The following is a 143,254-nucleotide window of genomic DNA, read 5'->3' as shown; positions in this document are numbered from 1 at the left end:
GATCCGAAGATGGGGCAAAACCACGAGGGCGGGGCGTAGAGGAGGGAAGACGGGGCAATATTGAAGAGGGAGTATATTTCCTAGTTAAAATCACTTAACATCTAATGGTTTGAAAAATGTACCACTAATTGCTTCACCTGCAGCCCTGGCAACTGGCTGGGTAGTGGCACAGCTCAGCTAGAGCCAATACCCGCCCTGAGAGGAGAGGGGGCCGCGTCCCTGGCAGGGTTTCCAGACTGGTGTCGGCAGAGACTGTCCAGAGGACACCGTCCAGCCCGGCGGGAACATGTGGGTTTGCAGCCGCGCACCCTGCAGGCTCCTTGCTTTTTAAACAACAACAAAACAGCTACCTTTACTTCAGTGCTGCATTAAAACAATCTTAAATGTTCCTTTTCAGGCTACATACTGTTTCATCTCCATGCTTGTAAGATACTTCGAAAGAAAGCGTAAAAATTTTTGACCTGATGGCTGAGAAGCTGGCAGAGTTTTATCTAACTGTGTCCCCTATGGCTGACATCACCTCATCTCTTTGTAGCATCCATTATTTTGCTGGTTATGAAATTGATTCTGGATCCTGGGACATAGAAGGACCCTAAGACAAATGCAGGCTTCTTACCAGATTTTAACCTTTCCTAAGATTTCTCTTGCAATATGGAGTTGACTAATGAATTATCCCCATTAACTCTAGAAAACCACAGAATATTTGCCATGTAGAGATGAAAAGATGGCAATTTCCAGAGCTCCTTTCCTTCTGCTAGGACATTTGCGGGGTGAACAATCAGCTTTATCAGTTACGGACATATGCTGAAAATAAAATTCTAACATAAAGAAAAAGTATGAGCCTGTATGATAATACTAGGTTTTATTTACAGATGGGGCAAATTACCTTTGTCTCCTGTTCACTTCATTTCCAAATTTCTTCCAGAGAAGTATATTAGCTGCTGAAAAAAGGGAGAAGCCTGGTAGCAAGACCCCCACCCTGTATCCTCCACATTTCCACGGACTGTCGCTGTGCTGCCACTGACAGATCTCTGGTCAGAGTAGTGAGAATGCAACTTCTCTGGGGCAGAATGAATGTATAATTGCATTTAAAAATGAATCTGGCTGATACACAAGATTACTTTCCCTATCCCACCTCTGAGATTCATAAATAAATCGGGTTGTTCAGTAGTACCTAAGTTCAAAAAAAAAAAGGCATTCTAATTTATCATGAGGGAAACATGATTCAAAACAAAATTCTTCTATATAAATGAAGATTCAGCTAAAAATCCATTAGCCTAAAAATCCACTAAAAAAGGAAAATCAAAAGACACAAATCGTGATATTTTTGTCTTATCATCTAGACAATTTTTAAAACATTAAAATACAGCTACATAAACTGCTTTCCAAAATAAGACCCTCGAATATTGGTGCCGTGAAATGGATAGGAAACAAATTTCAAATGGCATAAAAACACTAAATCTGATTTTACAGCACTTCCTTCAAAACTCTAATTAAATTAAATGCGAATAATGTAAGCATGTATCAGCCAGAAAGCTTATAAGCCTTCTAATAAAATTCATATAATTCTTTAGGAGGTTTTATATAGGACAAGACAGACATTAGAGTGAAGATATAAAAAATAGGTACTTACCTAAAACTTTGAAATAATAACCAAGCTAGCCAGATAATGATAATAATGAAAAAAAATGGGCTGGTTAATTTTTGCTATTAATTTATAAAGATGCATTATGTACCATGAGACAAGGCATGTGACGGATGGGACATTTAGATGCAACCATCATTTTAAGATTTATAAGATTTCTTTATAAACATTCCTTAATAAATAACCAAGAAAACACCATGTAAGTATTAGTTTAGTAGGAGTAGAATTGTGAACTCTAGATTATTACTAGACATTCCTAGTATATATATTCCTGAATGTATGTTTATATTTCAAAATGGAGGTAATGATGGAGAAAAACTATTCACTACAGTAGAGGTTAGCAAATTATGACCTGCTAGCCAAATCCGGCCCACCACTTGGTTTTGTAAATAAAGTTTTATTGTAACACAGCCACATCTGTTCATTTACACATTGTCTCTGGAAGCTTTTATGTGGCAACAGCAGTCTGGTAGTTGTGATAGAGACCTTCTGGCCTGCAGAGTCTACAGTATTTCCTCTCTTGTCCTAGACAGAAAAGTTTTCCCACCCCCAGTTTATAGACTCATTCACAATTGTAATGATTTTATATGTACTTTAAGATTTGCCAATGATAGTAAATTGGCAAACTAATTTTGCTTCTCTTTACTTTTCACACTCAAAAAATATTATGTGTTTATTTTAGAATTTGAGCAATTCTAATGAGCAAACACAAATAAGCAAAATCATTCACCAGAACCAGATATTCTGCAAGTTTTCATAAAAATACATGAGGCAGAGAATAAGTAGGCACACAATGGATAGTGTAAATAATAAGACACTAATTCAGAGCTTCAGGTTATCGTAAGGCGACTGCTGAGATAACATTAGTTACTTATAGAAAGTGATCGACCTCCCTTGGGATGTATTCATCCTCTTCTCTGTGAAATAAAGGTTCTTTGTCAAAGGCATCATGACAGTGTTAATTTAAATAAAGCTTGGAAAGTTCTATACTGAGTGGGAGATGGGCTTCTTTCTTTTGCTTTTTTTACCCCTTTATGAGAAACTCATGGTAAAAAACTGGAATTTCAACTCCTCAGGTCCTATCACTGGTTTCTGAACTTGGGATGCTTAGTTGTAACAAGTAAATAATAAAAATTATCTGAAATATAAGATATTGGTCATACGGGTTAAAATGAAAGTAATTCCAATGATCAAAACAATTAAAAAACAAGAAGTAAATTGCTTGGAGCATGTCCGTAGGTGGGTAGAATGCTCTGGAATAGGCCATTGTCTCTGGTCACGAGGACCACCAGGGGGCGCCTCGTTTTTAAGATTTCCCCGGGGGAACTTTCTAGTCGGTAACGACTCCTGGATTCAGGATCCAACTCCGAATCTAGAGACACCCCGAGACTGATCAGCTCTGACGCTTTCAGTTCCTGCCCAGGCCTGGTCCTCACGTGCTCCAGTGGACCCTTGAAGTGCAGTGGGATGGCTGTGGTCCCTAAATTTGGGACACTGCATTTTAATTGATGTAGCCTTCAATCTACACAGGCTTTAAACACCCAGGTCTTTTTCACATGGGTTGTGCGTATTTTAAGGTTTCTCCCCTGAGGAACTGCTTGTGGAAAACTGGAGAACGTATTTCGGAGCTGTGAGGACCCGGGTTAGCTCTGCCTCATCCTCACAGTGTGTGACCTTGAGCAAGTACTTGACGTCCTCCGGCTTCCATTTTCCTGTGTGCTAATTTGCAGGACCCCTACGATGAGGAGATGGGGTAGCGCCTGTCAAATACTGGGCACAAGGCGGGCACTTCACCCCACACACCAATGTGGTGCTCTCTTTTAATTGTATTAAAAAAAATACTTCCAGGTCTTTATATTCCCTCCTGTGATATTTCTTCTTTATTTTGGTCCATTTCTCACCTGTGGAAACCCTTCTGATCTTAATTTGTTCTGCCCATCACAGGATGAACGTTTCATTCATCCCTTGGCCCAACATTTATTTTCAGTGTTCATCTTGTTGAACAACAGGGTCAAGCGGAGCCCAGAGGTATAGCAGGGCACTCTCTTTCCAGGTTGATGGAAATCTATGAGTCGACACTTCTTGGGGGAACCTGTCTTGAGTGACCCTAATTTCCCCAGGCCCCCAGAGCCTCGGGTCAGCCAGGGTCAAGGGCACAGATGGCAATGGCCACCACTTGGATTCCCACTTGCCCTGCCCCCGGAGTCCACCCTTTTCAGGTCTCTTTGCTTTCTTGTTGCATGTCAGTGGGATCACAAGCCTTTCGGTGAGCCCTGGTGTCTCCCCACTTTGTTAGGCTTTTGGGGGCTGGTTCGGGGACATTCTTGTGCTGTCCTCACCGCTTCAGAGAGTGGCTAGTAGGGCCCAGTGTTGCCCACCTCTTGTCTGCTTCTGTCCTCACTGCGTCTCTTGAGGCGCCGTGTCCAGCTTGCGGACTGGCCTTGTCTCTAGCAGGAAAGGCATTCTCTCCGCCCACCTTGGATAATCCAGCTTTGGAGTCAGGCAGAGCTTCATGGACTGCCTGACAGTAGACGCGGTTTTTATTTTTAAATTTCTTCAGCTCTTCCTACCATGTTACTTACAACAAATTCCCAGGGGTCAGCTCAGAGGAGGCTGCGGAGCGCTGCCTAGGGCCGGGGCGTCGTAGTGAATGTGGTGGCCTCGATGCCTGGTCATCGCAGAGGAGCACAGAGCCTTCCAAGCCGGGGAGATGCCTTACCTTCTGCGTATCTCAGGCACGGTAAGGAGCTGGACACCTGGTCCCGTCTCTTGAAGAGACATGGTCTCCACGGCCCAGGGGCCCATGAGTCCTCAAGTTCCTTTCACTCTGTCTCCCAGGAGGCCTTGTGGGTCCCCAGGTGAGCACGTGGCTGGGGACTTTCTCTGGCAGCTCAGAACCCTGGGCTGGGCTCCCATACAGACCCCTACCATGTCTCTCAATACATTTCTTGACCCTGTGCTATAAGGAAGAAAGCTGAGAATTGCACATTTTGGAAAGACTTTTTATCAATAATTCTTTTCCTTAATTTTTTTAGCATTGAGGTGAAATGCACAGAACATAAAAATAACCATTTTAAAGTGACAAATCCAGTGACATTTAGCACATCTACAGTACCTGTCTAGTTCCAAATAATTCTCGTTACACCAAAAAGACACCCCCTGCCCATTAGGCAGGCCCTTCTCCCACCTCACTCCCTCCAGGCCTGGCAACCACCCGTGTGCATTACGTATTTATGGATTTTTAAATTCTGGATATTTGATATTAATGTAATTGTATAATATGTGACCTTTCGTGCCTGGCTTCTTTACTCAGCCTGTTTTTGAGGTTCATCCATGTGATAGCATGTATCAGTCCTTTGTCCCTTGTTAGGGCTGAATAATATTTCATTGCACACACATGCCTGGTTTATTTACCCACTCAGGCATTGATGGGCGCCTGTGCTGTTTCTACCTTTTGGCTATTGTGAACAGCACCGACATAAACATTCCTATACAGATTTTTGTCTGAACACCTTTTGTTTTCAACTGTTTTGATATATACCCAGGAGTGGAATTGCTGGGTCAAAATGTTTACCTATTTTGTGGGACCATCAACTTTCGCCCATGTTAAAATTAGTTGTCTTCTTGTTGTTGAGTTGTAAGAATTCTTTATATATTCTGGATACGTATGATTTGCAAATATTTGCCCCCATTCTGTAGATTTTTGTTTCACTTTCTTCACACTATCATAATTCTTTCCTCTTTTAAAAGTCAGGTTTATTGAGGTACAGTTTACATGCAATATAATTCAACATACAAAAGTATTCAGCGCCTTGACTTTGGGCAAATGTATCCAGTTGTGTAGCCACGAGCACAATCGAGATGTAACATTCTCAACACCACCACAAGTTTCTGTTTTGCCCATCAGAGTTAATCCCTTCCTGATGGTAATTACTTGTTAAGTTTTGTCATTGCACTACAAACTTCAGTTTTCTGAAAATTACCAGTAGTGGAACATCTAACAAACAATGCCGGGAAAATGATGCATGATTGTATCATTTGTACTGATGCTTGCAGAGTATTGACATTTTGTATTTTTAACTTGGTCTTCCTTAGCACCCTGCTGCAGGGGCAGCACTTGTTTCAGCGCAGTGGACTGGAGAGCCAACAGGAAGCTCAGTTCCTCCTCCGGATGACTCACCAAGAGCACTTACTCTGGTAGGAAAGAAGAGAAGTAAATTCCACTGCAAAATACATTCCATCCAATTACTCCACATGCTATCTAAAAAGACATAGGTGGAAATATTTCTTTAGTAATGTTCTCCTCTAAAGCAAAGCAGTACTAATGATTTTCTGGTTTCTCAAGAGACAGTGGAAAATTATTTAAAAAATAAAATTGGAATTTGCATTCTAGTGGGAACTTGCTTTGATCACCTGTCTATGCTTTTGGATACCTACTCTCAACTCTAAAGTTCCATTTTCTTCCCTAGCGTTATCCAATTCCTTGCTGAAATGGTCCTAGAGGTGGCCTTGCGCCACACCTATGCTGCTAGGGGTTCTTTAGTCATTGTTTGCACCCTTTATTTAACTAGGTGGAGTAGGTCCAGATACTTGAAACCTAAAAAACCTGGTCCAAATAGAATTGATGCACAGAGGGAGGTTTCACCAGACAGGCCTCAAGAGGAAAAGAAGAAATCTGGGCTGTTGTGTGTTATCAGGACACACAGCTGGGTAGGTGAGAGAGAGAGAGAATCCCCTCCAAATCCTACACTGGGAAGTTAGTGTTCTGTGGTGCTAAGACAGTTAATGGAATTGATGCCTTGAGACTCAAGCCAAGAGTGTTAGGGCTCTGAGTGTCCAGAATGAAAGGAAGCTGCAGCATAATATATGGCTCCACAGGCAGGCCAATGAGCCGTGGTGTTTGTGTCATTTGCCACTTTGTATCGAAATGATCTGTTTGCATGATTGTCAACCCATCAGACTGCCATCTCTTCAAGGACAGGGCCACTTTCATTTGGCCTGGTTCCTTAATGTCTCGGTGGTATCTGAATGGAAGTCACTCGGATGACGTCAGGTAACGTCACGTGCCTGTGCAGAGGGGTCACTCAGTGCACGCCCCTGAGGGCTCAGGTGCACTGTCTTCTGCACACCCTGTGGTTTGCAAACACCAGGGGCCCAGTGATACCATTTGTGGGTTTCCTGTCCTTCTCCACCCTTCTGTCACATCCCTGTGAGCTTTTAAGGTACCTTGATTTAAACTGCAGTCCCAGTGTCTTTGAATCTGGCCAGTGGATAGGTAGTCCTGAAGGTCAAAATGTTCAGGTTAATAAAGAAGCTAATTATTTATGGACAGCTCAATGGAAGGCATGATCTTGGGTTGGATACCGGGCCAGAAAAATGTTGCTGTAAAAGACAATGTTGAGACAGTCGGGGAAGCAGAAATGTGCTTTATTCATCTGCTCTCTAGATCTGCTTTTTCTTTCATTTTCTCCCCTGTTTCTACCTGTAGAGTAGATAAGAGTATTATATCAATGTAGAATTTCCTGAATGTGATAACTACATTGCCATTATATGAAAGAATATCCTTTTTCTTAGAAAATGTACACTGAGGTATTTAGGGATAAAGGGACATGATGTATGCAATTTAATCTCAAATGGTTCAGACAGAGAGAGAATGAGGAAGTGAATGCAGCAAAACGCTATCATTGGTGAATTTGGGTAAAGGATTTTGGGAACTTTTTGTACCATTCTTGCACTTTATGTAAGTTTAAAGTTTTTCCAAATAAAAAGTGAATAAGAAGGTAGGCATTTCTAAGACCATTAAACCTTTTCTTAGATGCACTGTGGCCTTTTGTCACAGGCCCCAGAGAGCCAGGACTTCCTCGTTGGAGCAATATCATCATCTCTGGGACCCCCAGTGGGTGCCTGCCACCGTGGGTAGTGTTGGAGTCCATATATCCTGCATCTTTTCCTACACACACACCTGTGGTAAAGGTTAATTTATAAATCAGGCTCATAAGGGATTCAGAACAATAACTAATAATAAAATAGAACAATCATAACCACATACTGTATTAAAAGTGATATGAATGTGGTCTCTCTCAAAATTGCTCATGGCATTGCGTTCGCCCTCCTTAATGATGATGTGGGATGATAAAGGGCCCCTGTGATGGGACGCAGTGAGGTGGACGACGCGGCGCCAGCTGCTATGGGCCTCCTGCTACGTCAGGAGGAGGAGCGTCTGCTTCTGGAACAGGTGGGCAAACGGCAGGAAGTGAAACGGAGGAAAGCCAGCCTGTGGGCAAGGGGCGGGCGGCTGGGCCTCGGTGTCCCCCACCCTGCGGTTCTTTTCATTCCAGATTCTGGCATCTTCTCCTGATCTAAATACAGACACGGGCTCCCACTGGCAGTCCTTTTCTCTCCACTTCTTGGGGGTCTCAACTCTGCTCATGGCTTCGAATCACTTGCCCTTGGGAGGGTCACCCAGAACTTCTAACTGGAAATCAGATGGACAGTTTCCAAACGCTGTCGCACTGGCCTCTTTGGAAGCTGTGTGATCTGGGTTAAGAGTGATAGCGAACAGGTACAGAGCATGTACGAAGGCAGGTTCTGTTTGGGGCACACTTAACATGTAATTGCTAATTTAATTCTCTCCACAGTCCTAGAGGTCGATGTCATTATCTGTGTTAGCTCATTAAGCTGCTGCAAAATACCAGAAGCTCCAAGAATTGTGCCTGGCACGCTTACTCTAGCTCCAGGGCCCAGTTTAGCTGTGACTTACTCATCACCTCCACTTCTCCGCCGTGAGAAGGTTGGCCAGGCTAGAGTGTGTCAGCAGAGCTGAACCTGGGGAGAACCTGGGGAGAAATGGTTTTTGCTTAGTTGTGGAGAGTGAAGGAACTTTTCAAAACTGGGAACGATGTGATACTTTTCATCAGCGCACTCTTTTCAAAGAATGTTGCCAAATTGAGTCTGAGTCATTTTGGAGATCCAAAATATCGATCTGAATGATTGGATGTGGCTATGAAATGTGTTCTCAAGGAGCCCCTTGTAAATTTCCATGAGCCACTGTTACCCTGGCGTATGATGGCAGGAATCTATCAGGGTTACCCCACGGGCACAAGAAAAGGCTATCTGGAATCTAATTTTATCTCTAACTCTATACATAACCAAGTGGCACCATTTATTATTTTGCATAAATCAGCCCTGAGACCAAATTCTCCTTTAAATGTGTCCTTCAATCTTTTCTAATACTGCTTTAAATACCCTCAATAGCTTGAAATAGTTCTATGGCCTCTGCACTTGGGGAGGGAGAGAGAGGCCAGAAGGATAAGAGAAAGGAGGGTCTTGAGAGGGGAAAGGACAGTCCCCTCACCAGCACAGCTGTCCAGCTCCAGCCAGAACATCTGGATGAGAAGCAAGAATCAACTCAATGGCCAGCCTCTTCTCAACTTGGCCAGGTGCCTTTTTGTATTCTCCTTTAAAATGTCTTTCGGAGACTAGGAAATTTCAGGTCTGCATTAGCTACTATTAGGAAAACTTTGTACAGGACTTATTCTCTAGTGACTTGACCTGGAGAGTGGCCGGGATCCATGGTCCTTAATAAACGTGAGCGAGAGACCGGGGCCCTGATGAAGACTGATGCTAAGTGGGCCATAGGCTTCCTGTGGCTCTGACGGGAGTGATGTTGCATTTAGCATAATGGCGATATGGAATATCCACTTCCTTCTCCCAGCCATAGTTTCACCGTTATAATACTATAATGTGATTCTCTCTTGTTTATCCCCTTATTTTTTATAGTTAAAATTTTAATTTGGTGTTTAAATGCAATTTGAATACTGCCTAGAGCTCTCCAGAGGCAAGGTGATATCGATTCTGCAGAACAGACTACACGTAATGTTCGCATGGTGTGGCGGGTGAGTGGGGACACGCCGAGAGCGTGACTGGCATCGGTGAGCTCCTACCGGCAACTTCAAAAGCACAGTCATGAGCAATGAGACACCGATAAAAATAAATGTTTCTCTCCTTCCAAATTCTGTTACCAGAGTGGAAAATCAACTTGTTATCTTCTCTTGTCATACTTTATAGGATGAAAATCTGGTCTTTAAAAAATATTTAGGAGTAAATAGCCTGGTTTCTTCTCTCTTTTCAGCTCTGGGCTGAATTTCTGAGCAGGTAAGTCAACTGTAAAAATTAACCCTTTCCTGCCCGCTTCTGGATGCCGTGCTTGGGGACAGGTCGTATTCCTGTTGTTGTCTTTTGCTCGTCATTCTCAGTCCAGTGATTTCTCCTCTCAAACTTCAATCCAGAGGTAATTTTAATTTGCATATCCAGTGTTTGACGTCCTTGGATGAAATCAGAAATGGCAAACGACTTTGAGAACTTTGTGCTCATATGGTAATGAGTGTTTGCCTATTGGACGTTTTCAGTTTTGGTTCAATTATAGCTGATATTGGTTTTGGAAATGAAAAAAAATATCCCAAGGAGATGTCAGCAACATAAATCAATTACTCTACAGACATGAGCTGAATGCCCCATGTGTGCCAGGCCTCATGCTGGCAATAAGGTTACAGAGGGTAACATAAGATTCCTGGCCTTGGGGAGCGTCCTGTTACACAGGAAACCCTGAGAAAGTGAGCCAGCGATCCCCTCAGTACCACATGGACCGTGGTGGTCGGTGGTATGGAAAACCAGTTACTTCTGTGGGTAACTGTGGGTACCAGAACCTGATGTGCAGCTTCAAATCCAGGCTGTATCAGTTAATATCTCTGGGGTTCTGGGCATATGACTGAATCCTGGTGAGTCTCAGTTTCCTCCTCTGTGGAATGGGAATATTCATGGCTCTAAATTCATTGTGAGAATTAAATTAGTTACGGCACATACAGTACTTAGCCCAATGCTTAGTGTATCATCACGGCTCAGAAAATTTTGACTGTTGTTTTTATTATTATCAGTATATTCAAGATGCCATGGAAGTTGGAGGGGATACACCTAACTCTGAGGTTTCATAGAGGAGGTGACATCTAAAAAGGATCTTGAGGGATGAGTGGGAGTTTATCAAGAGGGTAAGGAAGGTCATTCTAAGAATGGCACTTGCAACTGTCAAACAAATGAGAAGCAGCTTGGCGTGTTTAGGAACTACAAGTTCAAGAGGATTCAGCACTTAAAGGGTGCCTCTTCTGTGGCAGGCACGCTTCTGGGCACTGGGAATCCAGTGGCGAAAGCAAACCTGGTGTCCGCTGTCGTAACACTTATATTCTAGTGGGGAAAACAGTCAATAAATAAAGAAATACAGATATTTATGAGACAGCTTTAGGTAATGATACATATTATTTGCATGAGTCCTCTTCAGGAGCCTGCTGCAACAAAGTGGGGATGTAGAGAGCTTATTGAGTGAAAGGGTGCCCCAAACACTCCTTTATCTGCCCAGAGGAGTGTGTGTGGAGGGGTGGTGGCTGCGGTGATGGGGGGTGACTGGCCATGAGGTCAGCGAAGAAGGAGGGCACTAGGTCATGAAGGACTTGCCATATGCCAAGGGGATTTTGCCCTTGACTGTAGGTTAATGATCCCCACATTCTGCTGTATTTGCAGAAATTACACACCTCCCATGTGATTATTTATTTAAAATGTCTGTTTCAATAAACTCACCTTTTTAGCATCTAGAAAAACAAATGCATTTATTTTTGAAAGGAGGCATCACAATGCATCCTGCAAATGGAAGGTCAGGATTACTTGTTGTCAAATCAGCAAGTGGGTTAAAAAAGAACCCCAACAATAAAACAATTGTTTAACTGCACGTTGGGTAAAACCATCAGGAGTAGAACTATTGGTACCTTCCCTACCCGTGAGGTTGACATTGGTGAGGGCAGCGGGGAGTCTCACTGAGCAGAGGGGTGACGTGACCTCTGGCGGCCAGCAGATGGAGTGGGGAGGGGGGGCTCAGGAAGACAAGGGTGGCACAGGGTGGGGCTCCAACAGAGCGAGTGTCTAGGAGGAAGTATGCGCGCAGATCCAAGAGATGCTTTGACGTTGGATGGACAGACCAAGGGACCAATTGGGTGGAGGGATGAAGGAGAGGGCGGAACCTAGGAAGCTGTCCAGGTTTTTGGCTGAGGTGCTGTCAAGAAATGAGTATTTTCATGTTTATACACAGTTAGGACTGTCTGAGCAAACATTATTGGCATCTGGGCTGATGAATCAGCTTTGGAAGTTGAACGGTGTTAGACCTGGACCCACTGGTCCCCCATTCGAGGGATATTAAACCAACAGTATAGACCAGATGGACCTACGACATTGTAGAACATTCCATCCAACAGCGGCAGAAGACCCAAGGGCACATGGAACGCTCTCCAGGATAGATCACATATTGGCTACAAAGCAAGTCTTAACACATTTAAGAAGACTGAAGTCATATCAAGCATCTTTTCTGACCACAGTGATATGAAGCTAGAAATCAGTTATAGGAAGAAAACTGGGGAATTCACAAACCCATGGAAATTAAACAACACTCTCCTCATCAGCTAATGGGTCAAAGAAGAGATCAAAAAGGAAATCAGAAAATATCCTGAGATAAATGAAATTGGACATACAATGTACCAAAACTTATGGAATGCGAAAAAACTCTGTACACTCTCAGACTCAAGATTTGGGGGTTCCTGTCTTGCATTGCAGGTCCCTGTACAGACAGAGTGGTATGGGATTCTCTTCGGGTTCCTGTGGGCGCTGGGCAAGACAGTCTAGGTAGTTCCCACTGGGAGGGATAACTGTGCTCTCTCCTCCAAAAACTCATGTTTGATTTCCAGAATAAAAATGTAAGACTCCGGATAATAAAAACTTCTGAGCAGCAGGTGGGAGAGGTTTCAGAACTTCTAGATACAGAACTTCAGAGCTCTGAACGTGATTCCCCAACATCTTGCTTGACTTTCTTGAAAGTTCAGAGCTGGCAGGGCAGCTACGAGGCTACCTTACCAGTGAGGCTCTGAAGGTGAGGTCGGACTGCTGGTAAACAGAGCTGGCTGCTTGCCAGCCTTGCTGCCTGCAAGGGCATGTCAGGCAACACCTGGAGAGGTTTGGGTAGTCACAGCTCAGGGGAGGGTGCCCCTGGCTTTTGGTGGGTAGAGGTGGGAAGGCTGCTGAGCACCCTACTGTGCTCAGGCCGGCCCCACGGCCAGTCAGTGCTGCTGAGGTTGAGAAACTGTTTCTTGACCCTTCCTGCTTCAGCCCAGCACCTCTCTGTTACTCCACTGGCCTCCTCTGTTCTGCAACTTTCATTCTGCCTTGATTAAAAAGGAAAACCAACCTGCCAATCACACCCAACAGAAGGTACCCTTGGCTGTAAATGCAACCTTTTTCAAGTCTTTTTAGCATATAAATAATCGCTGCTTTTATTATAATGCTCTGCCAGGTAATGTCTAACTCAGCCCTAACTGAGAGCATTATATTCATACGTGTTTTCCTCAGGAGCCCATTATAACAAAATAAAAAGGCAGAGAGGCCTCCTGGGTAAAGCGGCAGGCCAGCTGCCAGTACCCTGAGAGCCCTTTGAGGAGGAGGGCCCATTTGTCTCTCCCCAGCTCCTGCCACGTTCCCAGGCCCTTTCCTCCCGGGAGCATCTGGGCTCTGGCACACCCTTGGCCCTCTCCTTGGCAGGCCTCCTGACAACCTTGTGATCCCAACAGGGTAAAGGTGGGCATCGCTTGGCCCAACCCCCTGGGCAGCACGCTGTACATTTCATGCAGAGATTAAGTGTTTGCAGAGCTGAGCCTTCTAAGCTGGTGGATGGACACGGGTTCCTGGAGAGCTAGCTTAACAAGAGCAGGTGGCATTTTATAATTAGCCAAGGGTTTTTGGCTTCATCTTGGCCTCAGCTACTCCCTGGGTCTTATCACAAACCTTCTGCTATAGTTTCATTTGATTTAATGTCAGCTTTGTTTCTTTTTGGTTATTGTTAATTTCCCTGGAGTTTTGAGGCTTAGAATGAGGGGACTGTGGTGATGAGCAGCCGCTTGGAAACCTCAGAGACAGATCAGATCTCATGTCAGGCGTGAATTTGCTGTGACCCAGAGTGACCAGTATCCTTGTCATTTCTCAGTTTCCCTCATGAAAGCCCACTTCTCTTTATCTATCTACTGGTCAAGAAGATGCCCTAGTGATGCACTAGACTTCTTAGGAGATAAGATGCTTCCCCCTAATGGGACCACAAAAAACCCCAAACAGCCCAGGCAATCTTAAGAAAGAAGAAAAATTTGGGGGGGGGGCGGTATCATGACCATCAAACTACGCTACAAAGCAACACTATTCGAAATAGTACACTCTAGCCCAAGAAGAGATGCATAAACCAATGGAACAGACTAGAGAGCCCAGAAATAAACCCACACCTATATGGCCAATTAATATATGACAAACAAGGCAAGAATATACAATGGGGAAAAGACATTCTTTTCAATAAATGGTACTGGGAAAACTGGACAGCTACGTGCAAAAGAATGAAACTGGATCACTGCCTTACACTATCCATAAAAGCAAACTGAAAATGGATTACAGACTTAAATATAAGATGAAATCATAGAACTCCTAGAAGAAAAGATAGGCAGTAAACTCTAGAACATTAGCACTAATATATTTTTTCCTGGATGTATTTCCCCAGGCAAGGGAGAAAAAAGCAAAAATAAGTAAGTAGGACTACATCAAACCAAAAAGCTTCTGCACAGCAAAGGACATCATCAACATAATGAAAAGGCAGCTGACCATTTGGGAGACGATATTTGCAAACGACATATCCAATAAGGGGCTGATATCCAAAATATATAAAGAACTCATACAACTCAACACCAAAAAAATTCCCAAACAATCCAATTAAAATATGATAAGAGGACCTGAATAGACATTTTTCCAAAGAAGACGTACAGATTGCCAACAGGCACATGAAAGGTGCTCCACATTGTTAATCATCATGGAAATGCAAATCAAAACCATGATGAGATATCACCTCACACCAGTCAGAATGGCTATTATCCAAAAGACAAGAAATAACAAGTGTTGGTGAGGATGTGGAGAAAAGGGAATTCTCCTACACTGTTGGTGGGAATGTAAATTGGTGCAGTCATTGTGGACAACAATATGGAGGTTCCTCAAAAAATTAAAAATAAAAAAGACTATAGGACATAGTGATTCCTTTCTGGGAAGTTTTCCAAAGAAAACAAAATTCATAATCTGAAAAGATACAGGTACTCCTATGTTTATTGCAGCATTATTTATGACAACCAAATATGGAAACAACCTAATGTCCATTGGTAGATGAAGAGATGGTACATATATGCAATGGAATATTACACAGCCATAAAAAAGAATGAAATCTTGCCATTTGTGACAACATGGATGGACCTAAAGGCTATTATCCTAAGTGAAATAAGTCAGACAGAAGCAAATACCATATGATTTTATTTATATGTGGTATCTAGAATACAAAACAAAGAAAGAAAACAGAAATAGATTCATAAACACAGAGAACAGACTGGTGATTGCCATAGGGGAGGGTTTTGGGGGTGATGCATGAAATAGGGGAAGGGGGAAAAACTTGGTGAGAATGTTTGATTATCTTGATCTGGGTGATGGTTACATGAGTGTATGCACATGTCAAAATTCATCAAGCTGTACACTAGGACTTGGCCATTTTACTGTATGTACTTCACTATAAAAATATGCTTTCCTCTATCTCTTGTTCTAAAGAGGAGAAGGTTTTCCTGGGTCCACTCAGCATCCTAATTTGTCTAAATCCCTTCTGTACCATGATTCCTCAGTCCATAGAATATTGATCAGACCCCTTCTGTGAAAGTTCCATGCTCCTCATTAACATAAAAGTCACAGCAAGTAAGTGTGGGATTCAGGTTCTGGATTCTCCCTGCCCTGGGGCCTGAGAAGAAGGGGAAGGGGAGACGTGGCTCACACACTTGCTACCACTGCTGATGTGTTAACCTGCCTTCTGGGGGGAAGGCCTCAGGCCGCCCGTGGGGATTGGGCCTGGCGGCCCTTCTCTGGAGGAGGTGGACGCTCGTCCTGTGCTCATTTTCTGTGCTTTGTAGCAAATGACTGCATGTCCAGGGGCCTCACACAGCACATGTATTTCTTAGCTCACGGTCTCCGTGGGTCAGGAGTCGGTGCCCGGCTCTGCTGCATCCTCTGCTCGGGGTCTTGTGGCTGTGATCAGAGTCGGCCAGGCTGTGTTTCCATCTGGCGCTTGGGCTCTCCTGGCAAGCTCATATGGTGGTTGGCAGAGTTCAGAGTCCATTTCCTTGGGGTGGTAGGACTGAGGGCCTAGCTTTTCGCTGGCTACTGGCTGCTCTCAGGTCCTAGAGGATGCCTGCCATTCTTGGCTACTATGGTTGAGTCATGTCCCCAGAAGAAATCCCCAACCGCGTCCCTGTGAAGGTGACTTTACTTGGAGATAAGGACATCATAGGTGATTAAGGTAAGACCAGTTCACAGGGTGTCCTGATAAAAAGGGGAAATTTGGGCATAGAGGCAGACATAAATACATTTCTATCGTTTAAACCACCCAGTTTGAGGTGTTTTGTTAGGGCAGCCCTGGGAAACGAATAGTCCTGCCCTGTGGGCTCCCTCCCACGGCGGCACACTCCGTCAAGGAGGCAGGGGGCACCTTTCTCTGTGGTCCGCCAGGACGGAGTCTTACACGATGTAACCCCATCAGGGAGTGACCTCCCACCGCCTTGGCTAAGTTCTGTGGGTTAGAAGCGAGTCACAGGACTCAAGGGGGGAGGGTTCTACAAAGATGGGACACCAGGAGCAGGTCAGTGGGATGACCGTCACCCTCTCAGGCGATGCCACCCAGAAGCTGGTCCACGACCAAGTTCTCAATCCCAGGTGAAACGAGGGGGGAAAAGCCCACGCTAGTGGGAGCTATTCCATTTAAGGGGTATCTGCTTTTTCTGTAGGAAGCTGTCCCCGCTTTAAGGAAATAATGGTAACAATGGAATGTATAGGTCATTTGGAGGTCTATATTTGGGAAAACCAAAGTCGGAAACTTGATATCCCTTCCCCAAAATGAAGAACATGTCTGACCCCAGACGGTAAGCCCGGCTGTGTGAGAATCCCGGCCTAGAGTGGGAGGCTGTACCCCGGATCAAGAGCACAGCGAAGGCCCTGGGAGAGGCTCGTGGGCACCGGACCCCAGTTGTAGGGCCTGCATCTGTCCAGAGCCAAGCGGAGCCGGCTGCTATTTGGACAGAGCCAGCCCCATGCTCGCGCTCTCCACTCCCAGAGCCCAGCCCTCTGCCGGGCCAGCCCCCTGCCGAGTCCTTCCGGGGCGGGATTCAGCATCACGTTCTGAGCTTTTGTCCGCAGTCAATAGGAGAAATGGCCATTTTCTGAGACACTGCCCTCAAAAACACCATCTCTTAGGCTGTTCTCTGCCCCTTATTCAGAGCCTTTGGGATAAAGTCTCTTTAAAGCTAGGGCTTGGAAAAAGTTTGTTTTTCTTGGCAAATGTGTAAATATTTTCTCTCCTTTAGACAGTAGGAGCTCTGTGATAATTAGAATTGTGTTTCTCTTTTTGGCTGTGCCTTCCAGGAAGCGTAGAGAGAGTTGTTGCGTGGAACTGGTAGTTTTGCGCAGCTGAGGTTGTAGGAGACCTCCAGCTGCCGGCCCCTGCACCCGCTCTTTGTACTCTTTCAGGCTTCTCTTCGAAGTTTTATGGGTCGATGGTATCTGACTTCTAGTCTTAAGTCAACTCGAGTCCTTTGGGGAAGCATATGGGTATAAACAGGTAAGTTTCTCAGAGTAGCTGTAAGGATTACTGCGATTATGTACGTGAGAATGTTCCACGAAGAGTCAGTTATGAAAACATCACACACATGCACACATGTGCCTACACACATACCCCTACATCCAATGTCACGTGGTGGTCAGGAGGGGGCTTGAACAGTAACAGCGAGAGGCCTTCTGAAGCTCAAGCATGGAATGTACTAGGTTTCCATCTTGTTTAATTTGTGATTCCCAACAGGTCTTTAATTCCCGCGGCTCCAGCCTTTTTCTCTGAACAGATGTCAGGCTTCCCCACCGTCTCTGTAGTGTTCCTGCTTCCAGTCCAGGTTCCGGTTCCCCTAGAAGTCAAGTCTGAGGTCCCCTAGAAGTCAAGTCTGAGGTTCCGGTTCCCCTAGAAGTCAAGTCAGAGATTAAAGTATAAGTAGCTTATTTGGGAGGTGATGAAATTGCTGCTTGAGGAGCGTGTGTAGGGGTTGAATTGTTTCCCCCAAATGACACGTCCACATCTGAACCCTCAGTTCCTGTCAATGTGACCTTATTTCCAAATTAACAGATTTAATTATAGATGTGATGAACTAAGATCTCAAGGTGAGACCATCCTGGATTTAGGGTGCATATGATGACCCTTGTCCTTCTGAGAGACAGCAGGGGGATCTGACGCACAGGGACACGTCCCCCTCTGTGGTGAGACAGGCAGAGGCTGGAGTGATGGGGCCCCAGGCCAGGGGGCAGCAGGAGCTCCCGGAGGCTGGGGGAGGCAGGTTTCCTGCTGAACTCATGATTTTGAACTTCTGGCCTTCAGACTGTGAGGGAACGCTTTTCTGGTTCATGGTGCTTGTTATGGCAGCCCCGGGGCACTCAGGAGGGCATGAGACACGGAGGGGAAGGCGGCCCTGCAGGGTGTGAGCCAGCCATCAGCACCGCAGGCCGGACGTGCACCTCGGGGCTGTCCTGGTGGCGAGCGGGCTGGGGTGCTTGTGTTCCCCTCCTACGGGTCACTGCCTGAGGGTGGCTCCCACGGGGCATTGTGTTCTGGCATTTCTGGTCCCCTGCCAGGTGAGAAAACTTGCTGCAGTGGCCGGAGAAAGGCCCCTGAAAAGAAATTCAAGGGCTCAAACTGGGGTGGGCTGGGGGCACCGGGACATCCATCCCCTGTCCCATCCTTGGCAGCCTCTCTGGCCCTCACCTTCCCTTTCCATCTGTGCCAGGTGATCTGAACACCTTGTCCCCCAGTGTGCCAGCTGCCCGTGGAATTTGGGACTTGACTCCGGGTCCCTTCTGCCCGGACGGATGCCCTCCCTGGCTGTGGGCCGCCCCCCGCCTCCTCCTCCCGTGCTCTCTGCGGGGAGCAGAGGGGCGCGGAGCGGCAGTGCAGGGCCAAGGGATGGCTCTTCTCTCCTGCAACACGAAGTGTCGGGATGGCGTGGCTCCCGGGCTGTCAGGGCCAGGGTGCCGCCGGCTCCTGCCCTCTCCCTCCTGCGGTGGCAGCTGGAGGAGGGCACAGGGTGGGGCCAGAAGCGTGTCTCTCCTTAGGAGCTCCCTGAAGGACCCCAGTCGCCGCGGCTGGCCTCTCTGGGGAGGGGACCCTGCCTTGCAATGGAACACAGTCTTCCCTCTGCCCCAGGCGCTGCTCTGTTACGATGAAGGGCACTGAAGGGCACGGGAGGGTTTCCCGGGGCTGCCGGAACAAAGGCCACCACTCGGGGGCTTAAACGACCGGGACTCTCCTGGGGTTTTGGAGGCCCGAGGTTCAGAATACAGGGGCTGGCAGGGCTGTCATGCCCTCAGGAGCCTTTAGGGAAGCTGTCCCCTGCCCCCCCCAGGGCTGCTGGGAGTCCTGCTCCCCGGCTGGTGGCCCATCTCTGCATCCAGGGTCACTGGGCCCCTCCTTCTGAGCCTCTGTCTCTGGGTCTCTCCTCCTCTCATGAGGACACCAGTCGTGTGGGATGTGGGGCCTGCCTACTCCACTACGACCCCACCTTAACTCATTACACCTGCAGTGACCCTATTCCCAAGGAAGGCCACATTCTTAGGTTCAGGGGAGGACATGCACTTTGGAGGGACACCACCCAGCCAGGCCCACGGATCAAGGTTGCAGGTCAGGGTATTAGCTGTCTGTCCACAGTTTTAGCAGAACTGCCTCTTCCTCCAGGCAGCCCCCATGACCTGCCCAAACCCAGGTAGGTGCCCTCCCAGGAGCACTCTGAGCCTGCTGTCCTTCCCAGCATGACACCGTGTGACAACTCACCTTCACGGGGGGCTCTATCTGGATCCTCCCCTGACCTCTAACCCTTGGGGCTCGCCTCTGACTTAGTGACAGGTAGGCCAGACTCTTAAAACCAAGAGAAGTGGGTCTCCTGGCCCACAGGATGCAGCGTGGGGCCAGCTCTGGCTCAGGGCTCAGGGCTCCAGCTTGCTGGAGCCCCCCTGCTGGTGTCAGCCTCCGGTGGGGAGGAGGGGAAGGCCTCAGTTCCAGGCAGGCCTTTTCCAGAGGGGACGTTCCCATCTCCTGTTGCGTCAGGGTGGGTCACATGCCTTTGGTCAGTCAGTTGCTGGCAGAGGCCCAGCTTGCTTCCTTCTGAAGGTGTGAGGGGTTGGGTGTGCCTCTTTCCTGCTTGCAGAGGGCTGTCTTCACTTCCCATGGCATTTGCTCTGGACACCTGTCTGGGGCCAAGTTCCTGTGAGTTATAAAGTCACCAGTCATAAGGATTAGGTGCCTGCCCCATTCCAGGAGGACTTCATCTTAACTAATTATACCTGCAATGATCCTATTTCCAAATGAGGGCACATCCTAAGGTCCTGAGGGTTAGACTTCATCACATGAGTTTGTGGGGCACAATTCAACCTGTAACACCTACCAGGACATTTTGGAGAAGGAGATGACACCCACAATTCAATGGGCTCTAACCATATGGCCGGGTTTGGGCCAAGCCCTTGACAATGCCCACTATCCCCTGTCCTTTTACAGAGAAGTAACCAAAGCTGAATAGTTTCCCTGATGTCACAGAAAAAATCAGCAGAGCCGGGTGTCAAAGACTTGAAAATCCTGACTTCAGGGCATGAAAAGCTAGCTGATGGTATCAAATGATATTGGCTACATGCTGGAGTGACGTAGAATGTTCCTAGAATTTTGCTGGGGAGAGATTACTTGAAAGAAAGCAATCAAGGAAGGCTTCACAGAGGAGGTGAGATCTGGGCCAGGCCTTAGAGCAGAATCTTTTGTGCACTAGTATGAAATCAAGGAAATATAGAAATGAGCTGCAATTATTTTTATCATGAAAGACTATTTTATTTTTTACCTTTGTATTACAGAAATGATCAAGCATACACTAAAGCTGAGAGAATAATAGAATATATCTCCATGTGTTCACCACCCAGATTCTATGATTTTCAATCTGTTTTATTTACTCCTCTGTTTTCTGGACTATTTTAAAGCCAATCTTACATAGTGTATTATTTTACTTACCAATACTGTTAGATGACATTTCTATCAATGGGAGATAAAATTCTGCTGTTACCACTAAAAAAATTAACAGGAACATCATCTAATATCCAGGCACTCACATTTTCCTAATGATTTCAAAATATTCTTTTCATGGTTCATCTACTCGGATAACTGTTGACACAGTCGACATCTTGCAGTTGATTGATGTGTCTCTTATATTTCTTTTAGTCTAGAAATGTGTCCCCACCCACCCCCTGCCTTGTTTTCTTTTGCAGTTTATTTGTGTAAGGAGCTGACCATTTGTCCCATGGCAGGTCCCAGAGTCCAGACTTGGCCGTTGCTTCCTTGCGATGTCATTTTACTTGTCCCCCATCCCTCATTTCCTAAAGACTGGTAGGCAGCTGTAGAGGCCACATTTGACTTAAGGTCAAGTTGTTTTGCCCAGAATACATCAAGGTACCCATATTTAGTAGTTTTATCTTTTCATTCTTCTTTGTTCTTTTTGGAAATGTAATCGCGTACCACTTTTTTACAGCTGCATATACTCTACTGTTTGGATTCACTGCAGCTTATTTGGCTAGTCCCCTATGGGTGGACGTTGGTCACGTCCAGCCTGTTGCGCTTACAAATACCATATTAATATTAAAAGTTGTGGTGCCATGTATCATGAGAAAAAGGTACATTTTTTTCACTTAGTTTATGGTTAAACTGAATGATGCCAGTGAGAAGCAGTGTTGTGGTCTTCACCGCTAAAATGGGACCGTTTGGACACATTTGAGAGGTGATCACAAAAGGCTGCTTGGTTTCCAGAGGCAAAACGGAGGCGGCCCAGAGCTGGGGCAGGGAAGCAGGAGGGCCTGGATGCAGACCCTGGCCAGGCCAGGGCCCAGCCGTGGGGCTCCTTACCCTTCTGAGTCATCTCCAGTCCAGCAAATGTGAAATGGGGGATGACAGGGCTGCACCCTCCTGGTGACATTGTATTTTCTGTCAAAATTAAATGAGATATCCCACCATGGCCCTTATCACATAATAAGTGCTGTGCAAACTTATGCATGGCTGTCATCATCTTTTCTCTGATTTGACTATTTCATCATAAAACCAGGAGGCCCTAGATGAAGAATGAGATGGTAAGGCTGTCCTAAGCAGGAGGCGGGCAGGCACACCTGGGGCTCACAGGCCCCGCCCACCCCTGGCGCAGGTAGGGGGTGATGGGAGACCCGCGGGTCAGTGCGCCCTGAAGAATTTATTCTTTGCCTTCTTACTTTGGGAACATGAACACCGGCAGTGCCTTCTCTGTTCCTGCGGGAGTGTGTCCAAACACAGATTGGCTTTGCCCTGCGATTCCCTGGCTCTCCAAAGTCACCCACTGCCTCCAGCCCCCCGCCCCCTTCCTTTGCTGGTCAGAGCCACGATCCTGAGCTAATGAGGGCAGCCGCCTGTCCCCTGACCGGCTTCCAGGCCAAGCCCCAGTCATGCAGATTCTCCGTGGAGCCTGTTCACCCACAGCCCTGACCTCAGAGCGGCCTGGGAGCTCTGGCTCAGGAACGTGTCACTTTCCAAGGAAGCAGCTGGCACCTACCAAGAAAGAACACCGTCATCCCCCCGCCCAGCCAACCTCCAGGAGAGCTGGCAAGAAGGAGCAGGCCTCAGGACAGGCTGGGCCCAGCCGGAAAACATGCTTCCCCTGCTTCTCCCGAGCCTGTAGGCTGCCTCGAGGGCTCCGAGCTGGGCCTCCAGGGCTTTCGGTGTCACCATGCGATGGGAAGGCTGCGGCAAGCACAGCACCGTCCCAGGCCCAAGGCAGAGACGGCCAAGCAGCAGGTGTGTGCCCATCCGCACGGTGAGGCACCCTCCCCGAGGGTCAGTCTAAGCCGGGCCTGCCTGCTGACCAAAGGCATGCTGCCTGCCCTGACGCAACAGGAGATGGGAACGTCCCGTCTGGAAAAGGCCTGCCTGGAACTGAGGCCTTCCCCTCCTCCCCACCGGAGGCTGACACCAGCAGGGGGGCTCGAGCAAGCTGGAGCCCTGAGCCCTGAGCCAGAGCTGGCCCCACGCTGCATCCTGTGGGCCAGGAGACCCACTTCTCTTGATTTTAAGAGTCTGGCCTACCTGTCACTAAGTCAGAGGCGAGCCCCAAGGGTTAGAGGTCAGGGGAGGATCCAGATAGAGCCCCCGTGAAGGTGAGTTGTCACACGGTGTCATGCTGGGAAGGACAGCAGGCTCAGAGTGCTCCTGGGAGGGCACCTACCTGGGTTTGGGCAGGTCATGGGGGCTGCCTGGAGGAAGAGGCAGTTCTGCTAAAACTGTGGACAGACAGCTAATACCCTGACCCGCAACCTTGATCCGTGGGCCTGGCTGGGTGGTGTCCCTCCAAAGTGCATGTCCTCCCCTGAACCTAAGAATGTGGCCTTCTTTGGGAATAGGGTCACTGCAGGTGTAATGAGTTAAGGTGGGGTCGTAGTGGAGTAGGCAGGCCCCACATCCCACACGACTGGTGTCCTCATGAGAGGAGGAGAGACCCAGAGACAAAGGCTCAGAAGGAGGGGCCCAGTGACCCTGGATGCAGAGATGGGCCACCAGCCGGGGAGCAGGGCTCCCAGCAGCCCTGGGGGCGGGGGCAGGGGACAGTTTCCCTAAAGGCTCCTGAGGGCATGACAGCCCTGCCAGCCCCTGGATGCTGAACCTCGGGCCTCCAAAACCCCAGGAGAGTAAGTTTCTGTTGTTTACGCCTCCAGGCTCAGCTGTAGCATTGTCAGAGCAGCCACGGTGCACTGACACAACGGGGTCCCTTTCTCTGTGTCCCCACATCGCCCGGCTCCACCTTCAGATCTCAGCAGGAGGTAACAAGGATGTTGTCAAGGATGTTGATGAGGAAGAGCTTCAAAATTGGGCTGTGTTGCCCCTGTTCAGGGTTCCTGTCCCAGCTGCTCACCTTGGCCGCATGCCTCTCTTGCTGACAATATTACTGATTCATTAGATGAGGCCCTTGCCCTCCCACCACGCACATGTGTACACACACACACACACACACACACACACACACACACAATTTTGGTTCTAATACTCTGAGCAACAGTATCCAACTACTTGCCAGAATATTCCCGCTGTAATAAGCCTTGGGAAAGGCCAACGATGCCACAGAGAGAAGGAAAGAAATGATTTATTAATCAATGGCTTAAACAGAATCCTGGAAGCTTGGTTGTGCAAACATTAGGAAGGTCAGTTCCATGCGCATTAATCCTGAGAAAAGAGCAAACCCTGGGCTCTCGACACTGCCTTCTGGAGCCCGTGGGTCAGGGCTGAGGTTCCAGCAGGGCTCCGGGAAGCTCCAGACATCCGAATTTCTCCAAGTGCCCTGCGCTCGGGTCACAGATGTACGGAGCCTGAGGGTAACATCACTGCAGCATTCTTTGCAGTAGGTTCGGGAACTGTGGGTTCAAAAAATTCAGTCTGGTGGTTTGAGGGTGCTCCAAGTCTTGGGTCTGTTCTAAATCTAACTTCTCGGATTGCTGGAGTGGCCCCAGAGGTCACTAAGGCGGCCACTCCTAGGTGCACACCAGGCTTCAGGGACAGGAAGAGTGCCTAACCCAGCCCCGGGGTAGGTGTCTTCAGGGCCCGTGAGCATGGTTTTGGCCAGTGGCCACAGTCCCAACCCTGAGATTTTCGGTAGACCAGCTTGTTCCCCTGAAGGCCTGGGGATTTCTCGTAACTATGGCAACATGAATCTAGGCACAAAGAAGCCAGAGAGAGAGCTGCTAGTGTTGCCTTGACAACAGATAAAAACCCAAGTCTTTGTTGTCAGGAGTAGGGATAATGCACCTTTAATCTTTTAAATTCATTTCCTTGTGGGAAGGTGAGGCTGAAGTGGGCTTCAGTAGAGAAAGCCTCGATCGGGGAGGGGGTGTTTTCAGAAATTTACCCTGCTGAGTGGCAAGGTGTCAAATTCTGCCTTACAAATGGCTGAGATAGTCCCCAGAGTCTGTACAAAGGGCTGGTATCCTCAGGCCCCAGGGGCCCCACTTCTACACTCTGCAGGTTATTGAAGCGGGAGACCTCTGCTCCTGCACTGTTTTCCGTTTCCAGGCTGACTGGAGGCCTGTGGCTGCTTCTAGGGAACTGAGATCTTTCTGTTATTGGGACAGATCCTCAAAGGCGCTTTCCAACTCCAAAATCCTGTCCTTCAGTGTTTTAAGAAAGGGTGCAAAGTGTCAAGATGTGCTGCTCTGGGTGACATGAACCCCTCTGAGCTCATACCTTGGCTTCTGGGGCCCAGTGACAATCACCCTTGGGTTGGCTAAGTGCCCATAAAACGTCACAGCTCTGGGCCACATATAGGTTTAACGGTCACGTTCCATTGAGAGATTATTTTTCTTCCTTAACGTACTCAGAGAATATTGGCTCTTGATGCAGCAGGAAGTTTTACCAGTTGATGCCCGGATGAAATCTGCACGGAGAGTGTTCTCAAGCCAATTTCAGGGGACAAGAGGCTTTCTGTGCTAAGTGGAAGGACAATGATGGTGCACCTTGATGCTGGAGTGCCAGCTCTCTGGGGCTCACTAGCACCCATACATGAAAGGAAAATTAGAGGAAAGGCTTTTGGAAAAATCATTATGCTGTCAAGTGTGGGATTTGGACCCCTATTCAATTGGGAGAACATTGAGCAAAATGGGAACTGGTGAGGACAGGCAGAGAGGTCTGCATCCCAGCCCTGTCTCCGGAGTGATGCTTTTCAACAATTATTTCAAGGCAATCGGTTAGTGTATAGAGAATAATATGTTGAGAAATACAGAGAAGTTGCCCACTGGCAATACTTTTTTACGTGCCAAGGGTTTGTCTTCCCACTGAAGCCGTGCCTGGCTTCCTCCCGGTAGTGCGGAGAAGTTCTCTGGTGGGTCCTTCAAGAAGACTCAACATAAAGACTGCAGGATTACCCCGATTTATCAGTTCCCACACTGCTTGTTCCCATACTCAAGGGGTTTAAAGTGCTGCATCCACTCAGCAGCTGCTGATAGCCTGGGCTGGGCGGGAAACACGCTGCTGGCGTGCGGTGAGGGCCCACGCAGAAGCTCGTGGACGGTCGGCTCTCGTGTTCTACAACCACATAATTCACCGACTTGGAGATTTCACAAAGGTAGTACCCAACATGGAGTTGCCTGTATCACAGAATGAAGAAGAAGAAACAAAGCCCATGGAGATGGAGAGCTTTAATCTGGGTTAAAAGCAGCTGTTTACTGAGATAGCCTGTACCCTCCTCCCTGACCCATGAGGGTGGTCTTTAAAACCCTCAGATTTTCTTCATCAGCCCGATCTCCTCATATGAAATGTAGACAGAAATGGAGCAGGGTCATTGAAAATGTGCACATTTGTAAATTAGAAAATCATCTGAAAGCATTAAAAACGAAGAGATAAATCAATTTTGGCGTATTGCTTTTATTTTACTGACTTTGTAGCCATTGAATTTGCTGCTGAGCTGAAGTACCTCTCATACAAAACTGCCTTATTAATAAAGATTAGACAGGATCTCTCCTGCTATGTCTCTGATAGGAAGCAAAGCTGACGAGGGGTTATTTTGGGTGACGATCGCCAGCTGCCGCCTTCCACACGAGGGAGATGACATAAATTAATTGTCACTTCCCCGGACACATTTTGCAAGTTCCCTTAAAAAAAAACAATAAAAAGAACGCATCCAGCCAGTCCCCTCAGTCATCTCTGTCGTCAACTTTTCTGCTCCACAGACTGTCATGACTTCACACTGTGATGTTCTTTTTTGCTTCTGTTTAAAACAACCACCTTTTAAAAAAATGGGCTTTCAAACTGTGGATTAGGGAATTGATGATGCGGTGACATAGTGCTCCTGACATTTCATGGCGTGGGAGGAAAGCGGGAATTTTAAAGTGGATGAACCACCGGGGGGATTAGAGCAGCCGCGAGAGCAGCTGGCGAGAGAACCTCACCACGGATCACAAGGCTTATTCTGAAACGCGACACTGTGTTTCTGCTCTTTGGACGCCAAATGGTGGAGAATAATTTACTTCACTGACGCACAGAGAACAGGGGGTGGGATATGGGTGACAGGGGGCAGCCCTGTAAAGCGCTGGGCAGATTCCTGCTCCAAGAAGTAAAGTAACTCTCTCCTCACCCATGAGGGAAATGGGGCAGAAGGGAGCTCGGACTTCGTGGGCGGACAGGATGGTGTTCAAGTTCATGGTGGAAAATACCACATTGCCTAAGAAGTTCTGATGCGTGAGACATTTCTTTTTCACAGTCTTTCACTCACTCATTCTTTTTCTAAGCACCGAGAGGTCCCAGGCACATGGGAAGATGTCCGGGTTTCTGCCAGGACGTCTGATACATCGAGTAGTATTTGGTGTGACCCTGGTCATGATTAGAGGGCTGAGGACAGAGGTGGCCACTGATGTGGTCTGAAACCCCACCCTGGCCTCACCTGAAGGAGCTGGTTTCAGCCTGATCTTCCTCCCTGGCTTGATAAATTCCTTTTGGAAATAAGCCAGTCTGGGTTAGGTTTCCGTCACCCATCACCAAGGGAATCCTGAGGGCGGGCCAGCTCCCATTCACTAAGAGAGGGCAGCTCCCGGAGGGTGGTGAGCCCCCCATGGAGGGTGATTTCCACCTCCGTTGTTAGGCTGCTGCTGCGGAACCCCACGTGTGTGGCGGCCTCCATTCCGGGCCGTTCTAGAGCGCGGCGTCCTTTCCCGGCCTCCGGAGAGAAGCGGAATCCTGGAGCAAAGTGGAAAGCTGCCCCTGCTTTCCTGGCTTAGCATTAGGCCTGCTGACGTTTCCAGAGCTGTTTTTTTAAAATAGTTTTGGTAGAGTTCTGAGCCCTGCTGGAGGAGGTTTTACCTGATAAAAACTCTCTCCACTGCACTTGCTAAGAGCTGACTTGACCCAGGTAGGCGTCTGCTTCTTGGTGGGAGGTGGTCAGGTGAGGTCTGCCGTTGTGATCCGCTGATGTTGGCTCTCCAGCACTTGGGGCCCTTTTCCTGGGGACAGCGTCTCTCATTTCTGCTGGGCACCTACTGTCTTCTCAGCCCGTGTGGACAGAGTGCACTGACCCACATGCACAGGGGGCAGCAATGCTGGCACTGGCATCACCTGCAAGAGGGGAGCTGGGAGATTGGAGGATTCTGGGGATTCCATCCCCTCTGTGCTGAGACTACTCCTCGGCTATGGAAACTCAGCTCACAGGTAAGTGGTGTCTGAATTCTCACACAAGGAGCGTGGAGGGAAGTTTTGGTGGATTGTTTGCAAAAAGGGCCACAATTCTCCACTATCCCCTCCACCCCGCACACTCTTTGCAATGACTTCGGTCCCTCCCATCAAAAGGTAACGTCTATTTCTTTACCCCTTGAATCTGGCCTGTGACCTGCTTTGGTGGATGGGATGTGGTGGAAACGATTCTGTGCTGGTTCCAAACCCCAGCCTCAAGTGCCCGTGTGGGCTTTGGGTCCCTCCCTCCCTCTCTCTGTTCCTCAGGGGAGTGCTACCTCCATGTGAAAAAGCCTGGGCTTGCTGAGGGCTGGGGATCCTGAGGAGGAAAGCCTGATTCTCCTCTTTGAGGCCATCCTGACCATCCCTTTACATATGTGAGGTCAGCCAAGATGAGCAGGGCTGTGTCCCCAACCTGCAGCCTCCTGCAATGTGGAAGGGAGCCCAGCTGACCTTTAGAGCAATGATAAACACTTACTGTTTTCAGCCACCAACTTTTGGGGTTATTTGTTACCCAGCAAAAGCTAACTGTTACAGATGTCATCAGGGAGGCTTGTTAGGTACTAAATTATTTGCTGTGCTAAAACATTGTCTAAACACAATTTATCTCCAGAAGTCCCACGAAGCTTTGGGAGGTCACTGACTTTGAAAGCGCAAGGTATTCTTGTTGCTATGGATACCCCCATTGAGACATTAGAGTGCAAAGAGAGAAACCTAGTGTTGCCTTGACAACAGGTTTGAAAATCTGAGCCTGGTAAGGGAAAAGACTGTAAAAAAAAAATAGGAAGAAACAGGAGGAGGGGGAAATTAGCCTAAACAAGTTGCCCCCCAAATAAACTCCATGTAGTTGTCATTTTATCAGAAGCACGCATTGCCTGAACTGGGGGCTATAAAGTGAGCGACAGGAAGCTCTCTTCTTTCCATGGCCCGTCCACAGCAGGAGGAAATTGCACGGCCAGGCAGCATGAAGCACAGCCAGGAACTGCTGCCTTGAAGAGTTTGCAATTTGCTCTCAACCAAGTTGCATTCCAAGAATGCCCAAGTTTGCCCAAGCTGCAAGCTGGAAGGGGTCCCTTGCTCATTCTCTCCTTCTGCAGAGAGGGAAGCTGAGGCCCAGAGAGGCAGGTCTGCTTCGGGTCAGACATGATGTTAGGATTTTGTCTAGGGCAATGGGTAAGTGCCCTGGCCCCCATCAGCCACCCTGGATGTAGGTCCTAGTGACACCGTTGACTAGCTGTGTAATGTCATGCAAGTCAGCTGGCCTCCTCAACTTTTTCTGAAAACTGGGGACTGTAGTGATGTCAAAGGTGGTGAGGACTCAATGAGCCGATGTGCAGAAAGCACAGCTCCCAGCCTGCTTAAGTTTGCAGTAAATTTCTTGCTCTTATTTTTGCTGTTAACATGTCACTGTGCTTCTAGTATTTAGAATCCTCAAGGCAATACCAGGGAGGCCCACCAGGGTCTAGAATCTTCTCAGAGAGGCTTGATGTTACCTTTAAGACACCCAGTGTCTTCCTGGGGCCTACAGTTGGATGTCGTGACTTAATAATTTTCAAAGACTCTTTCACTTCCTCTTCACAGCAGCCTAGCCAGGCAGGCAGGAGGGGTGACATAGCTTCGTTTTGTTCGCTTTGTCAAGGAGGACATTGCCCAAAGTCCCCAGGAAGTTTCTGTCTTCTCGAGGGCTGAAGTCCCGCTCCCGTGACTGCATCTCCCCCCCACCCCATGGCTGTCCCCACACAGTGGCACAGCCACACAGATGGCCCAGATGTGGGCCTAACAGAACAAGAGGAAGGAAGTTTGGGCATCTGTCTATGAGAGAGAATTGCCAGCTCTGTGTCGAAATCTTGCACGTGGCAAATAAATGATGGGCAAATGCTACTTGCAGAGTCAGAGGCGTATTTCAGACCTGAACATCCTGGCCACCCCCCTGAACCGCTCCAACTGAGGACTCCTGTGAGTAGGGGAGGGGTCTGGGCAAGGCCAGTGCCACGATGGAGAGGAGGGGTCCGAGGAGACCGCCGCCAGCCAGGGGCAAGCTGAACTGGCATTAGAGCGGGGCCTGGTGGGCGTTACTTGGGGAAGTGTGGGAGTGTAGATTAAATCAGCAGCCTCCGTGTTTGACCTCGCCGGCCAGGAGGGAGAGGTTTAAAGGGGTGGTGTGGAGGGATTCCATGCCGGGGCCACACAGCGGAGGGTGTGGGCTTCCCATAGCTGTCGGTGTCAGCAGGCAGCAGAGGGGCCTTGCTTTCTGATGGGTGTCTCTGATCTGGGCATCTGCTTACCAGAGCACTTCTGGGTTTAGATCAGGCTTCACGTTCACAGAACATAAACCAGATTAAGATCCTCTGCAAAGCACCTCTGCAGTGGGTGCCAGTTGAAAGGATATTGAAGTTTCAGCTTCTAAGCAGCTGAGCCAGGTCATGCATGGCAGGCAGCACAGCCCTGCCCCTGCCCGGAGAGCATGCGCCCACTCCCCACGCAGGTGGGTGGTGCTAGTTCAGGCGCGGGGTGTGAGGGGGGGAGGATGTCTGGTGCAAAATACTCTGTGTCAGGGGGTCATCCAAGAGCTTAGGACAAATAAACTTTCCTCCTATGGCTGTTTCTTTTCAGGAGGCTGTGGGAGAGGCAGACACAGAGCGTCTGTGTTTGGGTTCTGTAATGCCAGCCTCCAGGGTCATTGCTCAGGCTGGTGGGCAAAGAAAAATGATCTTGTGCTGGTGGCCTTGTCTGACCCTGCGTTAATATAGGCGGGCTGGAAGCACAGCTGGGGACAGATTCTGATTTTGAATAAAACTGTCTCCTCTTTTGTCCCTTGGCAACATCCCCCAAAGCCATGGAGGGTTTGTTTTTGTGTGTCCGACTCGCCATCTGTCTCAGGGTTGGCAATCCAAGTTCTGTGATAATTCATCCTCCGCAATGATTAGTGGTTGATCGGGCTTTTATTGACTCTAAGCCCTCTGTTGGGGATTACAGATGCACCTAGGCAAGCCCTGCCACGTGGTCCAACACCTCCTCGGGCACAGCATGTCCGGGAGGCTCCCCATCCCAGAAATGAGGAGGTCATGCCAGGTGACACTGACTTACAGTCAGAAGAGGGGGCTCAGATCGGGTCACCTCCCTCTGAGCCTCAGCTTCCTCCCAGTGCAGGAGTGGTGGGCCCTTTGTGAGGCTCCGTCTGGAATGCAGTGGCTGCTAACGAAGTGGGCATGGCTGGCCACCACTCCTCATCCTCACTGGCAGAACTTCCACTTGGTCTGGGTGCCCACCTGCCTCCAAACTGGGAATGTGTTGGGGTGTTGATCTCATCCCCAGGCAGGGGTTAAAATCTGGTTTGAGTCAGTCAGCTCTGGCATCCCATTCTTCTGGCCAGGGCTAGCTCTGTGGTGAGAATGGTCTCGGGTCGGCCCAAGGAGGCACTGCATTATGTTCACCAAGGCTTCTACAAAAGGCTTCTCTTAAAAAGATGCTCGAGGCAGACATGGGTCTTTAGCTGAATATTCGGATGTGGTGCCTGGGATGGCACTGGCCATCCTGTACCAGGGACAGCCTGAGGGCAAAACTCACACTCAGGGATGCGAGGTCAGAAGGAGGGAAGGGACTCGGGTGCCCGCCAGGAACGGTGGAGCCCTGGTCTGCTGTTCCTGGCTCACCCCTGCTGTAGACCTTTTGCTGGGCGAGATAACCAAAGCCCTTATCATTTCAGCCACTTTGGAGTGCTGGTGGTTGGGACATGCAGATCTGTGCATCCTGAATAAAATGCCTTTTTTCCATAGTGATCCACGCCCAGCTGCCTCAGCGGGATCTCAGCCCCTGCTCCAGGCAGTCTGTGTGCACACTGAAGTGTGAGAGGCCCTGTCCGGATGGGTGTACTTTTCATTCAACAAGCCTTGCTGAGGAGGGCTTTGGTTTTGACACTAATGGTCTCAGATTTCACCGGAGACAAAGCAATAGGGGTTGGGTCTGCAGGTTGGCCCATGCCCATCTCAGGGGTGCCGAGGAATCTGGGTAAAGCTTGGGGGATTGGAGGGCCTCGGCTGGAGTCTCCCAGAAAGATGAGAGAGAGCGTTTATTAGTTTCTGCTTTACCCCATCATTTTTCATTGATTTGCATTTGGGCACAGCATTGATTTTAATCTAAAACCGTGAGTGCAGTAAAATCTTACTAATTCAGGCCTCCCCCATTTTGAAGTGACAATTTAAATTGGGGCCAGGTTGAGGGCTTGGCTGGAGTGATAGCAAGATTGAGAGCAAACTGTTTTTAAGGAGTTTGGCTAACTAAGAGGAAGCCACAAGGTGCTTCCAATTATAAATGAACCTCAGTTTGTTCAAGTTCAGCAGGAACTGCACTTGAAAATCAATCCATCAACAAATATTTATTGAGTGTCCCTTATGCACATGTCCCCGGCTGGCAGAACACGCTTTGTTAGGAGTTACTTTTAATCATTACCCATGCTGGAAAGTAATGGATTTCTTTAGGAAATGCAATCTCTGAAACCGCCTGTGGTCCTATCTGCTGTAGCGTCTCCGCAAGTGCGGACTCACTGTCCTCTTCATGTGTCACCCTCTCGCTCCTGTGACGTCAGTCTTCCTCCCTCCAGCTGTTGATCACTTGATGTTGTTTTTGTCATCTTAAAGAAAAGGGCTAATCTTGATCCCTGAGGCCATCTCCCTGTCCCCATGGAACAGGGGCCCCCTGCTCTGCTTGGGTCACCCCAAACATGCTCTCAGCTGAGGCTTGACACCAGCTCTCCTCTTTTTCTAGAACTCGTGATCCTGACACGGGGCTGACTCCCTCATTCCTTCACTCTGCCCGTACTCAAGCGTCTCCTGCTTTATTTTTCTGCTGGGCAGAGCTGTGTCCTGGCTCCTGAGATAGTGATGTGCTTCGTCGTGTCCGTGTGCCCTCTGGGATGGAAGACCTTCTAGAGAAGGGCCTGGGCTGATATGGTCACCGTGTCCCTTAACAATCAGGAAATCTTCATCAGATGGGCAAGTCAGTCTGTCAGTTGAACTCTTCTGAATTTGGACTATTTTCTTCTGGCCAAGACACAAGTAGAGGGGCTTTGGGGAGGATACAGAGTGGAAAAGCCCAGAAGCCCTTCCTAGTGAGCTCGCCATGCGGCCTACACAGTGAGATCAGCCTGCAGGCCTTCATTCCCTGTATGGAGCTGGATGCTGGGCACGTGGTGTGAAGGCCAGACCTGGCCCCTGCTGTCCTGGGGGCCTCTCCTTTGCTTGCTGTGGAGGGCTGACAAATTCTGTGTGTGTGTATAGAGTGTGCCTGTGTGCATCAGGGCACAGACAACAGACAAGTAAATGCATAAAGGAAAAGATGGTTGCAGGTTGTGACAAGGTCCACAAAGGAAATGAATGGTGATGGAGAAGTCACAGCAGAAGGGGTTCTTCATTACGCGATTTCTTTCCCGATCAGGCATCATCACGGAAGGTAAATGACAGACCAGACGTGTTCACTAGATGACCTTTGGCCAGTGTATATACCCATGTCACCAACAACCCCGCGGGGCACATGCCATCACTCACAGTGCCCTTGAGTCCCTCCTCTGTCAGCCCTGGAGGGGTCCTGAGGAAGAGGGGTCAGGAAAGACCTCTCTGAAGAGGTGGCCTCTGACCTGAAGGAGGAGCAGGCAGTGCCCGCAGGACAGCTGGGGCGTGAGAGTGTCCCGGTGTCAGGGCCGAGGGAGCTGCGGGGCGGAGGGCAGTGCCAGTGGGCAGATCCACAAGGCCATCAGCTGTGATCTTTCTGGCCTTTATCTGCCCTGTGACCGGGGCCACCTGGGAGGGCTGCAAAGGCTGAAGTGGTGCTAAGAGGTGCAGCCACTCAGCCTGGGTTGATGGGAAGAAGTGGTCAGATTCTAGAGTTATTTTCTAACACTTTCTATTTGGAAATAATTTTAGGCTTCTTAAATAGTACAGAGAGTCACTGTGGACCCTACCCGTAGGGGCGGGTATGTGTCTTAGTCCAGTCAGGTTGCTACAGCAAAGTACCGCAGATGGGGCGGCCGCACAGTCAGGATTTATCTCGCACTGTCTGAAGGCTGGGAAGTCGAGACCGAGGTGCTAGAAGATCCAGCGTCGGGTGAGAACCTGTTTCCTGCTTCGTATCCTCTCAGGAGGGGGAGCAGAGAGGGGAGGGGAGCTCTGGTGTCTTCCTATGAGGGCGCTAACCCCACCACGGGGCCCCCTCATGAGCTCATCTCATCGGAGTCACCTCCTAAAGGCCCTGCCTCCTAACACCATCCCCGCCTCGAGGGCTGCAGTTGCCACTTTGTGCGGACTTTGTGGGGACAGGCATTCAACCCATGAGAAGGGAAGTAGCACAGGTTGACCACCACCTGTCACAGGACATTTATACTATTCAGATTATTAGCTAGGCTCAGGCCTGGTGCAGATCTGAAGACGCTGGATGTACGCTGAGAGTAGAGCCAGTGGCGCTGGGCTGGGTGTGTGCTTAGAGAGAGAAGGGGAGCCCACCCTGAGAGCCTCAGTGTCCGCATCTGTCCAGTGGGGGAGTCACAGAGCCTTCCTGGCAGGTTTGGGAGGCTGCCCGGAGCTGCGAAGGGTGTGGCCCCTGGTGAGTCGCACCACCTGCTGCGATTTATTATAGAGAGAGGGCTGCTAAGGTGCTGGGGGTGCTATTTGTCAGGCGGGCTGCTGAGGGCGTGCATTTGGGCTGGGCCTGGGGCACATTCCCGGTTTTGGGGACCCACCTCTTCCCTCCCTGTATTTTTCTAACGGGATGTGAGCCATTGTAGCTGCTGGGAGATGTGCGGGCTTTTGAAGTGTGAAAGGCCCCCTCCTTTTCCAGGGCGTGCTGGACTCCTGCCCTGTCCTGGCCCTGGTGCTGCGGGCTGTCCCCTGAGGATGCGCCTCCTTTCATCCTATGTGCAGCGCTGGACTGAGCGCCAGAAAGTACGCGCGGGGCCTTTGGCTCCTTCCCCTTCTATGAATCGGACAGGCTTTACAAACGTGCCCCGTGGATGTTTGCGTCCTTGAGGTCCTCTGATGGGCAAGAGCCCTTCTGAAACGCAAGGTGCCCTCACATGGAGCTTGAGGGATGCTGGAAGCCGCTGGGGCCTGGTGAACCCAGAGATGACCTAATGCCCCAAAGTCACCATGAGTTCAGAAACATCCCTGACTTGGGGGCTCATGGGGGGTTATAATTGCCTCTTAGGTGGGAGGTCCAGAAGCCTGGGGTTGGTTTTCCAAGTCTCTACTTTGGGGACCTGGGACCCAGCGCTGTCATACTCTGGCAGTGTGACACTGGCTGTCGCTCAGCTCTGTGAGCCGTGGTCTCCTCATCCGAAATGAAGGCTGGGGATACTGTCCTCACGGGCTGTGGTGAGGCCCTAACAGGACGAGCGTGAAAGTGTGTATTTAATTGCAGAATTAATGTTGAAACACACTATTTAAGGACATATTAAATGTATTATTTTAAAAACTGTGATTAACACTGATTTTGGAGCATTTTGGAAGACTGATTAAATGATGGAAAACCACATTCTGGCATTGCCATGTTTGCTCAACAAAAGCATTTGTGGAAATTAGGTGTAATTCAACCACCTCTTTCTACGGTTAGTTGCTGAGTCTGTCTCCAGGCATCTGAGGTCACAGTTAGGATGAAGTCGTGGCATTCAGAGCGTGGCAGGGCCCTAGGCTTCTCCACTCTTCAGAGTGCCGTCTTCTGCCAGCTGTGGCCCCCTCCACCGCTCTCCCGTCACTCTGATCTCCCCCTGAGCCCCTGCACCAGGCTCCTCTCCATCTCCCTGGGTTGGTGCTTTTCTCTGCCTGTGTGGCCATCATTACTGCTGCTCACCAACGTGTTTTGGTTCATCTCACAAGCATGTGGCAGATTGCGCTCCACTCCCCCCACCCCCGGAAGTTAGGCAGCTCTGGTAACTTGCTTTCCCTAAAGAAACGTGGGCAGAGGGACACGCGTTTCTAGGGAGAAGCTTTCAGAACATGCATGGAATTTACCCCTTTCCTTTCCCTTTGCCATGGCAACTGGAGATTTTCCAGGCAGTGGTTTTCTGTGCACTTTGAGTCTTGAAGTGGGAAGGATGCTTCAGTCTCCCTGGTTTCGGACACAGAATAAATCAGAAATAACCATGGTTTTATGCCACTGAGACGGAGCTTGTTTTGTTCTGCCATATGTATAGTCTTGCTTCTTCTGCAGGTACAGTCAGGGATGCATCTCCTGGGTCCTCCTTTGGCTGATGTCTTCTTTTTCAGACTTTTCCCAAAGAGCCTGTCCTCAGAAAGGTTCTCTTTGTCCATCTCCCTCCAGCTACTCTTGATCCTTTCCACCTGTTTCATTTTCTTTGCAGAACTGAAGGCCCCAAGCATTGTTTTGTTCATCTGTCCACTTACTGCATTTCACTATTTCTAAGGTGAACTTTTTTTCACCCATCTGTATTTCTGATGTCAGGATCCTGCTGTCCACGGTGTGTTAGGAAGGCTACGACACATTCAAGTGCCTGTGCATGTGTGAATACCACGACGATCAGCATTCAAGCTGGAATTTCCCTTCTGCAATGAACACGTGTAGCTAACATGCAACTGGCCGGCGTCTGTCGGCACACAGGAGGACAATCCTGGCTGGGGCAGGAGCCCTCTTTTAACTTCCATGGATGTCGTGATTGTGGGGATGAGGCAGAGGGTTGGATTGAATCATACATATTTAGTGACGTTGCTGAAGTGGGAATCGAAGCAGAAAAACTGTCTAAGTCTGAAGTCCGCTAGCGAGTCCAGCACCCATGATTTTTAATCCTTGTATAGATTCCTTAAAGAAATGCTCCTCATCAAGGCTCCGGGTGAATGTGCAGAGGACGAGGGAGTGTGGAAAAACCCAGACACTGATGAGTCTGAGTTGAAAAATGATTCAGGAGAGTTGAACTCAGTAGAAAGAAGTTTGAGGGATAACAACCAATTTATTTCATTTGTATTTTCATTTTTATGTATGCACAATAGTAATATGTGATAAAAATATGTCTAAGTCTCAAAGAACTCCTTCAATAAGTAAAATTAAAAAACACTAAGCAATAATAAAGCATTGTGTCATGGTTTAATTGGCAGCGTATTTTACTTTCATAATGAAACAAAAATAATGGCGCTTCTTGCAATTGTGTGCTTAGAGTCGATGAAATGTGGTGTTTCATCACTTAAGGGGCTGCCCTTACCACAAAGACATCTGCTGTGCCTGTTCAGTTTCAGTGAGTTTAAACAAGGCCTCTGGCCATTTAGAAAAGTTGGCCCATTTGGTCTCGCTAGCCACTGTGATTTAAAATTTCACCAGCACTGAGCTGGCAAAGAGCCAGAGTCTTGCTTATCACACCCATTGGGTGTCTGAGGCTCAGGTGCTCACAGGTGCCACCCCCAGGTGGGTCAAGGCCCCTCAGCACCAGAGGAACATTCATGCCCAGAGCTCAGGCATGTCTTGTGACAGCATCACAATTTTTCTGCTGAATGCATGTATGACCTGTACTCTTATTCAATTCATATTTTTCTCTTTTGGAAACTTTAATTTTTTCAATACTTATAGACTCAGAAACAGCTCAGACTGAAGTGCTGCTGGTCCTTCAATCAGTTTTGTGGTAAGATCTTAATGATGACATAATAGGACTTCTAAAGTGGGAAATCAACATTGGTACAACTAGGTATTCTGCAGACCTTATTCAGATCTCAGCAGTTTTTGCACACACTCATTCATGTGTGTGTGTGTGTGTGTGGGGGGTAGGTCTGTGCAGTTTTATCATGTGTGGACACTATCAAAGTGCTGCCCCTTCATGTCCCCAACCCCCACTCTCTGCCCTCAACACCCTGGCACAAACAACCATCTGTTCTCCATCTCCATCATTTTGCCATTTTGACAGTTTTATATAAATTGAATCACACAGTATAACTGTTTCTTTTTCACTCAGCATAATGCCCTTGAGATTCATCCAAGTTGTTGAATGTGTCAAGAGCTTATTTTTAATTGCTTAATAGTTGTTCCAAGGTATAGATGCACCACACTTTTTTAAGTCACTTAACCTGTTGAAGGACATTTGGTTGTTTCTAGTTACTGGTTATTGCAAATTAAGTACCTAGAAACATGCATACACAGGTCTGTATGTGAAAACCAATTTTCATTTCTCTGGGAGAAACGCCCCAAAGTGCAGTTGTTGAATTGTGCCCAATTAGTGCATGTATAATTTCATAAGAAACTGCCAAAATGTTTTGCAGACTGACTGTCCTGTTTCTTGTTCACAGCAGCCAACTGTGGGTGACCAGTTTATCCACATCTTTGCCAATATTTGACATTGCTAGTATTTTTTATTGTAGCCGTTCTGGTAGGTGTGCAGGAATGACTCCTCATGGTTGTAGTCTGCATTCTCCGATGGCTGGTGACATTGGGCATCTTCTCCTGTGCTTCCTGGCCACCTATTTGTCCTCTTGGTGGGGTGTCTGCTCATGACTGTTGCCCATTTTCAAATAGTATTTTTTTTTTCTGCTTAGTTTTGAGAGTTCTTTATTTGTTTTGGATGCCAGTCTTTTATCAGATATGTGGTTTGTAAATCTTTTTTCAAACCACGTATTTTTTAGAGCAGTTAGGGTTCACGTCAAAATCGAGAGGGAAGTTCAGAGCTCTCATGAACCAGCCCCTGTGTCAGTACAGCCTCCCCCACGGTCAGTATCCCTGAGAGCTGTGCCTTTGTTGCAGCCGATGAGCTCACACTGATACATCGTTATTACTCCAAGTCCGCAGCGTCCATCACGGTCACTCTGGGTGTTGTGCATTCTGTGGGTTTGGACAAGAGTATAATGACACGTGTCTGTCATTGTAATATACAGACTGTTTTCACTACCCTAACAACCCCCTGTTCTCCAGCTATTATCTCTCCTTCCCCCTAATTTCTGGCAACCACTGATGTTTTCACAGAGGCATACAGGTTGTAGCCTTTCCAGATGGGCTTCTTTCACTTGGTAATACGCATTTAAGGTTCCTCTGTGTCTTTTCATGGAGTGGTAGCTTATTTCTTGGTAGCACTGAATAATATTCTGTTGTCTGGATGTACCACAGGTTATTTATTAGTTCACTTAGTGAAGGACATCTTTGGCTGCTTCCAAGTTTTAGCAATGATGAATAAAGCTGCTATATAAACATCCATGTTTTTTTGTGAAGGTTTTCTTGTGGGCTTCTGTTTTCAACTCCTCTGGGTAAATACCAAGGATCATGGTTGCTAGATCACGTGGTAAGAGAGTGTTTAATTTCACAAGAAATTGTCTTCCACAGTGGCTGGGCCACTTTGCATTCCCACCAGCAAAGAGTGGGAGCTCCACATCCTCACCAGCAGTTGGTGCTGTCAGGGTTCCACGTTTTGCCATTCTAACAGGTGTGCAGTAGTGTCTCCTTGTTGTTTCAATTCACGATTATCTGGTGCCCTATGACGTGGAGCACCTTGTCACATGCCTACTTACCGTCTGTGTGTCTTCTCTGGTGAGGTGTGTGTGAAGGTCTGTGGCTCATTTTTTCAGCCAGGTTGGTTGTTTTCTTCTTGTTGAGTTCTAAAAATTCTTTTTGTGTTTTGGGTAACACTCCTTGATCGGATGTGTCCTTTGCAAATATTTCCTCCCATTCTGTAGCGTTTCTTCTTATTTTCTTGGCATTGTTTATTGAAGAGTGGAAGTTTTTCATTGTAACAAAATCTGCCTTAGTGGACATTTCTTTCATGGATTGTGCCTTTGGTATCATATTTAAAAAGTCATCTCCATACCTGAGGTCATCTATGCTATCTTCTAGTTCTTATGATTTTGTATGTTGCATCTAGAGCTATGATCCATGTTGAGTTAATTTTTGTGAAGAGTGTAAGGTTTGTCTTTAGATTGTTTTTTTTTGCATATGAATGTCCAGTTGTTCCAACACCAGTTGTTCAATAAAGCTTTTTTTTATCCTCTTAACAAGGTCTTTTGAGGAACAAAAGATTTAATTTTAATGAAGTCTAATCTATTTATTTGTTTTTCTCTTATGGATTATAATTTTGGTGTCATGTCTAATACTCTCTGCCTTAACTGTAGGTCTCAAAGTTTTTTCCTATGTTTTCTTCAAAAACTTTTATGGTTTTACATTTAAATTTAGAACACCTTGTGAGTTACTTTTCATATAAGGTATGAGGTTTAGCTTAGGTTTTTCTCCTCTTTTTTGCCCAGGATGTCAAATTGCTCCAGCACCATTTGTTGAAAAGATTAACCCTCCTCCATTAAACTGCTTTTACGCTGTTATCAAAAATCAGTGAAGCCTATTTGTGTGCGTTACTTCTGGGTTCTTTATTGTGTTCTATTGATCTACGGTTTATCCATCAATATCATCCTGTCTTGAGAGTGGTAGCTGTATAGTAAGTCTTAAAATGAGATAGTGTGATTCCTTCAACTTTATTCTTTTTCTTAAAAATCATTTTAGCTATACTAGTTAATTTAGATTTCCACATAAGTCTTTGAACAAAATTAGTATTTTTAAATTGACTAAAATCTATTTAAAAGGGAAGCACATGACTTTTGTCTTTTAGTTAGAACTGTATTCATTCACATTAAAATAAAAATATAACTACTACAATTAAAAAAATTCATTTACTAAGCATGTGAAATGATCTCATGAACCCCCAGAGTGGCCCAGATGCGTCATCCCCAAGCTCCCGTTGGAATGCTGGCTGTGCCCTTTGGGGAAACTTATATGGCTCTGTCCCTCGTCTAGGGCTGGCTGACTCCATGGCAGTCATCGATAGGATGGCTTGACCCAGAGGGCAAGCTCTGACCAGCTGCGAGGCCCTATATGCACTAAGCGAACCAATGAGTTCCTCCTTTGGCACTTTTGAGTGTCAGCAAGAGTCAGGGGTGGCAGTGGGAACAGGCTGGAAGTCCTGGAGAAGCAGAGACATGAGCGAGGCCTGCAGAAGGCAGCAGACACCAACGTGGAGAGTGACTGAGTCCCCTCTGCGGGAAGCATCTGCACGTCTCTCTGCCCTGGCAGTGCCCCAGGAGGGTGGGGATCTAGACAGGAGGCACTCGGGAGCTGTCCTAGGTTCTGAACAGCCTTCCCTCTGTGAGACCTCAAGCCGGCATCTGGGATGGTTGGGGTCCTCTTCTCAGACAGCTCCTCCGTGTGTTGGGTGATGTTTCCACAGCTTGGGGTTCGCAGCGATTGTGGAGCACAAGACAGCCTTAGGTGGCTCAGAACTTGGGGGTGAAAAATGAGGCCAAACGGGACTCTACTCCCTTTCCCACCACCTGTGCCTGGATCAGCAGGTCCTTCACATGGGGCCCCTCTTAGCCCCTTCTAACAAAGAGCGGGGGCCTCAACTTTACAGCTTTCGATGTGATATATTGTCCAGCTAGAGTTTCATAACATTGTTCTGTTTTGATAGTAATTTGCTAACACAATTTTTTTCTCCACGAATAGTGTCTAGTATAAAATAGAAGTTCAAATTCTCAGCCAGTGAATGATTGAATGAATTGGATGTGGGTTTTTTTCATTATTCTTTGATTTCTGTCTTTTCACTCCAACTGACTATGAACCCTGTGGAGGCAGCCGCTGGTGTTGCCTTTCCATCAGCACTTGGTTCCTGGGGCCAAGCAAAGTGCTGGCGTAGGAAGCTCTCGGGTGCTTGTCCCGGTTGATGGGTGGAAGCGTGGATGATGAAGCCACAGGGAGGTCAAGACTAACAGGCTGGCCGTGTTCTGTCGGGGCGCCTGGAGGAAGCTGATGTAACTGGCTAGTGTGGGTTACACTAGGACGACTCTGTGTCCACATCAGAACCCTGGCAGCTTGGCATCCCTTCCTAGAAAGCCTCTGCCAGAGCGTCCGTCTGCCCATGCCCTCGGCCCGCCCTGCCGGCGCCCTTCCTTCCCTTCTGGGGGTCAGTGCAGACCTGGCCACGCCCTCCTCTCCCAACCTGGCCACCCCACTTGCGACCTCTCCACCACCAGGGGAAAACCGTTCCCGGGCTCTGGACCCTTAGTCCTGCCCTTGGGGTCCTAGGGGAATGGAGGTGCAGGGCGAGACATGGCCAAATTTCTTCTCTGAGGCTGGCAGTCAGCTGGAACATGAGTCTGAAGTTTAGTTTCACTTTCTCTCTGTGTCGGCTTCTAATAATGTGCTGTGTGCTGCGGACCGTATTGCCAGCCGGGCTGAAGATTTCTTTAAAAGAAAACCCCCCACCCAGGCCGGAAGCATTAATGCTGTCAGCACGACTGTTCCCCCTCCTTCAGAGGAAAGGTCAATAAATAACTTCAGCTTTGTTTAAAAACTTTAATGGATTCTATAAAATGCTCTAATTACCAATGATTATCTGTCCAAGTGCTTGTAAGCTTTTTAAAGCTTTTATGCACCCATTTTACTTTGTTCATACAGAGTTCAAGTTCTATGATGCACTTACCCAAGAGGAGGCATTTCTTTTCTTTCCTTTGCTTGTTTTTTTTTTTAAAATCATGTAATTTGGAGTGTTCATAAGGCAGGGGGGCTTTCTGTCTTGGTGTGCAGCACAGAGCTTTTACTCTGCTTCCATCTGTTTCCATCTTGTCATCCAACAGGAAATTAAATGCCATCCAGATGACATGGAAGCCTCTGTCTTACCAAAAACATAACATAATCACCTTCCAGTTTACTCAGAATCCTCACATGCATTGTGTCATTGGAGCGCCCCCGGGGGCCTGGGGGGTCCACCTGGACAGGGTTCCAGACTTCTGCAACATGCTGATGTTTGGGTGGGGGTGCTCTGCTGCTTCACAGGGCGCTTAGCAGCACCCGTGGACTCCAACCGCTCTTTGCAATAACACAGCCCCTTAATAGTGACAACCCAAAATGTCCCCAGATGTTGCCAAGTATTCCCTGGGGGGCAAAGTCACTGTGAGCTAGAAACGGTTTTCACAGAGGAGGCTGTGGCTCAGAGGCTGGCGTCTGATGGCCCCGATGGCCGCCAGGAGCCCCCGCGTCCCACAGCGTGCAGCAGCTCTTCCTGCACTCTCCTCTGCTCCACCTCCTGCTGCAATCCTTTCCAACATGAACACCTTCTAGCCGGCAGATTTATCTCTCAGACTTTAGCTGTTTCACGCTTCTGTTCTTCAGCCTCCTAGTATCACGTGACACTTCATCCCCTTCTTCTGTCCCCCAGAGGTTTGCGGGCAGGGCTCTGTGACACATTCCTCCAGTGACTCTGCCCCACGGTGGCCCTGTAAGCTTGGGTCAACTCCCAGCCGAAGGCAGCCCCTCCCTGGGCTGGGACGTGAGGAGGGGACTAATGGAGTGGGCGAGAAGACACCCTGAGAGCCCCTGTGGCCCCGAGGAATTGTTCACATCCCTCATGGGCCTGTCCAGCCAGGACCACAGTCTCAGCTTCTTAGTGACCGTGTGGGGCACCTGTGTGCCAAGCGGAGAGTGTCTTGAGATGGGGAACTCTGACCTGCTTGGTCCCCAGTATCTGCTTTGCGTGCCTTCTTTTCTCTCTGGCTGGAAGAATGGATCTGGGTCCGGCTACCTTGGTTGGGGGCAGGTATGAATGCGTGGATGTGAGTGTGCGTGCTGCCATTGGGGTGGTGTTGTTCATGGAGAGGGGCTTCTTTGGTCTCAGGTCTTACACATTTTGGACGTGCTGGGTGGCACAAGGCCACACAGGATTCTTAATTGCAGGACTTCTCAGGACCTTCCCTGCTGGTGCGCTCTGTGACCACCCCACAGCAGTTTTGCATGCGACATTTCCCAAAATAATTTGACTGTAGGACCCATTTTCTTTTCAGTGGAGTACTTTGTGCCACTGTTCACAGAGTATGAAGTGGGAAAAGCATCACCCAGCTATGAGGGTGTCCCTCACTCCCCTTGTCGGTCAGTTCTAAGGTACCTTTGAAACTGGCAGGATCGGACGTGGCCTGACACGGAGCCTGAGCTCTCCTTGGGTCTGGTGGCTCCCCGTGGCCGGATTCTGAGCAAGACCCCGGAAAGGAGAAATCTTTTCATCTGCAAGTATCAGGCCATTCCCAAAGCTGTGGGGAAAGTCTTGATGCTCCGACCTGCCTGTCCATGTCAGTGGCCACGGGAATGGGTGGCGGGTGGCAGAGGTGGGGCCGGCAGCCCACCCTCACCTGCCTCCTCCAAAACCCGAGAGGAGAGGTGAAGGGGACAGAGTGCCAGAAGAGAAAGGAAAGCAGAAGTTTCCATTTGTGCCGGATGGTTTTGTTTTTTTATCTGTTTGCAAATGTTCAGTGTAATGGTTTGAAACCCAGCCGTGGAGCTGCCGCCGCCCACACACAGAGCTGCCGTGGCACCGAGCTTCTGCCGGCGCACCAGAGCCCCGGCGCCGGCCACTAAACCCGAGCCCGCACCGGGGCGGGCAGCACCCCTACCCCCCGGGGCCCCTCTGCCACCCCCAACACCCACCACCCTCCACACACACAATTTAAAAAAAAATTTCCAGCACTCGGTTTTCTCTAGAGAAGGCATAAAAAGAAGCAAAGGCAGAGATGGGACGAGCAGGGAGAAAGCTCCTGCCTCATCGGAGCCACCGGTTGTCGGGAGAGCGCGGCAGCCCCACCTGCCTGTGGACTGGCCACTGAAAGGTGAGAGAGGTCTTTGTGATTTCTTTGTGCACCTGGAGGTCTGGGAGGCAAGGCCAGATGAAGGGACCCTGTCGTTGAGCCTCCCCAGTGATTCTATCAGGCAAGCATGATGGATGCTTCCTTCCAAGCACAAGCAGTTAAATCTCCGACACAAGCCCCCACTCAGGTCCCCGTGAGCGCTTTTGAACCAGTGGGCTTCTAATCCCCCCTCCTCCACCTCTCAGCACAGCCTCCTAAGCCTGAGAGGTGGATGACGCTCAGATCCTGCCTTGGGCTTGACCTGTTGATTTCCAGCCGAGGCTGCTGCCCCTCCCCCCTGGAGTAAGCACCGGCCCACTCTTTGGGGCCACATGCAATGGTTCTCCATCCAGGGGCTTTGGGAAACCTATTTCCCCAGTGGCCTGAAGCCCAGTAATCAGAAGCAATCAAACCCAGCTGTCCAGCTAATCTGTATGAAATAGGCTTCCTTTCCAGTCGAAATCAACAAAGTTTAAAATAGAAGGGACTGTAATCGGAAACGAAGCCATAGAGTTGTGTGTGTGATGCAACAGGCAGAAACATCCGCATGGAAAATATTAAGTACAAATTGCATAGCTCACAACCATGTGAGCCAGGAAAAGAAATGATTTCCTTGCTTATTAAGCATGTTTCTGGGTCAGAGGGTAGCCAGGTGGGGACATCTCTTCTCGAAGGTTTAAACCTTTCCACAAGAAGGAGAGAAATAAAAGAACAACAACAAACATGGAGGGAAAGAAAAAAGGCCATAATGTAATGTACATGCAGACAAGAAGCAGATTAAAAAGCTCCAGATTCTGTGCAGTCAGGGGATGAATCAGTAGGCATAGGTCTATTTTTAGATTCCAGGATCTGCTGTTACATTTGCCTGGCATTAATTAATGTCACAGGCATGTTTCATCCACAGGTTTGGAAGGGCCTTAGCATGTCATTCAAACTAGGGGGTGCCGGCCCTCATGCACGCACACCCTCCAGTCCTTCAGGTCTGGTCTCCGGCACACACGTGTCTCCAGAATATTCTGCCCTCTGACCCTGCCCTCTCCGGGTGTATCCGTTGATCTCCTGGCTGCAGCTTTTGGATGTCTGGCCACTGGCCAAGGAGAACTGTGATTATCATACTTTGTTTTTCAAAAAGGAAAGGCCATACAAGCTCAAATGCGGGGGGAGGGGCGGGGGGAGATTTTGGATCACGGCTCGCAATTTTAAAAAATGGCCTTGGGGCCAACTCTACCACCGCAAAGGACAAGGCCCCCAGCCTCCAAACAAGGCTGATTTTGACCAAGTAGCTCCGACACCCAGAACACCTTCCCATGTATACTTCCCATGAAGTATAATATTTTAGCAGGAACTAATTATGGGGCTGGGGTTGATGGGATGTGGGATGTTGGCTGAGATTGTGTGTGAGGTTAATTAGCCCCCAAAGCCTGTTCATACTCCAGAGCCAAGGTTGAACTTTGAAGAGCAGTTTAAATGCAGGAGTTATCATGAGCACGGTGCCTTGTTTTCTAAGGTGATAACAGGATAACAGCCGGCTTGAGCAAGAGACAAGAATGACAAACCGAAGGCCAAGTGGTCTTCAACTGTTGGGACAATGGTTTTGGTACATTTGCAACAATTATTTGCTCAATAAGAGCGTGTGAAAACATCATGGCCCCTAATTAGAAGAGACACCCTTATACTCTCTTAAATTATTCAGAATATTCCCCAACTATCCTAGAGTCAGACCAAGTCATTGCCTACCAACTGTTCAGCACCATTGTCAAGGCCACATGTAGTCTTCATGCAGTTCATGAGTCATTTATGGTTGGACCAGCCAGGACGGGGTGGGGGGGACACGGACCATCTTTTAGAGTAGGCCGGGAGGGCTCCCGTGGCACATGGCTGGCCTCGCTGTTGAGGGGAGAAATACAAAGAATGTAGATGGTCATTGATGACCACTGGCCAATTTTAGGCCCCAAAGAAGCATTACCATCACTGGATTTTTGAAGTTCTTAAGAAGAAGGATCCGAGGGTGTGAGCAAGCGAGGCACTGACCTTGGGTGTCACGCCATAATGCTCCATTCCATCCTTCTACCCGGACAGCTGACTCAGGGATGCCGAGATCTGTGGGTCTCTGTGCTGTGTGTCTGCCCTCCTGACCACACGATGCTCCTTGAACTCTGCTGATCATGTTCTTCACCAGGGCATCTGCAGCCAGGCACAGTTGGATTATTTTGGGCTGAGAATGCTGGCTTTCACCTTGGCAAGAGGCCATAGGGGTGGCCATGGATGGTCTCTCCATTGGTGGTAAGAATTTCTGGCCATCTCGGCATGCCAAAAGCAGGGGGCTTTTAGGTTCTTGTCCTGTGTTTAATACCTTTCTGGAGGATGGCATTAGAAAGTCAAGGGAAATCTTCCTAAAGGACCTATAGAGTCCTTTGGCTGCGTAGTGATTTCTCTGTGCATGGGGAGGTCTGATATGCAAGACCAGACGAAGGGTCTTGTCACTGAGCCTGGCTCGGAGGTGAGGAAAGTTCCACGTAGAGAGGTCCTTCTTGCCTGGTTCTGTGCTGGGGAAGGGCTCCACCTGCATTGATTTTATTTGGTCCTTGCAATGTCCCCATGAGGCTGGTGGTGTCCCCATCACCACTTTTTGGAAAAGGAAATGAAAACCTTTACATCTCATTTTGTGTTGATCTTAAAAAGATGAAAATTTTGCATTGCACTTCTAGCATATCCACTAACCTTACTATAAAACACTTCCTCTAAAAAAAATCTTGAGGGGAAATTGTCACTCTTGGGTGGTGCACATGTTTATCTGTAGAGTCACTGGGTAGTATTCCTGGGGCACCTCAGCTGGTAAAGGCCTAGTGTAGTGGCGGGGGGATGGACTGCACAGCCTGACAGACAGCCCACAACACGTTTCATGTCTGAACCTCCCGCCTTGATGGTGGCTCCAGGTGAAGGGCAGGCCCCTGAGCTCAGCACGCTAGGCCCACCAGCAAAGTGAAGAATGGGGCTCATCACCACCTCCACCCTCTGCAGAGGGCCATTGACTAATGCATGATGGAGAAGCTGGACGAAGGGCTGGAGTGGGGCTCATATCCACACGGGGGTCCTCCAAGACCCTCCAGAGCTAGCGCCTCCCACCCAAGCAGTCCCTGGCCACAGCCCTCTCTGCCCGCCTCTCCTCTCCTCTCCCTCTGTGACCCGCTGAGGGCCTCACATCCTGAGACAAGCCCTAGAAACGGACCTGTTGATGCAAACACTTGTTCCCTTCACCACAGGAAATGTGGCCCCACGTTCTCAGTGATAACCGGTCGGTTCCTCACAGAAACCAAAGAGGAACAGATTTTAGATTTTTAAATAAATTTGTAAACACATGTCCATCCCCCCACACCAAGCAAGCAATTCTTAGTTCACCTCACATGTGACCTCCGCCCTCTCTTCCTAACCTACATCAGGAAGCTGGACTTTGAGGAAGTAAATTCTGCTTTCTCTGGGCTTAGGTAAAAGTGGTGAGAAAACAGGATATTAGTAATAGTAGAGGTCAATGGACCTTGGGTCCCAGGTAGGGTGCTCAGATCAAATACAGGACTCCCAGTTAAAATCTGAATTCCAGTTATGCAACAGGCAGTTTTTAGTATAAGCATATGCCAAATATTGTAGACATGTTATACTCCCGTTAAGTCTCATTGTTCTTAGAAATTCAAGTTTAACTAGGCATCCTGTTTATATCTGCCACAACAAGTAACCGGAGCACAGGGGAGACTGAGACACTTCAAGGGGACACTGCCCCATCCTCGCGTGTCCCAGGCCGGCTGGTAATAACGAGCAGCCTACGGTGCCCCAGCAGGGGGGCCCAGCTCCCAGCACGTGCTCCCACAGTAGGTGCAGGGAGGCCCTCTCCGTCTGCCCAGTGGAGGCATGCTGTTATTTGTTGTCCAGGGAAGAAACTGTGACCCAGGGGGGTGGGTGGGGCTTGTCGGGTGCTCAGAGGCAGCTCCGGTACTTCCTGGCTGTGGGTGGGAAGCTGCGAGAGGGCTGAGGAAAACCAGGCTTTAGGGGAGCCGTAATAACAGGTTAGCTTGGAGGTGCTCTGTGCAGAGATGGGAGCGCTGTGTCAACACATGCAAATTATATGCAAATTCACTTGGCCTGCCTCGTAGGCTCACCTACCTGGATGCCAGACCTATGAGCACAGTCCTTCCGCTGCCCTGGGTTTCCGGCAGTTGTGGTTGGCCGAGCACTGCTGGGCCCCCCGAGAGGTTCACGTTCCTGGGGTGCATGTGGACTGAGGTAGAAGGCTCGTGTGTGCATGAACAAGTGCACACATGTGTTCTCTCAGTGCAGATGAAGATGCAAGGGGGCTGGTGTGGAGGAGGATGCGTGAGGCTGGGGGAGCGTGTTGACATGTATGTGACTTGCAACCTTGATCTGTGCCTGCCAGCAAGCTACATGGCTTCTGTCTCCCAGGATGACCTCTCCCAAGTTTCTCTGGCATCTCTCTCTGGAGAGGAAGAGGCAGCCCCTTCCCTGGGCATCCTCCTGCTGAGATGCCCAGGACTGGGGATAGTTGACAAGAAGAATTTTATAATAACGCTAATGCTGACTTTCACTGCCTGGCGGTGAGCACCTTGCGCTTAATTCTCATGAGCGCCTGTGTTACTGATCCTGCCTGACACATGAATGCATGGATGCTTTGAGGTCAAGTACTTGCCCCGAGTAGGGAGGCACTGAGCCAGGGTGTAAGCCCAGGTGCTCTAACGGCCCTTCTGTGATTCAGCCAGGTGAATCACTGCCGGGTGATAAAAGAGAATATTAAAGCCTGGGTCCTGGGTATGGACTTTCTGAAGGGGGAACACTGTTTCAAAAAGTTCTTTATGGAGATTTTCAAGTTGGAACTGAGATGGTTTGGGATTTGTGCCATTGGAGTTCATTGCGTTGGCCTCAGACATCGGGGACAGCTGAACCCCATGTGCCGGCAGGTGTTCCCCAAGACAGGAGCACAGGCCAGTGAACACTGATGGGCGCAGGCTGCCCCTGCCCCTCTCTCCTCTCTTCTGAGGGAAGCAGCTTGGCTTAAGGGCTGAGAGGCTGGCGGGGCACTGGTAGCCTGGGTCCACACGGCGCCTTTGCCAGTTCCTGGCTGAGTGGTCACGGGCAGGCGGCCTCCTTCTCTGTAAAGTGGTCCATGTAGGGACCCCCTTCCTCACATCACAGCTCAGAGGTTTGGCTGGCCTCCTGCCCAGTGCGTTCGGCTGTCATTGGTCATTGCTGTGTCACAGAAGCTTCAGTGATACGGAAGGCGTGATCTCACCTTTGAAGATCTTGCAATCCAGGAAGCCAGGCTAAGTCCATTGCAATGTGAGGGCCCAGAAGAGCCACAGAGAATGTGCTCTGGTGTTCAGGACGGGGGATCGTTTCTAGCTGGGGAGACCCTGGAAGCCTTTGCTGAGGAGGCAAGGTGGAGACCTACCTGGGGACGGTAGGCTTTGGGAGTGTGAACCTCAGGCAGGAAAGGAGCCTGGGGCTGAGGGGACAGTGTGAGCACGTAGAGGGCATTTGGGAGCAGCTCCGTTTGGGCAGAGGGCTTATCTGTGCTGGGCCGTGAGCTCTGAGCCCGTGACACGGCTTATGGGGTCTGCATCGTGAAGCAAGTAAGGATACATTTAATTGCTCCGTTATGACTGTGGTGAGTACAAGTGGATCTGGCTGGCCAGGGAGTGGGCATCCAACAAGGCTTCCCCGGGGGGTCAGAGCACCAAGCTGGGCTGTGGAGGGTTAGTGGGGGGCAGTGGAGTGGAGTGGGCAGAAAGAGGACTTTAGGCCACGGGGGCCCACGTGGGCAGGAGTGGGAGGACACAGCAGTGAGTGTGTGGCTGGGACACACAAATGAAACATGGGGCCTCGGAGGGGGCTGAGGAGGTGGCAGAGGCCAGGCCCACAGGGTCTAGCAGGCAGATATCACTTCATCCTAAGAGAAACAGGGCCTCCAAGGGGTTGTAGCTAGAGTAAGAGTGTGTGGGTGTAATTCTGGGTTTGAAAAACATCTCTCTCCTTACAGGATGGGGAATGGATTTGGGCGGGGCCAGGGGGAAGGTGGGTACCTGGCCTTTTGCCAGCTGTGGCCCGTAAAGTTTGATCCAAATCCTGCCTGGCTGAGTGGCTCACGTTCAGCACCTGGAACAGTGTCCATGCAACCCCGGTTCCTGAGTTCACCCCTTAATTGGCATCCGCACCACTTCCTCAGGCCTGAGCTCTTCCCCTCTGAGCCAAATTCTGTGCAACTGGACCCAAAGAGAACAGAAAAGAGTCAACAAGATATGCAGCCTGCTTACGACCCACTGTCTGACTTTGGAGGTCAGCGCTGATCTCTGTAGTGTCGTCCTCCCTGGGTTGGGTGCATCTTCACGGGCATCCCAGGGGGCTGGAGGCTCTGCAGGAGGAGCAGGTCGCCTCCCCGAGAAGGAGCCGAGGCCTAGGAGGCGAGGTGCTTGATGGTGCTGCCGAGACCTGATTCTCAAAGGCCCCCAGCACACCCTGTGCAGGGCAAGTCCGAGGTGGAGGGCACTGCCATACTGAGGCACAGAGAGAAGACGCTTGACCAGCACGGTCTTGGGGAGGGAATTACTCCCCGGCTGCTTTGTGCTGTAGTGAACTCTTTCTTCAAAAAAGCCACAAGCAGCTTTTGCTCCCCCAACATAGCACTTCCAACATGGCTTGTTCAACAGCTGCTTCCCAAGGACCCACTTGGAGTGAGGCTAAAGAAATTAAATTTGCCCGTATTTTCAAGGAGTGCATAGTCTAGCGAGAAACTGATGTAGAGACCAGTCACCCTCTGGTGCATGAGGAAGGACGTGCAGGCTGCTGCTGGGCCCTAGAGGGGCGGGAGGCCCCTCTGGGCCCTGCCTCAGAGCAGGTGGAACATTCCGACTGCAGCAGCTTTTCCCACTTAGGGAAAAGGAACCAGCACCCAGAGCAGAGGTGTCTCCAAGGATACACACAGGCACATGCACGCATCGGGCAGGCCTACAGAACACACCCCTGACCCTTCAGAACAGGGACCCATGCAGCTCAGTCTCAGAGCAGCTTTACGAGCCCAAGATCCAGGGCAGCAAGCAGGCAATTTGATGACGCGTGCTCCCTGCTCGGAGTTTTCCGGCCCTGGGAAGCAGAAGAAAGATCCACAGCAATTCCTGCGAAATTTCTTCTCTTTTTCGGTCCACATTCTCTCGTCCAGTGTTCCTCTTCTTGACACTCTGTGAAAAGCTCCTTCCTCTGTTCTTATCCTGACATGTCTGTCCACTGTTTTCCCACATCTGTGCCACGTCTTAGGCTATTTAGAATGAGCATCTCCTGTGGCCGAGAAAGCTCTGCCCGGTGTGCCTCTGCGCGCCCCCGGGCCCTGGCCTCCGGCTCTCTCCTCTCTGCCACCACTCCGCACACCCGGCCTTCCGCTGGTTTTCACCAGCCAAGGGAGTGCTCACCCCAGGGCCTTGGCCCTCTGCGCTCCCTCTGTCGGGAACCCCTAGCCCTCGGTTTCCTCAGGGCTGAACCTTTGTTATATTTCAGCCTCTCCTCTGGGCTGCCCGTCCGTCCCTCTCCCTTCTCACTTGCCATGCCCTGTCATTTTTCTTTCTTCAAGTCACTCATCTCTGTCCGAAATTACCTCCCTCATTCATGTGTTTCTGGTTTCCGATTCTCTCTCCCACTAGACTGTCAGCCCCGTCAGGACAAGAACTTATCTGTCTTATGATCCTTTGACCTAAAACAGAGTTCGGTTGGTACTCACGAAATATTTGATGAGTGAGTGAACTACTGTTGAACACAGTTTTCCAGACCCCTGGAAGGCATAAGGCCATCTTCTTTCAACGCTTTTTTTTGGTTAGTATCTGTTTGTTTGGATTTTGTCCTTGTTTTCTCCTCAATTATCCTGATTATGTATCACATGAAAGAGGAACGGGCAGTCTGGTGAAGACAAAACCCTGTCGAGCTGTGGGAAGCAAAGGAAGAGAACACCTTCCAGTGGGCAGGAGGACAGGCGCAGCGGGCACTCAGTTGCCTGCACGTGCATGTAACACCGCGACGCAAACAGCGGCAGCCAGCTGGAGTCTGGTGTGGGCACTGGTCCTTCCTCTGCGATTTCTACAATGAAGGGCTGGCAAGCTGGCTTTAGCTCAGGTGCTCGGCCTCTCTGGCAATGATTTCCTGGAGGCCCAGGGAAGGAGCTGCTGAGCAGAGGTCTTCCTCTGCAGGGAGGGTCACTCACCTAGGGTGTCGGGAGGGGAGAGACACGGGCACCTACATTTGTCGTTGCCGGTTAGGTGATCCCTGAAGGGCCTCTAGCTCTAAATTCCAGGAGCCCTTGTCCTTCTGGAGCACTGAGAGAGGAGCTGGGGACCCTGAGCAGAGGCGAATTCTCCCACATTAGGAAGACGTCATCTTCAGAGTCTGAAGTCACACTGCCAGGAGAGTGACACCCAGTGGTGCCAGCTTTCTCCTCTGGGTGCTGATGGGATGCTTTGGAGGGAAACTGGATGGCTTACAAGTGGAGCTCTGTTTCCTTCCAACAAGGATTTGGGGGAACTTACAGTAAGAACACACCCAGGGGACAGGACAGCGAGAAATGAAGCTGGAACGTGAGGTCAGAGGCCACTAAGAGGAAGAGAAAAACCCCATCTTTGGGAGGGGCCTGGGTCTCTCAGGCCAGGACTTGGATTCGAGGAGCAATCATCATTTGGTTTCACAAGGACAAAAGGATTCTTGGCTTGGAGAACCAGCTGGCAGAGACTAACATACAAATCTGTGTTTTCATCTGTTTATTGAAATGTTTAAACATATTGTTTTGGTAAATACATCCGAAAGATGCTGAGTAGCCGGCCTCCCCAAGTGGTGGGGTGGGGTGGGGTCTCAGCCCTGCCACCTGGTTCCCCATCTGGACCACTGAACTCTTCCCCTTAAAGAAAATAAGAAAACAAACTCCTTACATAAGAAACTTTTCGGAGTTGGTTGGTGGCGGGGTGAGTTAAGGGTGTGTGTTTTTCTTGTTAGAGCTGAAATGTAAGGCTTTTTTCTTTCTGGCCTAAAAACTTAATCTACAAAAACAGTGGGAGGCACCAACGAAACCAGTTCAGGTGCTGGAAATGGTTTCATTTTTACACTCTGTGATTAAAATCTGATAGCCCGGTGCTCAGGAGGCACATCATGCCTTCCTAAAGAGGGGTACAATTTGTAGGGAAGCAGAGCGCCCTGCCTTCCCCTCGCCTCTCGGCTGTCACTCAGGCGCTTTCATTATGCGCGACTCCAGGGGTGCAGCCAGGGCTGGTGGTTGGGGGAAATGAACTGTGGAGGCAATTACTGCCGGAGAACACGGGCTAATGGGCCCTGGGAGGCTCTGTCCCTTCCCGCCGCGCAGGCAGCCAGCGGCGGCTTGATGGAGCGGTTTCCACCACGTGCTGTGCACTGCTGTTGAGAGGCTTGGGCACCGGGCCTGTATCCTCAGACAGCTTTCACTGAGCAGGGAGAGGGGCCAGGACACGTGGGGGACACTTCCTTGTGACTCAGCAGGATGTCCTCTTGGCCAGATTCTGTCCTCTGCCCCTGCTGAGCCACTGGCTATAGGAAGCTTTCTGTCTCCTCACTCAGCCCTTCCTGGAGGGCATTTGGGCCTCAGAAAGCACCCCTCGTCTGGCCCATCCCAGGTACCAGAAAATGCAGAGACAGAAGGGCCAGTGAAGTACCTGGCCCCATGTTTCCCAAAGACCCCTTGGGGTGCTTCAGTGTTTTAACTTTAACTTTGAGTGGATCCATTTGTTGTTGTTATTAATAAGCTTTTCATTTGGAATCATTTTAGGTTTACAGAAAAGCTGCCAAGTTAGCACAAAGTTTGTCTCTTTCCCCAACCCTCATGGCGAGCATCTGACGTGAGCGTGGGGCGTTTGTCACTACTGAGACCTGGACGTGGGTGCGTGGCCAGTAACTCGGTTCCAGCCTGCACGTGGACGGCACCAGGCTTTCCGTGACTGCCCTCTTCCTGCTCTAGGACCCAAGCCAGGGCCGGGCGGTCTCTTTTGATACAGCCTTTAAAAAACTGTAATACTTAGGGAGTTATCTTAATGGATATTATAAAAATATATTATGGCCACATCAATTATTATTACAAAGGTAATAACAGTACTTGGGATAAATTAAATGATAAAAGCAAGTCCATTGGAAGAAATAGGTTATGAATATAAAATGAAGCTGATATGCAGCCTTGGGAGGAGGAGCAGGGCACTCCACGGTCCGGCCCCTCCCATCACAGCCCCGTGGAAGGGAAGGTCGCTGTGCCCCCGAAAGCCAGGCACAGTCTAGGCATGGCTGCAACAGAGCTTCCAGCCCAGGGCCCCTTCCGTGATGGGACAGCGCCTCTCTCCTCCGCGGAAGGAAGGAGGTGGGGGAGGGAAACCCTCTGTGGGAATAAAGTTTCCATTTCAATTATTCAGCTGATCCTTGACCCCCATTACCATGGATAATCAGAAACTGGCTGGATGCAACATGTTTTAAATAAAAGTATTGTTTAAGTGGCCCTGAGGACTCGCAGACAGATAATTGCGAGGGCACTCATGCAATCACACGGCAGGGGGAGGCGCTTTGCTCTCTGCACAGAAATGCGAATGGCAGCCGTCAGCACAATGGCACACACCTGTGGAGGGCTCCTTTTTAAAGGCACTCGACAGGCATACCTCGTTTCTCATCACACACAGATGATGATTACAAACCTCTTTTGACACTAAGGAGAGCGTGTGGGGGACCCTAAGGGCAACGGAACCCAAATTGGGATCAAGCTTAAATGACAATCCGAGAGTGTGTGTCCCCAAGGCATGGCACTGCGGAGACCCAGAGTGGCTGGGCTCCGTGGGCTCCCTTGAACGACAGCACTCTGCCTTTGATTAGAGGCCACCGTTGGGAGCCTCTTAGATTTTCCAGGTCAGGCAGGTGCCACCTGGTTTATGAGTTGGTAGGTCTTTCAGTGCACTGTCTGGGTGTGGCTCAGGGAGTGAGGGAGTTGACGGAGTGTGTCATTCAGCAGATGTTGACCGAGGACAGACTCTGTGCCCGGCACCGTGCCAGGTGTGCAGTAGAGTGTGTACGACGGCCTGGCTGGGGGACAGAGAGGAGTGCCCAATCACTATGACACGTGGGACAGATGACCTGGAAGGGTGGACAGTGTCCAGAGAAGAGGGGATGGCAGTCCGTCGTGACTGGTCTTGTCTGGGACACATACAGTGTTCCACAGTGTGCACAGTGTTGAAACAAACACATCCATCCATTCTCACTCATTCATCTAACACATACTTTCGGGATGCTGCTCCGGTGTTAGGCACTGTTTTTGGCCTGGTTCAGGGCTTTGAAGGGGGCCGTGGAGGCGGGTTAGAGAGAGGCAGGCGGCAGGATGTGGGAAGGGACAGCACCTGGGGATGAGCGCCAACCGGCTGTCTTGTGGTCACTACCGATCTGACTCACACAGGCACCGAAATGCTTCTTTATCTCTGCCTGCCAGGGAGGCTGGGCCGGTTGCCCTTCCCCAGCTTTCCTGCTCAGACTTATCCACATGCTTCACCCTGGGGGGAGCCAGGCGGCCGTGCTCGAAGTTGCAAGGGGCCCGCTGTGGGACTTCCCCTTTCACTTTCTGGAGGCTGGGGACGTTTCCAGGACCAAACCCCGAAGGCCGGGGTAGTTCTGCTCTCTTGACCATGGCTTCTGGACACGCACGTGTGTCGGTGGGGCTGAGGTGCAACATGGCATCATCCCCGTGCATGTGACTCTGCCTGTCTGGTCTCTCTCCTGGACACCTGACATCCTCTCCGGCTGTGCTGTTTTCTTTTAGCTGAACCAGCCAGCTTTGTTTTGAAGAACAGCTATCACTGAAGACGGCAATTTTGCCAAATGAGCCTTGTTCTTGGCAAGGGAGTGATAGATCTTCTTTGTTTGTTTCCTTGGGAAAAACAGACCTGAGAAAGCAAGTTCACGGTTCTTTGGAATTATTTTTCCTTTTCTTTGGTGACTATCACCACATGCTTAGCTCACTGGGTATCTCTTGCGCCCTCTGGAGGGTTAAATTATATCATGGGGTCGAGAAAAATTGGAAAGGGAATGATTGTTTATTATATTGAGAGAGAACTCACACGCTGCAAAATTCACCCTCCTAAAGTGTACCATTTAGCGGTTTTTACTGTATTTGCTAAGGTGCACAGCCATCACTCTTATCTCATTCCAGAACATTCTCAACACCCCAAATCAAACTCTGTACCCATTAGCAGTCACTCCCTCCCTCCCTCCTCCTCCAGCCCTGTGCAGCCGTGGATCCATTTCCTGTCTCTACAGGTTTACTTATTCTGGTGAGCATTTCATATGAACAGAATCACACACTGTGTGGCCTTCGTGTCTGGCTTCTTTCACTCGGTGTAACGTTTTCAAGGTCCACCCACATGGGAGCAGGTGTTGGGACTCGGTTCCTTTTTCATCGCCTAATATTATTCCATCATGTGGATGTGTCAAATTTTGTTTATCTTTTCATCTGTTGCTATATTTATTTTCAATCAACTCCAAAAGTTTTTTTTTTTTAAATACCTCCTGTACAGGAAAGCTTTTCATTAAGTATCTTCATGAAGTGCATTCAAATGGTAACTTTGGAGAAAAAAGACCAATCGAAGTCCTTTTAGGATATAGAGACAGAGTTGTCCCCAAGGACTCCCTCCGCTAAGGCTGGGGGACATCTGGCCCCAGGGCCCCAGAGGGAGGAGCTAGGGACACCCAGCAGGCCACCTTGACCCTCTGCTTTTTCTTTTTCTTTTTTCTTTTTTATTAAGGTATGATTGATATACACTCTTATGAAGGTTTCACATGAAAAAACAATGTGGTTACTACATTTACCCATATTATCAAGTCCCCACCCTACCCCAGTGCAGTCACTGTCCATCAGTGCAGCAAGTTGCCAGAGATCCACTATGTCCCTTCTCTGTGCTACCCTGTTCTCCCCATGATCCCCCTCACCATGTGTCCTAAACATAACACCCGTCAGTCCCCTTCTCCCTCCCTCCCCACCCACCCTCCCCCACCCCTCCCCTTTGGGAACCACTAGTCCCTTCTTGGAGTCTCTGAGTCTGCTGCCATTTTGTTCCTTCAGTTCTGCCTCATTGTTATTCTCCCCAAATGAGGGAAATCATTTGGCATTTGTCTTTCTCCGCCTGTCTAGCCTCTCCTTTTCTTTCCTGCCCTCTGGCTTGTGGGGCTCTCTCCTGCTCCGAGGGGGGACCCAGCTCTTCAGCAGAAGAGGTGGGGTGTTTGGCTGGCTGGCATCAGCTCCCGTTTCCGATTTCTTCCTCTCGCTGCCACATCCGTGGCTGCCCCCGGGCCCTCTCTCCCTTGGGGCAGGTTGTGCTCACAAATCTCGGACCTTCATGCATTTTCAGGCCTCCCCAGCTTGTCTCTTGCTGCCACTTCTTGTGCATCAAACTACGTATCCTGCGGTGCCCACTCATCTGCCATTTCCTCCAGGAAGCCTCCCCGATCCTCTTCCCCAGAAGGCCTCATTTATGTCTGTTGTAGCCAGGGGTGGTTCTTACCATATTTAACCACAGGGAAGGTGCAAGTACCAATAAATCAGAACAGCTGCTGGTGTCAGTGCTGGGCAGGGATTTGCTCCTCGGTTGCTGGGTTCCCAGGATGTCAGGGGCCTGGGGGAGGGCATGGGCCGCTGGAGTTGTGGCCGTGCCTCACTCACCAGCTGCACCCAGTCACAGCTGGCTCTGCATCCGCCTTTTTCCCGTTCTCAGCTCCATCTTCCCTGCGGCCTCTTGCACACGTGGTGCTTACATGGCCAGCGAGGTGCCCACTGATGCTGGAGGTATGGGGAGTGGAAGCCACGTGATTTTGTAGGATTTGGTTCTTCAAAGCCCAGCACCCACGACCATGACCAGAAATTCCCCCTGAAACCCAATCTGGCTACACATGAGGCTTAGGTATGTGACCAACTGGGCATCATTGATGGCAAAGTGGGGCAAGGAGCATCCCTCTCCCTAGTGGAAATATGGCCCATTTCAAAGCAGCAGGAGCCACCTGCGGGAGGTGACACCACCACCACTCTGCAGGCTGCTCTTGCATCTGGTCTGCTCCGCTTACCCCCCTATGGTCTTGCCATTAGCTTGTTCTCTGGCCTAGACGCCCATTTGCTCTCAGCCTCCACTATTTGGAGTCATTGTATTCTTCACTGTCCCTCACTCCCGAGCCTGCTCCTTCCAAAGTCAAAGAGAGCAGGGCAGGGGGTAGGGTGGGGAGAGAGAAGAACTCACTGGGGGTGCAAAATTTAAGGGTCACTCAAAACTCAGTTATCAGGGTAATATTTTAGTGCAATAGCTTAAAAATAAAAATGAATGCGAACAATCCCATATTGAGCAAAACAGCATAGTTTTAAACAAGGAGAGCACCACAGAGACCCTGTGAGGCTCCCGCCATGGTCACCTGCAGTGGAAATGCTCGTTCTGGGCCCTCGGGGGCCTCTAGGCTTCCACACCAGGGCTCTGCAGACGCTTCCTCCAAACCCACATCAGGAAGATGACCACATGGGCTCTTCTCTCCAGCCTGTGCGGAACCACCCCATCTTCAGTGTGGTGGGGAGCACACCTCCACTTCTAATCAGGGTCTCTGTTATGGGTAGTTAAGCTCAATAGTCACAGTTTGTAAAGACGTGAGTTGTGGCTCTGTTTTTTCCCTCTCTGTGTCTATCTCTTCCTGTTTTCTAAGGGTTGCTAGTGTGACATTAAGTAATGTATAGAAAATAGCTTACTTCCTATTTCTGAGCCAAACCAAGTTTCATCTCCGTTTGAGTCCCCTACAGGTGGCTCAAAATGGGGCTTTTCTCAGTTAATCACGGAGTCAACTCAAAGGCCAAGCCATGGGAGGTCATTCTCTTTTATTTTATTTTCTAAGGGGCAGGGAGCATCTCTCTGTCCCCTGAGATGCTGCCTGCAGAGAGGGGACCAGTGGAGGACTCCATGACGTTTTCTCAGCAAAGTCTAAACTCTGTCTGCAGAGGGGATGGAGGCGCAGGGGGCTCCTCTGCCCTCTGGCTGGCCAATTGGAATGATGGGCATCTTCTCAGTTTCAGGCCAGGTCATTTATGTTTGAATTGGAGCATCATTGCCTGAAAATAGATCATTCTTCGCAAAGGTATGTAACATGCTCCATAAGATAAGCATATAGAGGATGTCTGCTGTGTTTTTTTTTTAAACAGCTCTTTTATTACCCTGTGTGTTTAATGATACAGTTATCTTCAAGCATGCAGTTAAAAAGAAAATGCTATGTAAAACTGGGTTTGACCCAGTTTAGGAATTCTCTAGTGTGCTTAACACCATTGTTGCTTTTGTCAAAATATTTACTGTGATTCATAATGGCTGTCAGAAACCAGGTCCACATTCCATGTTCTACTAAACATAAAAACAGCCTCTAAGGAAAGTTGTTGCTTTGTAAGCAGGCTTTTTTTTTCCTCCAAAGACAGACCTAATTAAACCAAAGGTGCGAATTGGTTAGAAATATCAGTTCCATTAGTCCAAGAGTTTGAAAAACAAAATGTACAGTATAATCTAAATATCAAGGTATTTGATAGAGATACTATTTATAGCAGTTCTACTGATCAGCCACCCAAGGGTAGCATTTTTCAATGAGATTTATAAAGGACCCTGGACCCTGGACTATGTATTTATACATTTATTTGGCTTCCCAATATCCAAAGTAGCTAAGAGCTGGAGGGAGTGTCAGATAAGTCACGGGGCCCACGTTCTGAGAGGTAAGATGCTTCTCCATTCCCGCAGCAAATCTTTCTGTAACAATTAAACCAGAGATGTTATCTGCCAAAAATGCAACAGGAGACAGGATGCAATTTAAGAAAAATGATAACATTAGCTGACTGGGAAAAGCAGAATAAACGTCAGAGCCAGTTGAAAATAATGGGCCTTTTAACCACCTTTATTCTGCTGCCCGAGGGAGCAGCCAGAGTCTAGGGTCACGAGGCTGATGATGATTAGAGCAAGTGTTCAGGCCTGCAGCAATCTTGGGGGTCATGGGGACATTCCGAGAAGCCAAGGGGTGAAGATTTGCTTCCTTAGTTGCACTTCGACTGGGAAGCTGGGAAAGCAGGGTGGACATGGGGCTCTGCTAAATGATGGCTGAGTAGTTGCTCGGGGGAAATGAGGCCACCACCAGGGCCAAGCGGGTACCATCCAGAGACCTTTCTCTGGGTAGAGACCATAAACATGTATGCAGAGAACCAAGGTGGTAGAAGGGAGGGGGAGAGGTCTATGCTTGGCTGAGGGGAAAAGCAAACCCGTGGAGTCTGTCCTGTGCCCACACAAAGCGCATCTGCTGTGGTACCCGGTCCTTCGAACAAGTGGACACGAGCCCCACTTTGTAGCTAAGGAACACGTGGCTTGGAGAGGGTAGGTGACGCCTTCAGAGTTACAGCGCTCATAGGTAGCAGGGCAAAGGTTGTAAAGACAAGACCTCTTGTCTCTGAGGTCTCCGTGCTGAGCTGCCCTTCCTGGGGTGGCACAGCTGAGCTACCCTGGCCCGTCATGTTCAGGGTTTCCGCAGGCCCATCTGGGGCGTCTGTGGGAGACTTCTCTCTGCATTGGGGTGCAGTCAAGATGTCTTTACAGGTCTATGTTGCCTGATGTGCGGCTTCATCACGATCACTTTGCATTCACAGCACTGGGGCTTTTGCATTATGGTAGGGGTGTCAAATGTCCTTTGGATACAAAGGTGCAGAAGGAAAAGTGAGTTGACACAAAGAAAACTGTCAAGGAAAATGATGGGTGCTGAGTTGATGCCTCTCTGAGTGGAGCTTTGCAGCCCTTGGGCCTGTAGCTCAGGGCCACATTTAGGTAAATTATAGGTGCCACATTAAATAGCATGGGCTCATGTGCTGGGAAGGTTGCTCCTGTCTCAATTCTCTTCTTCTTTATTTATTTTCTACTTATCATTTTTTAAAATGAACCTTTTTGGCTTGAGATAATTGTAGATTTGCACACAGTTGTAAGAAATAATCCAAAGAGATTCATGCACCTTTTACCCAGTTTCCCCTAAGATAATGACATTGAGACAGTCATGATACAGACCACGTCCCTCACCCAGGGATCCCTCGTGGCTATACTTACTTCTCTCCTGCCCCCCTCTGAACCTCTCATAATTGCTGATCTATTCTCCAGTTCCCTAATTTGTCATTTCAAGAACGTTACATAAAAGGAATCACATGGAGTGTGGCCTCTGAGGACTGGCTTTTCTCACTCAGTATAATTCTCTGGAGATTCATCCAAATTGTTCCACGTGTTGGTAGTTCACTCCTTTTTATTGCTGAGTAATATTTTATGACATGGAAGTACAACCACTGGAGGGCATCTGGGCTGATGCCAGTGGTTGGCTTTTACAAATACAGCTGCTATGAACTTTTGTGTATCTGCTGGTGTGAACATAAGTTTTCATTTCTCTGGGAGAAATATCCAAGAGTGCAATTCCTGGGTTGCATTTTTTTTTTAAAAGAAACTGTCAAACTCTTTTCCAGAATGTCTGCCCCCTTCACGTTCACGCCATTTCCGTATCCTCTCCAGCTTTGGTGCTGCGTGACTTTTTTATTCTTGCTGTTCTGGTGGGTGTGCAGTGACGCCTCACTGTGGTTGAAGGTGCATTTCTCTGATGGCTAATGACATTGAGCATCTTTCTGTGTGCTTGTTCCCATCTGTATATTTTCTTAGGCAACATGTCTCTTAACGTCTTTTCTTATTGGATTGTTCTTGTTTTTCTGCTTTTTTTACTGTTATGTTTTCATAGTTCTTTATATATTCTAGATAGAAGTCCTTTGTCAGATGAGTGGTTTTCAAGTGTTTTTCTCCCGGTGTGTAGGTATTGTTTTTATCCTCTTACAAGCAGGGGCTTTCACAGAGCAAATATTTTTAATACTGATGAGATCCCATTGATCCATTTTCCCTTTTAGGGTGCACACTTCTGGTGTCAAGTCTAAGAGCCCTTTCCTGCACCCTAGACCCTGAAGAAAAATCTTCTATTTTTTTCCCTATAGTTTTATAGTTTTACATTTTTAGTTAATTTTTGTATAAGGTGTGAGGTGTGTAGGTCAAGGTTTATTTTCTTGCCTATGTATGTCAATTGCTCCAGCCTAATTTGTTGAAAAAGTTATACTCCTTGCACTAAATTGTTTTTTGAACCTTTGCTGAGCACCAGTTGGACATATTTGTGCAGGTCTATTTCTGTTTTGTTTTTTTTTATTATTCTGTTCTGTTGATCTGTGTATCTCTTTCCCCATAAATGCAATGGTCTTGTTCCTGGAGCTGTATAATAAGTTTTCAAATCAGATAGACAGATTCTTCACATTTTATTATTCTTTTTCAAAATTGAGTTATTCTAGCTCCTTACCTTTCTATATAAATTTTAGAATAACCTCCTCTGTGCCCACAAAAAACCTTACTGAGGTTTTGGTAGGAATTAAGCCCATATATCAATTTGGGGAGAGCAGCTATCTCCACTATGTTTAGTCTTCTAGTCCCTGAACACAATATGTCTCTTTATTTAGATTCTCTTCAAGTTCTTTCATAAGTGATTTATAGTTTTCAGCATAGAAGTCCTGCACAGGTTTTTGTTCGATATACACCTAAGTATTTCCATTTCTTGAGTGGCTATAAATGGCATTGTATTTCATACTTTGGTTTCCAATTGTTCATTGCTAGTTAATACAAGAAGAAGAGATTTTTGTATGTTGACCTTATACCCTGTGACTTTGCTGCACTGATGTATTAGTTCTAGGAAGCTTTTTTGGTAGATTTCTTGGCATTTTCTACAAAGACAATCAGTCTGATTTCTTCCTTTCCTGCTTCCTGAAGCTAAGGTTGCAGAGGGGTGCATTGGGGCCTCAGCAGCAGAGGCCTCACCGCGGACCTGCTCCTGGCCCCTGAGGGCAGTGGCAGGAACCCTCCTTCCTCAGCATTGTGCCTACTTGACAGGACAAAGACATAGAGGGATCGCCTTGTTCATCATACAGCACATGTTGAAGCCTGCATTCAGAGGTGAAAGGCAATAAATCAGTAACTGGCTCATTGTATCCCTTTGTCTGCTCAGCTGTCACATGCACCATTTATACACATTGGAATTTCCTTAAAACAACAAAGCAACTCTGTATTTCTCCCCAGCAAGATACAGTGACCCTTCTTCCAAGAGAAGAAGTGCTGCTCTCTCTTCTTCAGCACGAGCAGACCCAGGCATCGCATTCTTCAAGGCTCTGTGAATTAACTCCTCAGAGTCAGTCAAGGGCTCACTGAGTAGTCTGAGCACTGACCCCATGTAAGGGTGTCACAGGGTTTTCAACCTGAGAAAGACTAGCCTTCTTGGACACTGGAGGGAAAGCTAGTGTTACTGGGAAGAGAGGCTCAGAATGACTCAAGGGCAGCATTGTTAGCTTTCCAGCTCCAATAAGATGTCCTTATTCCAGGCTTCAAGATCTCATTATTTCCTGATTAATGCCCTGATTTTCACATGAGAAACTTGGTGAGACTGTGAATTCAGCTGCCATTTTAATTCAGCAACTTGCACCATTACATTTTGATTTTCAGCAGTGTCAGCCCTGGGGCTGGAAGAAATCAGAGATCCTTTCAGGGCTATCATGGCAGCAGCCTTATCCTCAGACCATGACTCGAGGTAGGAGTTAATGGACCAGAGCTTGTCATTTTCTCAAGGGCACTCAACAATACCCATCCCACACCTCAGCCCTCATAGTCGTAATGACTGCCATGTGCCGCTTGAAGCCACTTGAGCTCCCAAGGCACACGCTCCAATTGGCACTTTGGTGCCATCAACCACAGGTGGCAGCTTGATCAACCGATGCCACTGCATGTCAGGGGTTATGGGCATCACACTGCTCTTTGGCAAGGAGCTCAGCATCACACTCCAGTCCAAGGCACGGCCACATCAATTCCCAGACCGCATTTTTAGGGCTCTGTCTCTTGGGACACTCCCAGTACCAATTCTGCAGTATTCTGTGTGTTATCAGGAGAGGTAGACACCACAGTAGGTTCCACCGGGGAAGTTTAACGTAGGAATGATGAACTACAATAAAAGAGTAACTCTAAGATATCAGGAAACCACATGGCTCCCCAGGATTGAGAGAGAGTGCCCAGGAAAGAGCAGACCTGGAAGTGGCTCAGACCTCACTGGGGAAGCTGTGGTTTCACCATCAAATGGCAGAGAAGTTGGCTGGTTTAGCCAAACTGGAGTTTGCCTGGAGTTGCTGGGCAGACAATAGGTGACACTCTGGACAGCAGGCAGGACAGCAGGAGGTAGGCGATGGATGACAGGAGATGTGGGTGTCACTGGGAGTCTGGTCAGAGGGAACAGGGGCCTTTGGAGCTCATGGGCTGCGTGGCGGACAGTAAGGTTTGCAGAGGGAGCAGCCACGCTGTGTGACTCCCTGGCCACCAGTGAGCTGTGCTCTGGCCACATGGGGCCCTAGTTTTACTGTCAAGAAGGCTGTGCACACATTTTCTCTAATCAGAGGCTGTATAGTGGCAGAGGGATCACATTTGTGGCCTGTGGTTCAGGCAGACTCCATTGGACACCCTCATTGATTATGTGGTTGCTCTAAATAGTACATTTTAGATACGTGATTCACCACGGTCTGAGGGGGTTTCTACTTTGTACCAGCTGAAGTGAAGTGTAGAAACTTTACCTCCCTTTACCAACTTTACCCTCTTCCACTTATAATTGTTGCTTATATTTCCTATATATATTCAGAACCATATCAGACACTGTTATTTTTGTTTCAACCATCAAATAGCACTTAGAAAATCCAAAAGGAAATGTGGTGTTTATCTATATTTTTACTCTGTCCATTGTTCTTTTTCCTCAATGTTCCACATTTCCTTCTTTTATTGTTTCCTTTCTGTTTAGAGAATTTCCCTCCGCTATCTCTGTAGGGCAGGGCTGCGGGTGACAAATTCTCTTGGTTTTCCTTTATTTCAGAATGTCTTGCTTTCCCCTTCATTCAAGGATTTTTTTCGCTGGATATAGAATTTTGGGTTGACAGTTCTTTTATTTCAGCCCTTGAGAAATGGCATGCCACTTCCTCTGGCCTCCTAGTTTCTGACGAGAGACCTGCTGTCATTAGAATTGTTTTTCCCCTATAGGCACCGTGTCACTTCTCTCTCATTGTTTTCAAGACTTTTTTCTCTGTCTTTAGAGTTCAGAAGTTTGACTGTGATGTGTTTCGGCGAGGAATTCTTTGGCTTTATCCTGTTTGTGGTTTACTAGCTTCCTGCATATGTAGCGTCATGCTTTTCACCAAAAAGAAGTTTTCAGCCATTATTTCTCTAAGTATGGTTTTGGCCCAGCCTCCTTCCAGGACTCTGCTGACATGAACGCTGGGTCTTTTGTTAGTCCCACAAGATCCTGAAGCCCCATTCATTTTTTTCAGCCTCTTCTCTCTCTGTTTTCCAGTTGGGAAACTTTTGTTGTCCTGTCTCCAAGTTCACTGACCCCTTTTCTGTCCGCCATTCTCCTGTTGAGCCCATCCACTGGGTTTTTTAAGTTTTCATATTTTTCAGTTCTAAAATGTCCCTTTGGTTGTTCTTTTGTTTTCTATTTCTTTGCTGAGACTTTCTGTTTTTTATTTGTTTCAAGCATGTTTGTAAGTGTTCACTGAGACCTTTTTATGACGGCTGCTCTAAAATCTGTGTCAGATCACTCCCACATCACCTGCATCCTGGTGAGGCCCCTTTGGCTTGTTTTTCATTTGTTTTGAGATCTTCCTGTTCCCTCATACGACAGGGAGTTTTGGTTGAAACTTGAACATTATGAGAGTCTGAATTGGTGAAACCCTCTGTTTTAGCTTGCCTGATTGGATTCTGCTTGGCAGGGAAGAGGGTGGACGGACGTTCGCGCTGCCTGCCTCGGAGGGCGAGCTCCTCATTACTGCCTGGAGAGGGTGGTAGCCCGGGCTCCCCACGAGGCCACCACAGATAACCTCCCTGGGAGGCCTTGTTGTCATTCCCTATGTGGCCTCCACTGACACCACAGGCAAGGCCGGCCTCTTTGCTGTCGGGTGGTGGTGCACATCCGAAATCTTTGTGCAGGCCTCCTCAAACACCACCCAGCAGGGAGGGGAAGTGGATAAACAAACTGTCGCACACCCACATACCAGAATACTACTCAGCAATAAAATAGATGAAACATGCAAAAACTTGGATGGATCTCAAAGGAATTATGCTAAGAACAGAAACCAAACTGAAAAAGCTACCATAGTCCATGAGTCCATTTACATGACATTCTGGAAAGGCAAAACTATAGGGACAGAAATAGATCTGCAGTTGCTAGGGGCTGGGGGTGGAGGAAGGGCCAGACCAAATGAGGTATGGGGCAATTTGAGGCGGGGGGAAAGGTGTCTTTCTGTATCTCTATTCTGTTGGTGGTTCTATGACTGTATCTGTTTATCAAAATTCATAGAACTATACCCTAAGAAAGGGTGAGTAGCACTGTAAGTAAATTGCACCTTAATTAACAAAACAAAATTCAGTGCAGGATGGTGCTGCTGAAGCCAAACACTCATCTTTGCATCCTAATTGACATACCTTCTATGAGTAAAACCCACAGGCTCCTAGTACTGCGTATCTGTGCATTGCATTTAGTGTGCACTTGGTATGTATTTACAGAACATGCCTATTTATACACTGTATTTCCAAAGTGGGCAGTTTAATACATACAGGTTAACTTCCATAATCCTCTGAATCCCATCAGTATTTAGGATCCTTTGTCTTATCCTGCCTTGAATTCAGCATTGCATCTGTTTGTTATTTTCCTGGCTGTGTAACATAATTATATAAAACAATAACCACCACCAATACAATATTCTAACTCATGTTATTTCACACCATAGGCAAACAAATCTCTTTACAGCATGCCTGGCAATCACAAATTGCAGTGTTATGCGCCATTTTATTGTATGTGTTCTAAGCTGCAAGGGTTCATGATAAACCTCCAGTGTGGATGGGCCTGGAGCAGGGAAGCTGCTCTTGGGGTGCATGTCAGCTAGCAAAGGTTACTTTCAAAGTTGTGTTCTGCACAGGAAGGGGGGATGGTCCTAGATGATGGTTCTCACCTTTGTGTTACCCTATCAGTCAGCCAACAATAAAGCTTTAAGCTGCGCTTTCTCCATCTGCTATCAAGGAAAGGGGTAGTCACGACAATAATGAAGGCAGGCCTGTTACTTGCCACTTAACGTAGAACTGTGCCGCTGTATCTATGATAACAGGTCTTGTACTCAGACAATTTTTCTCCCCTTTTGCAGCTGAAACAAAGCAGTTGTTTCCCAGGGAAATGAAAAATTTGCCCAAAAGGACTGCAAATATATTGCTGGGCAGCTGACATCTGTGAGCTGGCATTTCCTTTACATTTAGTACGGCGTGTCTCAGGCCTGCCAAGCACATCCCCACCTTGGGGCCTTTGCACTGGCTATTCCCTCTACCAGAAACACTCTTCCCCAAGGCAGCAGCATGGCTCACTCCATTACTAGCTTCATAGGCTTGTTCAGACCTCACCTTCCGGGCGAGGCTCACCTGACCCATCCCATTTAAAGTGGCAGCCCACCCTTCCTTCCTAGTCCATCCCACTCCCTTTCCACACTCCTATCCCTCCTTACGATGCTCCATTTTTTCCCATAACACTTACCATTTTTTGATACATTATGTAATTTATTAAAAAAATTTCTTACCTCTCCCCCTAAGTGGAATGTAAGATCCATTATACAGGCTGTTCACTGGTCTACCCTGCTGGGCACAGGCATGTATACGAGCACGTGGCGCAGAGGGGATGTTGCGTGAACACTGAATGGAGGAAAGGATGAGTCTGCAACCAGAGGCCGCCAGGCCGGAGTGGTCACATCCTTCCTTTCATGCAGGGAACTGCAGACTGCGGCTCCATTCCGCTGCCCTTGGTTTGCAATATTTCACTAAGCGAATGTAGTGCTTTGGTAACTCGAGCGTTGCTATCATTCTTGGGTGGCTCCTGGCGGATGACCCGGCGCAGCAGACGGTACCGTGTTCTCCAGGCTAGGGGAGTGGGGCCGGGCTCGGGAACCATCCAGTTAGCGCTCATGCCTCTCTGCGCCGGAGGTGTTACTATTTCCCCATTTCCCAGATAAGAAACTGAGTCACAGGGATCTCACGAGGCCATCTGAGGTCACAGCACTTGTAAGGACGGGGTGGGAAGCGGATCTGCCACAGAGCCCTCTGCAGAGCGAGTTAAATAAACGCCCAGGCCCCTTAGAATTCCCTTCTTTCATGTCCTTCCGCCTGCCCACCCCCAGTGTGTTCAAGAGGGCATCTAGCAGTCACTGGGCCCCCCTCGGGGGCTCCCACTGCAGGGCTGTTCTTCCTAGTGAATGCCTCCTTCCCAGCGCTCTCTGAGCTCCAAGCTGACCCTGAGCCGCCCACGGGAGCCCAGTGCGGCTCAGGGCAGCTCAGGCCCGGGGCCTCCCCCAGCGCAGCCTTGCCTGCTTCGGCCACCTCCTCACGGGGTCCTCCAGTGGGCAGATGGGGCACGCCTGCTGTCGCCCTGGCTTACGCCTCCTTTCTGGGCTGAAACCTGACTCTTGGCTGCCTTCCTCATCTGGGCTGGCCCCCACCTCACCGGCGTCCAGGGCCGGGAAAATGGCAGCATTTTCTTCTGTTTCCAGGTAGTGTCCTGTGGGTGTTGTAACAAAGGCCGCACATCAGAAGGCTTAAAACAACAAAACGTGTCCTTCCTCCCCCAGTCTGGAGGCTGGATACCCAAATCAAGGTGTGGGCAGGGCTGAGCGCCCTCTGCAGGCTCTGGGGTGGACCTTCCTGCCTCCCCAGCTCCGGAGGGCTCTGCGGTTCCCAGGCTCGCGACGCGTCCCTCCCCCTGCCCCTGTGGTCACATGGGTCTTCTCCTGGCCTTTTCTGTTGTACCCCTGCACCCTCTCTCTTCTTGAAAGGCCACCAGTCATTGCATTTAGGGCCACCCCAGCTTCGGGCGCGGGGCCTCTCACTCTGGAGGCTGAAACGTCAACGAGAGTTTCACTTTCAAGAGCATCGGCTCAAGATGACTGTCTCACCAGAAGTCCGACGTGCACGCCGGAGGCCAAAGCTTATCTTGCCGTTTCTGTCTGTCTGTCTCCTTTAGGAAGGAACAGACCCCCCAACCGCCTGTCCTTGCGCAGTTCTGTCCTCTCCCCTCTCCTGTCTTTGCCTCCTTGCCCTCACTGGGACAGCCATGCTGGAATAATCCTGGGGGACTGTCTGCCATGTGACTGGACAACTTCGTACATGTAAAGCCCTGGGGCCAGCGGCCGGCACACGGTCGGCAGGTGGGCTGAGCTACACCTGCTTCAGATCTGTGCAGATTCTCAGCCATCTACAGGCAGACAGGTGCCTCAGGCCCATCAAGGTGAGACTGACTGACTGACTTGGAAAAGGAAAACGGGAGAAATGTGTTAACAATTGTCAGCGGATAGCCGTCATTCTGCACTTAGGGGGTGATGAGAGCTGTAGACACTATGTGTTTAATCCTCTCTGTTTCTGCCCACCTTACAAACAAGAATCTCGACATTAGAGGAATTTGCTGAAGCTACGTGGTGGGTAAATGGCAAAACTGGAACTTGCACCTAGGAGGGGGGTTCCTTCTTCAAGCGAAGCACACCAGGCCCGGGGAGCAGGTGGCCAGAGATGCCACCTGGCAAGAGTGTGGCCTTCAAGTGAAGGACAGGGCAACCTTGGAACCAGCCCTGGTTAACTCTCCACCCTCCTGGCTCTGACCTGGACACCTGACGGCCAGGGAGCAGCGACTGCAACGCCGCGGCATAGGCCGAGGGCAGATGGGATCTATCAGGAGCGTCTAGCCTGAAGGTATGCCAGGCTATGATGCTAAATTAGAGACACGTTCCCCAAAGTAGGGGACCACACCTCTAGAGTGTGCAAGATCATATTAGGGGCCCACAGATACACATTTTAAAAGATTAATAATATGTATTTGTTTTAGTCGTTCTTAGAAAATATAATCAAAGCCCCTTTTTGGTACCGAGACAGTCCTGTGCCCTTTTTCCTCCAGCTATTAAAAGTATTTATTTGTTGACCTTTTTAAAAAAACTCCTTTAGGCAAAATATGGCATGCTGGTATACACCTTGCTTGCATTCCTTGGCTGGTTAGGATAAGCCTCTTTTTTAATGGTTTTGATTTTCTTAGTTTTTGAAATTAATAGCTTGCATTTTTTTTAGAGCAGTTCCAGGTTTATAGGTCAATGAGGGGAGAGGCCCATATCCTGCTTCACCTCCACCCCGTGCAGGGTCCTCTGTTATCACTGTGGGGCGTTAGCATGGTGCGTATAGCACAGCTGATGAGCCACCATGATACGTTATTAATAAGTCCATAGCTGACCCTCGGGTTCACTCTGGGCGCTGTGCACTCTGTGGGTCTGCACCAGTGTATGATGACATGCATCCATCGGAACAGGACCACACAGAATAGTTTCGCTGCCCTAAAACTCCTCTGTGCTCCACTTGTTCATCCCCTATTCTCAAACCCCTGCAACCGCTGATCTTTTTACCGGCTCCATAGTTTAGCCTTTTCTGGGATGTCATGTGCTTGGAATTGTACAGTAGGTAGCCTTTCAGATGGGCTTTTTGACCTAGTTGCATGCATTGACGGCTCCCCCATGTCTTTTCATGGGCTGACAGTTCATAATATTCCCCTGTCTGGATGGACTGCAGCTGATTTATCCGTTACCTGCTGAAGAACATCTTGGTTGTTACCAAGTCAGAGCGATTATGAATAAAGCTGCTGTGAACATCCTGGGCTGGATTTTGTGTAAGTTTTTGGCCCTTTGGTAATGAGGTAGTTTTCTTCTCTCCCTCTGGTGCCTTTTTATTTTACTTCTTATAAATTGTAAAATATGCATAACATATGATTTATCATTTTAGCCATTTTTAAGTGTGTAGATCAGTGGCACTAAGCACATTCACATGATTGTGCGCATGGCTCCTTTTAAAGCAGTGCTGTTCTAGCCAAACAGCCCCCGGGTACCCAGGGATGGGAGGCAGTGTGACCTAAGGGGTCTCTACTCACGGCACAGCAGGTGATGGACTAGAGTCTGGGACACTTGTCCCAAAAAGACAGGCTGGGCACCCAGGTTCCTCTGGAAAAGTCCAACTTGTTCAGCACATTTAGGGTGTGTCTCCAAGGCTTTCTCTTTCAGGGCCCCAAATAAGAATTCTTTAGACTTTAAAATTTCTGGAATGTCCATGCTTTTTCTTTGCCCAGGACCCTCATTTTTTGAGAAAGGGGGCTTTGGAAATAGTGACTTCTTTCTCTTGAGACTCTCCCGTATCTCTGTTCACCTCCCCATAGGGCCGCACACCTGCACCACAGAATATCACTAGCTTGGGGACCTCCAGGGAGGCGGGCAGCCACACACGTGGCGGGCCCTTGGGATGGCAAGGGGACAGCACTGGACAGTGAGTTCAGCTGACCGGGTGGCCTTCCGGAGCCTCCTCTGTCACACCTGCCTTCCAATCCCATCCCCCATCAGTCCAGTGGGTCTGACATGGCCTGCCACCTCCTTGATCCAGGGTGAGAAAAATAAGCAGTGGCCCTTTGAGGTTTTCCTGAGAAAAGTGCCATTTCCCCCAAGGAAGGTGTTAGCTGGTTCATTATCGGGCCGGCAGGGATCAGCTGCTACTAAAAGGTGCCGGTTTTGCTGTGATCACAGGACAGGCTGCAGGGAGAGCAAGGAATAACCGTGGCAGGTGTGTCAGAGACATAGCACTCTTTTTCCGGAACTTCTATCTTGAAGCTCCGTGCCTCCTACCCTGAGACAGTCAGCTCTCGGCTGCTTTTCCCTTCCCCCCAGGCAGGGCCTATTTTGGGGGGCACGTGGCACTCATCCCATGCAGGCCTCCACTGGGGCCCCTTGAAGCACATCGCCCTCCATCTGACCCATTTTCCTGGGCCCCTCTTAGGTGCTCTGGAATTCACGCTGGGGCCGCATAGCTGCAGGCACAGCAGCTGTGGGCTTCCTCCGCCCTTCCTGCCTGGGTGAGGGCCACGGGCTATTGCTGCTGTTCTGGGGCCTTCCCTGATTGCTCCACAAAGGCAGGCCAGGTCACCCCTCCACCCAAGTCCCCACTGAAGCCAAAGCTGGAGGTTCTCTTCCCCCCTGTCCCGGCTCCCCTCTCTTCCACCCCCTCCCAGGGTCGCTACCCTAACCTGAGGATTGGGAAAAATGGATTTCTGGGGCCACTAGGGCCAGCCTCGTGTGTGTACTGAGCCAGCTGGCCATGCAAGCATGTCACTGCTCCCTGACCAATGCTCGATGGGCAACAGCCCCTTGTCGCAGTGGGGGTAACTGAGGTGTGTATTCTGTATGATCTCAGGGCTCCCCAGCTGGATTGGGTCCCAGCTGCCCAGGGTGGGGACTTGCCCAGTGACACACTTTATAGAGTTTCCTTCACCCTGGCTTTCCCCTCCCCTCCATGTGTTTTCTGGGTCACCTCCTAAATAAAATCCTTGTAATGACATCCCTCTTTTGGGAAGCCACCTGAGACAACACCCCTTCCCAGAGGCATGAATAGAGCCCACCAAGATGACTGACGGGGAAGAGACAAGAGTAGGAGAGAGGGTGGGGGAGGAATCACAGCCTAGTAGCTCGAAACAGGACGGTGTGGCACTGTGAGCATCTACCCCACGCCTGGTGCCACGCACACTATTCCACCTGATCGCCCAGGAGCTCTGCCCCAGTGACCCATTCTCAGCCAAGGGATCTGGGTCTCGGAGATCTTGGTCAGCAAACCAGTTCTCAGGGACAGGAACTCGGGTCTGATGGTTCCCCAGCAAGCACCTTGACATTCCTCAGCTAGTAGAAAGAATGCAGGGCCTACGAGGAGGAATTCTAGTAGCCTCTTCTAAGCACTAAAGATGTCTGTCTTTAAATCTTCCCTTAAAAAAGCATAAGGTCTCGACTATTCTGAGGCAGATGGCATGGTGCATGCAGTGAGATCTGCATCAGATAGGTTAGAAGGAACAGAGAATAGAAGAGGTAGGATTAAAAAAACAAAAAAGTCTGACTTGTAACATTTGCCAGCCAGTTCCAAACCATGACCATGACGTCACTGAACCCAGAGCTGGGAAGAGATGAGATGTGGAGTCTCACGCTGTTACGAAGCATTTCCACTACCCGCCGGCAATCAACATAAATAACCTCAAGATCATTGATAATGGTAACATAATAAAACCATTAGTAAGTGGTGAGATTTGACTATTTTAGTACCTTTTTTATGGAGGTGAAATTCACATTAAACTAAACTCACCATTTTAACTATTTTTAAGTGTACGATTCAGTGCATTTGTTACATTCCTAGTGTTGGACCACCACCTCTATCGAGTTCCAGCACAATTTTCCTCACTGCCAAAGTAAACCTAATCAATCAGTCATTCCTCATTCTCCCTCTCCACCCCTGGCAACCACTCTCTGTTTTCTGTGTCTATGAATTTGCCTATTCTGAGCTTTTCATATAAATGGCGTCATTCAATATGTGACCTTTTGCGTCTGGCTTCTTTCACTTAACATAATGTTTTCAAGGTTCATCCATGTTGTGGCATGTGTCAATGCTTCATTCCTTCTTATGACTGGAAATAATCCCACTGTGTGGAGACTGCATCTTGTCTATCCATTTATCAGTTGATAGACATTTGTGTTGTTTCCATAGTTTTGCTCTTCTGAATTGCACTGCTACAAACATTCATATATGCTTTTATTTGAATATTTTCAGTTCTTTTGAGTATATACCTAGAAGTGGAATCGCTGGTCAACATGGTAGTTCTATGGCTAACTTTTTGAGAAACTGCCAAACTGTTTTCCACCGTGGCTGCATCATTTTAAATCCCCACCATCAGTGAGTAAGTGTTGCAACATCTCTACATCCTCACACTTGTTATTTCCAGTTTGTTATTATTACAGCCATGCTAGTTCATGTGAAATTATATCTCATTGCATGGTTTATTTACCTTTTCTAATGACTAATAATAGAGCATCTTTATATCTGCATTTGGCCATTTGTATATCTTGGAGAAATAATCTGTTCAAGTCTTTTGCTCATTTTTGAATTGTATTGTTTGTATTTCTGTCATTAAGTTGTAAGAATTCTTTATATATTCTGGCTATATCAGACACATGATTTGTAAATATTTTCTCCCATTCTGTGGAATGTCCTTGCACTTTCTTGATGCACAGAAGTTTTTACTTTTGAAGAAGTCCAATTAGTCTTTTTTAAAATTGCTTGTGCTTCTGGTGTCATATGTTCTAAGAATTCATTGCCAAATCCATGGTCGTAAGGATTTGCTCTTATATCTCCTTCTAAGACTTTTGTAGTTTTAGCTCTTTCATTTATGACTTTGATCAAGTTTAAGTTAATTTTTGTATATAGTGTGCAGTAGGGGCTCAACTTCAATCTTTTGCATGTGATTATCAGTTGTAGTACCTTTGTTTTTAATACAATTTCAGTTTCAAGTTTATATAATTTTACTTTTAATTGTGGCCATGTTTAACAACTGGCATACAAAACTCCTTAAAACTTAACTCTCAGCTCTCATAAGCCAGTGTGAGTTGGTATAAGCCAATATGAGCCCGTATGAGCTGGCTCCAGCATGCCACTACTTCCAGATGCTTGAACAATCTTGCTGCTGAAAGTTGGAATTTGGATTTCTTTTTCTTAAGCAGCTGAACTGTGAGATGCTTATGGAGCTCCTGGGGGATAGGTGCTTGAAGATGGATCTGGGGACCCCAATTCTATAGCCATGATCCTGTCTGACATTTTCCCATTGCATCTGGCTTTGAAAAGCATGGCTCCATCTCTCTGAAGAGCCTATCTTGGTCTCTCTAGCTTCATTTCCTAACTAAAGAGCATACTGTGTCCCAGCGGAATCTGGAGGGGCTTTGGAAGCCCCACCTTTGAGCAAAGACCCAAGCCTAATCCTGAGGTTGTGGAAGCGCTCCTTTTCCTGGTGGGGTGACCAGATAAAAACCAGAATGCTGAGTTACATTTAGATTTCAGATCAATTATGCACAACTGTGTACTATAAGCATGACCCATGCAAGATACTTATACTAAGTAATTGTGCTTTATTGTCTGAAATTCAAATTAAGCTGGGGTGCCTGTATTTTCATTTGTTAAATTTGGTAAGATTCCCCTCAGGTCAGTTTTCATCTATTGCCCTCATCCAACAGCACAGATTCAAAATTCCAGAGTGGGAGGGGTCTTAAGGAGATGCTGATTCTCTGCCCATTTTACAGATCTGGAAGGTGAGTCCCAGATGAGGAAAGGGACTTGCCCCAGTACATGGATCACAGTGGATTTTGAGGACCTTGTTGAGCTACACAACCTTTCTTTTTCACGAAGTCAGAGTATTTGCGGAGTGTCTCTTCTGCAAGTGGCACTGTGCTGGGTGTGGGGGTAGGACAGTGACAAGCCTACCACAGACCTGTGTAGAGGGTAGGGATCAAGAGTTCCCCTTGGACATGTTAAATAAGGGACAGGATTCAGACAGACCTGGGTCCAAATCCTGCTTTGCCATGTTTCAGCTGCACAAGTCTCTTCTGCCCCGTGAGTCTCAGGTTCCCCTTTCCTAACCTGAGACTAAGAGTACTTTCCTTGCGGGGCTGCCCTCAGGCTTCACGGGGGTGATGAAATGCCTGGTGGGGGCAGGAAGGATGAGAGAAGGGAGGCTCCCCTGGTAAATTTCGGCTGTTGTCCACAGGTTTCCTGGCTTCTTGGGCCACCCAGATGATGTGGGATGGAGGTGCCAGAACTCACGTGCCCTGCCTCACCTGCCAGGGACCAGCCAGCTCCTGCTCAGGGAGCCCCAGGGGTCCCCGGACGTCAGGCCTCCCCTCACCTGACCCTGGGCTCCATCATTCTGCCGCGGGAGCAGGGCCTAGCCCCGGCCCTGTTCCTGAAGGCCCTGCCCATCTCTCTGTGCCACACAGTGCCTCCCGGGGGCCTCCGGCCACACGCCCCCCTGGTGGCTGGCAGCCTGGACGGGGGCGGTGTGCCCTTCATCCTCAGCCCCCTGCTGCAGCCTGAAGGACCAGGCCCGACCCAGGTGGGGAAGCCAGCGGCCCCCACACTCACCGTGAACATCGTGGGTGCCCTGCCCGTCCTGTCGCCGGGCCTGGGGCCCGCGCTGGGCAGCCCGGGCAAGGTGCGGAGCGCCGGCAAGCACCTGTGCCCGCACTGTGGCCGGGACTGCCTGAAGCCCAGCGTGCTGGAGAAGCACATCCGCTCGCACACGGGCGAGAGGCCCTTCCCGTGCGCCACGTGCGGCATCGCCTTCAAGACGCAGAGCAACCTGTACAAGCACAGGCGCACCCAGACCCACCGCAGCAACTCGCGGCTGTCCGCGCGGGGCGACGGCGCGGGCGGCCTCCCGGCGGAGGGCGACGCGGCCGCGGGGCTCGCCTCTCACGGGCCCCCCTCGCCGGGGAGCCCCGCGCCCAGCACGCGTCGGGCTCCCTCCTCCGGCGACCTGGGCCTGAGCGCCGAGGCCGGACACCCGCCTGCCGACGGCGCGACCCTTGAGGCCGTGGGCCCCGGGCTGCCCCTGGCCGGCGCGCAGCTCCCGCGCAGGCCGCCCGAGCAGAGGCCCCCGGGCGGCAGGCCCGGCCCCCCGCCGCAGCCCGCGACGCCCTCGGAGAAGCCGTGGGCCGCCCGCGCCGTCGAGGGCCGGCTGCGGCAGTGCGAGAGCACCGACTCGGGCTACCTGTCCCGCTCGGACAGCGCCGAGCCGCCGCCGGCGCCCGCCAGCCCCCTGCACGGCCCGTCCGAGCACGGCGCCGGGCCCGAGGGCGAGGCGGCGCCGGGGCCGCGCCTGGAGCTGGAGAAGCAGCGGCTGGAGGAGCGCATCTCGCGGCTCATCTCCCACAACCAGGCCGTGGTGAACGACCCGCAGCTGGACAACGTGCGGCCGCGCAAGACGGTCCTGTCCAAGCAGGGCAGCATCGACCTGCCCATGCCCTACACCTACAAGGACTCCTTCCACTTCGACCTCCGGGCGCTGGAGCCGGGCCGCAGGAGGCCTGCCGCCCTCTGCCCTGCCCGCTCCACCCTCCTGGACAGGGCGCGGCCCCGCTTCTGCCACTCCGTGCCCACGCAGCTCTCCACCACCGTGGGGTGCATCCCCGTCACCAGGAGCAACTCGCTGCCCGTCGTCGAGGGCACCAGGACGTGGCAGGAGCCGCCCGAGCCCTGGGACGCCTGGCCCAGGAGGCAGAAGCCGCTGAGCCCCAGGCCCACGCCCACCCGGCTGTCGAACGTCCCCAGCAGCCACCCCCGGGCCCTGGTCAGACAAGCTGCAGTGGAAGATCTGCCGTGTCTCCCCGGTGGAGATACCCCGGCCCCTGCAGAGGACGCGGGTGGAAGGAGGCCCGCTGCCGGGGAGCGGGCGGCCGGCAAGGGCAGAGGGGCCGGGAAAAAAGGCAGCCAGAGGAGGCCGAAGATGTTTTCCCAGGAGAAGTGGCGAATGTACGGGAATGAGACGTTCCAGAGAATCTACCAGAAAATGAACACCAGCCACCATGGGGCTAAGAAGGTGAGGGAGGTGAGAGCAGGCAGTGGGACAGAGCTGGACCCTGCCCTCCAGGAAGAGGCAGCAGGGGGCAAGGCCACGGCCCCCTCCCAGGACGGGGGGAGCCCTGACTGTGGGGACATCTCTGTAGGGGCCAAGCTGGGGCCTTGGGGAAGTTCACCAGCCCCCGAGCAGAGGGAGACGGTGGCCAGAGCAGGAGGTGACAACCAGCCCAGGGCAGACAGCGCCACCTCCCCTGCCACCCTCAGCTGCACAGAATCCACCTGTCTGGACAGCCCGGAGCTGGAGGGACGGCTGCTCCCAGCACCTGATTCCTTGAAAGCAAGTGACCTACATGCCCCCAGGATGGTTTCCCCAGACCCCAAGCCGGAAAGCAGCACGTGCACAGCGGGTGGCACAAAGGAGGCCTATGAGCGAGCCCACACTGTCCCCAGGTGGCCCAGCGGTTGCTCTGGGGAGCCTCAGCCTGCAGAGGGCGAGCTCCCCTCTGAGAGGAAGAAGCTGAAGGTGCAGGAGCTGAGCTCCCAGGAGCAGTCGGAGCCTCCGGGGACAGTAGGAGAGACCCCAGAAGGCCCCACGCAAGCCACCTCCCTGCCATCTCAGAACCAGGACAGTGAGCCCAGGAATAAGCCAGGGGGTCTGCACACGAGTGCCCACTGCACTGTGAGTGGAAGGGCTCGGCAGCTGGGCGAGCCCCCGGAGGCCACCTGTGCCTACTCCGCTGCTTCTTCTGCAGCCCTGAGACAGGTGGCGCTGAGGGACCAGGAGCCTCTGCCGTGTCCTGCAGCCGCAGCCCCCGGGTGCCCCTCCCAGCTGGCCGCCCAGCGTCAGGCTCCCGGTGTCCTCACTGCTGTGGCAGACACTACCTTCCCCCCCAAGTACCTCCTCAGGTCACCTCAGGGAGCGACCCACTCACCACCACCACCACCACCGTCTGTTGCCCAGGGCCCGGGGCACAGCCAGGATGCTCTCTGCAGGACAGGGTGGCCCGAGGATCAGGCTTCCTTCACGGGGTCTGGGCTGCAGACGTTCCTGCCTCCTGGCCCAGCCTCAGGCCTGGCCCCAGGTGACACAGAGGGCTGCAAGGAGGACCCCAGCTGGTCCAGGCAAGGAGTGGGGGAAGACTTGGACACTAGCACCTCAGCCCCCAGGGAGTCTCACGGCCTGGCCTCCGGGGCCCCCAGGGAAATGGCCTCTTTCCCGCCCACCTCAACACGTGCCTCCCGGAGGAGTGAGACCCACGGCACCCAGCACTGCGGCACAGGCAGCACTCTGGAGAGGACCAGGCTTTCTGGGAGTGTCCTCAACCCCTGTGCACCTGACAGGAAGTTGGGGGTGCCTCCTGAGAATGCCCCGGAAGGCCCTCCGTCAGGGCCCCTGACCAGGCTCAGTTTCTGCTGCTCCTGCCAGTCCAGCTCCTTCCTTACAACCCTCACACCCTCCAGCTGGTCCGAGCCGACCACGTGTGTCCACTCACAGTCTCCCGGGGGCTGTGGGACCCAGGGCCCTTTCCCCTCACTGACGGCTGAACCCCGGCTCACGTGGTGTTGCTTGAGCCGCAGCCTGCCTCTGCCCAGGGAGCAGGAGAAGGCTGCCTCCGTGCGCCTCGCGCTGCCCTTCCCCCGCGGCAGTCCCCCGGATGAGGGTCTAGACGCCTGGCTGGTGAGCAGGACAGTGTCGGGCGGATGCACCAGGACAAGCCCGGGAGGAGGGCAGGCGCAGACATCCAAGGTAACAGCCGGCTTTGCTTCAGGGCCCCAAGGGCAGGGGGAGCACCCTGAGGAGGCAGGACTGGTCATGATGGAGAGAAAGCATGAAGCCACCCTTGTAGCATCTGCTGTCTACCATAATGGCTTCTCATCCTGCTCCCCAGGGAAGCTGGGGCAACCACATATAGGGCAGGAGAGAATAAAGGCCAAAAATGCAAGACAAAACAAAAGAAAATCATGAAAAAAAATTTATAAGGAAAGAATTAATGTACCCAAGACTGTGGGTCAGATATTTTTCATAACTAGGCCTAAAATTTAACTCTGAGCCTCCTGGAAACAGAGACAAAAAGGGAAAGAAATGCTGCCTGGGAGAGTTCTCTGGGTAATCTAAGATTACAACACAAAAACTCTTACGGCAAGATAGACTCCAGGCAAAACACCATCTCTTAAAAGGAGAGAGTTATGGTACCAGGGACTCTGGAGGAATAATTATTGCGATCCAATTCAACTTACCTCCGAGCTTCCTGGGAGCAGTGATGAAAAGGGAAAGTTGCCAGGTACTCTGCAGAGTTCTCACTTGGTAATTAAATGATAAGTTTATGGTCCCACTGTGAGAGCGAGTCCATGCATCTAGGTTTCATAATTAAGGGCAATGCCCTGCTATGGGATGTCTTGACCCAGGGCAAGTAAAGGGGGTCCTGGAGCCTCTGTTCTAATTTACCATGGAACCATGACAGGGCCAGGACTCTTGAGCCTGGCAGGCTTTCCTCCTAGATGGAGCCTGAGGGGGTGGTGGCATCCTTTATCCTGAGAGTAGTGGGTTAGTTAAGAATGTGTTGGGCATGGGGGTTCCTGGACAGGCAGAGTTGGGGAAGGAACACAAGCTGGCTGTGGCATTCCCTAGCTGTCAGTTAGCACTGAGGGTCTGGGCTTTCCTCTGTGGATCCAGCCAGGTAGGGTTCTGGCCAGGAATGCTCTGACCATTTGGTGACGTGGCATTTCTGTGCCTTGATTTCCTCAGACAGGTATTCTGTCTGCAGAAAGAGAACCTTTCTATGTATTCCCACTATGACACTTTGAGCAATGTGATGACAACATGCCTGTTATTTTCAGCTCTCCTACCCAATAGCTCCAAGGATGGTGTCCTGGGACCAGGTGTCTGAGCCAGAATGGAAGAAAGGAGTGCCTTGTAGGAAGGTGAAGATGCCACGTGGCAGCAGCAAGCAGAGAAAGCTGAGCATCAACTCCAAAAGGTAGGGTGTGAGGCCACCTCTGTCACTTCCACATGTGCCCATAGTGTCAGAAATTGGAGGTTGCAATTTCTCAGAACCCCAGGGAAAACCTCATATGGGATTCCAAAGGTACCTCTGTGCTCCAGAAAAAGAGCTCCTGTCTAGAGTCTAGAGTCTAGAGTTCCATGGTTAAAGGATTTGGGCTGTTCCCCACCTCTCTACCACTCTGACCCACTGACTGTGTGATTTTTCAATGGTGCCTTTCTAAAGCCAGGAATCCAGCAAATATTTGAAATAACAGTTGAAAACACATCCGTCTTGTTTAAGTCCTGAAGATAGAGCGTGTTAATTATTTACAGCTTTTATTGCTTTTTAATTATGCAAGCGATGCATGTCCTTTGCAGAAAAGTTAGAAAATGCAAATGCGCAAAGAAAAGACAGTGAAACATCCTAGGGATCCCATCGCACAGAGAGAATTACCCTTAGCTCTCAGGTGTATGCCCCCCCTAGCTTTTCTCTGTGGTATGTGCTCACGCATAATCTGCTGCTGATGCATGCGCGGACGCGGATTTTAACACCGCTCCTTCTACATGTCATTCTTTGATTTTCTTGCTCCTTTGCTCAAACCCTTCAGGCAGTCCAATGCATACAAGTTAAAAAGAAAATTCTTCAACCAACCCCCACCTCCCCTGCCCCTGCCCTGCAGGAAGCTTCTGAACCTCATTTTCCCACGGGCTCCTCCGCTCCTGCTCTGTGAACTTATACTATCTGGTCCTTTCCCATCCTCTGGCACTCCAAACCTAGACCCCTGATGCGGTCCTGCACCCGACTCCACCCCCAACATCCTGCCCTTCCTGGAATGCCCTAGCCTTCCCCTGCTACTGTCAGTATTTAATCCAAAGCCTGGGTATTCTTCAACAGGTAATGCAAAGTCTCAGTTCTTCCCTATGGCTGCTCAGACCCTCAGTGGCTGGCGATTACATGCCCTCTGGCTGTGCCTGTGGGTGAGGCCCCTGCCTCCATTTCAGTTGTCTGCCAGGACCGTGTGTCCATGGTGAACATTGCTGGGGGCCCCACACAGTGACTCCCCAGTTTTCTCCTCATGAGGAAACTGAGACCCAGAGAGACCAGGTGAACGCCTCCAGGACCCCGACTGAACCAGCAGGTTCCACTCCAGAGCCTGCGGGCCCAGCTGCCTGCCCCAGTGCTCCGCGGTGTGCAGCAAGCCCGAGAATCACCCGGAGTTTTCTCGTGAGGCTCGGTTGAATTCAGAGGATCTGGGCAGGGCCCCAGATTCTGCATTTCTAATGTGCTCCCAGGTGACGCTGAGGATGGGAGGCTCCAGGGGAGAATCAGTTTCCTGCTCACGTGGGTTGTTGGCAGAACCTCTGCTCCTGCTCTTGGCCTCCATCTCCTCAAACAGCAAGGATGGGTTGAGCTCTTCCTGTACTGCAAACCTCTCCTCCTTCTCAGTCTCATGTCTCCGACCCAGTCCTCTGCTGCTTCTTTCACTTTGAGGGGCTCATGTGGTTAGATTGGGCTCTTCCAGGTGCTCTCATCATTTTGAGGTCTGTACCCATAGGTGCATTTGCAAAGTCCCTTTGCCATGGAAGATGACATATTCACAGGTTCTGGGGATTAGCGTGTGGACATCTTTGGGGGCCATTATTCTGGTGCCACACTACCTATCTACCTGTCTATCCACAGTGTACACATGACTATATACATGCATGTATGTATCAAGGTACATGGCTGCTTGCCCACTCACATGTGCATGTGTGCACAGATCTCTAGCTGTCTATGATTTTATCAGCTCGTGTGTTCTCTCCTCAAGAATGAAACTTATTTTTTAATTCACATCCCCATTTTCACTTCAGTTGTCTTAGTGTTCTACAGAAAATTAAATACTGTAGCGGTGATTCCCCTGTAGGCCTTAGCTCACAGAGGGTGGTAAAATTATGTCTCAGAATATCTATTCTCTTTCTCTTCTTTTCTGAAAAATAAAATTTAGAAGTACAGGAAAATTCAAAAAATATATAAGCAGATTTCTTGGTAATGACCCAGAATTAACAGACATTAACATTTTGTCATATTTCTTTCTGAGCCTTAAAAAAAACAAATACAATACTACTTTATATGTCACACAAAATTAAATATAAAACAAGAAAGGTAATTATGGCAGTTTTATGTATTTGGTACTGATGGTTTCAATCCATGTTTTTATACTTATAAATCAGTATCTCCACTAATAATGTTGTTTTGTTTTTAAAATATGTGTATAAATATTATACTGAATGTGTCATTCTTCAGTTTGATTTTTAAACTCCATACTGTGGCTTTGAAGCTCTAGCCATGTTGGTACTTACAGATCAAATTCATTCATCTTAATTGCTGTAGAATGTTATCATGAGTTCAACACATTTTATTTTTCATTCTCCTATTTATGGACATTTAAATTGTTTCCAGAATTTTTTGGCTAACTTTGCAATGAACATGCATGTACATGCCTGCTTCAACACAATGCAAAAGGTTTTCTAAGAAATCTACCTAGCAGTGGAATTGCTGGGATATAAGACAATCACATTTTCAACCTTACAAGTTCCTGCCGAATCACTTGCCGGCACGGTGATCGTTTTACATTTTCTCCAGTTGTGAGTGAGAGTTTGTCCCGTTCCCATGGTCTTGCTGTTTGTTATTAGCAAATTTTTAATGTTTTGTCCACCTAGAATTTGTAGAATTCAGTAGATATTCTAGATTTGTATATGTTCTTTGCCTGTTATATATACACCTCCAGTATTTTTCCATGTCTATTTTTTTTTTGTCTTTTCATGTCCATTCATTTCTATTTACCTACTAATTGCAAATATCTTTCTTGCCTTTTTGTTGTTTTCGGCATACCAGATCTTTCTTCTAGGGCTGTTTCTTCAGGTCTGCAGCACATTCTTTAGAAATGCCTTCAGGGAAGAAAAGTATCAGTTTTTATTAGTTTGAAAATATACTTATTTCATCCTTGTTAAAAAATAGTTTTGCTGGGTATACAATGTTAGGTTGTCGGTGTTTCCTCTCAGCAGGTCAAAGTTATTATCATTGCATTGTCATCTGGCTTCCATTCTGTGGTGGAGAAGTCAGCTATTGGTCTGCTCATCTGTCTTTGGAAGGTCTTTTAACTCTCGCTACCTTTAAAATCTTCTTTTAATCTTTAGTGTTCTGTAGTTTTGCTTTGATATATATGGGCATATATTACTTTTATTTATTCCATTAGGAATCCATTGGTCTTTTATGATTTGTGGATTGATGTCTACTAAGAAAATCCCCAGCCATTATTCTTCAAACATCACCTCTACCCCATTTGCTGTTCATTCTTTCTGCCGCAGGGAAATATTGTGTCTTAGATCTTTTTTGTCTCTTAACCTCTATTTTCAATAACTGCCTCTCTGTGCTATAATTTAGGTACTTTGTTCAGATTCATCTTTAACATTTTATTAATTTTTCTTCATCCACTGAGTTATTTTTCTGAAAAGCTCTATTGAGATATCTTCAATTTTAGTATTATGCATATTTTAGTGTATAATTTAATGTTTTGATATATGTACACACCTGTGGAACCAATAACACAATTAAGATAATGAAAATATACATAATCTCCCAAGTTTCCATGTGTCCCTTTATAATCCCTCCCTCCTACCCACCCTGACACCCTTCCATCCCCAGGTAATCACTGATGTGTTTTCTGTCACGGTGGAGTAGTTCGCTTTTCTATAATTTTATGGAAATGGAATAATACAATATATGCTCTTTTTTGGGGGTGCTGGCTTTTTTTCACTCAGCATGATTATTTTAAGGTTTGTCTGTTGTTATGTATATCAATAAGTTATTCATTTTTATTGCTAAGTAGTAAGACATTGAGTAGACATGTCACAATTTGTTTATTTATTCACTTGTTGGTTTCAGTTTTGGGGTGTTATACAAATAAAAACTATAAACATTCATATGCAAGTCTTTGTATAGCTATATAATCTAAATTCTCAAGAGTGGAATGTTTACATCATATCACAGAGGCACGATTAATTTTTAAGAAGCTGCCCAACTATTTTCTAAAGTGGTTGTATCATTTTACATCTCTACTAGCAGTGTATGAGAGTTTCAGTTTCTCCACATCTTCTCCAACACTTAGTATGGCCATTCTTTTAAATTTTAGTCATTCTAATAAATGTGGAATGGAATATTATTACTGAGAATTTGTATTTCCCTAATGATATTGGGCATCATTTCATATACTTATTGTCATGTATCTTGTTTGAGAACTGTTCTGCTAAAATTTTTTGCCCGTTATAAAAATGGGTTGTTTGCTTTCTTCTTACTGAGTTTTGAGAGTTCTTTATATATTCTGGTAATAAGGCCTTTATCAGATATGTGAATTGTAAACATCTTCTTCCAATCTGGGCCTTGGGGTTTTATTCTTCTAAACAGTGTCTTTCAAAGAGCAGACATTTTAAATTTTGATGAAGTCCAATTATCATTATTTTCTCTGGATTTTGCTCTTACTATCATAACTGAAAATTCTTTGCCTAACTCATTGCCACAGAAACTGTCTTCTAAATTTTTGAACTTTTAGGTTTGACATTCATGTTGTTGATTTTCACTTCATTTTTGTATGTGGTATGGTACATAGATCAAAGTTCTTATTTGTGCCTGCGGATATATAATTGTTTCAGCACTGTTCATTCACCTATTTGTCCATTTTGATGTGAACACCACAGCCTGTTTTGACTATACTATCTGAGTTTAAGACTATAAAGCAAACATATTCAAGGCAGTGTGGTATTTGCATCAAAATAGACAAATAGATCAGTGGAAGAGAACAGAGAGTACAGAAACGGACACCTAAATATGGCCAATTGACATTTGATGAGGCTTCCAAGGAAATTCAGTGGACAAAATAGTCTTTTCAACAAATGGATCTGGAAAATTGCTCTACCAGTCCGTGGAGGCAATCATAAAGTTTACCTCATTTGTTTCTCTTCTCTCAGGGATCACTGCTTTCAGAAATTTCTAGATGTCCAATGTCCTGAAAACCATCATTTGTACACTTGTCCAGTCTTAGGTTTTTATTTGGGAGGATAAATCCAGAAGAAGTCCCTGGATTATTTCACTGGCCTCTGAATTAGTCCCCCTGCTTTTATTGATCTGTTGAGTTTTAAATTTTATCATTAATGTGTATTACATTTTATTTCCAAAAAGTTCCATTTAATTATTTTTCAAATCTTCTTGATCATTTTTATAATGTCTTGCTCTTTGTTTTTTTTAAATTGAGGTATGATTGACATACATAAAAGCTATACATATTTAATGTCTATATCTTGATGAGCATACACTTGTGAAACAATCACCACAATGTGCTAAACTTATCTATTATCTCTAAAAGGTTCTTACCTTCCTTTTTTTTTTCATAAGAACATTTGACATAACATCTACCTGCTTACAATGTTAAGTATGTAATATGGTATTGCTAACTATGTGCACTGTGGTGTATAGTATCTCTAGGATTTATTCACTTTGCATAAGTGAAACTGTACCCTTTAAACAATACCTCCTTGATTCGCCCTCCCTCCAGCCCCTGGTAACCACCACCTACTCTGTCAGGTTGATTATGCTAGATTCCTGATATAAGTGGGACTGTGAATTTGTTCTTCTGCATCTGGCTTATTTCACTTAGCATAATGTCTTCCAAGTTCATCCATATTGTAGCCCATGGAAGACGTCCTTCTTTTTTAAGGCTAAGTAATATTGTGTTGTGTATTTACTACATTCTCTTTGTCCATTCATCTGTAGGTAAACATTAGAATTATTTCTGTATCTGGGCTATTGTAAATAATGCTGCAGTGAACATAGGTGTGCAGATATCTCTTTGAGAACCTGATTTCAGTTTATTTGATGTATACCCAGAAGTGGGATTATTGGATTATATGGTAGTTCTAACTTTTTGAAGGACTTTCATATTCTAAAGTGGATGTACCAATTTACATTCCCACCAACAGAATATAGGACTCCCTTTTCTTTACATCCTTGCCAACACTTGTCTTTTTTGTGTGTGTGTCTGTGATGATAACCGTCCTAACAGGTGTGAGGTGATATCTCACTGTGATTTTGATCTGCATTTCTCTGATATTAGTGATGTTGAGCACCTTTTCATATACCTGTTGGTCAGTTGTATATCACAAATGGAGAAATGTCTTTTCACATCTTTTGTACATTTAAAAAAATTGGGTCATTTGTATTGTTGCTGTTGAGTTGTATGAGCTCCTTATGTATTTTGGGTATTAACCTCTTATCGGGTATATTGTTTGCAAATATTTTCTCCCATTCTGTATGTTGCCTTTTCATGTTGCTGATTGTTTCCTTTGCTGTGCAGAAGCTTTTTCGTTTGAAGTAGTCCCATTGTTTATTTTTGTTTTTGTTGCCTGTGTTTTGGTGTCATGTCCAAGAAATCATTGCCAAGGCCACCATCAAGAAGGTTTTCCTCTATGTTTTCTTCTAAGAGTTATACAGTTTCAGGTCTTATGTTTAAGTCTTTAGTCCATTTTGAGTTATATTTTGTGCATGGTGTTAAGCAAGGGGTCCAATTTCATTGTTTTGCATGTAGAAATCCAGTTTTCCCAGCACGATTTATTGAAGATACTATTGTGTATTCTTGCCCCCCTTGTTGAAGCTCAGTTTACTATAAATGTGCGGGTTATTTCTGGGTTTTCTATTCTGTTCTATTGGTTGATGGGTCTGCTTTTATTACTGTAACTTTGCAAAGTACTTTAAAATCTGTTTTGTTCTTGCTCAAGATTACTTTGGCTATTCAGAGTCTTTTCTGGTTCCATATGAATTTTAGGATTGTTTTTTCTATTTCTGTAATCTTTGCTCTTACTTTCAATCTTTAAAAATAACACACTTAATTTTGCATCTGATAATGCCAGCACAGGAGTCTTGGCATGTTGGACTCTGTTTTATGTATTAGCTTTTACTTACAGTAACTTGTTTCCTTGTTTTTGGTGAGCTGAGATTTTTTTGGAGCTTTGAGACTTGGGTTGGAGGTGGGTTTCTCAGTAATGATTTGATTTTTTTCTGCTAGGTGCCTAGAGGCTTCCACTGGACGCTACTTTAAATAAAAATCTTGGTTTTAGGTGTTTTCCTGTCACTGGGTAGTGTGAATTCAGATGGCAAACCCATGAGAAGACTGTCTTATTGTTATGAAATTAGCAAGAGAAAACTGCTCCCTTCACCCATTGGCAAGATTGGAGTTTTTTAATGTCCTCTAGGCAGGTAGCAGTGGTGTGGGTAGGGTGTAATATTTCTAATTCACCCATATATTGAAGGCATGATCCTCTCAGGTCTCAGCCTCTGCAGGAGTAGAGGCTGGGTCTTCCACTTGACTCTCACCTAGGGTAGATTCTGGGTTTGAATCTTGATCCCCCCAGACCATAGAAACAGAAGATCCAGTTCACCTGGTTTGTCAAATGCCCTCAAAATGAAAGCTCTCTTACCTTTTCGGCTTTCAGTTTTTGCTTGGTTTTTGACTTTTAAATCTATCTTACATTCTAATCAGAACACTAATACATTTACATATAAGTTTTAAACATTTTTACATTTTAATCTGCACTTTTAGTTGTTCTCAATATAAGGGTGAATATAGTGGTAGCCGGAGTAGCTAGCCCTCTGTACTGCTGGAAATGGATTTCTTATTCTTTTAACTTAGGATTCTTTTATCATCATGATGTTGTATATTTTGATGTAGTCAAATGAAGCTGTCTTTTCCTTTCTGATTATTACTTTCTGTTCTTGTCTGAGAAATCTTTCCTTACTCTCAATCTTCCAATGTCACACACAGAAAAAAAAATATACTCTTTCTACACGGTAGAAAATGTAAGGGAGGATTTATTTTTGTTCATGTAGAAAACTGTGGGCCGTGGATCACATTTGACTTTTGACTTGTTTTTGCGTGCCTTCATGGGCTAGGCATGATTTTTGCATTTTTAAAACATTACTTAGCATATATTTAAATACACTATATATAAAAATAAGGTAATAGTGTATGTAAATAAATATATGTATCATATATATGTAACGTTTGAAATTGGAAGAAGCATATGTAGTAGAGATTGTATGTGGCCTGCAAAATCTGAAATGTTTATCATCTGAACCTTTACATACAAAGCTTGCAGACCCCTGGAATAATCCACTTTTTTTCTCACCTATCTGCTACATTTTAGCATCCCGTTTATACCTGGCGTTCATTTCAGGGCTCTCCATTCTGTTTCATTCATCTCTTTGTTCCCTGCCCCAAATACCACACTGTAACGAAAATGGCTGTTTTCATTAATGAAAGTATATGAGTTAAAGGACAAGGATTAGAAAACGTAGGATCCATTTTCAGAGTGGAAATGGGAAGATGGTGAAAATTCATACTTGGATGCCTGATTGCCCTGACATTAAGTAGAGGCACAGAGAGTCAGAGAGCTGGCAGAATACGTTTCTGCTGAGCCCAATGCAAGCGCTGGGCCGTGGAATTGGATTTTACTGATTAATTTGAAACTGTGTACAGTGCCGCATGAAGCATGAAACACTCAGAGACGTGTGCTGGGAAGCTTCCACCAGATGGAACGATGGGTTGTGAGGTCCCAAGTGCATCAGCTGAGCCAGCAGGAGATTTGGGGTCATGCAGAGGAAGGGCTTGCTGTAAACCCTAAAATATACATCCGTGGTGGAGGGCCTGAGCAAAGGAGAGAAACTGGACACTGGAGAGTGAAATCCCATTAATTGGTGGTGTTTTTCCTGGCGAAGTGGATGTTTCCCTGCCTGCGGCGTGTGCTTGCTCACTTTAGGCATGACACCACTTACTTATTCAGTGTGACGGCACTCTTGGTAATGAGAGCGCAGTGTCGGAAGGGAGATGGAGACACAAGCCCAGTGGCGTGGTGGCTACCCATAGCTGAGAGTCTTTGTCACATTCACTAGGACGCCGGAAGCTTTGGCCACAGCCCCAAGTCCTGCTTAACGGGATACTGAGGGTCTGCCATACTTCAGTCCCACTTCTCTTTGCTTTGTTACCCTCTTGGGCTCGATGAGAGGAGTAATACGACAGAACATATCCTTTTAGCAGGCCGAGCGTGCGTGAGTGGGGCTGTGTGTACCTCCTCGGGTCTACCCTCATTGACAAAAGGGGTAGCGGGTCTTGGGAGGGTGCAGTTGGAGTAGGCAGGGTGTCAGTGGCTGTCAGCCAGCACCATGATACATGACAGTCACCCTGACTACTTTCAGGAGCTTCCCATTGGTCTCCAGTGAAGACTGGTGTTCCCTGAGCCCTCAGCATTGGCCAACCAGCTGTCAATGTCTCTGCTAGAGCTGACACGGGGTAACAAGGCTATTCTCTGATTTGTCTTCCAAGATACTGTGTTCATCCTATGTAAATATCAATAATGTAGGCTCTTGAAGGAAGACCCATGGAGAGAGACCAAGAGAGCAAAGAGTGTGTTGAATGTAAGAGCTGGATTTGAAATCTGGACCTTAAATGGCAGGTTAAAAGAAAAAAAAAGTAAATCACTGTCCAGGTCAGCTAAAAGCAACTTAGACATGAGCATGGGAATCTCGATGGGTCTCAAAAACATAGGCTTGAGTCAAAATAAAGCGAGAAAAAGCATGGCTGTGTGGTACAGCGTCATGCACAAAAGCGACACTACATATTTATAGGATTCATGCATATTTAAGGATGTTTGTCAAACGTCCTGACTGAGTATCTCTGGGGGAAGTAGTTGAATGGGAACGGGGAGAGGGGAAGAAGGGAAAACACTGACTCCTGTGTCTGAAGCTGGGCTTCAGGGGAGAGATGGGGATTCTTGTAGCAGTGACTCAGGGAGGAGGGCTCTAAGGAGTTAGGCAAGCAGTTCAGGGCAAGGGAAGAACCGAACAAGGGTGTCGTAGTGGGTGCAAGCTCCTGCAGGCTCTGCAGGCAAAAAGGGTCCCAGCAGCAAGGGCTGCCCTCCTGAGAAGGGGTAAGTGCGGGTCATTACCAGCCAGCCCTGCATCAGCGGGACACATATGTGCAGCTGGGCGAAGGCGCTCAAGACCAACCTTGCTAAGCTGGCATCTGCTGCACTGCGAGAGGCCTCGCGTTACTGGGGATGGTGCCAAGCTCCAGCTCCTGCCTCACCTGGCGCTCCTTCCCAGGATGATGCTGGTCCAGGAGTGGCTGCCTGCAGAATGTTCTGGGAGAGCCCAGGAGAGAAACAGACCCCGCCCATGACTGAACAAAACACTGCTTTAAAGTCAATGTCACTATCCACTTGGGCTTCCCCAGTGGCAAAAGAGTCCAAATTCCACCTTCGTGAGACCCAAATGCAGGGGCGGGACTCCTTCCGCCCTCTCCTGGTATTTCCACCCATTCTCCAGAGCAGAGCCTGTCTGCAGTTCAAACTGTGCCATTCTAAATACCTGCGAGCTTGTGGCAGTCACCCACTGACTTGGGGCTAAAGGTGACCTGCAGCCCATAGAAGAATAATTCTCCCCATGTTCCCCTACTTCTTCCCTTCCTTTGTCTCTGCACTTTGAAACCACTCCCTGCCCAGGGCCCAGCAGGAGCTCCACCAGTTTAGGACTCTGTGATCAGCAAAATGCAGCCCTGTGTGTCACCAGCTCAGCTCAGACAGCTCTTCTGGGAACCCATGGTCTTGACAAGCAGGGATGGACTGTTCCAAAGCACAAAGCAGGCACCCCTGGAGAAAGGCAGCTTCTGCCCGAGGCCAGGAGACAACAGAGCCCTGTGAGAGGGGCCTCCCCCAAACACGGACGCCAGACAAGACGAAGCAAAGTCACTTTCTTATTGTTGCTGCCATAAAAGTCAGTGCCCAAGAGGCTGCTGCATTCAGCACATCTTATTTAAAATTCTGGCAGCAGCTCTGGTGATGGGGGACTGTGGCTGGATCTCTGCGGTGGCTCAGAAAATGAGAAAGGAAAATGGCCAAGCAGGGTGCTTACCTTCCTTCCCCAGCCAGGTGGTTGTGAAGAGCATCGTGGGAATAGAATTCTTGTAAACTGAGGCTTAGAAAGGGAAAGACGGCCTTGTGGCTTGACCAGGCAGCTAGACACAGTAGAAAGATCTTTTAAAATTGCTGACCATTGATGGTGGCCTGTAGCAAAAGGGTGCAGAGCGCTGGGTCAAGAGTTTCATTCCCACCTGGCCACCAGGTTTGCATGTCTCAGGGCTCAGTGTCGCTGCTCCACATTATCGTTGCTTCACCTGATGGCGAATGGGGGCGCTAGACTAGCTTATGGTCTGTTTTTGACTGCACATCCTTATTAGTAAAAAAGTTTGAGCTTGCATGCTATAAAGGCATCAGTGTTCACTTACAAATTATACATATGTTCTACTTACTAATACATTATGTACATTATAAAGGGCATGCAACAATAGACATAAAGTCTTGATGAAAATATAAATGAAAGCTGCATTATTTTTTTCTCTATCCTTGTCTGCCTTCCCACTGGGCTGTGAATACTCCGTTTTGAAGATTAGACCAGGTGATCTGGACTCCAGATGGAAAGTCTACAATGCCCAGTTTTTCAAAAGAGCCCCTGTAGACCTGCACTATCCAATACAGTAGCCACTAGTCACGGGTGGCTATTTAAATTCATTAAAATGAAATAAAACTTAAGACTCAGTTCCTCAGACATACTAACTACATTTCAAATGCTCGGTAGCTGCCTGTGGTCAGTGGCTCCCATATTAGTTGATTCCAGTTACAGAACAACTCAGGCATTGCAGAAAGCTCTACTGGACATCTGCATTTATTAAGTAGTCAGGTGAGTATCATTCAGTATTTTACTTGCGCAGCTAACCTTTGTTAAGCACTTGCAAGGTGCTGAACAGCATGATTATCCCCGTGTCCTGGAGGGGAAACGAGGAGGGGAGGGGGGAATGCCGAGTTTCTGAGGGCTGACAACCGCTTAGAAGGTGAGCTCCGTGCTCGTCTGGGTACCCTGCCGGGACTTGCCTTTTTTTGGATTTTCATGTGAATAAGCTACCGAGTTCACACTTTCAAGGCTGGTCACTGCACCTGTGCCTCTCTGTTCCACAGGCACAAAGGGAATTTCTTGCCAAGCCGTGTTCAGCTGAGAGGCAGCAGACCACACAAGCCACTCTGGGTGTTGAGGAGAGACTGTCACCCTCCCCCTCTTGAAGGGGCAGGCCCACGCAGGACCAGGCTGGCTTCTTCAGAAACGGCAGGTAACGGTCTCCTTGGAGGCGAATCCAAAATGACCCTTCAAAGGCGTGTGGCCCCTCAGAGACGCTGGGGGTCCAGGATGAGCAGGAGACAGGCATCCCTGCCCTCAGCAGCCCGGAAGTCAGCAGGGGGACAGATGCGTGAGGGGTGACGACAGAGGTGTGACTCCCGTGGGACAGGCAATATGACCCTAAACTGGTGGAGAGAATACGGGGCAAGAAAGCTGAGCATCCAGTGTCGAGAGGTCAGCAGCCGTGCCTGTGTGCTGGCCACGTGTGCTGGGCCCCGGCCTAGGTGCAGACTCCCCCTGAGCCTACAGGGCATGACTCAGAGCTCTTGGTGGCCACCTTCCACCATCTTTAAAAAGGAAGCTCAGTCGCCTCTTCCCACGGGGTCGTGGTGCGGCCGCAGTGGGTCAGTGGTGGGCCTGCCTGTCGCTGCGAAGTGGAGTCCGTGGTGATGGTGTGCAGGAGCTGCAGGGCACACCGCTCACGTGTGAGGCGGTCAGAGGCACATGCTTCCTCATGCTGGGAAATAAGTAAAGGCTGCACTAATGAAGACTGCTTCCTGGAAAAAGGGCCATTTTAAGCCATGATTGCTGGGCAACCAGAGCAACTTGCTTAATGTCTCTGGGCCTCAGTTTCCCCTCCCGTCTCCCTCTCCCGCAGAAAGGAGCCCAGCCTTAACCTTGCTTGCAGGGTGTTGGCTACAAAAAATGAAGGCCATCTGTGGAAGGGCTGCAGGGTCCCATGTGGCCCACGTGACTGAATTACCATCCTTTGTGGCTGATTGCTATCTGTCTCCAAGGCTCACCCGGGCCCTGATGTCGGAGGTTTTGGTCCCTGGGGACAGGTGGCTGGGGCCCCTTTGTGTACCTCCAGTGCCCCCTGCAGGCAGATGGCGCCTTTGCTCTCCCCTCTGTCCCTGCCCCCAAAGCCCTCCTGTAGGCAAGGACAAGGGTTAGGCTCTTGTTTCTCAGGGAGATTAAATCAAGGTAGGTATTTGCTCAACCGGATGACCAGTTGTGGAAGGAAAAGCATTGTGTTTGCTGTGGAACATCAAGGGTTAAGATGGTGTAGGAGAGGCCACCTGAGGCAGCGTGGGGTGGGCAGAGGTGCTGTCAGGGAAGCCGGCTTTACCCTTCTTCATTTTCTGTGGCCCGCATCCTCAGCTCCATTGCCTTCCTCCTTCTCAAGTAGATACAGCCAGCGGATTGTGTGTTGGGGCGATGCCACCCCCACAGAGCCACCCAGAGCTCTGCCAGGTGTTTTAGCCTTGATACCAGCTCTCTTCGCAGCCGTGACGAGGGCCAAATCAGGCTGCCCCCAGAAAGCCCCATCAGGCTCCGAGGTTATGTACCTAAGCTCTGTGCTATGCGCTGAAGGGGAGAAAAAAGTCCTCTTTTCCGTCCGTGAACAGTAAAGGGCAGGACAGACAGGCTGACTAGCTGCTCACCCTTTGCTCAGGTCACATGGGGAATGACACTGGCGGTCACTTAGCCCCCTGCTCAGGATCTTCGGTCCATGCCACTGGGCTGCTGCTGTGGGTCTTTCCCACCCAGGAGCTCAGCATGTGGCTCAAGGCACTGCTGTGTGTGGCAAGCTTTGCAGATGCTGAAGCACATGCTGAATGTCGACTGTCGTTGTCTGCTAGGACTAGAAGCCTCATAAAACTGAGCATATGCCCAGCTCCAAATAAGCGTGGAACACAGGACAGAAAGTGTTCTGTTGTTTCGTGGAGAACAAGGTCAGTGTTGGGGGAGGAAACTGAACGGGGAGTTTTCTTGGGAGAGAGAGGGCTTCGTTTAGACATTCAGAGGCAGGGAGAACAGGACAGAAGCTTTGTGGACGGGGGTGTGGTGAGCAAAGGGTCAGGAGCAGGAACAGGGCATCTGGACAGGGCGTCTGGGTGGGGTGGGCCGGTGTGCGCGGCGCCAGCGACAGTCGTGAAGGCAGAGCCCCCCTGGGCCTCCCCTGGGCCAGCTTCCCAGAGCTGCTGAAGAAATCGCAGCAGAGTCAGTGTCTTTATTTTCTCACAGCCCGGGGCCAGCAATGCTGCTCTCAGTCCAGAGCTCCGGGCAGGAGCCTTCCTGCCTCTTTGGCCCCTGTGGCTCACGGCGGTCCTCGGCCTGTGCCCGCCTCACCCCCAAGCCTCCCTCTGCTTTCACACGGCCTCTCCCCTGTACTGCTGTGGATCACATCTCCCTGTCTTCCTCTAACAAGGACACTTGCCATCAGATTTAGGATGACACTCACCCCAAGATGATCTTATCTTGAGATCCTTAATGATATCTGCAAAAAATCTCCTTTTCCAAGGAAGGTCCCAGTCACTGATTCTGTGGCTTAGGATATGGACATACCCTTTCGGGGGTCACAACTCAACCACTACACCACTTGCACAGTTGTCCTTCTCTCTTGACACCAATAGAAGTGACCTTAACATGTGTTTCTCAGTGGAAAAGGCAGCAGCACACAGACGCCCTAGTGCAGCTGCACACATCGTCTGTGCTCTCTGCACACTAAGTTTGGGCAGGAAAGTTCTGTTATAAACCTAAACCCACACATGATCATGAAAATCCAGTCACCCAGCCCACCCCCAGCCGGGCAGGTTCCACACATGGGGAAAGCTGTCCAAGTGGCTACAGGTGGTTTCTGTACCAAGTTGGCTGTGTTGGGCATGGGACCTATTAGCTTCTCTTCAGGAAAAGGCCTGGGGACAGGCTGCACAGTGGGTGGGCAGGGTCTCTGGGGGTGGCTGTGTGGATCATGTCAATAGGGGCTGAAATCCGGCCGCCGTGTGCTGTGTGTGGCCTTACACCCCGACTATGGGCTGGCAGCCCCAAGCCAGGAGCCCTGCCCCTCTCTTCTCTTCCCCCAGGGGGCACCTTTCCACACGTCCTCCCTGGAAGTGGGTGCCTCTTCTTCGTTAGCACATGTACGCAGAACACTCATGGTGACCCAGGGGCACCAGTGCCCGCAGAGAGACCCGTGGAAAGCCCCTGGCCTGCCATTGTCCCTTCCACATCTCTTCTTTCTAAGGGCTTCCCTCGGCCTCGGGGAGGGGCCCTGCTCCCACCCACGTGGACTAACAGAGGCCATCTTGAGACTGCCACACAGGCAGAAATCTCACTTCTATGCACTTCGTATCTCAGCGTCAGCTTTTCATACCAAAATCCTGACAGCAAACTGGGGCTGCCAATGAATGGTGGATAAAACCAGACCCAAACGGAAAATGAAAATCAGAAACAAACTCTGAATGTAGAGCTAAGAGATGGGAGGCCATGTATAGTTCAAAAACCCCCAGGAATGCTGCCCCTCACATAGGTAATAATGTCCCAGCAATGGCCCAGAGTGACGAATGTCTGTGCTTTCATGTTTATTATCTGAGCACCAACTTGAGCTAGAGGCCTGGGTCACTGGGGCCCTTTTTGAAAGGACACCTTCTCCCACAATCAGGAAGAACATGAAAAATGTCCACAAAGGGCAGGTGTGGCCTGCGGGGTGTGGCCTGACCATTGGCCCAGGGGCTATTAATCACCCCCTGTTCCCTATTGAAGTGTCAGAGTGGGACAGGGATGGCTGGCTGGGTAAACCAGCAAGCCCAGGGTGGATTTTATCATGATGGGCACCATCAAGTTGCGGGTTGGTGGAATGCATTCAAATAAATACCTTCTGGAAGTCAAAGGGGCTTGGGGATGTTACTGCCACAGCTTGCCCGCACCAATATTTCACAGTGAAGTGACAGGCACTCCGAGATTGTTGGATGTTTGAAGACAAAGTGCTGTAACTTCAAAGAAACCTTAAGATGGGCCTTGGTGGTCTGTCATCTACAAACAGCTCTCTTGTCTCCTTTGACCTGGCAGGTCCTGGCTGGCTCCCCAGAGCTGGCTGCTCAGTGAGGGAGCTGACCTCACCATGTCTGTGTGTGTGCGTGTGCATGCGCGTGCATGTGTGTGCTTGTGAGTGCAAACAAGTGTCTAAGTATATATTTTTTAGGGATAAGGGAATCTGTCTTCCATGCCAGGACAATGATAGGTGGATCTGTTTGGGGTGATCTGAAGGGTTGTAAGTTGGGGGAATTTGATGAAATTGAACAAAGAAATTTAGAATGACCTTTGGGGAGAATATCTCAATCAAAAAGTAAGGGAAACCTTCGGTCTTGATCCTTGGAGGCCAACTAGAACCAGTAAAACCTTTTAAAATGAGTAGTCAAGAATACTCCAGGGGTAAAATAGGATGGTATAACTGATTCCTTAACCTCTTTATTTTTGGAGACAATCTGTCAATAATTTACAAAGATGAGAGAGAGGATATTTTCGAAAAATATTTTTTAAAAGGATGCTTTATTTCTCTCTCCTTTAAACTATTCTGATAGCTTGGTACTAATCATTCAGATTGACAGATGGCTTGGCAATGAAGTCATGTTCAAGCAGAAGGCCAGGGGGGTGATGAGGAACAGAGACCTAATTCATAAGATGCTGTAGTGATGGGAGTCTTGGAGGCTGTCCTGAGAAGCAAGTCTCTTTTTTAAACCTCAATTCAATGGTGCGTCCCATCTGACTTTCAACAAGGGGGTGAGGGAAGCTGGACATTTTTTTTTTAGATGTTAAGTAATGTCCAGATACACAGCTTAAATGTGACCACAAATGGGCAGGAGAGAATGGCTGTTTCAAAGAACATCCTTCCTCACCCATGCACACCTCAGGGTCGGGGCTGAGGTAGGGTGTTAGGTGCTTTAATCTCTGAAACCCAAGCTGCCTCACTGAAGGGATTGGTAAGAAGATGATCCTTAGACATCAAGTCTTTGACTATCCCAAGGAAAGCAAACAACTACTTGAGAGAAGACCTTATAATGCAGACATTCTTTACAGGACATCCCGGCCAGCAGCTGGCTGGGGAGACAATGACCATCACAGGATCAGAACGGTCCCTAATAAATGGACTGCTGATGGATTTACACCCCGTTCAAACACCTGTCTCTTCTATTTCTCTTTCTCTCCTTACCATTAACATGGATCCCTGCCCTTCAGATTAATTTTCACAATATAATATAAATTAATTGCCAAGTGAAACCACAAATCATGCACAAAACAGAGAATTTCATGAAGTCAATGGGATTGCTCATCGGGTTAATTCATATTCACTGGCAGGATCAAAGGAACAAATGAGGAAGAAAGAGTGGGTAAAGGTAACTCCAAAGACCGATGTGAGCATCACATACTTAAGAGAAGCTCTTGGCAAATGTGAGCAAGCCCTATAATATTTTTCTTGTTTTGGTGGGGGAATCCCTCTTGATGAGTTTCTTAGGCTTTTCATATCTTCTTATGATGTAAAGCGAAGAATAACCCATTGATCTACCTGTAATTTTGTGTAAATATGTGCTCTACCCTCCTTGACACTTGAATAACCTTTGTTGATTTTAACAGTTAGTTCATAGTTTGCTAATATAACCCACACATTGAAAGTTTATTTTTATTTTATCTTTGTAGGTGTATCAGCTTATTTTCACATGTTTTGGTTTCAAGATAAATTCTCTACGTCCTTTATTCTCTATCATTTTCTGTGAAATTTTGGTGCCTGTTGTGAATGAGTTCCTTTGAGTGGCTTTTTTCCAGTGGCAATGAGCTCAGTTAATAAGGACCCTGTTTTACTAAGCTAGTAGGTCATCCTCACCTTTGCATCTGGCGTCTAGCCTGGTAACAGGTCCTTCATGAGTGTTTGTTAATGAACTAAACAAGCAGAACAATAAAGTTCCTTACCTTGAGCATCCCTGAAGCTCAGCCTCAGCTGAAGGAACATGAAAACCAGTCCCTGGATCTTTGAGAAGGAAGGAAGGGCATGCAACCTGGAGATTTCATTTCCGTTGCATTTTGGAGATGTGTCAGTAACAGGAGAGTCCAGTGGGCATCTAGTTTGGATGGCGGTGGGCTAACCAGCATAAAAGAAACTTCATCTTTCTTTTCTTTATGAAAGAAATGTTTTCATTTAAAAAATTAAAGAAACCTTCCAGCTCCCTCCCCTCCCCCTTGCAGGATTCAATTTTGTAGAATCTCTATTTTCAACCTTAGGGATCACCTGTCGAATACCACCTCAGTTTTACAGGTAAAAGCTCTGCAGGGATAAAAATGGTGACTTTGAGCCTGAAGATGTCCACTCAGATGTCTTTAACCTGGGCTCCTCTCTTCCACTGTAGTGGCACCAAATCTTAATTGGTTTCCAAAGCCAGCCCGTTAGTCAAAACCACCCATAGTCAAAATCATCTTGAAAAATCCTACGAATCAATCATCAGAGTATGATAGTATGTCCACAACTCTGAACAAAATTCTCACACACAATACGGTTGGGGACCACCGAGGTAAAGGAAGGGAAGAAAAAAGGCAATCTGTTCATCCAAGCTGCTTTGAAGACAAACAGCGAATCTTCCCACAAAGGAATGAGGAATTCTCAGGTGCCCCCTCTTTGCCTCGTGGTGTATGCCATTTGATTTTAGCGTTAAGCCTCTAAGACTGTTAGAAAATCTTCATGGATCAGTTTGTTGTGTGGGGATTAGCTAAGATACTGGAGTTGTGTCTTGTGGGCGATGTGAAAGGCAGTGAGTTTCAGAAGCCAGAGTTTAGGTTATGTGTGTGGTGGGTCACTGCAGTTTCTCATCTCACCTGAACACCTGTCTTTCTGCTGCTAGTTTAGGAATTTGGGGGGCAGCTCTCTGCTTGGCAATTACTCTGTGCCAGCTTGAGCAGCTGGTATAAGTCCGCAACACCATCTCTTTAAGCTAAGGGGAAGTTCAACACCAAACCTTGTCATGAAAGTGTCTCCACTGTTTACTTCCCAAGTGAGGGTCACACTTAACAGAAGCTTTGCATGTGTATGTGTGTGCGTGCGCACTCACATGTGAGCATGTGCCTTCACTGAGTGTTGTTTTTCCATTAGAGAAAGGAATTGAGAAAACCACATGTCCATACAAAGTGGGTGACAGACACCATCCGACAAAAACTGCTACTGATTCTCTTTTGTTGTGGCTGCCCGATTCCTGATTCACTTTACTGATAAGGTCACCACCCCGAAATGAATACTTTTCTTCTCAGAATGTGGGGCGTGGTGGGGATGAACGCAACATCGTTGAAGTTTGTTTGCATTTCAAGTGGGACCTTCTAGTCTCTGGGAACTTAAAACCCATCCGCACGCAGCCTTATTAGGGTTCTTCTAACATCCCAGTTATTGACCCTGGGCTGTGAAAAAGAATCTCATAATTAGGTTTGCCCTGTTTTTTTTGTGTTCATATGCACATCTCTTTCTCTCTAACTGATGACATATCGGCTTTTATTTTTTTGTTATTGAAATCGTTTGTGTTAAAAGGACCTGCTCCATTAACTGAGACCCGTTCCATTTACTCTGATGCTGGGATACATGAAAACATTCCGTGGTATAAAGAGTGCTGTTATGTATTTCCTTAGAAACACATTTTATGGAACTGGATGAAGAACATTGATGTGGTTGAGGCTAATCCTTTGGGCTTTTGTGGGTGCGTTGGCAGTCATGCCATTTCTGCTGGTACACAGACTAAAATTGGAACACTGAGGAGGAGCTGAGTGTGGCCCTGCGCCCGGATGACACGTCTGAAATCATATTGATTGAGGGAGATGTTTTATTGAACCATAAGAACTACACCGAGTTTATGGTTTTGCAATTTCCTGCAGCTGGCATGGCTTATAGCAGTAAACACACTGAAATTTGGGACTGCATTTCAAAGTGAGATTTTAGAAAACTTTCTCAATAACTAAACTTGGAAGGCGCTTTCCATATAGGCAGCTCACCCACATTTAATCTCCCTAAGAACTTGTAATGAGTGACTCTTATTCTCATTTTGTAGATGGAGAAGCAGAGACTGAGAGAAGCATTCAGTGACTTGCCCAGGGCCACTCTGGTGATAAATCTGGTGGCTGGCAACATTCCCTAAATTCAAAGAATTTGTGTACCACCTTCAGAATGTTGTTACATGTGCACATCACCTATATGATTAGTCGTAAGTTCTCCTTTAAGCTCACTTATAGAAAACATACATTTATTTTAAAGAGAAACCGTCGATTGCCACAGAAAATGGAAAGCCAATACCACATGTCATTAAGACAGTGTTGCAGAATAAAAACATGATGAACAGTGCTTTTTGGTAAATAGACTCTAGCTGGACTGTCTGGTGGGCAGAAGGCCATGGGCCCTAGATAGAGTCCCTTTGCTACAAAGAGGTCTGGGCATATTAGGGAGGGTTAGAGAGGTATTAGCACCCAGTAGAGACTTCATTTTTTAATCAGGGGGATTACAGAACAGTACCTTTCTTACTGATTAATTGAGTTTTATTTAACTCTCAGCTGGTGAATCACGCCTGTTGGGGGGGTCTGAGCCCTTCCCAGGGGTGCCATTGAGCTGCCATAGCCCCCTTTCTCTGTCAGTGGGATGCCCATTGGCTCATACTGTTGAATCTGGCATTTCTTCACCTTCTGTAAGGCTTTAACCTGAGTGGATTTAAACCATGTTCCACTGAGTTGGCTGCAAAGGCTCTGGGATGACTCCCTGCAAAGACCCTCCTTAAGACCCTAGCCCCTCCGTGTCACTGGGGTTGGGGGCTGAGGGTTGCAGGGCCTCCTTGGCAGCTTCAAAGTCCGCACTTCTAAGATCCTAAGAGCCCGCTGTGGGTGCACTGTCTGCAGCAGAAGGGTGGGGAGAAATGCCCACTGAGCTCAGGGGCAGTGATGAGGGGAGACCCGGCGCCCCAGCAGGGCTGTGCAGACGTTGGTGAGGGGTGGTCTTCCCTCAGGGAAAAATGGTGAGCCCCTGAGGGACATGGGTGCAGGGGAGGAGGGCAGTGGGAAGGCCATCCAATGTAGCTTTAAAAAGATCACTCCAGGTGCAGAGCAGACAAAGACTGGGGGGTAGAGAGTGGACACTGCAAGGCTCCCAAGAAAGGCCAGGCACGGCCCTGTTTAAAAAGAACCTGGACAAAGTGATGCTCCACCTTGAGGAATAAACAAGTTAATTATTCATTCTTATTTACATGGGTAATCTTGAACCATACTTCTTTTAACACATTAAAATTAGGCAGATGAAGCAAACATTCACTTTGACTGACCCCCACCCCATTCCCAGTGCCCCGCCTCAGATAAAAGCACCTGTTCCCAATGCCCTCCTGGGGTAATACCAGAGCTCGGAGCTCCGAGTGCAGCTGTGTGTGAGTGTGATGTGAGCTGCACCACACTGCGCATCTCGTTGTGCACCTTGCTGTGTTTGATGCAACAGCGTTTCCTAGTTCTCCACTCTGTTCATAGATGTAGACCTGTCTCAACCTTGTAAAAACGGACAGGCTCTCTCTGGGTGGGAATATCCTAACACCTGTAGCCATTCTCCCAATAATGGACTGTGTGGCCATCACTTGTATTTCCTGTTGGGTCACGCTTCTTGGCCCCGCTGTTTCTAACTTCTTGGCCCAAGCAGAGGGTTCCTCCAGGGAAGACCTGAGAGGAGGGATTTCCAGGCCTTTGCCTGTTTACGTGGCACATTTGCAGCAGGCATTTCCACGTTGTCCTCCAATTGACACCCCCACTAGTAACACACTAGAAAACCTCTCCTTTCCTTGATCTTACCAAATGTAAAAAAAATAAAATCCCTAAGATGGGTAAAAGATATTACATTTAATGCCTGTGGACAAGAGGCCCTTTCTGCCCAACTTGCATGCCACTGGGGGGGACCCACTGCTCAGACGGATCGTGCTCAAGGCTGGCATCATCCAGTGGAAAAAAACATGGAGGGGTGATAACTGTTTTGTTTTGTTTTCTTAATCACAGAGAAGTGAGTATCTCTGGACCAAACTTTAAGTCCACTGGGTACAATTTGATGTTCTTTCCAAATATTAGTAGATTTGTTCCTCGGCCGAGGCACAGTGTCTCAGCCTGCTCTGAGAGAGCTCTGTCACTGCTAAGGACACAAAGCCACACAGGACTTCCTCAGTGCCTAGCCAATTCATTAGAGCCACTTAGCAACTTACAGAAGAGATTAATTGATTTGCAGGCCGCTGAGCCCTCAGTGTTAGTCAGCTTCCTCCCAGAAAGCTCAGGCCGCCCGGGAGCTCGACAGAACAAACAGTCATATGTGAGGCTTTTCAAAGACGGAGCGGTGTCTTCAATCCTCATTATAAACAGAAGCCAGAGAGATGAATTTCTCAGCCCTTTCTGGTTTAGTGTGGGATTTGGGGCCACAGTCCAGACTCCCAGGATAAAATAAGAAGGCTTATAGAGCTGCGGCTGCCAATATGATAGCAGTGTTTCTCTTTGCAAGATTTTATTATCCCCAAGCAGACATCCTGGCTGTCTTATTCTGAAATGCTGCTCCCGGAGGTGGAAATCGAAACTGCACAACTGTATTAGGAAGATTCTTTTGGGTTGTGAAGAAAAGAGACCTAATTCACATTAGCCTAGACAAAAAAGTTCATTGTCTTGTGAAACAGAGACAATGGATTCAGGCTTGGCTGGATCTAGAGGCATCCGTGATGTCACCAGGACTTAGTTTCTCTCCATGTCTTGGCTCTTCTTTCTACTAGGTCATCATCCCCAGTTCCTCTGGTACCTACCCAGCCTGCCCACACTCATGTTGGCTTGACTCCTTTTCATAACCTGAGCCCCCAGACTGAATCTCATCGGCCTGGCTGGAGCTGTGTGTTTTTCCTGAACCAGTCACTGGGGATTTGAGTGGCCAGGTCTGGGACATGCACCTGTCCTTGTACAGAGGGATGGGTTGGGGTCACCTCTACTGTAACATTTGAGAGCAAAGGAGAGACGTTTCCCAAAAGAACGGGGGGCCAGGCAGCTATAGATGTTCTAACCAGCTCTTAGTTTAATGTAACTCAGTGTGTGTTTGTGAGCAACTGAGCCCCTGTATGCCCCCTGAGAGGGAAGCAGCGGGAGGCGGCATAAGGCTTCTTCTCAAGGAGCTTGGGGACTGGCTGGTGGACTGAGACACCTTTATGCAATGGATTAGAGCACACAGCCTGAGGTTGCTATGCAATTCCTGGGGCCTTCTCTGTGCCAGGCAGTGTGTGGGAGCAGGAAGAGAGGCAAATAAGAACATGGCACGGCCCTTGTCCTTAGGGAGAGCCAGTCTGGCAGAGGGAGCCGGCACAGACTGGTAAACAAGTCATTACAAATGCAATGCGGTGAGCTCGCTGATATGATTAAGCTTCCAAATGAGGGATCCTGACAGGGCCGGCTGGAGCGGAGAAGGGAGAGTGGGCTAGCATAGACAGGGACATAAGAAGGGGCGGGGGCCACCGAGCTTCCCATGCGCCCCCCTCTGGGCCCCAGGCAGCAGGGAGCAATGCCAGCGTGCAGGACACCCAAAGGCTGTCACTACCATCCCCTTTTCCCTCCTTGGATCATAAAGAATTTTTGCCATACACACTAAACTGTTGGAAGTGGAGGCACACACACTTAACTACTATTTACTTACTGTCTAAAATGCTAAGTGTTTCCCTTGGCAATCACTAATAGATTCCTGTGGAAACGGAGAGACATGTTCTGAATTCTGATTTCAGCGCCCACAGAAGGTGGGAAGGCAGAAACGGCTAGTGCACTAATGGCTGCTTGAGTTGGAGAGGTGAGAGGACAGGTCAGTAGAGTCGTTTAAAGAGAACTTGAAATGTGGGTATTTGAAAGATGAATGCATGTTTATGTTGAGTTAAAATTAAAAAAAAAAAAGGAGGTACCTACCTTCCATCCTAAACCTGAAATGGAGACAGTTCTGCTTCTGAAGGACTTTCTGAAAACCATCCTTGCCTTTGAGGTGGGAGAGCCCCTTCTCAGCAGAGAGCACAAAAGGAGCCTGAATCTTGTCCTGAATCTAGAATTTTACACATGAAGTTCTGGCGCCAGAGGCCAAGTGGTTTCGGAGGATGAGGCAGGATGAGAAATGATGGTCTCAGGCATAGTGCTCAGGAGACGTGCAGATCTACAGAACCACAAAGGGCTCTGGGGATTTGAGTGGCCAGGTCTGGACATGCACCTGTCCTTGTACAGAGGGATGGGTTGGGGTCACCTCTACTATAACATTTGAGAGCAAAGGAGAGACGTTTCCCAAAAGAACGGGAGGCCAGGCAGCTATAGATGTTCTAACCAGCTCTTAGTTTAATGTAACTCAGTGTGTGTTTGTGAACAACTGAGCCCCTGTATGCCCCCTGAGAGGGAAGCAGTGGGAGGCGGCATAAGGTCCCCACCTTTGTCTTGTGAAACAGACACCTCCCCCTGGCACCTGGTCCTTGGGAGGGACAAGGCCTCTTCGTCTTTGGAGATAGGTGAGCCTTTCGGATTAATTCTAACGAAGGTGTTAGCGGCGAAGTGAGGCCGAATGGTGCCCCCAGTGGTGAGCCCAGAGGAGATACAACTGTAAGGGGTACACAGCCCGATGTTCAAATACATTGCATCGTAAGGAGAACGTGATTCTCTTCCCAGTCTCCTTTTAAGCTCTTGATTACATCATGGAGAAAGTCTCATTTTGATGCCGATATGTCTTTAACACCTGCCTAACTAATTCTTTACTAATCTCTTTTTTAAACAGACAAAGAGGTTAAGCCAACGTCTAGCTAGAATTTGAGAACACAGTTCTGCTTTTACGATGTTTATTTTTACAGTATCTTCTGATGCCAGACACCTCATCTTACCCAGCCGCCTCCTACAATGGGCCTCAGAGAGCCGGCCCTCTGCCCCCAGCATCCTTTAGGCCGAGCGCTCCAAGGGAGGGAATTTGTTTTTGGATCTAGAAGCATTCGTCCGCGCCCCGCCTTTTCCTGTTGCTGCTTCCGTGGACAAGGGTTCTTCCCTTCTCTTTGCCTCAGATACTCACCTACAAAATGGGGGTGCAGTTTCTGAGTCCTTGGTTTTCAGAGACCTTCACCAGTGCTGATTCATTTAACTTGGCCCTTGAAAACCCAAGGAAGCCAGTCTAGGAATCTGCCCGTGGGGCTGTTGAGAGGCTCAAGCCACATGAGGTGGCAAGTGGCAGGGTGCCGTGTCACCTGTAAAGGACTTTGTAGGTGTGGCTGCTGTCATGACTGACAGTGGGGGACTGTGTGCTAACTTTCCACCCCACTTCTGGAGAACCCATCTTTGAGCCAAAGGGGTGAGTCAATGACTGCTGTATTTCAGATGGGGAGCTACTTGGTACTGGCAGGCTAATTGGTGTTACAAGGATGGATATGGGGCTCTCCCTGCCCAGGTGAGATGGCCCTGAAGGTAGAGAACACAACAGGAGCTGCTAAGCCTCCATGCCCCATGCCATCTCTGGCCTCCCTTGCCAACCGGGAGCTCTGCTTAGGCACAGTGCCTTCCTCTAAATGCATTCACACTGGCCTTCACTCCACATTGGATGCTGGCAGGGAACATGGAGAATCTGCTCCAAACAACAAGCACTGCTTCCTGCTTGAGCATTTGGAGAGTTTCCTCCAAACATTTTTCCTCCTCTGATTTTCAATGTGGCCCCGTGGGGTCAGCAGGGGGATGCTGTGGCCATTCTCCATCCTAATTAGGACTCTTGCCCAAGTTCGTATATTTAAAAAAGAAAAGAAAGTTCAATTCCAAGGTTTTTCCTTTGCTGAAACTTTGTAATTTTGGCTTATTTCCTTAACTTACAGAGACATGAGAAAGTAAATTTTGTACCCCTCCACATAGACATTAGTGATCATTTTCAGTCATTTTCAGCCTCCCTTTTTGCTACGAGGTACCTGGGGTGTGGGGAATGGACAAAAACCATTTTTCTAAGTATGAGCATTTGAAATTATTAAGTGTTCATTAAGCATCCCTGGGTGCAAAACACTTTCAGAGATGTTTGTTTCTCAATTTTCTATAATTTCCTTATTTTTTTCTTCTAGCTAAAGGCAGACTGAAAAATGAACCCAGTGCATTTGAGTCTCTGAATCATAGTTAATGTGCGACGCCCCCTTAACCACACTGTTTCCCTCCTGTCTCCTCTTGTCTTCTTTCTTATCAATCCGATAAAGTTCTTACTCTTTTTAACCCCTTCGGGGACGGCAACTTCTGCCTTATTCCTGACTACCTGCCAAGAAGAAAGGCGCGCCAGAGCCTCGGGCAGCCCTCGCCGGGCCGCGGGTGAGAGCCAGGGACAGGTCAGGAGGCGGGGGGCAGCTGCGGGGCAGAGCCGGGCCCCGGGTCCCCGCCCCCGCCCCCGCCCCTGGCCGCTCCGGGGGCTGCAGGAGCCCGTGGCTGCGTGGACGCCCCCGCCCCCCAGCCCGCCTCCCATCCGCCCTCAACGCCCCGTGATTCTGGCTCTCCCAAGAGCAGAGAGAAAGCCTCAGCTTTTTCCTCCTTTTTTTTTTTTTTTTGACAGCCACCTCACATAACCTCAAAAGTTAGCCATGAATTTACCAAAACTTTTATGAAACAATTTTAACCTCTGGTGGCGGTTAAAAAACAAGCCTGTGAATTTATTACCCGGAAAAAGCAAAGCACGGCTTGGATCCGCTGTGAAATCGCCTTGCAAACTTCAAGGGGGCCCCCTAGCGCTGGCCGACCAGACGCAGGCGCCCCGGGCTCCGCCAGCCTGCCGCAGCCCGGGCCCTGCGGGGGCTCTGCGTGGGCGGACCTGGCCCCCGCCGGTCCGCACCGGGGCTGCCCCGGATCCCCTCGGGGGATCCCCTGCCCTGCGGGGAGCCTGCTCTCAGTACCCCTCGGCACACATTCATTTTCTGCTCCTAGGAGGTCAGGGGTCTGAGCTAACCCGCAGGGCTGCAGCCAAAGACAGCGGTGGGGGGTTGGGGTTGATGCCGGGGCCTGGGGCTTGTTGGGATAGGGTGGACCCAGCTGACCAAGGGACCCTTGCCGTTGTCTCAGCTTGCCGGTGACCCTGGCTTTTTTATGTCGTTTCATTGCACTCCCATAAATGCCGCCCAGATGTGCAAGAATAACAATGAGTTATTCTTGAGTATGAGAGAGGAGGCAGCAGCCCCAGCTGAGAACAGGAGGGAGGGAGGGGGGAGAGAGAAGAGGACAAGATGGGGACAAGAGGAAGCAGGACAGAGCGGGGTGCCGCAGAGCCTTCTTGGGCCCCTCTCCAGGGCATGGCACTCAGAAGCCAGGCTCTGCTGCAAACACAGGCTGCCAGCTTTTGCACACAAACAGGACTGCTCCGTCCTTCCATGCCGACCATGGGAGATGCTTCTATCCTCCCCAACTTGGAAACACACTGGGTCTCTTTCAGAACCAGCCATGTTTATGAAAAGCACATGTGAACACATTAAAAAGCAAATGAACTGGAATGGAGATGCCGGAGAGCCGAGAGCCTGCAGCAGTCTGCCCAGCAGGGGCGACCGTGGCCTCCCGATCACCAGGACAGGCTCCAAGGGGAGACACCCCAGCTCAAGTCTGAGTGCTTGGGGGGTGGCTTAGCTCCTCCACACCTCAGTTTCCCCATCCGTGGTGTGAAGGTGATAATAACAGGGCTGCTCAGATATCCTTTATGCCATATGTATATAATTTAAAATAGGGCTTAGCAACATGCTCTGTGGTGAGCATGCCAGCCCATTGTTACAAACCTATCTCTATAGAGAAGCCAGAGATCCAAAATATTCCAGGATTAAAAAAAGTACCTAGAATTATGTAAAATCTCCCAATTTTTACGTGATGGTAATGAATTCAAATTCATGCACACACTGGTCTGGACCTCAGGTAGTCAGGTTACCCTGCCTGCCAGGAGGGATGGGGAGATGAGGCAGAAAGGAAGGAGCTGACGGCCGCCTCTGCCCCCAGCGTCCAGGGCAGCTGAGCCAAATGCTGAAGCCAGTGCCTCACAGTTCTTTTGGGCTGGATGGATTTGGGGAAAGCCAACTCATCTGCTCTCCTCTCTATGGGAGGGGACCGCCTGCCTTGAGAATAAGAATGCCAGGAAGTCTTCAGAAGCCACAGTGGAATTGTGGTGGCACATGGGCAACTACACAGGGGACTTCCTTTCCTGGTTCCTGGCGACTCTTCTCTCTCCTCCTGACAAGCGTGTGCTTTTCACCAGATTGTCTTTCAACCTGGGTCCTCCTAGGCTCATCCTGGCTTCCATCCGCAGTTTGGTGGCATCTTCTACCAGGCTGGCTTCTTACATGTTCCTAGGGACCAACACTAGCCTGTACCAGGAGAGGAGATTATGTGGGGCGGGGGGGGGGTGCTGCTACTTCTGCCTAATCCCCTCCTGCGTGCCTCTGTCCCCCTGATCAGTATGCCCTCTGCCCTCTGCCCCGATGCCCTGAGGACAGAACCTTCTGCCTATCTACTCTTGAGTGTCCGTCACTTTGATAGATCTGACTGCTGCTTGTACACCACCCTGGCTAAGGTGGCTTCTCTCCCTCCACCATCCAAGCGCTTGGCGGCTGTTTACTGAGCATCTACTGTGCATTTGACCTTGTTTCTTGAGGGACAAAGCCAGCCCATTTCACTGAGCTCCCATTGTCTTCTGAAACATTTGAGACTTTAAAGCTTCTCCAAGGTTAATAGAGAAAACAACAGAAATTATATGTTGCAGTGATCCAGCATTAGAGTGGACACCACTGAGAACCAAAGACAGGTATTCACATTTATCTTTTATCAAGTGGATTAAATATATTATTGATTTTTAAAAATCTGCACATTAGTGGTTCAAAAGAAATTGGCTTTGTCTGTTTTAATATGAAAGCAATTATTTTCCTCTTAAAGCTACTTCCTGTAGAGGCATGTAGAGGTTTTCTCCCCCCTTTCACTCTGTAGGGCAGAATGCACGTGCTGTGAATCGCCCTATTAGTAATTTCTATCTACTTTACCTTTTAAATTCTATGTTGTGTTCCTTTATGCTTAATTGCAACTAATTTGGATTCATTTAAGTCACATTTCATTATAGTCAATGCATATATATTGTTTGTCTTTTAATTAAGAAATGGGGAACAGTTTTAGTGAGTTTTAAGTAATTCTGCATGAAAGCTTAGATAAACCCACTTAACCTGGTTTACTCTAGAAGTCTCCTAGAGGAGGAAGGGGTTCTTTTTGATCTTGTGTTTACCCAGCCCCACCCCTGCCTGGATTTTCCACAGCTGGTTTAGCAAGACTTGCTTTGGTCCTGACAGCTTGAGGTTTGGGATGCTTCCGAGGACACAGGACATATTTCTTCTTTGCTTCCAGTTTGCCACTCAATAAATTTGAGGAGTCACGAAGCAGTCATCTGTGTAGTTAGATAAGGAAGAAAATGATGATTTCTCTATTATTTTGCTTAGAAGAATGGGAAACTAGATTAATCAATGTCTGCTGGAAACGTATCTTTACAGAAATGACTGGCTTTTTTCATCAAAGTCATGATTGCGTCTCATATGCAAATGAATTAGATGGCTTTCCAGGGGCTGGGAGCAGACAATCAATGCTTGAATGTTAAGTCTGTCATTAGGTGATGTTATGAAAATCCGTAATCCCCGCTTTAATTTGCTTGGGAGGGTGGTCGAGCCAATGATACATACCCGCCTGATTCTCTGGGGTATAAGGAGAGAAAGTAATGCCTGTATGTCAGGAGAATGTTTTGGCATGGGTCACGATTCCTGGTGGTAAGGGACTCAAATCCAACTCAAAAAGGTTTAAGCACAAAAGGGAGTGTGTCGGCTCATGTAGTGAAAAGCCCAGAGTGACCCAGGCTGGCCCCACAGACTCAAACAATGTCACCAGGACTCTCTCCCTCTTCCAACTGAGTTGGCTTCCCTCTGGGCTGCCTTCATCCCTGGGCCTGTGCTGGTCCCAGGTGGCCCCAGCTTATACGCTACCCGGAGCCTTCTCATCGCAACCCCAACACTGACTCTGCTTTAGTGAGGTCGGGTCATATGCCCAGACCTGTACCTTCTTTCTGGGTAGAGCAGTAGAATATGCCCTCTCCTGGAGATAGGAGGCAGCGATTACAAGCCAGCTAACTTATATTGAGAAGGGATGTTCCCTGAAGGAGAATCAAGGTGGAGGGATGGCTCTGAGCTCACAGCCTAGGAGACGTTCATCACAACCTACTCTCGCTTCTCCCTAGGGAGAGGTCAGACCTCTGTGCAGTCTGTCAGCTACATGTGTGTGCTATGAGTGAACAGTCATCACAGATGCTGCAGTGCCCTGTCCAGACCCCTTTCCGGGCCAGGCACCATCCCCACATCCTAGCTGTGGTGGGTGTCAGCTGCTTATGTGTTTTACTTGTATCCTTCTCCAAAGGATTGGCCTTGGCTGACGGGATCCACTTGGGGGTGACCCATAGCCACTGACTGACTGAGGCGGGGGATAAGCACCCAGTCCTTTTGCCTGAGGGGACAAATTTCATAATGCAAATCTCCCAGCAGAGCGCCCAGTGAGCACAGGCACAGACTAGACTTCTCCAGAAATTACATTTTTGTCTAATTCTCAATTCTCTGACTCCCTGACAGTTGCTCCCAGAAGCACCCCCTCAAAAAATCACTTAAATAAGTCACAGGGACCCAATATACCAGTTATCTACAAATGGTGAACTCCAGCTACTTACCACATACGCTCTGATATAAGGCCACCCCCATTTTCTCAGCACAAAAATCAAAAGGACTCTTGGGACCATCCTGAAACATGACATATTAATTTGTGGATGAAGCAGACACGTTTCTCCTGACAGTATTTCATTTGTTAATCTAGCTCCCAATACCCCTTTACATCTCACATTCCATAAAGTATTGGTTTAGCGATACTGTATTCTCTCTGCTCACATTTCACGCCGCCCTTGGAGCTGAACTTGCAGCGTGTGTCTCTGATGCGGGCTTTGTCATCACTAGAGCCCCTTGCTTGTGTTATCTGATAGAGTGTTCAGAGCACATCTTCACTTTCATCCCAGATCTCTGAGATTTAGTACTTCTAGAATCTGAGTGCAGTGCCACCAGAGAGATTTACCCACAGCCATTAGCACCATTTACAAAGTGCTAGGACTGTCACTTTTATTTCTCCCAGTAGCTGCCTATCTGCAGTTTCCATCAAATAAGCATGTCCTACTTTGCTTTTTAAAGCAGCCTTCAAGAGACTTGTTCACAACATCCAGTGCCTATAATTGTGTCCCAAGTGCCCAGGAATAATGACTAAATTTGGGTTAAAGATCCCTGCTCCATCACCTTTTTAAAAACCAGTTTTTTTAGGTGATATTGGGACTGAGCCAATCCTGCATAGACTGGCATCATTCAGGCTGTTAGCATCCCAAACAGTATTTTGTAATTCACAATGAAGTAATTAGGAGCGTGCCCTATGCAAACGAGGGACTGTAAGGATTTGACTCTAAGGCGACTTCTGAAGGATAGATTCTGGGAGGAAATAACCTCTCTTAGACTCAGGTGTATATAATCTCTAGCATAACACGCCCTCTGAGTGATCAGCAAGGAGCTGAAATGGGACCAAGTGGTCTTGGTTGACTCAGATGGGACATTCTGAAAGTTAAAATGAAATTTGGGAGGACGCAGAGAAGGTGTGCTTGCTTTATTTTAGTAGAAACAGGTATAGAAAAAAACCCAATACCTATGTGATGATCCAGTCATACAGGGATATTTGAGAGCAGTTATGTTTCCCATACATTATTTTAAATAGTCATTTATTTTAACCTCCTTTACTCTGAACCTCTTTATTCTCAAACTTCAGTTCTATTAATTGCTCAGCCATGTTACAACTTGTGTTCAATGTCTTATATTATCTAATAAAAATAATAATAGGAATAATCTCCGCTAATATCAATGGGGGTACTTACCATGAACTAGTCACTATGCTGAGCCATTTAGCATCTCCTTTAAAGTTTTTGACAGAAATATAAGTGATATAATTATACTTAATTTAACAATGAGGAAATAGGCACAGAGAGGTTAACTGACTGAGTGCAGGTTTTACAACAGACAAGTGCCAGGAATCTTGGCAGTCTGATTCCAAGTTATTAAATGCTATGCTCCGCATTCCAAACCTCACTTGTTATCATTAGAAGCCTCCAAAGGCAGTATGCTTACCTCTGGGACTTATAGACAAATATTCTAAAAGAATTTTGACTATAAAAATATATATCACTAATTGTAAACAGATATACATATGTCCTATATCAAAGGTAACATACATATATTTGTTACATAGCAATAGCTAACATATCAAACATATGTTTACCTGTGATATAAGTTAGCTGCAGCTGTGTAACAAAATGCTCCCCCAAATCAGTGGTTTATAACAATGTCTTTATTGTTGTCTATGAGTCAGCTGTGTCAGCTGGGCATCCTTCTGACTTGAGCCAGGCTCGGCTGGTCTTGTTGGGTCTGCTTGTGCATCTGTGAGGCCAGCAGATTGGAGGGGTGCTGGCTGGTCAGGATTGCATGGGACTTGGGTGACTGTCAGCAAGGGAGATGACGGTGGAGGAAGAATATGTGTCCCAGCCTGCCACAGGTGCAGAGAGAGCAGATTCACACAGACCCAGGATTAGAACTGGCATGACACCACTTCTGCAGCATTCTACTGGCCAAGCAGAGTCACTAAGACCAGCCCAGATTCAAGGGTGGGGAAATGACTCTACCTCCCAAAGGCAGACCTTTAAAACCTTGCAAAAGAATTGAGGATGTTTTGCTTGTTTGTTTTGTAATCAGTCAAGCATACCTTCTAGTTTGGGCATTCATAACAATGAGAACAAATATGCCAGGAATCGTAAAAACCAGGGGTTTGTCTTTTCAAGTGACAAGTAGGCGGGGGGTGGCCAGTCTGGGCCAGAACCACTGGTCACGGAGTTCCCCAGTGCCTCAGGATCCTTGGGTTCTCCTGCCTCGCCATCCCTACCCTGGGCCTTTACTTGGTGGGTAGCACCGTCATTGTGGCACCTCCAGCCATCGTGATTGTATTTCAGCTGGAGAAAAGACACTAAGGGGTATACCTTACAAAGCTTTCTGGAAGACGTTCCGCAATCCCTACTTACATGCCGTGGTCTAGGGCTGGGTCACCAGAACACCTCTGGCTGCAGGGAGTCTGGGGAAAGGGTGTTCTACAGGCACACTGAGCATCTTTGGGGTTCTATGGATAATAGAAGGGGAGATAATAGCAGATAGGCAGCTCACAGTGTCTGCCCCAGAGTTCCATCTGATGCAGTAATACAAAGTTTATATTTAAAAATTATCTTATTTAAGTGAAAAGGGAAGTTAATTAAATATTTAATGCAATTAATAGTGTATATCGGAAGCCAGCAAACTTTCTCTGTAAAAGAACAGTTAGTTTTTTTGTTATCTTTGGACTGTAAATTTTTTAAACTTTCCTAGCCATCTAGTCCCTGTTGCAACCACTCAGTTCTGACATTGTAGGGAGAAAATAGCCACAGATAATAGATAAACGGGCATGAGTGTGTTCTGATAAAACTCTATAAAAATAGGCAGAGGGCCAGATTGGCCTGCTCATTGTAGTTTCTTGATCCCTGGTCCAGATCACTTGCAGATGTGACAATATGGTGAAGACTAATACTTGGTGGTCAGCAGACACGGTTGGCACATTAAGGTTCTACAGGGATAACCAGAGGTTAGGAAATAGACTAAAGTTAGACTCTTGTACTGTAATATTTCTCATACTATGGTGTTAAATTCAGTAAAGCTTTGGCTTCTCTCATGAATTCTGAAAATAACAATGATTTATAAAGATACTTAAAGCTCATTTCTCTCACAAGTAACCACTGCGAGTGAGTAGCACGGTCTAATACGGTGGCTCTGTGGTGTGGTGAGGGCCCAGGTTCCTTCTGTCTTGTTGCTCTGCTCTCTCCACTGTAGGTTTTCTGTTTTTTGTGGCTAAGATGACTGCTAGCTCCTGCCGTTAGGTCTGCCTTCCAGCCAACAGAGAGGGGAAAAGAGGCACAGGTAACCACCCTCCCTTTAAGGTCCTTGGAAATTGCATAGATCAGGTCTTCTCACATCTCCTTGGTCAGAACTTAGTTCCCTGGTCACACTTGGCTGCAAGAAAAACTCGGAAATATAGTTTTTAACAGAATGGCAATATGCCCCAGCTAGAAAGTGGGTTCTTCTTACTAAGAAAAAGGATCGGAAATAGGGGCACAGCTCACATGCTCTGCTACACAGCCTAGAGATACAGAGAGGGCTCAAGTCCAAAAATGTGTTCCTCATAAAAATTTCAGTTAATATACATGTGCTAATGCCATTTTCCTGGTACCAGTTATGTGCTTAGATTTCCCTGTGTGCCTTTACCATTTTTCTCTCTAGGCAGTAGTAAAATCTTATTCACAGTAAGAAGTCAAGTGAAAAAAAAATTTCAAGTAGAACTCTGAAATTCTAGTTAGAGAAAACCATGTTTTTATTTGTTTGTCTGCAGAAAGCAAGTGCTACTTCGAGAGTCTGTTACTAAATGCCCGTGTGCGTGTGTATGAGCTTGGGGACGTGCATTTTCTTTCTCACTTTCAAAGGCTTCTGTTCCGACCCCCTTTGGCTTGCTGCCCCCAGCAGCTGTAAAACAAAAACAGGTTTTCCCCTGTTCTTCCATCCCAGGTGCTGTGCCCGATGGTAGCTGGTTTCATCCTTGTCATTTCTATTCAGTCACTGTTGCTTTTCCATAGTCGCCCACTGAAGGAATCTCAAATTATATGGTGAGCTGCGGTAATAACAGTAGTCAAAACACCTTGCTATTATTTACACAGAACAAAGTGGGCGATTGTCATAACTGCATTATGCGTATAAGTTCCACTGTTCCTCCCTGGTACCCCCACTGATCACTGGGAGGGTGCATGGCTATACCCACACGCCCCCAAAAGAAAACTCATATCATGTGTAACCGAGAGGAGACTCTACAGAACACGCGCACAGGAGCTGGTGGTAATGTGGGCTGTTGTGCCTTCCTTCGTGGGGAGGATTCTGTGGAAACGGGGCTGAAAATTTTGGACACCTTTAATCTTCTTCAAATTACCCTTCAGACATAGGGCCTGTTACCATCAAAATTCATATTTAATCTTTAAGGAGAGCTACCCCTTTAAAGAAAAAAATGCAAACCCTTACTGAATGCAAATTGACATTAAATGGAGTTCAAAAAAACCACCAGGGTTTTTAAACATGATTATAATCAGTGAGAATAGTGGAGCAGAGTCAAATCATTATCGATCTCACTCGTGGGGGTGGGGGGAGGAACTGCTGTGAATTAATCAGAAAAGGAGATTTTCTGTCGGGCCTGCCCAGCTGCGGCTCCCCGCTGGGGTCCGCCTCCCAAGGGGCTACAGCACTGGGCTTTGGGAGCCCAGCACCCACGCTCCCCCCGAGGGGCAATGTCTGCGCAGGGATGGCATTGCAATTTTGAGGAATGACGTTAAAAAGCAACAGTGGGGCATGAGTTTTGGAGTCAGACTGGCGTTGACTCACTAAGTTTACTCAACAGACTTTTATTGAGCACCTGTCACGTGCTCCTCACAGAGTTTCATCAGCGATGGTCAGGACAGACCCGCTTCCCTGGCTGCCGGAGCGGACCCCTAGCGGGAGGGAGCAGGGCCTCCATCCACAGCGCAGTGGGTGAGAGCAGGGCCGGGTGACGATGACACAGAGGTCACGCTCGCAGGAGGACAGCCTGTGTGTCTGGCACGCCGCATCCCAGTCCTGAGCTGGGGGTGGACTCATTTCCTTTGCCGCCGCCCTTGGGAGATGCCAGGACTCCCCTCCTCCCGTGGCGGGCGAGCACGGAGGGGACATGGGACATTCTCTTCTGAGGCCACTGTCTGTCGCTTTCCTGTCCACTGGGCATGGGGCTCCCCCAGATAACGGGCTGCATGCCCCACAAAGCTGCCACTTAGGCCTTGAGTGTCCCCAGCAATATGTGCCTTTGAGCCCCTCTTGGTACAGTGGGGGCATCTGAGCTGCAAGGACAAGAATTAGGGGGACTCAGCAGCATCCGTTCCACACGGGACAATAGAAGAGTCCAGAACCAGAACCAGAACCAGAACCAGACAAATAAAAAACCTAAAAACCTGATCAGGAAATAGCCAAGGATTGAAGTTCTCCTGAAGCCCAGGCGGTGGCTTCAGAGGAAGAGGGGCAGCCCGCCCCCTCTGCCCCGCAGGCCCGGAAGCCATGGGGCCCTGAGCACGCCTTTGGGGGGGCGAAGCCACTCCTCTGCTTCACCCCAAGTACGCGGCAGGAACCCGGGAGAGACCTTGAGGAATTCTCGCAAGCTCTCTCCCATTTTCCTCAGGATGAAAGCAACAGGGGCTCCCTGTGTGCGCCCTGCTGGGGAGAGCATTCTGCTCTCTGGGAGTGGGTGTGCATGTACCCAGGGGAGCTCCAGGGCACAGAGGCGGCTGGGCGATGCACGTCTCAAGTGGGAATCCTCACTCTATCCCGCACGCACGAAACGTTTACAAGGACTCCATTCTTCTGCTCTTTCTGTCCTATTGTTTTGTTGATGACTTGCTGACATTAAGAGCAGCTTCCAGACAAGCAGTGAGGTACCTGCTGACGGGACCCCTGTGGGTGTGTGCCCTGTGCAGGTGCATAGACACCGCGCGGGAAGCAGGCCCCAGCCTCGGCCTGACAGGCTGTGTCAACTTGACATCCTGTATTATTTTGAAAAGAGCCCACATCTTCCTTTGTACTAGGTCCTGAAAATTTGGTAGCTTGTCCTGGCCGTGCACTCCCCCGAACTCTCTTAAAGGAAGTGGCCTTGAAGTGGGAGAACTGGGGAAAACATAGATGTTTCTTCAAGGCCTGTCATAGAAAGAAAGACTCTCCTGATCACATCTCGGAGGAAGAGCTGGGCTGCTTTGTGTAAGTCCCAGAGAGTAAGGGAGGAAGTGTGGACTTCCAGAAAGTTCCTGGATTTAGTCTAGGTCTGGAGACCCTCAGAACCACGAGGCAGAGACAGGCCCTCCCCCACCAAGCTCGCCCCAGGACACAGATGTTCGCAGTCCTTCAAAGAGCACCTAGTGCATTAGTTTTTTTTTGTTCTCTTAATAAACTTCTTACTTGAGAACAGTTTTAGGCTTGCAGGAAAATGGCAAAGAGGCTTCAGAGACCTCCCATATACCCCCAGCTCAGTGTCCCCTGCTAGCAACATGTCACATTAGCATAGCATATTTGTCACAGGTAATGATGTAATCATGATGGATACGTTACTATTAACAGAACCCCCCAGTTTATTCAGATGTCCCTAGTTTTTCCCTCGTGTCCTTTTCCTGGCCCGGGACCCCACCCCAGACACCACATGACCTGTCGTTGGCATGTGACAGCTCCTCAGCCTCTCCTTGTTTCTGCTGAGACACACCTTGTCAGTCTGGGGGAGGGCTGCTCAGGTGTATCATAGGGCCCCCCTCTAGTCGGGTTTGTCTCGTGTTTGTCTCATGGTCCGACTGGGATGATGCATTTGGGGGATGAAGACCCCTGAGGGGACGTGGGCTTCTCACCCCACCATATCCGGGGTCCCGCTCTCCATGTGACTCATTGCCCTGGCGTTGACCCTGGTCACCCGGCTGAGCCCTGTCGGGTTCTGCACCTGTCCCTGCTCCCGTTCGACTTCTCCCCACAGGAATTCTGGGCCTTTCCACCCAAAGTGTCGGGTGCCTGCCTCCATTTCCCTGCTTTTCCCGGGTTTCTCTCAGCTACAGACTTGGCCCTCTGCCCTGAGGAGACCCCCCACTCACCCCTTCTGTCTCCCGCCGTGCACAGTGTGTTTAGTATTTCCGGGGCAAATATAACCAGCTGCTACATGACACCAAATTCACTGTGGTCTTTTACCTGAACCAAAATGTTATTGGAAAAGCAAATTACTTTTATTTTCCTTGAAAATATTTGATACAAACTGCACTAGAATCCTCCCTGAGAAAATATACCCAGGACCTATAATCAGAGGAGAGATGTTACCTATAAAAAAACAAAGAACCACGGGGTACATCTCCACACTGAGGCCTGTTTTAAATCTTACTGTTTACTCCGTCCCATTTCATACATGGCCCCGTCCTCTCCCTGAATAGATTAGCAGGTGGGCCAGGCAAACCCCCAGAGGACCTTCAGAATAATGGGGCACACCCGGTTCTCTCTCAGTGGGGTGTTGGTGAGAAAGAATGGATAGCCCTGGGTCCTCCTGGATGGGGAGAAATATTTCTGGGGTAAATAAACTAATAATTTTTTAAAATAGAATTTTTGAAGTCCATTTTGCATAGGGAGGTTAAGAATGGGTTGAACTCATCTTACTAGGCTGATGGGCAGTGACTGTAATGGGGTTTGTGGGGGGGACTTGGGGTAGGGGAGAGCCTAGTAAACATAATGTTCTTCATGTAATTGTAGATTAATGATAACAAAATAAAAACTAAAAAAAAGTTTAAAAAAATTGGTTGAACTGATGGGATGGATAGAGAATACTGATCGTTCAGCGTGGCCTTCTGTCAGTCCCTTATTTTCTGTCTGTGTTGTGGCCTCCGGGTCCCTTTGCAGTCCTCGTAAATTCATGCCTCCTCCTGGCCTGTTGGAGACCCTCAAAGCCACGATGTTTCCATGAGGAGGCCCCCCTTCTTCTGCCTGGAGGTGGACATAAGTCGGTGGGTCAACGGTCCAGCCGCCAGCTGCAGGCGGACCAGGTGCCTCGTTTTGACCTGTGCTTTGTCTCTGCCCCCAGTAGGTGCACAGGGGATGTGAACTCACAAACACCCAGTGTCTCCCAGGGTTGCTTGATTCCACCCTTCAGGGAGCCCTGCCCTGGAGAGCTGAGTCCCCCCTTCCGGAGGCAGAGAGCCATTTTCTTATGAGCCCCTTGCCCTCTGGAAAATGAGAGAGAGAAAGAGAGAGAGATGTCTCTGGTGGAAAACAGCCATCTTGTCCTTTTCTGAAATACATGCCATTGGCAAGTTTACCAACATAAGCCCAAGTTTGCGCTCTTATTTTCTCTCCCTGCTCAAAAAGAGAAGGCAAAGGGGGTTAGTCTTTTTCTCCCCCCACCCACCCTCTGCTCCCCACTGCTTTAAAATTCTTGCAGGAGGAGTTATGAACATCACAAAAGTCATCTAGAAAATGTTCCCCAGCCTGCAATCACTGGAGTGAGGCTGCCTTGTTCAGAGCTCCAGAATGCATTTCTACATAATGCTGCTTTTAAATGTCATTACGTACATCATGCTATTTCTGAGCTCCTCATCCTTCCCCTCACATTTATTAGAGGACAGGTAAGGCTTTGCACCCTGAGAAAACCTTCATAATAATGAACTCTACTTGATGGCCTTTCCTAGCGGATATGGGCTTGGAAGCCATTTGGAGGAAAATGGATAAATAGCCTTGGGTCCTTGTGCACAGGGGAGTGGGAGAAATAATTATGAGATCATAGAGACTCATCATTTTTCAAAACAGACTTTTTGACAGCTGTTTTCTCATCATGGTGTCAGAAAATTCTAAAAAATGGTGGGAGGGCTTTAGGATGCCCCTGTCTCTCCACACCTGTCCCTGCTCTCGACCTTTTGGCCGGGGGCGTAGCTCTTGAGTGTTTGGAGCCTCCCTGTGTTACTCCTCTGCTGAGAGATGCTGGAGCCATCTCCCACCTGGGGTGTTTGTGAGGGGCCCCCCTCACGACAGGTCTTGATTGATAGGAATGGCTCACCCCATCAGTCAGGACCCCATGGCCAACCCCGCGTTACCAGCGTACAGTACAGTGCGTGGAGCTGCTTGGGGAGGCGGAGGTGGCCTGGCCAGCATCTTCAGTCAGACCTTCCCTAGCGCAGCCGCCCCCAGCCAACTCCCTTCTCCCTCCACCCCAAGGCAGGGTGGCTAGAGGTAGCAAACAAAAATACAGGGCACCCAGGGGAAGCTGAATTTTGGATGAACAGTGAGTACATTTCCTTGGCATAAGTATACCCCAATCATTGCATGAGACAAATTTATGCTAAAAACAATTTATTGTCGACTTGAGGTGAAAATTTAGGCATCCCCATTTCATCTGGCAACCTTCTGTAAGGCCCTCAGACCACCCTCTCTGGTCTGGTTTAGACCTTCCTGGCGACTCCATATGCTTGACAATTTATTCTGAACTTTCTTTCAAATCTGATTTCACTTCTGTATCCTTATCGGTCTGGGGTTCTTGCTCTTTTCTGCCCAGGCTGCATGGGGCCTTTTCACGTCTGGGTCGATTTCTGGGCTATCAAACTCTTAACCAATCAGCATTTAAGAGGGTTGGAAGGCTGGGTGCACTCACCTGGCTCCCCAGACTCCCTGATTCCCCTGTAACCAGTCTATTTTGATCTGTTTCTCTCTCTCTGTCCCTACCTCCCTGTGTCTCTCTGCCAGTCTCATCCTTCTGGGCTGCTTGGCTCAAATACGGGGTTCCCTTCCCAGGGCCCGAGGCTGCTCAGCCCTGCCACTAACCGGGGAGAGACAGGTGGAGGGGTGAGAGCCCCCCCAGAGCCACCACACATTCCTTCACCCACAAAGAAAGGCCATCTTCACTTTCCTCTTAAAGCTAAACCATGGAAGAAAGGGGTTAATTTTCTCTTCTCTGAAATTCTCTGAAATTCTCTGAAATTTCTCTTCTCTGAAATGAGGAAGGGCGAGCTCTCTTACACACGGGGGACGTGTCCACACAAACCCACTTTAAGTGGTGTTGTCTACCTCATGCGATTTCATCTCCTCCTGTCCTCTCCCCCTTGTATTTATTAGAAGCTGGGTATGGATTTTTCTTTTCCCATAATAATGAAGCGTGTTGGGCAGGAGCTCGCGGTGAGTACAGGACCGAGGATGTTCTGTGAGGACAGTGGAGAGCCCGGCTTTCCTCTGAGAGAGAAACAGCCGAGGCAAAACAGACGAGAACATGTCTCAAAGTGGAAGTTTGGAAGGTCGGTTTTGCATGGGGAGGTTGCGAGGTTCTGGAGGGGACGAAAGCCCGTGGGATGGTGACGGGGCCATCTCTCCCACCCCCCTGGGTGCCGGCCTCCTCCAGGGCCCGAGCCACCCCGCACTCTCCCACTGCTCTCTGCACGGTGGCTCTGGTGCCGTTCTCACCAGGGCCTGAGTGAGGCAGCCTCCCAGAGCCGCTCCTGGTGCCACCAGCCCGCATCCTTTGATGGACGTTTATGCAATTTCCTCAGTAGTTTTCTGCAGGATTCACAGAAACAGTGTAAGCTGCTTTGTTTCAGAACCATTCCGTTGGTTTATTCCATGATAATTCAAGCTGTGTGACCTTCTTTCTGATTCAAATTTAGTAATAACATATTTTAAAAGGTAAGTTAAGCTTCCCTGAATGAATTTTCCGGGACAACTGTGTGAGGTCCAGTTGTTTTTCTCCTCCTTTCATCTCCTTGCCTTGGACCTTCGTGTTACGCACTTCATGTAGTTGGCGTTTCCTCTGTAAGCACATGAGACAGACTCTGCGCCTTCTCTTGGGGGGAAATTCTAGGGAGGTAATCTTACCAGCCCAGCTGTGAGCCCAGCGGACAGCCATGTGGCAGGGGCACCAGTGCCCCCGCCCCACGCTGCCCGAGGCCACCAGGGCGGGTTCCGGCTGTGCCCGGACACTGTCTTCTTCCCTCCAGCAAGGTGCGTGGACCTTAAACTCTGCTCTCTCCACAGACCCCGAAGCTTCTGTACGTCATTTGTGCAGAATCGTGTCTCTGCCTCAGAGCTCCTGCCATCGCCACCCTCCCCCAGCCCCAGGTGTAGCCTCCTGGCTGCACGACATCGTTCACACTCTTTTCCAGACGAGAGTGAAAGGCCACCTGCCATTTTCTGTCAGATCGTAGGTTTCCTTTCCTGCATTACTTTAAATTTGCAAAACAGACTCCGTTAGTGGGTGGCAGAGTAGGAATCTCCAGGAAAGGTGTCAAGATTTTTGAAATGCCTCAAAGCATAGAATTTCTAGATAGTTCTAACATGTCAACTGCTGTTCTTAAAAAAAAAAATCTACAAATAGATATTGATGAGTGTGGATGAAAAGTTATTTTGGGGGCTGTATCCTCTTCTTTTAATTCTCTCTTTCCTTACTGTTGTGTTGGTCGCCCTCCTTGTCTTTCAGGTGAGATGCGATTATATGTGTAGCCAAGTTTTAATATTTCCAGTGTGTTTGAACCAGATTGATGAAATTTAGAAGAAGATACTCCGAGTCTAGGAGAAAATTTCTGAAGTAAAAAAAAAGCCAGTCCTTTATTTCAAGTTTCACATCATAAAAAAAATTTCTGAAGTGATGTGAGGACAGAAGAATGGCTTCATAGAATTCTGCACGAATTTGGTGCATCTCTTCTTATGAATCGTCTTCCCCTTTGTCACCGCATCTCGGCCCCTGAGTTACATGCAACCTTGAAGCAGGTCCTCTGGTTTCCTCACAGACAGGCAGAGCCAGCTCTTGATATTTTATTCCCCGCTTTGGTCTGAAAAGAACTCATGACTGTCCCCCTTTATTTTTTATCAGGATCCATAGAAACCACCTAGAGGCTCTTGCTCAAAAAACACCACTTGAGTCACAGAGCTACAGGACTGGAGTCCCAGAAGTACCCTTTCTTTTGAAGAGGAGATCTTGAGAGCAGATGAAGCCAATTTAAAGTATTTCGATGATGGCCTAGCATCCACCTGGTCCAATTTCTTTCATTATTAAGAAAACCACACTTATAAAATCAACCAGAAAGCATACATTCTTGAGCAAATTCTAGTATGAAAGTTTTGAAAGGCTATTTTGGGGCCACTTTTTCCCTTTATCTTGGTCCTCTCACTCTTCAATAGTATTTAAGAAATGCTATTGAATTCTGGACATGTATAAGATTTCACATTACTGAAATATTTTAAACTGGCTCTTCCACTAATGTTGTGTAGAAGAAGAAATGTCTGAGTGGAAGAGGGTTTTCAGCTAGCTCTCCAAACACTTGCCTTTACTCAGAAAGCAAAGATATCTGCAATGGCAGGTGTTCCGAAGTGAGAAAAAGAAATTACCCAAGCACTACACAAGACAGACTATCCGAACATGTTATGAAAACAGAAGTGTTCCTTCACCCTCTTTTCCCGGTTTTCTTGTCAAAAAGTTTTACTAGTCTGAAATTGAGCTTTTTTTTCTTCCCAAACATTTATCTTTTTGGACTTAGAATATTTTGGACTTAGAATATTTTCTTTCCTAAGGTGACAGGAAAACCAAACTGATGAGGTTGACTCCAATATTTTCTTTCTGGCCTTTGTTTCTAGTTTGAAATTAGTCCATTTTTCTCTCTCATCAGGACTAGTGAAGGAGAAAAGGGAAGCTCTTTCTTCCCAGCTATTATGATCAAAATGGATTATTTTCTTCTTTTTAAGGAGGTGAATCTTGAGGAAGAACTCTCTCTCTCTCAAATACCTCAATTATCTTTCAAGAAATGAACTGTCTTTTACAGACTAATTTAGAAATGAGAGGCATGGAAAATAATAGTTCAAAGAGCAGATAGTTTTGATTTCAATCTTGGCATTTTAGGGATCCAGTGGTATTGTCAATAACCATTTCCCCCTTCACCTCCTGAACACAATGTGCTCTCTCGATCTTAGGTACATGCTTACAGTCAGGCCTCCAACTTCTAACTCAAGGATGGATTTTAAACATCACTTTTCCACTGAACATCTTTCAGGGAAAGAAAAAAAATATTCTCTGAGAAGGAAATCTTAAATTGATTGCTTTTCATCAAAGAAATAGAAATGAGTACCAGAAAAGTGGTTTCTGAAATAAAACATATGATTACTTAGAAGAGACAAACTTCCAGAAAATTGCATTAGGAGAGAGAAATACTCTGGCATGTGGTGAGATTTTGGTAAATGCACTGTTCTGTCCCCTGATGGGCCCCTCAGTTATGTTCTCTCAGGAGAACAGACGTGAGGCTTCTTTGTCGTGTCCCCTTTGTCTTTGTCTTTCTCCCTGGAGAGTTTTGTGAGGTGACTTTTCGGTGACTCTTCAGGCAGGTCACTTCCGACTCCTGAGGTGAGATGTCCCTGTGGTGTGACTCAGTGACTCACAGCCCATCTCCCTGGTGGCATTTACCTCAGTACTGATCACTGTGCAATTACGTCCTGATTTTCTCCTCTTCACCTACGTGTACACTAAGTATACTGAGCTTCTTAAATTATTAACCATACGCCTCTGTTTATAAAATTCTAGGCTGAGGGAGGCACTTCTGTTCTTCCTTTTTGTCTCATTTACTCTCTCTTTCACTGGAATCTCTTCTTTTGAATTCTGTATATATCTAAGCTTTTAAGTGACTGAAATATTTTAACTGGATTTTTTTTTCCCACTGACATAGTGTAGGGAAAACGCCTCTGAGGCCAATGGTATCAAAGCAGCTGTCTTTCATTGAAAAAAAAACAGAAGGGGAGAGAGAATTTCTCTGACAGGTGCTTTCTGAGATAAAAGGTTCACCTAATCGTGTTGGGGAGAAAGAAGAGCTACATAGTCTGTGAGGGTGGTGATGTAATTCTCTGGAATTAAGTGGATTGGGAATTTTCTTTTTTTCTTTTTAGACTTTAAACCTCCATTCGTCCGCCATGAGCGGCCTGGGAGGGGTGGGAGGGGGCCCTCTTGGTGTGGTTCACGCCCTGCTCTCTGTCACAGGCCACCTCAAAATATTTTTCTAAGAGAAACAAATGGCAGCCTGAACCCCAGGGTTCCTCACCCACAAACTCCCGCCCGGCTCCTCTGACTAGAGCTAATGGTTCCGCACCATTATTTTTCCTTTCAGAATTAATGGTGAGATATTCTTTTCTTAAAGCCATTAGTTAAGGAATATTGCTTACAGAATTGCTGAAACAGGGTAACACCTCCTTCTCCAGGGTGTAAATCTTAAGAAATGATGAAACAATTGCTTAAACACATCAATTATATTCCAAAGCCTGAATTTTTTTTTTCTCTACAGTTTTCATGTATAGTTAAGAAACTTTGAAAGTAATGGTCCATAAAGTAGATTCCCTTGGCTCAATTTTGGCACTAAATAATTCAAATTGTGCTAGCAATTTTTTTTTGTTCTCCATTTAGTTTTCTTTCTTTCCTGCAATAGGTTCTCTCTTCATTTTAGAGCATTTTCTCTTTGTCTGAGGATGATTAAAGTTTGAACTTACCAAAAGATTTTAAGCGTACTTTCCCATTAAGTATGGTTTTTTTTTTGGAGGAAATGGTAAGTGAAGTGTCCTCACATTGATTGCCTTTCATCAGGGAAAGAGAAGAGAAACTTGAACCATCGAGAAAAGTGGTTTTTTGAAAAAAAGAGATTGGAAAATGATTACTAGGAAGAGGCGAAATCTCAAAAAAAAAAATAGGATAGTACAGAAATACTCAGATTTGGTTAGAGATGGAAAATATATATTTTTCTCTGCCTTTGGTGAGTCTCTCAACTTTTCTCTGCCTGAGAAAGGAAATTTTGGGTGACCAGGCTGCGAGGATTCATGGCCCCTCCTTCGGCATTGGGCCTGACCTGACCCTTAGCTTGGTCTGAGGATGCTCGGCGCATCTGGGGCTTTTCCTCATTGTTTGCAGGCTGACTTCTAGAGCCAGTGTCATTATTTGTCTCTTCTTTTTCTTTCACACTAATAAGGCAACATGCCGCTTGTTGCGATGAAGAAAGCGACATTGGCGTATCCACGAGTTAAGTAAGTTGCTGTCCCTTCCCCGCAGTTCCCCGCGTACATTCAGAAGTGGGCAGCCACTTCATGTTGTTGTTGTTGTTTGACACAAATCGATCATAGCATATGTGGAAATCTGCACCTCTCTTCTTCTTTACCTTGTATATCATTCTAGGTCTGTATTATAGGTGACCGGTAGCTAGCTAGCTAGGCGATTGATAGACAGACGGTTTTATTTACCATTGGCTTAAAAGCGCAGAGCGTGGCTGTGCCGGAGTTTGTTTACCCAGCCCTTCCCTCATTGGTGGGCGCTCTTGATCGCTTCTCTTCTTCCTGCAGCTATTGCTACAGGAAACATTCTTGCTCAGTTTCCCAAAACATGATCGGAGTTTTATGATTATATATTTCATTTTATGATACTACCAAACTACTTTTCAAAAACAGGTTTTTAACAGCGTTTTTAAAAGAAACTTTGCTTCCGCAAAAAAGCAAACGCTGAGTGAAGCCAAGTGTCGAGTTTATCTAACGAGGTGTCACAAATGGCCCTTCTTGGTCAGATTGAGGCCACAGATGTTTGGTTAGCACAGGGTCGCTGTTTGAAGATTAATTAATTATCAGTGTTTAAAGACACATGGAGTCCAGCTTTCTGGTTCTCTTGGAAAATGGAAAGATGCAGCCACCTGGGCCCTGGGTTCTTCATGGTCTCTGTCAGCAGGAGCTGAGGGTCATGTGCCCTGGAGCCCGGCTGTGCCCTCCATGCCCCACAGTCCCCTGTCCCGGGCAACTACCCTCATCTGCTACTTAGCCCCTTTAGCACTTGAGTTCGTGGTTTGAGCTTGTGGTTCAAGCCAGTGTTTCCCAAGTCCACGCTGCTGACCTTGGTCCCTGTTCTCTGGGCCTTGGTGCCAGGAGTACCCCCCTAAGTCAGGGCAGCTGAAGAGCCCCGGATGTCACCCCTGGAGGAGGCCCACTGGTTCAAACAGGTCCATGTAACCCATTTTCCTCAGCAAACTTGAGACAAACTTTTCAAAGCATTTCTGAGCCATTTCCATTGTTTTTCTTTGTTCCGTAGGCCTCCGTTTCACTTTATGAAGGAATGTTGTTGAATTCTGTACACGACCCAGCTTTAAAGTCACTGAAATGTTTCAAACCAGCCCCCTCCACTGAGTCTGGAGAAAATATCTGAGAGGAGAAAGTGATCAAAACCCTTTCCTTTCATCTCAGGAACAGAAATGTAGAGATGGCCACGATTACAGGTGGTTTCTGAAGTAAAAGCTTTACCTAATTACACACACATAGAAGGTACAATTTCTAAATACCGTACTAAGAGGCTTGAATAACCCCTGGGATCGGAGTGCGGCCGCCTTTGTTCACGCGTGTTCCTGGGGAGCTTCCTTCGGTTAGGTCCTCGGCCAGGGCGAGCTGACCTCCCCTCTGTGCTCCCGGGCCCCTGGGACACACTGTCCCCAAGGCTGGGGAGGGGTCTCTCCAGGCTCCCCTCCCTCTTTGCCTTCCCCCTTCCTTCTGTGACAGCAGAGAATGACTTTCCTACATCTTTTCTCATTAGAATTAATGGAGAGGTATTAATTCTTTCCCTAAAGCTATTAGTTAAGTCAGAGTGCTCTGAAATTGCTGAAACAGAATCATTTCTCCTCCATCTCATGGTGTAAATCTTGAGGAAGGATGAGAATCTGTGGCCAGTATATCAATTATGACCCAGGGAAGAGACCCACGTAGACAATTTTCATTTAGTAACGAGGAACTTCTAAAATAATGATACATGAAAGTAGATGGGCTAGGCTCAGTCTTGGCATTTAACACTCCAGATGGCATTTCCTTTATTGTCTTCTTTCTTCCTGACACAAATTCATAATCCTATTTTTACTCTGCATTTTGAAGTCACCCTCTTGCCTGGACATGATAAAACTTTTAACTGAAAGCAAAATTTTACATACGACGTCGCACAAAACATAGTTTAGGTGAAGAATTTCTGTGCAGGACAAGTTCTTGTCCTGATTGCCTTTTGCCAGAGAAATAGAAAGAAGAGGAAAACCGCTAGGAAAAGCAGTTTCTGAAATAAAAGACTCGGTCGTGATAACTTAGTGGCAAACTTTCAAAAGATTGCATCAGGATAGTACAGAAATAGCCAAGGCTGGACTTAATAAGTGAATTTGTCTGATTCCTCTAGAGTCTCTCTCTGCCCCACTCACTGCCCACTGGCTTCTGACCATTTTCTGGTTGGAATCCATGTCCCCAGTTGCTGCCTAAGAAAAGTAAAGCTCCTCTCTTCCATGACTTTCAGCCAGAATTTTTCCTTCCACAGGAGCCTTATAAACAAAACCTGTAATAGGATTGTGGAAACATATGAATTTACTTGCAAAAATGTAAGTACAATGTCTGGCATGCAAGAGAGACTTAAAAAATATTGGTTGAATAATTACTCCATGAATGAATGTTTCAGACTGAGTAGAGAAAAAAAACAGCCACACAGGTGTGATGTCAGAACGATTTTACAGGACATGTGGTTTTGCTCTTTCTCCACAGGTATAGGTGGGGTCAGGGCCCCTTTTCATGACCCCATAGTGCTGTTGCTTTTTCCTTCATAGTATTTTCTCAGTGGTTTGGTGAATTTTTTGTGCAATTATTTGCTGACTGAATTTCTCCCCCATTAAACTATAATTTCCATGAGGGTGTGTGCCTCGTTTGCCACTGAATAAATTGCCTGTCTAGTGTATTCCTGGCTCAAAGCATTGGCCGTGCTCAATATTCAATATTCACGGGTTTAGTCAATATTTAGGCTCATTAATACAGGCTTGTCCTTGGACTCCACAGATATGGATCCCCAAAATGGGCTCCAGAAATATTTCAATGAATGAGCAAATAACAACTCACATAGTGATTACTTTTAGAGTTCCACCCAGATTTCCATAAGTAATTGCAAATCTTAATTGCTAGCACATTGTGCATCCTTCCACGGCAGGGACGCTTCTAAACAATTTAATCTCAGATCAATTTGTTGGCTAGGATATTACTCCGGTGTTCTTGTTTACCCTTATCGCTTGCTTAGAAGGCCAACAGAGCAGACTTATTTTTACCCCTTCCTTATAAAGCAGAGTCTTTGGACTCCAAGTTACTGGAGATTTTGGTGTGTTGGGTCAACTGAAGAAAATGTACCCAATTAGTTACATTTTTCAGATAACTATAGTTGAGTAATACGCTTACTAGCATTTTAGTAAGGCCTAGGAATTAGCTGGGAGAAGATTTGGCACTAAAGTTTGTCTGCAGATATGATGTATGTTTCATCGTGTCATTTCTTCATTCCATTTTCTTCCTAACGATGTTACAGTTTCCGAGAGCCTTTTCAGGATGGTTAAATTTAAATTTGCTACATTTTAAGCAGTCTCTTCTTCTAAACGTGCTTTGGCAGTTATTTCCAAGGGAAATGATTAAAAACGCAGCCTTTAATCAGGGGGAGAGCAGAACGTCACACAGAGCTGTGATAAGAGACGATTTCTCTAATAAGATTCACATAATTGGGTAAGAGTGGTCAAATCTCCAAAGATGGCATTAAGACGGTGGGTCCGTAATTTCTGAAGATGTATGAAGTGATTCGTAGAGTCCTGCTGAAATGTAACCAGGACCACATTCTGTGCTTTAGCAGTGGACAGGGCGCTCCTTGCTTTTTTGAAAATAGCCATTCATTTAAAAGCAAGTTAGCATCCTTCCTCAATAATCCAAATTCATTTAACATACTTCAGTGACATTCTTTGGGCATTTTTCACAATTATTGAAGATAACTCACTTTTCTCTGTAGACTGTAGGTCAAAAGCAAATTAAATCAATGGGTTTTCTTCTTAGTTCCTCAGATGAGTCAGAAGTTATTGGTCAAATGCGCACATGGCCTTTCCGTTCAGCTTAAGAACCCGAACAACCTGCTGAGAACACATTTGGCCAATCTGATTATTTTCTCCATACTAATTGGTTTTACCTCCTCATTGAATTGAATGAATTGCCTGGTTGCTTTGTCACTGTGGGGACACAGCTTAATCCACTTAGAGTGGGGTGCTTGTGTTTGGTAAACTATGGGGCTGTATAAAGCGTTATCATCATTATTTTTGGTGATTTTTCATGAGTGAGAATGAAAATATATTTGAGTCCATCCATTTTCTCCACTTCGACTTCCACTGCCCTGGCTAAGCCGTCTCCTCTGGCCACCAGACTGCCTGGCGACCTCGGAGCTGGTTTTCCCGCCTCCACATTCCTCTGCCCTCAGTTTAGTCTCTGGATCACAGCAACACGCATCTTTAAAAGGTGTGGACCCCATGTGAAAAACACTGGTGACTTCACAATGGATACAGCATAAGATCTCAGCTCCTTCCCAAGGTTGCCAGCATCCTGCAAGGGCTGAGCCTCTACTGGCTTCCCCACCTTCATTTTGCCCCCAACCCTCTGCACCCTCTTTCCCCACATGCTGGCCTCCCTTGGTTACTGAACCCCCAAGCCCCTTCCCACCTCGGGGTCCCTGCCTCTGTTCCTCTTTCATCCGGATGGCCTTTGTGGGCAGGTTCTTTCTCATCCGGAAGGTCTCGTTTCAGACATCACTTTCTCACAGAGGCCTTCCTCAATTGTACAAAAAAGTCATCCCTCTTTGCCCTCTGTAACATGTTCCCCATTTACTGTTACTTTCTGGAATATTCTGCTCCCCGTGCTCATTTTCTTTGTGACCCATCACAAACTGAACTGATCTTATCTATCCCCGTACTTATTTTATTTCTCTTTCGTGGTGGAGCAGATGCCCTTGAGGGCCAGAGAGCCTTGTCTTGTTCTTCTCTGACTCTTGGGCTGAGCAGGGTGCCTGGTGCATTGAAGGGTGCCGGCACATGTTTCTTGAGCAAATGAATGGAGGATCAAAAGCCTGCTTCTGTGTCATTAGAAGGTGATGCTCAAGTGAAAACTGTATTAAAGGAAAAAATCACTGCTTCCATTCCCAGATTGTTGCATTTCTCTTGGATTTTCAAAATTGATTTAAGATTTGTGTGCTTAACAATCTAGTAACCTGCCTCTTGAGATAGAAGAAGTGGGTGTGTAATTCCCAGGCAGGAGTTGGCAACTCCTCACGGAGAAGCTGACCAGTCTGTGTGCAAGACCCAAAGAGACTTGCGTCAGGGTTTCCCATGCACACAGGCAACCAGCTAGCCCTACAGGGTGGCCGTGGGTGACAAATTGCACTTGTAAAGAGCTTCCAGTCAGCTTTTTAGTGCCCACTTCTTAAACATAGGCAGATATATAAGATTGCTAGGTATCTCATTTAAGTCTTTAAAATGAAAGAGATAGACAAAAGCAAACAGAATCAAAGGAACTTGGGAGACAGACCCTGTAGGAAGGGACAAGCCAGCGATAACAGTGAAAACAAATCATTATGGACATTGCCAGAGATAGAAGGAAGGTGTTGGAGCCTGAGATGATAAGAGGTTGCATTAAGGTGAATAAATAGTAATAATAATAAGCTCTTAGAAATTAAAAACAGAAGAAATAGAAACTTATGAGTTGGACTGTAACATGGAAGGAGTTCCCTCAAAAGTAAAATAAAAGAAGACAAAGGAACAGAAAATAGGAGAGAAAACATAAGAAAAAAATAGAGGATTAGACCAGGGGGGTCCATAACCTAATAAGAGCAGTTCTAGGAAGAAAGACAAAACATAAGGGGAAAAAAATCAAAGAAATAACAACATGTTTTTTCAAAACTGAAAGACATGATTCAGATTCAAAGGGCCTATTGCATGCCCAGACAATGAATAAAAATACACCCAGGGCCCTGGTGACGTGGGAACAAAGGAGAGTCTAGCAGCTTCCAGAGAGAGAAAAACAAGAAGACTTCACCCAAAGGATCATGAATTATAGACCACGTTGGCTCCAGACTTCTCAGCAGGTAGGACTCAGTGCAGCCACATCTTTGATTCTGAAGGAACGTGAATTCCAGTTCAGAATGTTATACCCAGACAAGCGGCAAATTGAAGTCCAAACTATTTTATTTCACACACCCTTTCTCAGGATGCTAATGCATGTCTTGCATTAAGAAAACAAGAAAGCCAACCAAGAAGAAAGAAGTGGGGGGGTCCAGGAAGCGGGAGGTGAGGACAGGGTGACAGAGACCCGGGAGCCGCTCGGTGGTGCAGGGCCCACTCAGACAGGGCAGGAAGTTTCCAGGTACCTCTTTCTTAGGAAAGAAATGAAAGCTTAGACAATTGGGAAGGAATCTGGAGATGATCTTAGACACAGGCCTATAGGAAACTAAGTAGAAGAAAAAAAGTAATCATGAACCTCAGAACAGGGGTGGCCAGGAAGGCGGTGCAGCCGTGGTACATTCCACGGCTCAGCGGCGTGAGGCACGGTCTGGTCACAACAACGTAAATACCGCATCTTCTCCTAAACAAGATTGCGACATGGTTATATGAGTACTGAGAGGAGATGGAGCTGGGAAGGGAGCATGTGCACAGGGGCATTGAGGACCGTGGATACAGAGAGCTGGGTAGAGCCAAGTCCTCCTCACCTCCTGAGAAGTCACAGGCTTACCTCCAAACTGAAAAAAAAAAAAAAAAACAGTCAAGAATAGAGCTATCAGCACATTATTAAAGCGAAGGAAATAAATATCAAAAGAATCCAACGTGGGAAAAGATGAGTGGGTGGCCAGAGGTTGCTATTTTTCTTAATAAGCACAAAGATTTGACTTTTAAACACTGCATATATAACTTTAATCAAAATAAAATCTAATTTAAAAGTCAGTCTCTAATGCTTTTCTCTGGTGACACAGCCATTCTAGAATGTTTTTCTGCTCTCATCTCATGATGTAATCTCCTCTCCTGAGATTCTGTGGTCCTTGGGACCTGTGGCCCACGCCAGTACGAGAAAGTGGAGGCCGGTAAAAGTAAGGGGGAAGGGAAGGGGGAAGGCCGCTCCCCCATGAAAGGGAGATGCTGCTTTATGGATATTATCAAGGGCACGAATTTGCTGCCCTCGTCTCCCTGCAAATCATAATAATGACCACCATTAAACAACAGCAACACAAAACCAGCCCCGCTGCCCACTGCGCAGTGCCGTGAAGGGGACCAAGACATCGGATATGACAGACAGGGAAATTCCTGCTCTTGACCTGGGTTGCATGGCCAGACAATTCAAGCCAGTCTAAAATGAACCTATACAAAAGTAGCCAGGAAGGTGGCTCTGATGAAAAACAAACCCGTGAAAATTTTTAAAAAATATTTTCTGCCTTGGGAATTGGTTTTGCCACTTCCCTCCTTAGCAGAAGTGGAGACATTTTATTTGATTGTGTGAACTGGCTCTGGGGAAAACTGGATTCCCGAACACAGTGTGACCTGAGGCTTAGTGAGCTCGGAGCTGGTCCCAAAGACGGAGATAAGCTAGGAAATTACTATTGGCTGACTGTAATTTCAGGTGTGTATAAATGTGCCTCCCCCTTTTAGGTCTACGTCTGCAAGGGGAGCCATCCGGTGACCCCTCAAAATCGTCTGTTTGTTGTGGGAATGAAGAGAAGGAAGATGGTGGCAGACAAGCCTCACCAGGCTTCCCTCTGAGCACAAGTTCGAGGACTGTCAGTGCAGCAGACAAAGACATGGTGAAGGTGGGAATGACGCCACTGAGCTGTTTCTACCTGTCAGTTATGCTCCCCTTCCTTGTCGTTGGTGTCCAGGATAGTGGAACCTGCAGGGACCACTTACTGAAGTTTCCCGACGCAGAAAGCCTGTTAGGCAAACACACACTTCAAGCATCGCCTTTGGGATGATCTGATGGTTTGTTAAAAATCCCAACTATGTTGTTAATTCACCCCTGAATAGAACAGAGATGTTGTCACAGTGCAGACGTCACTGCCACGTGGCCTCACTGCCTGGCAGACTGTGAAAAACACAAAAATCCTAATCTAGACCACATTTTGAAAAGTCCTAATCTGGAAAAATTTAAATGCATCGTGCTGTAAAACAGCACATCCACCTCATGCACAGTGGGGACTAGAAATTGGGTGCTCAGAATAGGTTGGATAATTGAGCAGTTTGGTTTTTCACAAAACCAGATAAAAACACATAGTAATCCCAGCAGCCTATTTTGTGGCCACAAGGAGTTTTATTAGAGTGAATGCACCAATTAGTTATAAATGGGAACTGACTGAGAACATCAGATTGAAGTGCAGGCTTGGTAAAGAATCATTAAAAACTCAAGACCTGATTTTCATTGAGGACCACATTTCGGACCACAGGTTTTTTTGTACCAATTAAACTTTCTTTACCCCATTTTAATTTCCTTTGCCCTCTGTTGCAGGATATTTCTCCATCTGCCAGTGAGCATGGTGACTGTTGTCTTCAGAATACTGTTGTTGGGCCAGGACTATCTCTGCAGTCTGACTCCTGTGTGGCAATGGTTAATGACAGACTTCTACCCCAGGGCGAAGGCCTTGACATGGGATCGCTGGACACTCAGCTGCCACCCTCCCAGGAGCAAGTCTCACTAGATCTCAAACCGTGCATTTTCTCGGATGTTCAAGAGCCTCCTTCCTTTGAGCGCAAGGGCGCCTCTCTCCACCACGACGATACTATCTCTGCAGCTGCCCTTTGTACTTCGGGGGAGAGAGCAGGTCACACAGCCCTGGGAATTTGCAGGGCAGAGGCACAAGGCCATGGCTGGGTTGCAGGGGGGACTCTGACACAAAGATCCCGAGACAGAAAAGCTACAGCAGAGGGCATGTTAGCATCTGTCTTGCCAGGGAAATCGTCACCTGGGCAAAAGGTTTCAGGTTCGGTTTCATTGTTGTCAACTGGAAAAACTTATCTTGATATATCAGGTTCAGGACCAGGTTCAACGAGTTCACACCAAGAGGAAGACAGACATAAGACATTTTTTCCATCTGGGGGGCAGAATGGGTGTGGGGAAATGGCTGTCCCCTGCCTTCCTTTAGGAAATGATAGGGAGAAGTGTCATGAACCTGGACTAAATGCTCTAAAGGACTGTATGGTTCCTTCTACAGGGCAGCCCACAGAATTTCCTGAGGCCCCTTCAAAACCCACCAAGAAGAGGAGTTTGGAAGGGATGAGAAAGCAGACGCGCGTGGAGCTCAGTGACTCCAGCAGCGATGATGAGGACCGACTAGTGATAGAAATATGAAGCTTCCGGAGAAATATGGCTCCTGCCATTGGACTGTTACTGCCTTGCAGCCAATGCCAGCAAGCTGACCGGAGAACTGAGCTCGATTCTCAAAGCACCTACGGGTTAGGAAAGCCATTGTAGGGTTTTTCCAAGACGTCCCCAGCCCCCTCCCCCAACGCAAGTTAGCCTCGCCATTCCCAAGGTCCCCTGGGTCATGCCCTCTGGTGTTCACCTGGCACCAGGTAGGGCAAAGGTGGCCAGGGAGCAAGTCCGGGAACTCGATACAGAGTGACTGTGGCTTGACTCCCAGCATCATCCTCCGCCTGGTCCCCCGCTGCCTCATCCAGTAAAAGGGCATTCACGGAGACAGCCACACGTTTGTGAACAAGAGAACCCCGCAGAGTCAAGGTGACGACTTCTTCCAGTAGCAAGCTGAGGGCTTGCTTTAAAGGTGGTAAGATTACTGGGGTGCATGGGGTGGCCTGCAAAGGAGATGGGGTGTGAATTGGGCACCAAGATCCTTCTGTTCATTCTGGAGACAAAATCCAGATTCATTCAAAAACTGAAGCTTGGTTGTAAATATACTTCCAAATGCCTATGATTTGGTGAAATGTTGATTATCCTTAAATGTGACACAAATGGTCAATGCATATGTATGACCCAATGACACAAGCACGTACTGATCTTGCCCCTGGTCACTTTTCTGTTGAGACCTCTGAAACCTTTGGCTTTTCCAGCTCTTGCAAAGGAACATTGTGTTAAAAGTTAATAGAACAGTCTCTGTAATGAGTCATTTTTTTTTTTGAGGGGGAAAAATTCACTTATTTTTCTCTGATTCTTTCTGTCATATTGTGCTCTGAGCAATTTCAATGAGAGGGTTACATTTTAGTAATCTCTACAGTTTAAATTGATGCCTGCTCACCGTGACGGGAACCTTTCGGATTTCTTCCAGAAGCTTCAAGGATACAAAACTAATTGGAGTTTTGACGCTGCTTTACATCTCAGTAATTTTATTTTGGGGGCTTGGTATTACTTTGCTGTCAAATTAAATCAGCCTCTGTCTTGTGCAAGGCAGAACAGCACAGATAAGATTCCCCAGTATTCCAAGCCCGTGTGCTCCTGTGCCGAAGAAAATAGCTGGTCTACATCAGCCAACTCAGTGTGCACAGGCTTGAATTCACTGGGTTCTTCTCCTTCTCCTTAAATAGGAAAGGAAAAACCTAAAGAGATTCACACTGCTGCATTTAAATGCAATTTTATACTTGTTTTTGGAATGATTTAGTATAGTTAGAAATGTATAGAGAGTTCTTTTGGCTTACGTTTGATGTTAATGATGCTCAGATGACATCTTGTACTTCAAAGGCGAGGTGGCGATGCAAAATATCTCACACGTGTGGACACGCTTTCACACACCCTTGCCTGTGACTAGAGATGGTCCAGTTTCAGGTATCTTCACGTGAATTTTCCCATCTTAGGGTTGTTCACAGAAGACTTCAATATGAGACCGCTTCCCCTGGTGACTTACCCTGTGCCTGTGTTCATTTCAGATGTGCTGGAAAATATCCAACTGATTTCAAGTCCAGCTATGAAAAAAAACCAAGAAGGGGGTCAAGGGACCATAGGCATACCCTTGGTATACTTTATTATTATCATTATGTTTTTTGTCACGTACTTTTTAAACCAAACAAAAGTGATGTGGTGATTATTTGACTTTGACTTATTCATGCCACTGTCAGGAAAGATGAGGTCTAGGAAAGTAGAGTCCTGGTGGGGATAAGAGTGAGGACCCAAACTGGTCCTTTGCTAGCTGGGAAATGGGCTGAGACACATGCCCTCTCTGTGCCTCAGTTTCTCTGACTGAGAATGAGAGGTGGACAAGCTGAGCCCTGATACCTTCCGATCTTCCTCAAGAGTGGTTGAGCTGCCTACCCTCTTCTTTCTATACAAGGGCTCAGTGGCTTGGCGTTCCCAGGGGAAGGCTCCTGCCCACAGAAGTCTGGCTGGGACTGTGGGGACTTGAAGCATAAACACCTTCAGCCAATTATTGCCGTGAAGACTGTGAACTCAGAGAAACTCCATATAATGTTTTCCCAGAGTTCCAGATTTGGCGGCGGGTGCAGTCATCCAGTCTAATAAATGTTGGCTCCTAACTCAACAATTAAAAGGAAAACCAGATCACTACGGGGTGAGTGGAACACAGCATGTCTGTAGGGCAAATGGGCTGGTTTGTTTTGGGAGGCACTGGTCAGGGGAGAAAACTAGATTCCAGACCTTTCGCTCCTGGGTGGCTGCTGAACTGTCAAGTGGATCGCTGTGCCTGACTCAGTAAGCCGCAGCTCCAGCGAGCACAGGCCTTGGGATGGTGGTAGAGCCACCACCGCCAGCTGCCTATCCGTCTGGCAGAGCACGATTTCCTGTGTCTCTCTTACAGAGGTGAGCAGATCGCCAGACCATCCTGTCTCAGCTGGTCATTTAGCTAGTAGGTGGCAATGTTTACAAGTGCATCTTACTTTATATCAACATGAATTCCTGAAAAGCTGTATTTTAGTGGATTAAAAATAAATAAATAAAAATGTATTTTGAATGAGCCTAGGGGAATTGGCTATTGAAAATCATCCTAAGGTAAAGATTTTGTTTTTTTAATGAAGAAACTTTTTATAAAACAGCAATCTCTGATTTTATAAATCTTAGTTTTCCTATGGATTTTCTGAAAGTGGAATGTAATTATAGGGATACATTGTAAGGATTGCATCAGCGACCTATAACCCAGTTTGGGTTACTGAAAATGAAATTTCTGTATTATCAATTAACAATTGCTACAGTTTTCACTCTACAAGTATGTACTGTAAAATGATTACAGGAAAACAAATTTATTTTAGAGCTGGGAAAACTAGAGTTTAAAGATCAAGGATTTCCCTTTCTCCCTAGTGTTGTTAATTTTATTATAACTTCAGGTAAGGGTCTTAACCAACTGGTGCCTCAACTTCTTTCACAGAGAATAACTTCAGAGATGCTGGCATGGATGAAGGTCAAGGGCATTTTGAATTTGCTATCCTCTCAGGGCAAGGTGTACAGGGTGCCATGAACCATAGTGTTCAAGGCTCACGACCAGATTTATTTCTCCAGCTTGTACCTACACCTGGCCAGACCTCACTTGCTATAAGATGCATGGAGGAAAGGGGCAACATATACTGTTAAGTGGCTTTTAAAGTCACATGGTTTCTAAACCTGAATCCTCCTGATTGGAAAGCATGATGGAGAATAACTCATCTGTCCTGTTAGGTATAACTTGGAGATTCTGGACAAAGCTAATATCCCTTTAACTCATAACCCAGAACCCAGTGGTTCGTTTGCCAAGAGATTAAAAACAAAACAAAACAGGGGAAGGGAACCCCTGGATTCTAATCAGAACTAGATCTAATCTAATTCTAATCACAATCCTGCCAATAGCATGGTAGGTAACCAAGGGCAAGTTAAACATTTCCTTCCTAAAATCCCTCCTCTCAAGCTCACATGGGAAGAGTAGCCTTACGACTATGCACTGTGACCACAGTTCTTGGCATGAAAGATGAATGATTTGCAGCCTCATGCCAAAATGTGTTTCCTTGCATTTACATTCATTACTTAGAATGATCACATTATTCATTTTTTTCCCCAGCATAGAAATTTGCATTTTGCACAAAATTTGCCTGGTGCAGCAGATTTTTATAGTTACAGAGACTGTCATCAATACCAGAATGTGCTGCTGCTCAACTCCCTGGACATAATTTAATATGGTGAGGAGAAAATGGTCTGCCTGGATGTATGGTGATCATATTTCTACAACTGCAGCAAACAGAGCTTGTGCATTTTTCCTCACTTCAGTTGTGATTCCCATAGTTCTTGTGAAGGAGACACTGGCTTTTGAAACACTACATTTCTCAGTACTTAGGTACAATTGCTTATCCTTATCTTTTTGAACTCATTAAATGTAAGTGTCAGGACCCAAAAAATCTTGTGTGCTAGATTTGTACCCTGCACATTTCTTTTCACCCATGCTTTGTACTTATTTGAGAATATATATAATTCACTCTGAAGGAGTATTGGAAGATTTGAGCATATTGCTTTACCATTGGAAGAAGAAGAGCCAGGGAAAAGTGTCAACTTCGGTCACTTAGAGCCCTCAAGAATGACTCACTATCTTCGAAATGCAGTCAACTGTTCAGAACTTACTGCTCTTTTCAATTGTTCATAACCAGGGAAGCAATTGGCTTCCCGGTTGTTGGTTGACATTTATTTCCTCTTTATATGGTTAAATTATTTTGTTTTGATAAAAATAAAACTGAAAATGGAAATGTCTTGTGTACTTTGTTCACTTTTAACCAAAACTACCACAAGCGATAGCCTGTATGTATTGGGTATCTAATTATTCCCAAGTATTGATCAGACGTCCTGTCCGCCATATTGGTATCCCTTTCCACTCAACAAAAGGATTAGGTAACAGCAAATCACATTTTTTTTGTACTGTTTCCTTTTCCCATGTGTCTCACTTGTCATTGTCCACCAAACACTTAGAAATGTGTTTTTAAATTCTTAAATGTTGCTATACTTTGAAGCCACATAGGGCATTACCATAGTGCAATAATCCAAAACTTTTCCCCTTAGAATTCTTGGATATTTAATGTAATTCATTAATAGAGAAAACATTCTTAGTCAAAATAATACCTCCTTATGAAGACAATTCATATATTCTTTGCAATAATAAGTAGGCTTATTATACATAAAACACAATATTATTCTTCCGTGTCTGTACCTCTTGAAGCTACTTGATATCAATGGAGGCATGAGGCATTGGGAGAAAAAGTGGGAATGGGAATATGGAAGGAGTAGATATGCTTACTGATGGATCTTAATAGCTTTTTTGCTAAATTAATCCACTAATCCCAAACTTGTCATTTGAGAACCTTCTTAATACTTTTTGCTGTATGTGTCCACATGTGGGTATATTGCTTACTTAATAATTTTATTTAAATAATCTCTGCCTTAAAGAAGCAAGTACATTCATGAGTAATAATGTCTGTGGAATCTCAGCTGTAATTTGGTAGTTATGCATATTTTCTGACATGCGTTAAACTACAACTACTAAAAATGACCTATCCCTGTACCAGTTACATACCATGTTCATACCCCTCTTGGACTTCCCCCACCCCTGGGGAAACCCTGAGTGGGTCTAACAGGTACACGCATTATGAGTTCCTCTCATTATTCTTTTTCCTGTTAAGCATAGCTCTCTCCCCATTTTGTGTCCAAGCCAACAGAACTTGTGACCACAAGTAGAATTGTAGGTTCATCAAATACATTTCTTCGGTCTCAGTTGACAGTTGAGTAATTAATGTTCCAAGTCAAAAGATGACCCCGTCTTTTTGTCTCAAAGGAATAATCATATAATGTCCTTGTATAAATGTGTACTTTTGCCCTGGTGTTTTGTTGGCTGGTTGGGGAGTGTGAAGTGATACAGAGGAAAGCATAGCTAGGGATTCACTCCGTACCACACCAGTTTGCTGAAAAGCCTGCTTTCATGCTTTAGGGTTTGAAGCAAATGAATGCGGCTGTGCTTGCAACCACGGGGGGAGCAACTTCCCGGTCTCCTTGGCGACAGCCTGTTGATTTCTGCCTGCGAATGCAGAAGGCCTTGCCCTCTGGCATCTGGGACCTGTCTCCAGCTGTGACAGACATTTGCTGTCAGTCTGCCTTGGCTTCTGCCAGAGACAAATTTGACCCCCTTTACTACTGAGTATCAGTATCTGGGATTAGTCTGTATGATTTTTGCCTGGAAGTAGGCGACCTGTTTTTCTGCATCAGTGACTGAGTAAATGAATTCCTGCAGGGAACTGGTGGCTCTGCGTGTGGGACGTTTGGGACAGAGCGATGCAGCCCCGTCTCTGGGAAGAGCAGAGATCTGGTTGTCTTCTGCAAGTACATTGTGTGAAACAGGGAATCATGCGGCAGAAAGGAGGCCTTCTGACTTCATCACAGAGGGAAGGCCGGCTATCCAGGCTGGCTTTTCCTATAAGCTGGTGTTCTAGCCAACATGTTTGCCCTGAGCACCGCCCCCAACACACGCGCGCGCGCGCACACACGCGCCATACAATGACCTACTCAAAAAGTCCTCTTGTTAAAGAACTGAGGGCAGTGCGGCCAGTGAACTAGGAAATGAGACAGCTATACATATGGCCCAAAAGGAATCTCCTTGGAGTAGGGCCTGTGGTGACTTCAACCCAGTGCTGCTAGCAGCTGGAGCAGTACCTGCCTCATAGCGGGTTTAACGCACATCTGTTAGTAAGCCAATGGAAATGCCTTAATGGGAATCAAGAAGAGCAAAGAAAGATTGTAAGATGTAATTCATAGTAACCTCTTTGCTCATGAAGATCTACCATGTGATCAGAGATGAACAAAGACACCCGGACAAGGTTCTGTCTGCCAGTGGGAGAATTTAGCAACAATTTCCCATTACTCACTCCATCCACTTCATTCAGCCAATATTTACTGAGGGCTTGAGTATATAGAAGGCGCATAAGGATAAAGGAATAAAAAAGGCATCTAGGATCCATGGAACTTTTATTTGAGGGAGGGAGTCCCAATTCATGAACCAACCAGGCAAACAAATACATAAACACTGTAATATCAGATGCTGCTAAGAACTGAGAACGCTAAGGGGAAAAGCTTAGGAAGTTGATCTAACCCTACATCAAAACACTTAATGAAAATAATCATTTTTCTTTTATTGTCCTCAGTAGAGAAGAAGAAATCATTCTATGCATTAAGACCCATCTTTTCTGCTTCATGCCAACAACTCCAATTCTTCTCACGTGGAGCAAAGAACGTTGCAGGACGAGAGAGTGTGCTTACAATTTTTCTCATTGTCTTAGTAGCTTCGATTCCCATCAGCAAACCTTCCCCCCACCTGAGCAGGCCAACGTGGGTCTACCTTTACTAACACAT

General features: G+C 47.7%; 1 protein-coding gene and 1 long non-coding RNA gene across 9 annotated transcripts; both read left to right on the top strand.

Annotated features, from left to right (window-relative positions):
* Positions 1-29,680: 29,680 nt before the first annotated feature.
* On the top strand, positions 29,681-37,094 carry LOC118970250 (uncharacterized). The gene is made up of 3 exons (XR_005058061.2): positions 29,681-30,032; positions 32,841-33,524; positions 36,525-37,094. It is a non-coding gene; the product is annotated as an uncharacterized lncRNA (long non-coding RNA).
* Positions 37,095-43,196: 6,102 nt separating this feature from the next.
* On the top strand, positions 43,197-140,607 carry ZNF831 (zinc finger protein 831). Of its 8 annotated transcripts, XR_012131228.1 has the most exons (8): positions 43,197-44,680; positions 76,535-80,092; positions 81,184-81,323; positions 93,422-93,570; positions 134,602-134,759; positions 135,452-136,727; positions 138,368-138,458; positions 140,351-140,607. XR_012131228.1 is itself a non-coding variant. In XM_037007271.2 (7 exons), exons 2-7 carry the CDS (start codon positions 76,571-76,573, stop codon positions 136,289-136,291), a joined length of 4,419 nt encoding a protein of 1,472 aa, XP_036863166.2. In that variant the 5' UTR covers positions 43,197-44,680; positions 76,535-76,570; the 3' UTR covers positions 136,292-140,607. The 8 variants fall into 8 exon arrangements, 3 of the variants coding, with proteins under 3 accessions (XP_036863166.2, XP_073092498.1, XP_073092499.1); XR_012131226.1 differs by having other exon boundaries at positions 138,368-140,607; XR_012131224.1 differs by having other exon boundaries at positions 137,821-140,607.
* The last annotated feature ends 2,647 nt before the right edge of the window (positions 140,608-143,254 follow it).

Source organism: Manis javanica, chromosome 5 (assembly GCF_040802235.1).
Source record: "Manis javanica isolate MJ-LG chromosome 5, MJ_LKY, whole genome shotgun sequence".
NCBI classification, from domain to species: Eukaryota; Metazoa; Chordata; class Mammalia; order Pholidota; family Manidae; genus Manis; species Manis javanica.
The sequence above is the reverse complement of the archived record's forward strand: the minus strand, read 5'-3'. Positions and strand labels throughout refer to the sequence as shown.

What these genes read in the sequence shown, in the direction of transcription:
- ZNF831 (XM_073236397.1), top strand. Translation starts at nt 76,571, where the DNA reads ATGGAGGTGCCAGAACTCACGTGCCCTGCCTCACCTGCCAGGGACCAG. An exon ending in CTGAGCATCAACTCCAAAAG is followed by an intron (nt 81,324 to 93,421) that starts GTAGGGTGTGAG and finishes TCTGTTCCACAG; the next exon opens with GCACAAAGGGAATTTCTTGC. An exon ending in CAGACAAAGACATGGTGAAG is followed by an intron (nt 134,760 to 135,451) that starts GTGGGAATGACG and finishes CCTCTGTTGCAG; the next exon opens with GATATTTCTCCATCTGCCAG.